Source organism: Sesamum indicum, linkage group LG13 (genome assembly GCF_026168435.1).
Source record: "Sesamum indicum cultivar Baizhima isolate 11 linkage group LG13, ASM2616843v1, whole genome shotgun sequence".
Taxonomy (NCBI): Eukaryota; Viridiplantae; Streptophyta; class Magnoliopsida; order Lamiales; family Pedaliaceae; genus Sesamum; species Sesamum indicum.
Window position 1 is genome coordinate 13,895,939 of NC_142669.1, and position 111,493 is coordinate 14,007,431.

Consider the following 111,493-nt stretch of genomic DNA (forward strand, 5'->3'; position numbering starts at 1 on the left):
ATTTGAGATGACAACTTTTATTTTTGAAACTGATATAAAAAGCACTTTTAAGCAAAAAATTAGAAGCATCTATGGAGTGCTTCTAGTTGCTTTGACTTTTCATAAATGAATTTATTTTCCTTTTGGACATTCTTATCCTCATTATAATAATTTTAATTCAAGTTTACCTTTTACTTTATTTTAAAATAATTTCATCTAAAATTGATGATAGAGTTTTCAAATAATTTGAATAATTTAATACTAACAAAATTTATAAATTTACGTATTTAATATTTCATAATTATATTTTATTTTTATATCATATGATATTATTTATCATAAATAAGTATAAATTTAATTGCTATGATTAATTAATAAAGAAACATTTTTTTTTATAATAATGCAAGTTTATTTATTGTTTATGAATGAATAATTATATTACTTAGTGGGAGCATTACTGAATTAACATTCAATTTTTTTTATAGTATTCAATATTTTAATAATATAAATGAGAGATATTTGTAAAAAAATTAATATGAATTATACTAATCAACATAAAATTTATTATTTTTTAAGAAAAAAATAATTATTACTAACAAAAGACAAGTGCAAATATTAAGCAAAAATAGTATCTAACATATGGAGACAAAATGATGTTTGATAAATTAAATTTGTTTCAGAAATGATTTTTCTTGAAGAATGACTTAATTTAGCTTTTATTTACTTTTTACTTTTTTTACCATCACTATCCATTTTTAACTCTGTTATAAATTTAACTTTTTATATAAAAATTATTTTTCTAAAAGTAGGAGTTGTTGCAAATATACTGGGTCACTAGTGTAAAATGATAACACTAAGGGGGTCAAGAAGGAATTTCTTTCATGTAATAAACCAAAATTTGCAGCATTTGTTTTGAACCACTCATTTCCTCTGCCACACAAAAACCCAAAACCGTCCCAAAGTATTGTGGTCAAGAATTAGTACTCAAATTCTCAATCCAAAATGAAAAATAAAAAATCTAAACTAACCCATCAAATCACTGTTCCAAGAGACAGACACACACACAAACCCCTGTGCATTGTTATTACAGTTGAAAACACACTCAAACACACACCAAAAGAACGCACACGCAGAGTACTCCATGATCACCACTAAGCCTTCACATTGCACTTCATCACAGAGTTTCAGCTTCACTCTGAAGAAATCCCACAAACAAAATCTTGCTACTTTCCACCAGCACAAGTATTCTTCCCCAGCCAACACATGTATAGCCTGCTTCTCTTCATTTGCCAGTGCAGAAACGCCAAAATGGGACTCCCAGATTATTCATTTCTCAAATGGGAGTAATAACAATCTTGTAAAAAGCAGAACCCAGAACAAGAAAAAGGAAGAAGAAGAATTAGTGGAAGTGGGTGAAGATGTGGTGATTACAGGAGATAGAAAGGTGAAGTGTGAAGTGGAAGTGATATCTTGGAGGGAACGTAGAATCAAAGCTGAGATATCAGTTAATTCTGATGTTGAGTCCGTGTGGAATGCTCTCACTGACTATGAAAGGCTTGCTGATTTCATCCCAAATCTTGTCAGCAGGTAACATTAATTCAGATTAAATGCATTTTACCTCTCTCAAAGCATTAATATGTACAATGTCTCTCCATACAAAAGAAGGAAAAAGAAAAGGGACAATGCCACGAACTTTTAAGAAAAAGCTTACTACATCCTTGTCAGGGATTTTTTTGAGTATTATATCTTCATGGTGTTGTTGCATTTAACCCCATTAATTCATCTCCAAGAATTAGACAAAGCTTTGTTTTTATTTGTTAATTTTATTCCCTGATGGATTGAGGTTTTGGTGCTAGAGTATTTCACCTGGACATTGGTTAGCTTTTCATTACATTTGTTGTATAAGAATTCAAATTTTAGCTTTGAACATGATATGGTAACTTAGATTTGGAACTGAGTAATTTTTGGTACTTGAGTTAGCTAAATAATGTAGACGTGCAGAGGCCCAGGAGCAAACTACAAGTTTTTGGAACCATGGTTGAGTTTATGGATGAAGTTTGCTTATAGTTTTAGATTTTCACTTGCATATTTTGGAGAATATAAGTTAGCTTTAGTGAATTGATGCTATTGTTTTTGATGCATGTTCTGTCAAATTATGTGTTAGTGGGAGGATTCCTTGTCCACATCCAGGAAGAATATGGTTGGAGCAAAGAGGGTTGCAAAGGGCACTGTATTGGCATATAGAAGCTCGTGTTGTTTTGGATCTTCAAGAATTTCCCAACTCTGTAAGTTGTTCTATTCAAATATAAACTGAACCTAATGCATGTGTTTTCTGTAACTGTTCTTGATAAGAATCTTCACATGAAAAGAAGATTTGGGAGAATCAAGATGCAATTCCTGTGGTGGATGTTGATACTGGATGACTCGCATATGATGTGTTTATATGTCAGTTTTATATGATGAATTATATAAATAATCAAGTTTACTTGATAAGAATCATCGCACAAAGTATGATATGCATGTATCTGTGGGTGGGGTTATCCATAGACTTGCATGGATGTATTTTTTTTTCTACTCTTTGTTGCTTCATATGTGATTTTAGCATTTAATCACAATTCAGGAAAATGATCGTGAACTTCACTTTTCCATGGTTGATGGAGATTTCAAGAAATTTGAAGGCAAATGGACAGTGCAGTCTCGGAAAGGGTAGGATTGATTATTCTTAATCTAAGGTTATATCTTAGTGATTGCTCTAATCGACTGTGAGGTTTAAACCCTAGTTTTCACATGATTCTAGTATTTTGATATGATTTCTAGTTTGAATGAATTGCTGCAATGTCACCTTAAGTTGTCATGTCCTGGCTGCTCTAACTAAGAAAATGGTGGGAAGAACGAAGCAACACTATGATGCGTTTCCTGATAATGTGCAATGGCCCTCATCCTTCAGATTGTTCATTCTTCATTTGCCCTCGTTTCAATGTTAACTTACCAATATTAAATTCGTTGTTCCTATTTAAATAAATTTTCCATCTTACTCTCTTATCTTGCATACTATTCACACAGTTTGACCTGAAAAATCCAATCCTCCTGGACTTGGTAAAGCTTTATGACACAATTTCAAATGACAGTTTCCACTTCCTGTGGCTTCTCAGCGGATTATTTGTGCCTGACAGCCTAATTGTACTGATACATCAGCCCAACATCCATATGGATAACCATGATTAATAAACGAGTCATTTGATGCAGCATTGGCATATATTCTAACCTTACTTAGAACGTATCATGTATGCATGTCAGTGGAAATACCTACCTCAGAATGATAGCAATTGGAAAAGAAATTTCAAGAATGTTTCAACTGAAACATCTGTTTTTCTCATTCTGTATTATACATCTTTATCTGTTTAGTGCTCTAACAAATTTCAATATGCATCCACGGACGGGTCTTTCCTTCAGCTAGGAATTAGCCATTAAATATCATAGTCAGTTTGGTCTACAGGGCTTGAGTATAGACTACCCACTGCTACTTCATCTCTTCTTTCTTGCTCCTTGAAATCTCTCAGTCTGAAATTCCCATAGAATTGATCATTGAAACAACATCATGAACTAACACATGATCCATACTGATGAAATATAACTTATTGTAGAACTAGACATAAATTAGTTTATTTTCCTTCAAGATAGCAACATAATATTTATGTTGTTTTTAATTTGTTTGCTTCAATTATTCAATTTTGTAGGTCGCGTACTACATCATTGGGTTATGAAGTGAATGTTATTCCCAGGTTCAACTTCCCTGCAATATTTCTGGAGAGGATTATCGGATCAGATCTTCCTGTAAATCTTCAAGCTTTAGCATGCAGATCTGAAAGCAATTACGAAGGAAACCAGACCATAGTCTCGGAAAGTTCCTTGAACTCATCATCTTTGCATTCTCTTTCTCTTGGAAGCACAGAAATTGAAAGTGCAACAGCATTGAAGAATAAAGTTACTAGCGGAGATATAAAGCAAAAGTTTGTTAAAGCTAATTTTGGCCCTTTGTCCCCTTCCACTGGTGAGTTAAACAGTAACTGGGGAATCTTTGGGAAATCTTGTCCACTTGACAAACCATGCATGGTGGACGAAGTTCACCTCCGTAGATTTGATGGCTTGCTGGTAACTGATGGACTCTACTCTATACTTACTCTTAACCTGCGGAAGTCATTTCTGTTATCTGATGAATTTATTTTGTGCTGAAGGAAAATGGGGGTGTTCATCGCTGTGTTGTAGCCAGCATTACTGTAAAAGCTCCCGTCCGTGAAGTATGGAATATTCTCACAGCTTATGAGGGTCTTCCTGAGTAAGTATGACTGGAAGTTCTGTAGGTTCTTGCTTATAAATTCTTAACATGTTTTCAGTTACAGTAATTATTTTCTTATAACCTTGAGTGGTATATACTCTTCAAAATAGAACCACAGAAGCATTCTGCTTTTGCAATGACTAGCATACATGTTTCAGCTATGAGTTTGGAAATTTCGTGAGTAGGAGATTTATGCATATTTTTGGTTTCTGATACGCTACTGATTGCCAGTATTATAGCTACTTGACTTACAGAAGTTCTATTATCTTGTATTTTGAAACTACTGCAGGATAGTTCCGAACTTAGCTATCAGCAAGGTGTTATCTCGAGAGAACAATAAAGTTCGCATTCTCCAGGTAAAAGTAACATCTCCAATAATTTAATTTAGTAGGAGACTTTGGTAACCTTGAACAGACGAGAACATATTTATTCAATTTTACTGGCTTGAGATGTAGTTGCACTAGTCTTGCTTCCTATATCCTGTATATGGTTGAAATAGATGAAGCAACAATGATACATTCTTGCTGCCTGAAAAAACACTACATAAGCATAATCAACTCATCTAGCATTGTGTATGTTGGAAGCTTCAGGGACTAAGCATCTATCTTGTGAAAACGCCTATGCAAGAGAATTTCAGACAAACAATTCTTGTATATTTTCCTGTCACCAGTTCCTTTTCCTTAAGGGTGAGTGAACCCTAAAGAAGGTCCCTGTTACATGGTAATAAGGAGGAAGAAATTGAGAGTGATATTAGGAATCATTATTCCAAAAGCAACATCAGAAAATGTTGTACTGAAATTATAAAATTGGAATATACTTAAGAAGTGAGCTTTGCTGTACATCAAGAACAACTTGCCCTCAATATTTATCTTGGTGCATAAAGAACCTATTAACATGGCAGTCTTCTGTAAGAACACTGAAGCATCAATTATGTCAGTTGTAAGTGAAGAGTGCAAATATTATATTTTCAACCATCAATATTCATTAAAACTACCTGTTGGCATATCAGTAAGAGAGCTCAAGAATTATATGATACAGTAGGCAGGGACTTGGGTAGGATCTCAGTTGAACACTCTAATAATTTAATCAGTTATCTAATCTTTGGCTTTGCTACCTCGTTTATCTACCAGCAACTAGACTACCTTAACCATTGAATTTTAAGGTTTTAAGAATTGAACCAGAACCACTTTTCTTGACCTAGAGATGGTGGCTCCCAGGTAGGGTATTGTTGAGAATCAAAATCAAATAAAAATGAAATGGATTTGCACCATTCTTGGGATAGCAGAACAATTGATTTTGTTTAAATTTATGATGGAGATTCCTTCCAAATTTCTACTTCTCACACGTTTATTACAGCTATATATATAGAGAGGTGATATTGTAATTGAGATGACAATAATGAAATAATATAATTTAGCATTTGCCCATTTATCTAATGGACGTAGACCGTGTGGCAGAACCATTTAATTCCTTGATTTCTATTTCTTTCTCCACATATCTAAAATTTGACCGGTGTGAAATGAAACCCTTTAAAAGCACATTTCTTGGTTCAGTCTTAGGTGATGGAGTACAAACCAGGTAAAGCTCTGTACAGACCTCATGGCAATTGTAGATAAACACTATTCCTGGGTCCTGACTAGAAGCCTAGTGCCTTGGCTGCTATTGAATAATTTCCTAAGATGCAGTCGTGTCACTTAACTTTAATTGGATTACTGGGTACTGGTGTTCAAACAACCAATGATGACATCTAACATCTGAAGATCACTGATAAAGTATAAACTGTAATGCTTCTGCAGTTCCAATAATCTGAAAGGTTAATTTCTCAATACAGCAAAATAATATATATTTTTGAATTGGCTACTGGTTATATTCAGGCTTTAATACTGCTACTTGTTTATCATCCCTTTCAAAACTCGATATTTGCTTGTTTGAAATTCTCGGGAAAAAAGCTTACACATTGATAGCACAGGAAGGCTGCAAGGGTCTACTCTACATGGTTCTCCATGCGCGTGTTGTCCTTGATTTATGCGAGCATCTTGAGAAGGAGATCAGATTTGAGCAGGTTGAAGGTGACTTTGATGCATTTCGTGGCAAATGGATTCTGGAGAAATTGGGTAGCCACCACACTCTGTTGAAGTATTCAGTGGAATCAAAAATGCATAGAAACTGCTTTCTTTCTGAAGCTATCATGGAAGAGGTTTGTGTTCCTCGCCATTGTCCAACATATAGCTTCTAGACTTCCTATAACAATTATCTTGCTAAGACTATCAACATTCTCAATTCATTCTTGAATTTCCAAATCCATGCGACAATATCTGATTTAAAGTATTTCCCCAGCAACTACACGGAGGCTTTGTTTGTTCTGAGTCTATCCGGAAAGTAGATCTTGTGTCTTTTATCTAAACCATGAAGAGTAATTGCATGGTGCAGGTTGAGGTGAAATGTGGTTAGTCTTAATCTAGGTTTGCCTTCGCGAGGCAGAAACTAACTCAATTTGGAACTTAGCATTAGCATTTCAAGAGTTTGTTTAACCAAATTTGGAACTTAGCATTAGCATTTCAGGAGTTTGTTTCTGAATAAACGTTTCCAACATTGTAGGTCATTTATGAAGATCTCCCTTCAAATCTGTGCGCTATACGTGACTATGTAGAAAAAATAGAGAGTGAGATCCATCAGGATACACACAACAATGACAGTTATGCACAGACAGCTTCATCAAGCTACGGCAGCTCCTATAATTTTAGTATGGAAGCCAACGATTCTGACTGCATCTCAAGTTCATCCAGACAAAGACCAAAGGTTCCAGGCTTGCAGAGGGACATTGAAGTTCTTAAATCCGAGCTCTTGAATTTCATTTCTGAACATGGGCAGGAGGGATTTATGCCCATGAGAAAACAACTGCGGAAGCACGGGCGGGTTGATATTGAGAAGGCAATCACACGCATGGGTGGATTCAGGAGAATTGCTTCATTAATGAATCTGTCCCTTGCCTACAAAAACCGAAAGCCAAAAGGTTACTGGGATAACCTTGAAAATTTGCAAGAAGAGGTTCGTTTCTTGTGTTCAGTTCAATCTTTTTTGTTTCTAATTTCCTCATTTATTATTGTTCTTGTTTTGGTTGTGTTTCTGGCCTTGGGGCAATATTGTCCAGAAGGGACAACATGCTTATTTTGATCTGTCATTTTTTCAGTCTCATTGTGGAAGAGAATGTGCCTCAATGAAATATGAACTACTGCAGAAAATTGTCTTACCTTCATGGATATAACTTTTCTCTCTTGCAGATAAATCGATTCCAAAGGAACTGGGGTATGGACCCGTCATTCATGCCCAGCAGAAAATCCTTTGAACGTGCAGGTACTCAGATACATCTTCTCTTCTAGTATGTTGAGTTGACTACATAGCAAAGCATCCTGCTGCCCGTTCCCATTTACCTATAAGAATCTTACACAAATATGTCAAAGATGACTAAGAATTTAAAGATTACACAGGAGATGCAACGAATTGTATGCGTAGAAAAATGCTTGAATCTTGAATTCCAGCTTTAAGCTTTGGTAAAAAGAACGATTTTGATTGTTAGAAATCACAAAATCAGGAAAATATAGTTAGTTTCATATCATTGAGTAAATTTTTGGGAGTGTGGTTATAGAGCCATCATTTACTGCAGGTCGCTATGACATAGCACGTGCACTGGAGAAATGGGGAGGGCTACATGAAGTATCCCGTCTTCTGTCACTCAAGGTGAGACACCCGAACAGGCAAGCTGCCCTTGCCAAAGAAAAGAAGGTTGATTATCCAATATCTAACAATGTAAATGGCCAGGAGAAAACACCATCCAAAACCTATGTTTCACAAGATACACAGAAGTGGCTAATGAAACTCAAGGACTTTGACATTAACTGGGTAGAGTAAGCATGTTTATCATGCTGTCTACGCGACTTAATCAATGCTTGTACATCATGATCCTATCTCGATAATATTGTTTCTCCACTGACCCTTGACCATTATTCAGATTTCAGAAAACTACCCTGGCTTACTGAATTTGCAATGTGCATTAGAAAGACCCTCAAAGATGTATCCTATTAAGCTTATTGAAATACCAGATTATCTGGCTTCCATTGAAGCTGGATCACAAAACTAAAAAGTCGATCATCATCAATTTGTACCATTCCTTCTCCATTCCATAACCAACTTGTTCTCTAACTGGCATGCTAGTGGATGGATTCCCTGGGCCGTCCATTTGCCTTAAACAAACCAGCAAGCCTGTTCTCAGAATTAATTCTTTTTAAAGTATGAGGAAGACTGAGAAAACGGAGAAACTTAAACTGAGATTCTACTAAACAGCTGATCAGACTACAAGATCCATACAGAGCAATTCAGCATAATATGAAAAGATTTACCATAAGTTGGTGTAGCTAATGGGCTCAACTTACATCTGCATGGAAAGGTATGGTATGTGTTTACTTATAAATATAGTAATCCACTTCTTATATGTACGTAACTTCTGTCATTTATGGGTTTGTGATATACCTTCACCAACCTCAGTTGAAAAGCGAAGATGGCTTTCTATAAATATATTTAGAGGAAATGTTGCTCATCTCATTTCAACTTCGGGAGCGCCTTTTTCGTCCTATCTAGTTCAAGCTTCAAATGAGTTTTATTAGGCAAGTGTGCTCCTCTGTGGTGTTGCAGCAATTGCCACCAGTGTGACTTCTTCAAAGTCTTCTTCCTCATATTATGCTGGCCTTTAGCTACAGGGCCAACAGTCTCTTTCCCCTGTTTTGACTTTTTTGAGTGTCGAACATGCCGCAGGAGGCCTTCCATAAGTCCATGAAAATTGCCTTGCTGATTTTTGTCATGGATCAAAGACCTTCTGGTCTTTTCAATTGCCCTTTCCCCATATGCCTCGTGTTGTCGTTTAAAATTAATAATTTTCCCTTTGTGCTTCTGTAAAGATGTGTTGTCACTCATCTTCATCTGATCATTGCCATGATCATCTTCATCATCATGATGGTGGTGGTGATGGTGGTGGTGGTGGTGGTGGTGGAAAATAATTGCCAGTTTATCTTTCAGCCTCTTCCACTTTCCACTTTCTTTCTTATGGTTTATGCCGTTAGCTGATATGTGGATCCTGCCCCGACCTGATTTCTTTAATGTGGAATGACCCGGTAAGTATTTCGGTCCAGCATGACGGCAGATTGGCTGACCACATGATGAGTACCCTTTGCTTTTGCTGCTACTACTGGATGTTGCGTCAGGAGCCTCATCACCACTAGTTGATGAATAAAACTCATTCTCAGTGTTGCTTGTATGACTGGTAGACTGGCTCCCAGTTCCATATGATACCGGGGAAACCCCGCTTTCAGTGTTCATACTTGAATTCACATACTGAAGCTCTCTAGTCTCATCTGGTAATGAATACTCTTCACTATCACTGTTACTTTCACTACCACTATCACGACTGCACGTCTGCTGACTTCTCCAGTCCGATGAGTACGACTCAGTACCTTCTGATTCTTGGTGATGCAAAGATTTCCTTGCTGCAGTCATTTTATGTTTGTTCTCTGGAATTCCATCCATACACTGTCCATCTGAGTGATTTTCATGGAAGCCTGGGCGCAGTAAAAGCTGACAGGGCTTCATTTCTAGTAGACTATCCCCAATAATCTTAGGTGGATGGTAAGTCGAAGTAACGTTGAGGCGAGAATCAAGAAACCCAATGTTTTCACTGTTGTTCAGATTCATATAACTGTCCGATGGCTTATATGTTTGGAATAGTTTGCGTCTACCACCTGCCTCCTCCACAGCCATGTGGATTTGATATGGCCTTTCCATTTCTGAAGCAGAAGAAAATGTGGTCGGCCACCTAGGAGCTATACATGATGTTTCATTTGGATCCAGCGCAACACTCATATTTTGAACGTTATGAACAGGGACAGGAACAAAATAATCACAGGTCGATATCCAGTTTCGTGATCCAATTCTGTCAGTAATGCCTTTGGCATTCTGATCATGTATCTCATTCATTTTCTTGGGAGGGAACTTCCCTTGTCCAATTGACTCTTCCAATTGGCCTGACCTACCCCTGGTTAAACTGCTTGTTGATTGTCTCCACATGGTTTTTGTTGGTCTAACCGGCTTGGAAGTCGGGCTTAAGGACAAATATGGAAGATTTATCTTTTCTGCTGTCAAGCTAGGCACCTGATGCAGTAGATACCGTATCGAGTCCTCAACCCTTTGAAACTGCAAATTATCCCTGGCCATAAAGCTCTTTTCACCTTGGCTTACTCCAACTGTTGGCAATGCACCACATTCGGTCTGCAAAGCAGGACCAGCCGAGTTAATTTCTTGAACACAATTTCGACTCTCTTCAGACTGATTCAAGTGATCCACTCCTAGATGCAATGCTGATATACACAATTCAATCTGCTCAATTGCTTTGGAAGCTTCTTTGGATAAGCAATCAACTTCAGCATTACGCCGTTTCGCGATACTATTAATTATCTTGTCAGATGAAAAGTCTTCATATTCAACATCACTGGCGTCACTTCCAAGTACTGTCTCCCTTCCCTTCTGGCTCTCGGACTCATCCGTCTTATTACTTAATAAGGGTTCGGTTCTCAGCTTGCTGTTCCAAAGACAAAGATCAGATTCGCGGTTCTGCTGATGCTGCATATCAGTAAATCTGTTTACATTTCTAGCCACATTGCAAAATTGCATCTCCTCTATGGTACCAAGCTGTTTTACAGTGTTCCGTTGACAAAGTCTGCAACGTTTCATTCGACATTCAGGTCCACTAGCCAGCAAACTCTGAATTGATTGTTCCATACTGCCTGCTTGATTCCATTGTGGACTAAATCTCTTTTCTTTCAACAATGTGGAGTCTATTCCATCCTCCTTTTTCTCTATGTTACAATTCAGCTGTTCTTCAGAATTATCTTTTGCAGTTATGGACGACTGTGGGAGTGGAATGGGTAGTTCCTCCGATAACTCATCTGGTTGCTGCAGCTGAGAGACTGTCCGTGGTGCTTCCACTTCACCTGCAATCATCTGTACCACACGAATACCAGAGAGTTTCAGAGAATGCTTTGGCATGGAGCACTGTAGTGGACTTTATACACCACATATCTGAACATTATTTTTTGCATAAATATTAAATAGGGTTTAATAACACTTAAAACCCTTATGAAAATGCAAAATTACACTTGCCTCCAAAGAAGTTTTGAAATTACACTAACCCCATTCCAAAAAATTCTACATTTACACTTGACACTTTTTCATTAGGGTTTAGACGAACTAACACTAACCAAAAAAAATTACATAATTTTTTAATTTTGTCCCTAATATAATATTTTCATTTATATTTTTGTACTTATAAAAGGATAAATATAATATATATATATATGTGGAGTGAGGTTAACATTATTATATTTTTTCCCTTATAAGTACAAAATTATTACATAAGAACGCTATATAAGGAGTAAGATTAAAAATTTATATAAATTTTTTGCTAACATGAGCATTTTTGTCCAAATCCTGACGTGATGTATAAACAGTAAATTTTTCAAAAGGAGTGTAAGTGTAATTTTAGAACTTAGTTGGAGAAAGTGTAATTTGGTATTTTTAGAAAGGGTCTAAGTATAATAACCCTATAAATGAAAATTGATATGGTATGTGGTCCATAGCTCGGGGCTCGGCCAATACAATTGCCGCATTGTATGATCTTCCTGGGAGAAGACTGTCGAAGCATATATTTAAACGCCAGATCCTATCAAGAGAAAATCTACATGTCCACATGACATGCATAGGACATACCTCAAGATGTGCCGTGAGGACCTTTTTGGCTGCTGCATCCAATAGATTCTTTAACAGATGCCGCGCCTGTTCATCCAGCTTGTCCAAAAACAAAAAGTCAGACCATCAACATATCAAAGGATCTCTTCATCAAAATGAAGAACATGCTTAGGCCTGTAAACAGTTTTTTTTTTTTTTAAGTAAAACATCGATTCAATTAATATATCAAAATGAGCAAAATTAGTAAACAAACAATTGATTCAACAAATAACTAAAAACATACAAATTACAATAACCTACATAAAGTGAGACAAACACCCATATATTCAGTGGGACTCCAACCAATGACCTCGAACTTATGGCCTGTTTATTGTAGTAAAATTGGGATAAACACAAGCTGACTCCATCCTCATAAACTCGGCCCGATGGTAATTATATTTGAGCTTTTCATAAATTCAAATTAAGTCGAGCTTGAGCCAATAAAACAAGACTAGCCTCAAAATCTCTCTACTTCTTTTTAAAATGAACATCGTGCTTAAGCTAGTCATATTTTTTATTATTTTATTATGACATCACTGATTCACTGATTCACTGATTCGACACAGTTCACCCAACGATTATACTAGTAACTTGCGTATGAAATAAAGGATGACTAAACTAAATGCTGGAAATGAAACGTGAGAAATAGAAAATATACACTGAATATAATATTAAGAAAGAAATTAATGAATTGAATAACCTGCATACAGTTTTAAAAAGTCATATCAATGTGCACAGCTTTGTAAGATTTTAATTAGCTTGTGTTATAGTTTCATAATATTATGTACTACAGATCACTACAAGATCATCGCAGAAATTTTTGTAAACCACGTGGTGTAAGAATTGCATTAATGTAATACGTATTCAGACTGTTGTTATCAAATATGCGACGTAGATAGTCTAGTCAGTCTTTCAGTAACTTCCTATGCCAGTGGAAAGCTGGCATACTTAGTGCCAAGCTAAAACAAGCATTCTCATACTCTTAGCTGCTAACTAATTCCTAGAGATTCAAAATACAGAATCTGTACCTTCATCATTTAGAAGCATAGGGAAACAAGATAAATGAAAGACGAATAGTTACACAGACAAAGTAACCATACCTTATATGCAAAACTTTGATCTATTATAAAAAGGTATATATTTGAATAGAAAAAATTATATGAAAGGCACAATAACTAGAATCATCTCAGTACACAGGAAAACATACCAAATCCGAAGCTGTGCTTGGCATTGTATCCCCATCTTCTGTTAGGAGCTCATATAATCTTTTCAAAGCATGAAGATTTGATTGTATATCCTTGGCATCCATGACCATCTAAAAGCAAAATCAAGCAAAAAAATCTGAAAACATTTCAGGTGCAAATTTTAAGTTGCATTCCGAGGATATAATATCTATATGTGTGATTGTTATGCTGTAAGACTACAAGATTTATCACCGTGATGAAATTTTTGAGGATATCTAACCTAAGCCATAGGTTAAACATTGTTACAAATAAATTTGTTAATGCAAATGGAATCAAAAAGAGTTGTACACCGAATGAACATAACATAAACAAGCTCACAGAAAAAGACACTTATAGGATCCATATTATAGAGTCGCATTCATTGTTTAACTAATATCTTTTCACTCAGCCGACCCTCATCCACAATATTGATGAACCTATTCTACGGAAATGATAAAAAAAACAAAGCTTCTGTATACGGGAAAAGTAATAGCAACCCTTTCCCACTAATCACTCTATCCACCATAACTCTCCTTATGTTTCATTTCCTACCAATTCACCATTCCGGAGGTTTTTACTAAAAACATGTATCAAAGAATCTTGGGACCTTTCTCATCATCATCGGCTTCTGCAATTCAATTTCCAAGAATGTGATAGTCTGAATACGATTTCTAATTAAGTCCTTTTCCCAGAGTTAATGTATGAATTCCTCAACAATTGCTTAAAAAGAAAAAGAAAAAGCAACCAAGAAAGGGGTAAATATCATAAACGAACTCTGGTTGAACTGAAACATTTAAACAAATTTCAGGTAGAAGTACATCATTGCTTTAGAAATATTTAATCGGAGATAACGCATGTTGCAGTTGTAATAAATCCCAACAACAAACTAAGTAAAGGGTCAAAGAACGCATTTCACTGAACCATCTGATGATATAAACGCAACATACCTCTACCGAAAATGACTCGAATTGTCACCTACAAATTTTCACCAAATTTGTCAACTAAAACGGCGTTCCAAACTTCTAGGCCGTCAGTGCAGCGAGACTGAATACAGGCGAGAAATGGGCTGGAGGCGGCCTGAGCGGCAAAAGCGCGCTTAGGGTGGGTTCGCCGGGGGAGGGGTCGCTTTCAGAGGGGAGAAGGTCAGGTGCTTGGCGTTATGGGGATTGTCAAGGAAGATGAGTTTGAGGGCGAGTTCACGGGGGAAGGGGCGGGAGGGGGTCGCTTTTGGTGGTGGGGAAGTTAGTGGAAGTTGTGATTGGCTTTGGAGGGAAAGGGGAATGTTTTGAAAATAAAAAACGCTGATTTAAGTGGATAATTTGTTGAGTTACTAAGTCGGGGAATTTATTAAAAAAAAAAAGATTAGTAAAGTAGGGTGATTGTGAATGTTTTAGAAAAGTAAGTGCCACATTTTTTATAAAAAAAAAATTCTCTGTGTCACCGCGGTGGCAGCAATATTTTATAAAAAAAAAAAAACAAAACAGTGCTTCACTGAATATTAAAAAAAGAAAACAGTCAAACTTGCAGCCTGCAATTTTACAGGCTGCAGGCTGAGCCACCGCGCTTACCAAGCGCGGTGGCTCAGCTTTATTTTTGGCCACACTATTACAGTGTGGCCCGTGACAATAATGTAGAATTGCAGCTCACACTATTTAAGTGTGAGCTGCAATCCTTATTCTTCACATTCACCAACATTTTCTCTGCAATCCTTGTTCTTCAACATTCAGCAAATTTTCTTGTTCTTTCTCTTCCTTCTTCTTCAACATTTCCTGGCCAATTTTATTGTTCTTGTTCTTGCACAATTTTTACACATTTCTCTTTAAAAAATTTAAAGTGAGAATGTCGAATTTTGGCCCTATTGATACCAGTGTTTTATACGGGCAATTAAATCATCGATCAGAAGATGTGTCCGAAAATTTGGATACAACTTTATCAGTACGACGTGGTGATATAGCTTTTTTTCGTGTCCTACAACTAGCACCACGTCATATTCGTGTTTTGCAAGTATTACGCCTAACGCGGTCTCAAATATTAAAGTATAGATGCCTAGTCCAGGATAGAACCAACACCAAATTCCATGCCCTAGACTAAGGTTGTGAGACTAAATGGAAGGACTGTACCTGCACGAAATTCAGGAGCCTAAACATTCACATATATATATTTACCTAGTCTCTAATGCCATGGACAATTGCTAGATGACCACTCATGGTACCGGGCCTTCTTGATTAATGCTTGATCAAGGATGATTAATTAGAGTGGATTAATCATCTGTGTTGGACACCGACCCAAGTCTAGCTAAATGTGAACCTAAAGAGTCACATACAAATTACCAAGGAAGAACTTCCCTGGTGTCAGCAACCACCTTGGACCACATCAGCCCTAACAATGAGAACTTCCCTGGCGGCTAGGACTCCTCACAAGCGATGGGTTTCCCAAGACAAAGAGTACTCTTACTAAAGCACTCCAAGCTATAAATAAGGATGATTTATCCCTTATACCAACTATCCCAACCAACTTTTGCTAGGTTCTCGGCAGTGGGATACAAGCCTTGCAAACGGGAACAATCCCCCTATAAATGCAGATCTAGTCCTCCATTAGGGTCTCTCTCACTCTCTAAACACCTCTCTTACTATCTAAACTATCTCCTAAACTCTATCTAAGCATACTGTCACGTGTTATTATACTTTTTACCAATTTTATTTTCTAAATCTCAATTTTTACTTAAAATCACTTACATTTTTGCTTTATTTCATCTCGAATCCAAAACTAATTGGACGTTAGAGTGCTAACGCATTTTTTGTAGGTCCTCCATTTAGGATTTACATTCACTTTGGCCCAAGCTTTGAGCAAGAGTATATATCCATTGGACCTGAGCATTTTTTGCATGCATCAAGTGGCGTTGTCTGTGGAAACACAGAGTTAAAAACATGAGTAACGATGAAAACACCCAGCAATGCACTGAACAAGGGGAAGGCTATGGAGATAATTGATAGTGCCTAGGTTTTGCAGGTCGTAACAGGGGCACCGCTAGCCCCCGCCAGTAGGACGATAGTCCCAAGACCTCCCAGGTCCGACAAAGATTCCACGCCTCATACCTCCTTAGATACCTCCTGGGGGGAGCTCCCCCCAAAACTAATATGGACCGTACAACAGATGAACGCCGCGTCCATACAAGAGCAAATGACGACACTAATCCTAACTCGAAAGGCAACCCCGTCTGACATGGATGTCCCAAAAGAGAAAGGTGAAAGGATACGTGTATTAGATGCTAGTCCAATTAAAAGGTAACAAAACTCGCCTCATACGGTCATTTCTCTAAAAGATAATTTGAATTATTAAAATTCTTATTTAAACAAAACTTATTAAAAGTTTGTAATTTTATAGTTTGTAATGAAATTTGTAGAAACTCCATAAGCTTACATACCTCATATATTTTACATTATCATTTGAAAACTTACATATTTTATTTTTTATATTGTTATTTATCTAAACACTTGTACCTGTATAATTTTCTATAAAATATTGTCACTGCGTTTTTTAAAAATTATATTGAGCTTATATATGTCTTGTAAAATATACAAAATTATGTATCTAATTAGTCTATAAATGTTCCAATTCTGTGAGTAAGTAAAGATACAATATCTTTTACATATTTATTCATGTAATTTATTATAAAATGTATGAATTTAATACAACATAAAATTTTATCTTTACATCACAATTCATACATATCTTATATATTCTTTTTACATAAATGATTTACTCTTTAAAATATAATTAGAAATATTGAGCTTCTAAATAATTTTATATAATATAATCTACACTAAACTGATAGATTAAATATTATTCTTTTGATAAAAATTCAGTATCACTAAAAACATTTTATGAAAAAATTTATAACAAATATATTTCAAAAAAGTAAATAAATAGAATTTAGGAGTTAAACAGGAATGACATTCTTGTCCGGTCAACGTACAAATTATTTTATCACCAAATTTATTTTTTCGCCCTTTAGGGAGTAAATACGAATTTCAATAAATTTTAGGGGTGGAAAATATATTTAATCATAATTTAAACTCATAAAAAGTATTAAAAGTCAAACAGAGTTGAGCAATGAGCATAGACATGTGATGATATTCAATCATTTTAGAACAACAATGATAAACGTATACATGAAATGAACAGACATTTGTATATTGATTAAAATAGAGAGGATGATCAAATGGAGATGGAATAGGCTGATATCAACGAATATACGGTCGAAGTACGTGGTTCCCACATCTCCACTGTTGTTGGCCTTACACAAATGAAATCCCGTTCCCATTTCCACCTCCCTCAACAGGCGCGCGAATATCGCAATCTTGGTTTGAAAAAGAAAAGCAATTGTCCCCGGAATTATTCGACCCAGTTTTTGTCTTCACTCTACACGCTCCCTCCCACCTCCACAAGAGTCAAAAACCCAATGGAAGAAGTTTTGTAAAAACCAAAGAAAATTAACCAGCTAATATAATAACTTAGACAAGAATTCAACCCAGAAAGCTATTCATTTTCTTTTTTATTTTTTGTTGTTGTTGTTGGTTTTCTGGTTCGGTTCATTATAATAAATTGAACATTCTTCTGCATCTTGTCTTGTTCTTCTTTACTGTCAGTCCGTGTCAGGATTTTTGTCAAGGTATTCTTTCCTTTTTTCTTGTTCCTACTATCTTTAGATGTATGGAGTGCATTGCGATTTTTGCGCGTTTTGTGTTTGTATAATTGTGTGTGTAAAGGAAGCAAGAAAGGCGCTTTTTGTATGGGGAAGGCCTTTTTCTGCATCATTCTGTTGTGGGTCTTCCAGTTTTCGGAAGATACAGTACATCATTTAAGTGGGTCACGCTTACTCTCCGTCTTTCTTAGGGGATATTTATAGGGGCGGTGCCCAAAATTTGTGAGCTTTATCACTATTGAGCCCCCCCACCCCCCCTCCCCCTGTCATTTTCTATCAGTGTGTGTTGATAGTGGTGGGGAATTGGAACGTGCCCATCAGAGTAGTTGTCTGAATATTTGTGCTTTAAGTTTCGCTATGAATGGTTTATTCTCCAACTGGGTTTATCTTTATTCATGTTGTGTTACTCTTTCCGGAGTCTTGAAAACGATTCAGCTTTGAGTTTGAGGTGGTTGGTTTAGGATTGGATTCTAAGCAAAGGGTGATCGTTCACCAGATTTCAATTCTACCTTTTTTTGTTTATAATCTGAGAAATGGGCAGAATCATACTCTCAAAGCTCTTGAGCTCAATTTCCAATTGATACATTGATCTGCGAGTAATTTACGGCACATCAAATGGGTTGTTGAGATTTTGTGTCTGATACGCACTTTCTGTGGGTCTTCAGGACTGTAGTTCTAGGAAAGGGACTTGGGATGATTTTTGAGGCTTTTCTATGTTCAGAGAACTGAAAGGTGTTCGATGCAAGGATGGAGGGGATTTTGATTTCTGGTGGCTAATTTAGATGCTGCAGAAGTTAGTTTCCGAGAGACATTGCCTTTAGTTTGTGTGTTAGATGGACCGAAGGAGTTGGCTGTGGCGGCGGAAGTCCTCAGAAAAAAGTCCCAGCGGTGAAACAGAGAGCTCAGGGTCAGTATCATCACATTCAGAAAGATTCTCCGATGATCAGGTTTGAGTTTTGGCTCCATATTGTAGTTATCCTGTCATAAGTTGCTTAATATTTATCAGAATTTCACCGTGTTGAGTGTATTACAAACAATCAAATCCATCATATGCTTGCCAGGTTTTGTTATATCTTTTGATAAAGTAATATTCTCTTTCTCATGCTGGTTCTGGCTGTTTTTCTTGGACTGGGTTAGTTCAATTATGCAAAAGGATAAGATAAGGTTTAGACTCAAATTTAATTGTAACATAGAGGATAACTGGGGCCAAACATAATTCTAGCAAATTCATGTTCCAATTTCTCTTCTTCTTCTTCTTCTTCTTTTATTTTACTATTGGGTGAGGTGGGTGGCAGTGTGGCCGGTTTCCTCGAGGAATATATTAGTGGGAACCTGAAAAAAGAAAAGAAGAAGTGTTTTCACCTACCAAAACACATACATGGATTTGCTGATAGATGGACCTCTATAGTACTTGATGTATTTAGAGTTTCAAAAGATCTGGAGGTTATTCTATGGTTTGAGGCTCTTAAATTGTGTTTACATCACTTTCTTGAGCTTTGAGCAAAAAGGACTTTGTAAGTCATGGAACTTGAAATTGAATCCCTAGTTTTGCTTTAGCTCGTTTTCATCAAGAGCCTTCCGGGATTCGGATTATCAACAACTGAGTAAAAACTGCTGTTGAAATGGTTCATCATAACTCAAGCATCTTAAGTCATATACATGCGAGTTTGGTAGTTCTGTTTCTGGATTTCCTTCTATGAACAAATTTGCTTAAGACTTGAAGTTTCATGACCAGACCTTTTGAATGCTGAAATGCCAGAAGTCTTGTTCACATTTGTAAGTCATGTTATCCGGGTTGTGCACAAGCATTGCACTCGCAGGTCTATCTTCAATTAACATGGACCACATTGTGTGGATATCCACTTTAGTTGGACCACAACTGACAGCCTCTTATTTTTCCTCTCTGAAAAGTATGCTTTCCAGCCTACCACTAAGTGTCTGGCTCAATTATTAAAAATTGTGCTGATTGTTTCTTTTGCTCACTAGATTTTGTTGTGCAATGACAGAAAATTATATGTTTCCGTGCATAAGCTTGATTCAGCTTTTTCTCTACATGAAGTCAAAGAAACTTTGTTTTTAGCTAGTTGTCTGCAAACAGCTTGTTAATAACATATCCTAAGCCAACAGCAATATTTCTGGTGAGTTGCAAAACTAAGTGTGGATATGTAAATACTTTACCATTGCCCTTAATCTATTGTAATTCTTGCCAGGACTTTAGCCAATAACTTCATTAGATACACGCATGAGCCTCCATGCTGAAAATGGAACTTCCTGAATTCTTCACCTACCGAGATTGGAGTATAAACCAACTTATGAAAATTAGATTTGTATGCCTGATGCTAACTTGTACTATTGCCTACTGGTGGGTGGTGGCACTTTACATGGACCGATGACTAAAGAGCGACTAAATTGAAGTAGTTTTTTCATTGGAGTTCTGCTGTACTACTGTAGCCGGCATTTAGATGTTTAGAGAAAACCAACATTAGGTGTTGGAATACTGTAACTAACACTATGGCGTATGCTGCAGTTGCTAGTGGTCGGTGCTGGAATTAATGAATAACAATTTCTCCACTTAGCCTTCGTTCTCCCTCTCTCTCAACCACATGCACACACAAATTCACAATACCTTGGACATACAGGCTTTGATGTGCCGTGCTTGGAGATAATAATATATTCATTCTCATTCTTCTTCATACTTATTTAGTTGTCTTCCCTTGCCTGTTCACCAGCCTGGACAAACCCCCACCCCAACTGTCCCTCTCTAACAAAAGAAAAAAAAAAAGAAAAAGGGGTGATGAGATAAAGAAAAAGAAAGATAGAAAAACTGCTATGACTGGAAAAAGAGTCAAGTTTGCTCACCTCTATGGCTATTGAATATTTGCTTGTTGCAAGGCTAAATGGGATGTCCTATTGTTGCACAGACTCTGTCAGCTCTTAATACTCAATCCCCTGAAGTCACATCTAAGGCTGCACCACCAGGTGATGAACTTAATGATAGTGTGAAGGCCCTCTCAGAGAAACTATCTGAAGCTCTTCTTAATATCCGCGCGAAGGAAGACTTGGTTAAGCAACATGCTAAAGTTGCAGAGGAAGCTGTCTCAGGTATCATTGCTCTCTCGCTGTCCGTGTCTTTGTGTTCGGGCATGCGTGTGCTTTTGCTCTCGTATTGCCTGCTCTCAGTCTCTCTTTATGAGTGGCTGCTAAAAAAGCCTTCTTTGATTGAGATTGTAATAATCGTAACACCATCATTTTTGTCCTCTTTCAATAAGAGGTAGAAATAATGACTTTTATTTTACATTTTATATTTTTTAATGAGGTTTTTGCCGCCCATCCTACATTGATTGCATTCTGATCAAATAATGATTGGGCTGGTTAGTATGAATCCACTGCAATTAAGTAACTGGTATGGGATGGTTAGCTTTCTGAATATGCTTGCTCCAGAATTTGGTCATGTTCCTTTCAGAATTATGGTGGATGAATATATTGAATTTTTACCTATTTCCAAGACTTGGTCAGGATCCTTGCTGAATTATGTTGTGGATGAAGGTACTAAGTTCTATTCCAATAGGTGGGGTTAAATACAATTTACCCCCTGTGTTAATGGAAAAGTGCAAAAAAGCCTTTGTGAAAATACAAAGTGCAATTTAACCCCCAATAGGTGTATCATAATTTTCTAAGGGCCGATGTCCCGGAATAACTGAGAGATTCCTTGGGTTATAGCTGTAACCGAAACTTATGGTCACACATTATTGTTGATCTTCTTTATTGTATTTCCTCTATTCTGCAAGCTGAACTTCACATTTGTTCTCCCCATATTCCAATTCGAACTCTGCCAAAATCACCGAGTCAGATACTTCTGGGTTGATGGAGACGAATGTTTCTTTCCTTCAATAGCCAGAAAACATGTTCATACATGGTTGTCAACTAGGAACAGGGGGAAAAAGAGAAGAAAAACATGGTTGTTCATACATGGTTGTCAACATGGGTTTTTCGTAACTGTTTACTGTTTACTACAGTAACAAGCTAAGACCAATTAAAATGACTATCCTTTTGGCTTCGTTAACTGGACTTTAACAATTCATTAGTTTGCTTGTACAATAGAACTCAGAGATTGACAGGCAGATAAGCAAGTCACACTTTAGCTTTTTCTACTGTTTTAACTCTTTGTTTTGCCTTTTGAAGAAAGGGGAAAATGTCACTTATTTCTTTTTTTCCCAGAGTCTTCTTTTCTATTCCAAACTTATACCTATTTCACCTCAAATTCTAGGATGGGAAAGGGCTGAGAATGAAGTATCAGTTCTGAAGAAACAAAATGATGCATTAGCTCAGAAGAACTCGATCCTGGAGGAACGCGTTGGTCATCTTGATGGAGCCCTTAAGGAGTGTTTGAGACAACTTCGACAAGCAAGAGAAGAGCAAGAAGAGAAGATTTATGACGCTGTTGCCAAAAAAGGTTGTGAATGGGAATCAAAGAAGTCTGAACTTGAGAACAAGCTTGTTGAGCTACATGCTCAACTTCAAAGTGCTACCGATGCTGATAAAACTATGCTTGCTGAAGTCCGCTCCAAACTTGATGCTGCAGAGAAAGAAAACTCAATCCTTAAGCTCAAGCTCCTTTCAAAAGCTGAAGAATTGGAACTGAGGACCAGTGAGAGAGATTTGAGCATTCAGGCTGCTGAAACTGCTAGTAAACAACATCTAGACAGCATAAAAAGGGTGGCCAAGCTTGAAGCAGAATGTCGCAGGCTAAAGGCTTTGGCCCGCAAAGGAACACTTGCTAATGATCAACGTTCAGGTACTGCATCATCATTTTATGTTGAATCTTTCACGGACAGTCAGTCAGATAGCGCGGAGAGGGCACTAGTTATTGAAAATGATGGCTGTAAATCGGTTGATAGTGAACCACGCCACCCTGACTCATGGTCATCTGCATTGGCAACAGAGATAGGACACTTTAAGCATGAAAGAACTCTTGGAAGAAGTCTAATTGTGCCTTCAGTTGAGATTGATCTGATGGATGATTTTCTTGAGATGGAAAAGATTGCTGCTCTACCTGAGACAAATAGTGGAAGCGACCCTACCGCAAGGGTTGATGATCGAGAAGCCTCTTTGCAGGATGAACTTGAAGCGATGATTCGCCGGACAACCGAACTGGAGGAGAAGTTAAAGATGATGACTGCAGAGAAAGTGAATTTGGAGTTTGCTCTCAGTGAGTGCCAAATTCAGCTCAAGGCATCGGGAGATCAACTGAAGGCAACCGAGGTAAAGTTAGTGGAGCTGAATAAGCAGCTGGCTCTGGCTAACGCAGCAAGAAGAGATGCAGAGAAAGAAGTTGAAAATACAACAGTAAAGCTTAAGAATGCAACTAACCTTTTAGATGAGGCGGAGGTGAATCTGCTGAAAATTCAAGTTCAGTTGATTGAAGCAAATGAAGCAAAGAGCATAGTGGAGGTGGCACTCGAGGAAGGCAACCTAAAGAAAGCGGAAGCAGAGTCGGAAATCAAAGTAATGAAACTTGAGTTAGAAACCCTGCATTCAAGCATCTCTACATTAGAAAAAGAAGTTGAGAAAGAAAGAAATCTTTCAAGGGAAGCTGTAGCTAAGTGTGACATATTGGAAGCTGAACTATCAAGAATGAAATCGGATTCTCAGTTTCAGAGATCAGCAATCATTGAAGAATTCAGAATCAATCAGGTTTGTCAGTAAACATTATTGCTCTTGATTACTAAACTCGTGCCCGTCTAATGTACTAATGTTACTCTTTCCCTCTATCTTTATCTGTTGCTCCACCATTTATTTCAGGACAAAGAACTAGCAGTAGCTGCTAGTAAATTTGCAGAGTGTCAAAAGACAATTGCTTCTCTCGATCGCCAGCTGAAATCCCTTGCCACATTAGAAGACTTCTTAATCGACTCAGACAGACCAGTGGCAGTTCTTTAGAAGGCATTGGTATCCTTAGCTCTGGCCAAGCTCTTGGAAATTGCCTTTTTCAGGTGTAGCCGATGCCAATAGGACAATATGGAGCCCTCCGCACCACATAATGAATCATTGGCTTCTACAGACTAGTGAGAGTACCGCCTACAGGAGAGGTCTTGGCGGTCAAAACCACTGCAATTCCCTTGGCAAATAAAGCTGAGAACGAAAGTCATCGATAACTGGGAAATGAGAGCACTCATTCGTGCTTTACACAATTTTATTGTCCCATACAATCAATTTCTTGTGTATACTTAATTTCATTTCACAAACTCAGACTAGAAAAAGATGTATCGATATCCTACGACTGTTCATTAGTGTTAATGTTGCCTTTCGGCCTTTTCTACCGCGTCGTTCTTTGTGTTTTTTGGTGCACACTATGTCTATAGGACCATCGTTTTAAAATGGACTATAACAGGCACTTCATTGGTGAGTGATGGACATTGTGATGCATTCTTCATTGGTATTCTGTACGTGTTGGGACGGAACATCGTATGAATCAAGTGGTCTAAGTTACTCTAATTCACTCTAGACGAATAGTAGAATTATAAAAAATATTACAATGATAGATGAAAAGTTTCTGTCACTAAGGCCTCGTTTACTTTGAGGGGTGGGTTAGATTAGGATATATTAATGATGCATAAAATATGGGATATGATTAAATTTTTATACTATATACCTTATTTACTTAATATTGATAAAATTTGAAATAAAATTAAATTTGGAAAACAAATTAAAGAAAGAAATCTGGTATACGAAAAATTGGGATTTTAAGTTGGACTAAATATTGGGATTTTAAGTTGGACTAAATATTCTCATATTCAGGGACAAATATGTAAAATCACATGCAATCTCCGTTAAGTGGGCTCGGTGAAATAATAAATCCCACAAAATTTAATTGGATTTAAAATATTTATTTTATCATTATCTATCATGAATATCACTCGAAAGATCTAAGTGCAAGTAAACAAAGCTTAAATGTCTATAATTAGTAATAATATTATCTCTCTACTTTTATTACCACTAATGCCTTCTTTTATTGGTATTGCACAAGGATAATACAAATGTATATTATCTATAAGAAAAAATACACCCTTTTGTGATATCGTAAATGAGCAAATTATCTCTTTATGAAAAAATAAATAATAATTTACCTCCCTATATTTCTTAAAATACAATAATTTATTCTCCCAGGGAGGTAAATTGTTTCATGTTAAAAAGTATAGGGAGGTAAATTGCTATATTTTTTTTCATAGGGAGGTAATGTGCTCATTTCATGTATCACAGAGGTAAATTGCTATTTACCCATTATCTATACTATTATTAAGAGAAAAGTTACTTAGAGTAACTGTTTTGATTGATAAAATACGCTTCGATGTATTTATTTTTTTAGGAGGGAAAAGTCAGTTCATTTGACTGATTTCAATCTATTATTTATTTTATTTTTAATTATATTTCATGAAATCAAATAAATACAACAAAGATTTTAATTATTTTTACCAATTATTTTCTTCTTTTAAGCTAATCCCTATATTTTCACTACTTATGATGTTCTATTTAGGAATAATTGATATATGGGGTGGTGGCGCAGTTGGCTAGCGCGTAGGTCTCATAGCTTTGCCTGAGTTATCCTGAGGTCGAGAGTTCGAGCCTCTCTCACCCCAAATTTTCTACTTTTCCTTTTGCCGTCCTTCCATTTGTTTTCTCTCCTCTTTATCTCCAAATTTCTTAATAGTGTCTTTCAAAATACATTTGATGTGTTCATACTCTAAATCTTTATTGTATTTATTTGATTTAATGAAATATAATAACAAATAAAATGAAAATGGAGCGAAATCGATCAAATAAATTGACTTTATACGTACATTCATAAAAAATTGTTGATAAAATCAACTAATAAGACAAATGGTTCTCTCGTGAAAAGTAAACAAGTTCAAACATATTTTTATTCATATAAATTTTGTCAATCAAGATAGTTACTCTAGTAATTTCTCTCTTAATAAATAGTATTTCTGATCCACAAATTATATTATACTGCACAAAGAAAATAGTTTGTGCTAAGATCTGAGAGGGATAGCTTTCTTTTCCCTTGTGGTTGTCCTTATCGTACTTGCACATTATCAACGAAAGAAAGTATTAGTTGTAATAAACGTATATAGACAATATTGTAATATCGTCTCTAATTATACACATTTAGTGATAGAAAATTTTCATTTATCACTGTAATAATTTTCATAATTTTAATGTTCGTTCAGAGTTAGAAAAACTTACTCCACCTGATTTATAGGACGTTTCGTCCCAATGTATACAAAATACATTATTTTAGGTAACATCAATGAAGTATGCATCAAAAAGGCCGGAAAGCATATACAACAATCGATGTTCAGTTCGAGATTTTCAACTTAGAATGTTTCAGATCCAACTTCCAGTAATTGATTTTATAGTTGTCATTCAATGTACAATCCACTACCTTGATTGTTAATTTGATCTATGGGCTTTGTTATGATATAAAATAGTAAATCAATTTACATAAGATGTTAACACAACAAACCAGTGTCATAGAATATAACTCTTATTCATAATTTAATATTATAGTTGGAACAAAATCATTCAGAACAGATTACAAAACTAACTGTCTAATTGGCTTTTGATTATCTATTTTAGCAATCTCCCACTTGACCTAAAGTCAATCACCCACTTCTATTAGGCCCATCTTCCCAAGATACTGAGTATCAGCAATCTGTCAAACCGACTTGGACAGTGGATCCACTATATTTTCTGTCAATGTCACATGATCCATCTGCAGATCACCTCTTTTTACCATCTCTCTCAACAGATGGTAGCCTCTAATAATGTGATTGGATATGTGATGAGATCGCAGCTCCTTCACATGTGCTATCACACCATTGTTATAGCAGAAGTTATAATTTTAGGTACTATATTCAACCATTAAATGTTTTAGCTCCTTCACATATATATAAAAGAAAGAATCGACATATCACTTATAAATAAAATTGTTCTTCAAATATTCAAGTCCGAATAATAAATTTTTAAGTACAAATAAAATTATTCTTAACAAAATAACCAAAATAATTCACAACAATTATACATAAGTAACAACTTCTTCATCTTCCTCATCTCAAGTGTTGTTGGATAATTTTTTCATTCATCAACTATTGAATAAGTATCTAACAACAAACAAATAAAATGATATAATATATTGTTAATGTTTAAACTTTACAACATTCTGATTTGGGGAAAAGAAGATAGACTTATAAGTGAAAAAAAGTAAAAAAATAATTATATATATATATATATATATTATACTAGAGTGGGTTTGGAGCGGGTCCTTAAAAACCCAAGACTCACCTCGGACCTCGATGGGCCCTAATTTTTAGGACACACCCCGCCTTCAATTTTTTAAATCCAAACCTGCCACACCAAGGGTGGCTTCGAGGCTGGTTCTGCCGAGTTTGGATCCAACTACCACTCCTAAGTAAGACTAATCAAGAATTTCTTTTAAAACAAAATTCTTTACCTCTAAAATTTGTCTAGCATTGTTCATATAAGCAGGGTATGCCTGTCTAAATATATAACCAATAGTGTACAAGTAACAGCTTTGACAGCTCGTTGTGGATGCTTCTAATTGATACTTTGTGCAATTAGAGAGTGTTGATGCGGCTTGCAATTCAATCGATGTCTCATTGCGAGAGGTATCGTTCGTTTTGATTTTGTATAAGCCTCATAAATTTATTCTAAAAAGATGCCTCGCTAGATAAATGAGACTTCGGAGCTTATGAGCTAATCTGGCTCCTTGTCTGCAACCAAGGTGAAACACTTGCCTACATCTTCAGTCCACCAAACAAAGGGCTTGGATAGAATGCTTTGTCTACTTCAGCTTGAGAGGGACATATGAATGTGGGATGATTTCCCTAGATCAAATACTTTTGTGAAACATTAAAAGAAACATAAATAATAAAATAATATATTTAAAAATTGGAGGAGGGAGACAGAATAAAGTTTAAAAAGGAAAAAGATGGGGTGAGAGAGGCTCGAACTCTCGACCTCAGGATAACTCAGGCAAAGCTATGAGACCTACGCGCTAGCCAACTGCGCCACCACCCCACTTGTGTTACCGGAGCTGAAGTAGATATTCATAGCTTCCCATGAAACACTTCACTTCTCTATTAACAGTGTAAAATGATTATTTGAGAGCAAAAGAAATGACTTTTTTTTTTCTTTTACATGAATTATTTTGATGTTGTGCTTTTACCTGATACAAACTAATTGATTTTCGAAAAGTTATTATAACGTTTGGATTCACAATTTTTAAAATTCATTAATACAAATGCTTCTAAAACTAATCTCACTCTTAAGTTAATGAAGAATTAAGAGATTAATTCATTTTCATAGGACAGATAAAAGAAATAAATTATAGTGTGATGAAAAACTTGGCTTTTTATTAAAACATGGTTTTAATGAAAACATTGTTTATACTAAAACTAGGTAGTTTTTCAGAGGAATTATTTGACTCTTAGATATTTTACTAAACTTTATTTATTTTTAATTTTTTCTTATCTATTATGAAAACTATTAATTAAGGATATGATGCCTTTCACAATAAAAGTGAACACAAGTGGAACTCATGTATTTATTTATTCTAATAAGATATACCTGCATTGTGCATTGTGCATCAATAATTCATATTGTCTTATTTTTTTTTTGAAAAAATTACAAGCAATTTTCTAGTGATTTTACAAATAAGTAATGAGCACTTGGACTAAAACAGGTCGCAAAGCCCAAGTCAAGCCCATCAATCCATAAGGAGGTAAATTGTTTCATGTTAAAAAATACAGGGGAGGTAAATTGCTGTTATTTCTTTTATAGAAAAATAATTTGTTCATTTAAAATATCATTATTGATATGTAAATTGAATTAGACCCTTTTATTTTTAGGTACATTAACTTTTCACATCAGCATTCATCTAGTCTCTAGTGTCATGGACCGTTGCTAGACGGCTTCCCATGGTGACGGGCTTTTTCGATTAATGGTTAATTAAAAATAATTAATTACATTAGATTTAATTAATTATTTGGATTGAATATAATGCTCAAGTTTAGTTGAGGGTGAACCTAAAGAGTAACATACAAATCACTATGGAAATGGTGGAATTAATTCGAGTAGAAACGAATTAACTTAATTGGATTACATTAATTCAAAGAAAATATATATAAATAATTGGATCATTTATTTAATAATTCATTTGATGGATGACTCAAGAATTAATTAATTGGATTAATTAATTTTAGACTTAACACCTTTAAATTAATTAGATTAATTAATTTTTGGCTTAACACCTTTAAATTAATTGGATTAATTTAATTAATTTGGCTTAATTAATTAATTGAATCAATTAATTAGAGTTTTGGATTAGATTTATTTAATTGGATTAAATAATTTTTTAGACTTAGTTAGGTTAAAATTAATTTAATTAATTATTGTTCAATGGACTTTGATTGAGCTTGATTTAATTTGATTAAATTGAGCCCGATACATATTTGAAGTCCAATCCCATTAGAGGGTGGTTGGAGCAAGTTAAGGAGGAGTTAAAACTCCTCACCTAATCACTCATGTTGTACTATGGTAAAGAGGTATGATGTTGTCTTTGATATCTTTTATTGATAGAAAACTGATGTAAAAAATGCTAAGACAGCTGTTCAAAATTTTCTAAGTATGAGTTTGCAGTTGTTTAACCATACCATGTTTTTTTCCCGCCAATCTAGTAAAGAAAATTTTGAAATACCCAATATCACTCGTGTCGAGCAAGTTTGCTTTTGCTAGGAACTTATATAAGTGGTCCTCTAGATCCTTGTGGCGTCGTACTCCTCCAAGTTCAGTATTTGCGTTTCCTGTGGCAGGGCTTCCCATAGAATCTGCATTGAGAAGGGGCTTCTTCTAGCTGGCGTGATAGCTAATGATCAGGGGTCGTGTATAGCACTCTATAGAAAGGAGGTGCTCCGGAGGCAAGAATTGCTCTCTCTTTGGCTATTGGCAATGCCTGCCCCCCAGCGCCATCTCTATTTCTTCTCTACCCTACTCCCCTTCTTCCTCGAGGGGGGTTAGCCGGTAGGAAAGCTTAACTACTTCTCTCGTCTTTTTCTGGTAAAATGTCTTGGGAATCATCCTCCCTCAACTCGTTATCCTCGGGGGTAGAGGGTGTACCTCGGCCTCAATGAGGAGAATAGAGTGGAGAAGGTTCCCTCAAACGATTTGCCATAAAGTGAAAAATTGCTATCTGAGTAGCCGTGTTGAGTTTGGTGTCAACTGGATTAGGGGAAGCTGAGATGCTAGAGCCTAGAGGTGGCAAGCTATCCTCTCCTGCCCCCACCTCCTCTTATTCTCGTCTCTACTCTTCGGGTGGATTTAGATTCACATTCTTCAAAGGTAGGAGCTCTCTTCCTTTACAGTTATATTCCTCTTGTCTTAGTTCCTCGTTCATTCCGAGATATCTAACTTTAGATCGGGCTTACATTCTCAATATTGGGATTGTAACGTTCCCACGGACGAAACAATGTTGATATTGCACAAAAATTGAATTATGTAATAATCAACTAAAGTAAATTGAAAACAACTTTATATAAAATAGAAATTTAGGGTACAATCACCCATACGTAATAAACGATCCTTGTAATATAAAGTTTCTCTATTACAAATTCAATGGATCTAGTTTCCAATTTTTCACTTAGCCTTTAGGTAAGAATGGAAGCCTCCATTTATATTAGTGATTCAAATAAGGTAAGTGATGAGTCTTTACTGTCTTGCCCCTCGTTTATTTGGGAACGGCTATCCGTGAGAGGGCAAAGAAGTCTATCTCCGGGCTCTCCTATAATACTCCAATTTCCACGGATGTAGCTTTTCATTTTTGATGGCAACTTTAATAAGGTTGACCAAAGTTGATTTTCAATATCGAAAAGCTATTTGAATTTTTAATATACAAACTAAATATAGTTAAAATATATGTAATAATCTTGACTCTGTCATTTCCGGGCTCTTCTTTAGTGCTTCAATCTCCGAGGATGTAGCTTTTCATTTCATGACTTTTTTAAATTTAAATTCAAATAAATTTTATTAGTCCCACATATTAATTCAGCTTGAATTATCATGTACATTCAAATTAATTTTATTATGATTTAATTTAAAGTTGTCACTAGAAAAGTAATGATGAAAAATTTTGGCAATTTTTGTTTTCAAAATATCAATACATGGAAAAATAATAAACTATTTAGAAAATTTAAGAACTTTTGATGACAAGTAAATCTAGTCGCCTAATTTATCAAAAAATTACAAATTCAATGATTTTAAGTTAAAGGGTATTTATGAATTTTTAGACCATTGTATTTTACCCATTCAATACACATATATGTTCAGGTATTTTAGGTCTAAATCCTACTCATACTCAAAATACTTATTTCAATGGGTATGGATTCGTCTCTGCATTTAATATAAAAATAATTGATTTTGAATCTGGGTCCTGGTATGGGTAATGCCCGCCCATTGACAAATATATTTGAAGTTATAGTTGAAATTATGAATCAACCCCCTATTCAATGGGAAACTTTACACAAACGCTCCATGGAAATATTGCACTAATACCCCTTCCGGGTGTGTATCTGTAATGTTATCAAAAGTAGGGGTACTTAGGTCTAATTTCAAATGTTGTCGATGTAGATTACTCTATTTGTTTTTAAAATTGCAATATAATTTGAATTTCAGAAAATTAAATAATTTTTGTTGCATGAGTTATAAAAAGGTAGGCCAATATGGCTATAATTTTTATTTTTTTTCTTGAAAAATTGTAACATGATTTAGATTTTGAAAAATGCCATATGAATAATATGCAATTAAAAACATTTATATTTTCTTGCCATAAATTATAAAAGTAGGCCAATATAATTATGGTAATTTTTTATTTTTCGAAAGCAATTTGTACATGATTAATGTGAAATAAACTTCGAATTTATGACCAATTAAAGCTTTTAATAAATGAGAACAAATTAAGTGGTCTATGCTAAGGAAATTGTGGACCACGATTAGTAAGAAATATTGATAAACTTAAATTCTTACTATAGACTAAAAAGACCTTTTTTAGACGATTTTAAAACTCAAAATTCTAAAAAAAATTAAAATTTGATCAAATTAAATTGATGTTGTCAACCCCCTTCCTCTGTATGATAGATATTCATATGTAAACATAATGCATATATATATATATATATATATATACATATTTTTTGTTAATTTTTTAATGACGACAACTACTTGCTTACCACGTGGTGGTTAACCTTTTTTTGTTGGAGAACTTTAATTTTTGATTTAGGATAAATCAAAGGTTTCTATTCCTGAACCCAACTAATAAGTCAATTTTCTCTCCAATAAAAAATAATTAATTAGCACGTGGCTATCGTCGTTAAAAAACTACCGAAAAAGTAGACTAGGACCAAAAGTGCTAAATTTCTTAAGTTACGGGATGAAAAATGTTAATTCTGTAACGAACAGGACCAAAAGCGAAATAAACCTAATTTATAGAACAAAAATGCCATTTTCCTTATATAGGCGCATCTACTATCATTTTTAAAAAAAAATTACATCAACACCCCTTTAGGTTATTAACTTACACAAACATTCCATATATTTTTCAAAATTACAAATACACCCATTGAGCGGGTATTGATGCAATATTTCTTAAAAGGCGTTTACGTCAGTTTTCTTTTTCCTTCTAAAGAGATATTAATGTAAATTACAATTATAATTTCTTGGGCCGTACATATAATGTATTAAAAAATAAAGGTATTTGCACGATTGGACCAAATTTCAGGAGACGTGGACGTAAACGTCCCGAAAAATAACTTCAAACACCATTGAATAGAGAAAAACTTCTATCTAAATGAAAATCTCCATTTTATTTGATTCGAATGCAGTAGAATAGGATTAATATCCACGACAAGCATAGGTGCAAACACAAGTATCGACGAACAAACAACGTCCACTGGTCAAATTTCCGTGTCTTCTCTTACACTCAGCGCTGCATCCCTCTTTGTCGCATAACTGTGTCCCAGGTGAAGGGATTTCCTCTGTGCACTTCTGAGCCTTAACCTCTACACCAACTGAAACAACAACTCAAAATTTTATCAAGAAATAGGGTCTGAAAACACGATTATTGAACATGAATGAAACTTGAGGGATTCTTACCATTGTAGAGAAGAAGTAAGAGTAGAAGAAGAGCAGTCAAACTTAAACGCTGCATTTCTCACTTCCTTTCGGAAATAACAATGATATATTATAGGGTGAAGAAGGTAAGGACAAAAATATATACACACATATATATAGAGAGAGTAGTGTCGTGTTCCAACGTAAAAAGTGTGCGTTTGGTGCATTTGTACTTACTTTCCTTATAATTCATTTGACTGATACAGATAGGGTTTTCATGACCATTACATATTATATTCTCTTACAACAACAATTGAAAAAAGAATTCCCATATATACAATTCTTGGAAAGACAAGATTTTGAGAGAGCTGATCAGTCATTTAAGACGGGGTTGAATGCAATTAGTAAATTATCAATTATATTTTGAAAAATAAAGAAAATTATCCTTTTTCAACGGGTTAAACAGAGAGGTACTTTGCTTCATTTACTGAAACGCGGGAAGTAATTTGCTTTTTTATTTTTTTATCATTCATCATATCGTACACGGTACATTTTTCCCTTTTAACAAGAAAAGTAATGAAAATTAGGAACCCTTTTTGTCAACATAATTATGTCCCTTATCTTCTATTACCTATATGTGTTGAAAAGAATGGTATAGATAAGAATTAATTTGTAATCTTGACTTGTAAGTGAAGGAGACATTGAAATTGGAGTCAACCTTTCATGCTTTGGGAAAAACTATTCAACCTAATCTTGACTTTCTATTCCTGGGTGGGTTTTAAGACTTTCTATTCAACACTGTAAACAGGTGTTGTGATTTTTGTGATCTTTTGTGATTTTTTAAGATTGGGTGGACGATCTTTTGTGATTTTTTCAATTTATCTTATAATAAAATATTTTCCATATTCATCAAGTATTCATTGCCATACCAATATTTACTTGTATTTTAATTTATTTAAATACTTCAAATTTAAAAATTCAAATTCAAAGAAAATATTTGAATAAGAAATATTAAATTTGTCGTAACACATATACAAGTTACAAATGTTCCCCCGTTACAAAAGCTATTTCAAAAAATAAAAACCTTATATCCTTTGAAAACATTCGTTCCAAATAATTATTTTTCTGTAATTGATAATTATTGTACGAATTTTTCCATAATAAATAGTATAGATTTCAAAAGCCAACCAATCGAACCCATTTAATAAACTTTATATTTGAACTTAATATAATTAATGCTGCAAAGTATATTTTATTTTAAATTAATTCATGAGCACAAATTTTTTTATGGACCTCAATATGCTCTTACTACTTCTAAATCATATTATGGACACTGGAAAAAGTAACCTATGGACTCACTGGAAAGAAAACGTTTTAGTTGGAAAGACATCGAAATGGTTTCAAAGATGCCGTCTTAGCTCAGCCGGTAGAGCGCGTGGCTTTTAACCACGTGGTCGTGGGTTCGATTCCCACAGACGGCGGTTTTGTTTTTTCAAGACACTTTTACTATTCCATTTAGTTTTGGGTAAAATATAATTTGCCCCTTGAATTATTCGTTATTAATATTTATCTCTTTAAAATAATAAATGTAAAGATTTTTTTTAATTGGATAAAAATAGTCCTCATGCCTTGAACAATTTATATTATTTTTAATAAATTTTAGTATTTTATACGTTAAATCATCACCAAATTATTTTTAATTATTTTTTTAATAAGTAAAGAATTTACATTAAAAGTAAAGTATAAATTAATATATATAGTAGATATACACAATAAATATAATATAATCGACAACTCATATATGCTTCTTAAAAGAAATTGACAAATATACATATGCTTAACCAAACATTAAATATTTTTTGAAAAAAATGAATATACTTTATCATATCTTTTAAAGAAAATATGTTAAAAAGAACCGATATTTAATTACTTGGTTTAATCCTACTTTTTTAGTGATTTTTGTTTTTGCATTTTCATCCCACTTCAAAAATAAATATTCTTTCTTAAATATATTTTTTAAAAAAATCAAATACCAAAAGAAGATATCATTTTTTAAATTATAATTAAATTGGAAAAAGTTAAAATAACAATACATAAAATAATATACTTGAAATTTATTTTTCAAATTTCATATGATTACTGTAAATAATGTATAAATTTAAACAAACATTATAAACATTTAAAATTAAATTTTTCATACTTTGTTTTAATTACTGTTAAGTTAGCGAACAATTAAAATCAATTTTTCTTTTTTAAGAAATTTAATAAACATAAAAGTTTTTTTTTTAATTTTTTTAAAATCTAGGCAACGACGCGTTGTTGACCTTTGCCTGTCGCTCAGATCTGCATTGATGTCATAAATATCGTTGTATCCCCTATTAAAATTGTACTTATCTCTTGTTCTTGTTGACATTTATTTTGAGTTTAAATTTTTTCTAAATTAGTAATTGCATTCTAGACATAAATTCATGTATCTATAAAAAAATATTTTTCTCATTTGCCTACATTTAGTGTTCAATAACAAACGGTGAAGATGATGCCATGTCGATATAATCTATTGACATGGCATCATCTTCACTATTTGTTATAAAAATATCTTATATAAGTCAGTGTAGAAATTGCTAGAGAAAATTATCTGCATTAAGTTCACGCTTTATATATTTACATACACATACACAAACATAATTACCTACTCAGTTGTTTGTTCGCGCTTGCCCTTGTCTTTAGTCTCTATTTATTCAGTCTCTCTAGTAGATACATATTCCACACGATACTTTGTGCGCACAAGAAACACTGGCGCACAACGCAAATAATGAAAGAAGTGTAGATCTTGAATATTTTGTGCGCACAAGAAACACTGGCGCACGACGCAAATAATGGAAGAAGTCTAGATCTTTGTTCTACGATCCGGCTACATTCAACCTTAAGTTGGATTTTATAGTTTTGTAAGATCTCTAACTTATGTCGATTTTCACCTTGTAGATGCAATCAATACTGGGAAAGACTACTTCTATAGATGTTGGAGGATTAATGGTATGCTCTTTCCGGAGCCACTTAATTTTAATGTGCCGGCACCACTTCCACCGCCGCCACCACCACCACCACCACCACCATCACAACAAGTCCTCTAAGAGCGCAACAGGTATGGTGGATCTTTCTTTCTTTATTTGGCTTCTCTTTTACTTTTTTTCTTAAAAGGAGAAATATATAGTGGGATCTAAAATCTTCTTCTTGTTCTTTTTTAAATCTTTGATTTTAAATATAAATTTGATAAGATGTACTAACTTAAAATTGGTAAATGCTTAATCTTATAAATGTAAACACAATCCCTTTATTTTCCACTTTCATTTTTAAAATAAATAGAAAATATCAAATTGATCTTCTTAATTTTTTTATTGATTTAATTTTGGGGAAAGATTCTTCTTTTCCATCTTAAAATTCTCTCTCTCTCACTCTTTCTCTCTCTCATATATTGGTGAACAATAACGAGTCGCGAATGAAAGTTATATGCCCATCCGAACAAAAAAATTTCAATTTTGGATTTTTTTTTAGGTTGAGTGTTTATGTAAAATTAGAATAAAAAGCTAAGCATCGAGTCAAGACTGTCAGAGAAGTTGTTAAAAATTCAAGAAATAATTAATTTGGATTTGAATTGACGATATAACAAATATATGCATTTATTGTGTGTTGATGGTAGAATATCTTTTTTGGTTTGTTGAATTCTTCACTGTAGACATATCAAGAGGTAATTCAAGACAATAAACAAAAAACCATAATATTTAATTAATTCTGTTCTTAAAATAAAAAAAACTATTGATGATTTACGACACTATTAAATTTATCAATTTGGTTGAATCTTTAACAACTTCTCTGATAGTTTTAACTTTGCCCTTAACTTTTTAACCTAATTTCACATGAAGACTCAACTTTCAACAAATTTCAAAATGAGACTTTATTGTTTGGATGGGCATGCAGCTCTCGTTCATAACTAATTACTGTTCATCAATATATTTAAAAAAGTTGGGGGGGGGGGAGAATCTTAAAATAGAAAAGAAAGATATTTCACATAGACAGAACCCTCCCCCCACCCCAAGAGAAAGTCTTACGATGGAGAAGAAATAATATTTCCTACAAATCGAACCTTGTATAAAAAGAAAATTTCAACAAATCCAATTTTGTTTTTCTTTTCAAAAAGCTTTATTTCAAAATTTGAAGGGAAATACAAAAGGGAATGTGTCACACTTTCAAGATTGGGAAGCTACCAATTTTAAGTCAGTTCTTCTAATAAAGTTTATATTTTAAATAAAAGATCTAATCAAATGAAGAAGAGTGAAGATCCTTGTATATTTTTTAAGAAAAAAAAAGCCAAAAAAAGAAAGAAAGAAAGAATGATCTATCATACATATTTCACTCTTCTAGGTACTTGTTGTGATGGTGGTTGTGATGGGGTGACGGAGGTGGTAACGGAAAGTTAATATTAAATGGCTTCGGAAAGAGCATACCATTGACCTTCCAACAGCCATAGAAGTAATCATCTCAAATATTGGTTCCATCTACAAGGTGAAAATTAACATATGCCTTATACAACTATAAAATGCAATCGAAAATTGAATGGAGTTGAACCATGGAGTAAAGATCTATATTAGTTCATTCATTTGAGTTGTGCTCCAGCTTTTCTTGTGTGCACAAAGAGTTCTTTGGAGAATGTGTGAGGGAGAGAAAGACAAAGATAACAGAGAATGAACGAGACAAGAGGGTCAACAAGCAATCAATAGGTTATAGGTAATTAATTATGTATATGAGTGTGTGTGTGTATATAAATATATTAAGAGCGAATATAATGGAGATAATTTTCACAATTTTTATTCAGCAATGTCTACACTGACTTATATATATGATGTTTTCATAGCAAACAGTAGTAATGATGCTACATCAACCTATTGTATTGATGTGGCACGATACTCACTATTTGTTATTTTTTTAATTTATAAAACCATGTGAGACTAAATGACTAGTAGAATAAGCATATCCAAGTTTGAATTGACGACATAACTGTTAGAATATAGAAGACTGTGCCGTGAAAAACCACTATATTTGAAAGTGAAATTTCGGTACTACCGTGGTGCAGATAGTATAAACCGATCACTCCCCAAGGTTAACACAGCTATTACTTTCTTAAACGCGCACTCTTGGAAGAAAGTTTGGAATAACGAACAAGAATAACACTCAAAAGTGAAAGAGATAAAGGAGCTAGAAGAGAAGAGGCTCTCAATTTTGGGGTGTCTGAAATGCATAGGGGTTGAGGCTATTTATAGATGTGTAGCTCGGTTGCTTAAGAAAGTTGGATCCTCTACCAACCACAAAAAAGTTGCCAACATATTTGTTTGTTAAAATATGCACAAAATTTGGCTAAGAGAGCTAGAGACTTATCACTAACATTAGTCATTCCCAATAATCTCCCACAAATGACTAATGTAGAAGAAGAATATGATTTCTGAGTGAAAGAAGAGATATAATTAAGCATTAATATCTTTCAATTGAATTAATGCGTAGTGAAGTAAGACAATCAATTTGGCTTACGAGAGTGATATGACTCTTGAACTTTCGATAACTCAAATTGAGACCCCCCACAATTACGTATGAATTCCTTAGTGTTCGTTTTTCCGCAATAAAGTTTCGAGCGTTATTAATAGCCATGCACTTATACCTTAGATTCTAATAAGTGCTCTAAAAAAAACTTTTATTTTTTTTTCATAGAAGGCGGCCCAACTCCACGAAAATTGAAATTTCTGGAAACACCCAACATATCAATTGTGATAATATATCTTACACATCATTTGCCAAAAGGAAACAATCTTTTGTGATTGTAATTAATATTACAATACCAAACTCTAAATAGCAATGAATTATTACATTCAAATCTGTATGTATATAGTCGTTTGAGCATACGTATCAATTGGGTTAAATGCAATTTACTCTTTTGTGTTATAAGTAATTTATCTCCTATAAAAATAAAACACCAATTTACCCTTCTTTGTTATTAGAAATAGAGCAATTTACTCCGTGACCTGTTTTGTGAATTACACAAGTCTTCTTTTATTTTTGTATTTTTTAATTTAAAATTTAAAATAATATTTATATACTTATTTAGTAATCATAGTATCTTAATCAATATACGGTCCAAATTTAACTAATAAATCAATGGTGCAGATGTTATCTGTTCAAACCAATGCTTTGAATTAAAATTAACAAAATTAAAATTATATATTTTATATAATTAAATTTGAATATATATTTATATTTTTATAGTAAAAAATATTTATGTATATTGTATATATATAGTGTGTGTATAGATCTATATAGAGAGAGAGGGAGAGACACTATCGGCGGAGGGCGGATGGGGGGGGGGGGATCTGGGTTGCAACAAGGGGGCGGAGGAAAGGGGAAGAGTAAGAGGGAGGGGGTGACGATGGCGGTGGCAGAGCATGAGGGGAGAGAGATGGTGGCGGTTGGGTGGCCACGGTGGTGGTCCAATAAAGAAGAAAGGAAAAATATATATTATTTTACATATGGAGCGCATGTAATTCACCGCTAGCCCTAGGGGATCGATATTTCACTTTATTTCTAATAACACAGGGGGAGTAAATTGTTTCTTTATTTTTCACAGAAAAATAATTGCTCATTTTTCTTAACACAGACGATAAATCCCATTTTCCCCATATGAATTTATATTATTTTCAATTATTTCACATTTATCCTTATAATCTTGTAATATGATATTGGATTCATACAACATGAGTGTAATGAAGCACTCAAAAGTGTATGCAAGTCAAACACCCTAATTCATCCATTCTCAACACAGATTTCAAGGAATTACAACCCACAAAACCAACCTTATCTGCAAACACAGCTTTCCTGTCCTATAAATTTCACTCATCATCTTCACACTTATATACAAACATCTGATCATCACCACAAGCACAGAAAAATGAAGCCTGTCGTAGTGCCCACCCTTTTCCTGCTTTTGCTTCTAATCTACGGAGGTACGTATATATATATATATATATATATGTGTGTGTGTGTGTGTGTGTGTATGGTGTATCTATATATATATATTTGTGTAGGGTGTGTGATGGGGATGCATGCATGCCGCAGGTGGTCATGTGGAAGTAAAGGCACAGAAGAGGTGTACGCAGACAATACCGCCGCCGGGAGAAGATATGTGCAATGAGGGAGTGTGCATCGCCGAGTGTAAGAAGAGATTTGGGAGAAGCGCTGAAGGACGTTGCCCCATAATTGATACTTGCTTTTGCACCTATGACTGTTCTCATCTTACATAAACTTTCAAATTAAGTTGAACTATGGTTGATTGATATTTGACATGGGTTTAACTATAGTCAAAATGTGTCGTGATTTTTAGTTATGGTTAATATTTTGTCGCACTTACAGGACAATAGGTAATAGTTGTTGCACAGACGTATATAATTAATTAATTGGTATTTATTATAATTTTTTATTTTTAACTATAAGCATTTTCTCAAAATATAGATTTAAGAATTTGATTATTGATAAATTCAAATAAATAAACCCGATAGATATAAGACTGTATTTTACTATCCTTTTTGGACATTATGAATGAAATGCAATGCCTTTTTGGCCTAAAAATGCACCTTTAGAATTTTAAAGTGTCATAAATAATATTTTTAATCAAATTCTAAATTTTTCTATTGTCTATATTGATGATTTGCTAGTTTGCTTCTCTAATAATAGTGAGAACCACTTTAAATATGCACAAACAAACTTAGATAAATCCGTCTTTAATTGTTTCAAATCCGTCGTAACATTATCTTATGGTGTTCATAAATCTACTTTCTGGTGTTCATAAATCTGACAATCATAGCACCATCTTGAGAAGCTCCAATGTGGACTTCTATTTGTTTCTCAATCTGTAGTAGCATTGAATAGACCTTACCAATAGCGGGCAAAGATTCCATTAACAAGATCTGACTTTTTATATTATCATACTTTTCTTCAAGCCCCATAAAAAATTATATCAGTTGGCTCGAGGAGTTCATCTTTGCCAGAGCTTTGCTGGATCCACAAGAACATTGAGGCAGAGGGTTCAAGTGGGCTAGTTCATCCCATAGTTTCTTGAGCTTGGTGAAGTATGTGGATATTTGCATATCACCTTGGGAAAGGGACGAAATTTGTTTTTGGATGTTATACACCATGGGACCATTGCTTTCCCCAAATCTGGTTTCTAACTGTTGCCACAAGTCCAATGCTGAAGATGTATCCAAGAAGGCTTTAGCTATTTCTTTTGTTATGTAGTTGAGCAGCCAAGACATTACCATACAGTCAACACGTTCCCATTGTTCTGTCTCTTCTTTATTACCTTGAGGTTTTGTGTCAGATCCATCGATGAACCCAAGTTTTTGTTTGGCACCCAAAGCCAATTTTATTGAACGGCTCCATGTCAAAAAGTTGTTTCCATCCAAAGGTATCGAAACCAGGTTCATTCCTCGGTGTTCTCCTCCATACAGCCTAAGGCTTTCCGTCCAGATGGATGTCTTTTGATCCTCATTGAAGCTTGCACTTCCTTGACTGTTTTATCCAGTCATTGTATGATAGAGATTTCGTAAAAAAAAATGCAGATGTATAATGCAAGTAAGGGTCTATGCAGATAAAGACATCAAGAGCAAAGCCACCAATTTATGGCTCTGATGTCATGTTCAAATCTGAGGAAGAATTCATGAGGAATAAGCGGAGCGTGATGGCGGAGGCGGGGGGTGGCCGGTGATTTGGGAACGACAACCCCTTCTTTTTTTTTTTTAATTTTTTATTTGCGATATTATTTGTTTGTAAATTTAATTAATATAATAAATTAATTCAATTATGTACTTTTTTATGTCTAAATATATTACACTGAAAAAATTGAAATGTATTTATTGTAATTTACATAATAATATAATTTCAAAAAATATCCAACAAAAAATTAAATTAATTAAAAATAATTCAAATTAAAAGTTGAAAATGCATCAAAAAGTTATCTAATTCACATATCGGGGCATATAAATAACTCTCTGATTTTTCTCACGAAGAGAGTTTTTTTTGCAGGATTTATAATTATACAAAATTTTTTATGATTATTTAATTAATACATATAAGTATTTAGCAATTTATCTATTTGATAGGGTGTAATATGCAATTTTCCCATTTTTAATATAACTTATTTCCACAATAAAAATAATAAATAAATTGTGCTAAGTTGTCCACGCTATTTGGGTTAAATACGCGCAGGACAAATCCGTACTCTGACCGTCATATACCGCCCAGGAAAGTGAAAGTTCTAACATGGTTTGAACTTCCATTACTGCTGCCACCCCCCATCGATATTCTCCGAAGGGCCCGCCGTGTTTTTTGCGTAGGAAAATCCCGCCACATACTTCTCTCTTTCTTCTCCCTCTTATATAAAGCTTTCTTTCCGCATCTCTGTCTCTCTTTATATATATTTCAAGAATTCATATTGTGACATCGCTAAGATCTCTTACCGCATAAATCTTGATTTTCGCCTTCTCCTTACTGAATTTCCTTTTCCCATTTCTGGGTTCTTCTGCCCCTTGCTTTCCTTCCTGCGTGTGAATCTTAGGCTTCCACCTGTCTTTCTGTGTTTGGATGTTATGTGGGTAGGTTTTGGAAATTTCTCTTGATGTTTGATTTAGAGAAATGCAATGTCTTTTGGTGGTTTATTATGTTCCTTCATGATTAAGATTTGATCCCTTTAGGTACGCTGAGTTTGGGAATGTGCCGCAGTGCGATTTGTGGGGTTTATATTCTGGGCGTATTGGGACAAGTTTTTTGATTCCTTTGTGTGATCATTATGAAATTAAGCATGTTTTCTTGATTTTCTGACGTTGGAAATTGTTGTGATTAGCGTATTGCGTCAATGAAATTTTATCCCCGTTTTGGTTTCGACTCTACATTTTCTACTGATGCTTATTCTTGTGCGGTTGAATTACTCTAGAACAGCATGTCCATTACCACGGCTTTATTATTGTATTTAATCATTGCCCAATTTTGTTAATTTGTGTATGGCTATATTGTAGATGCCAGTTTTCCTGTTTCAACACGCACACAAGATGTTGGCTGCTTTTGAGTTTAAAACATGCTTTACTATTTTTCCCAACTTTTAAGGTGTATGAAGTAGGTAGCATGCCCCAATGGTGCTATGTTTATAGAGCTGCTCTCTAACCTCCTGTGCTTGAGAATTGCTGCAAGTCATGGTTCTATTTGTATCTCCATATTCTTTTTCTATGAGAGATTTGATATTATGTTTCTTCTTCTGCTGTTTGGATTCTGATATCTAGATAGCATACTTTATTGTTCTTTCAAATTTGTTTCCAGGATATAATGGATATGTACAATTATCTTTTCCTGTAGTATGTTTCTTTTCAAGTTTACTATTGCTTTGTTAAATACTAGATGGCTTGTCATTCTTTCAGTGATTTCATTTACTGTATATGTGATGCTTATTTTTCCTTCTACATTATCACAGTTTCTGCTGGTTAGGTTCTGTACTCCACACGGTTTGCTTTTCCATGGAAACTAAGAACTGAAATGGATAATGAAGTTTTACATTCACAATGAATGACTTCAGCATTCCTCTTTTAAGGCTGATTGCCATTTCAAGCCTGGATTCTCGCTATATATTTGGATGGCTAATTACAGGAACTTTTGGACTTTTTGCTCTCGTTTATGCATTTCTTAAATGGCAAAGGAAGACATCTCTTAACTGGCTTAAAGCTGCTTCCAGGGCAAAGAAGCAAGCCTGGAAGAAGCTAAAAGTTCCTTTATCACATCATACATGGATGAACGATCTTGTTTCTGGAGGACAACCATTCACATGTTGTGTCTGCCTAACTTCACTAGTGCACCCTCAGACCTTAGGAACAAAGTCTACGTCACGTTCACCAATACATCGCTGTTCGCTTTGCGGTGTTGCAGCTCATTTCCGTTGTTCTAGGTTTGCAGCAAAGGATTGTAAATGTGTAGCACAAGCTGGTTATGATAAAGTCCTGCACCACTGGTCAGAAAGATGGTTTAATCTGGATGACAATCCTGAGATGTCTGCCTTTTGTTTTTACTGTGATGAACCTTGTGGTATCCCTTTTATTGATGCATCTCCAGCTTGGTATTGCCTATGGTGTCAACGAGTCATACATGTTAAGTGCCAAGTTAAAATGTCCGAAGAATATGGTGATGTGTGTGATCTAGGTGCTCATAGAAGAGTCATTCTTTCTCCCCTTTGTGTCAAAACTGCTGAAAGTGAGATGTTAAGTTCCATTACAGAAGAATTCATTGCTTCAACAGTTCGTGGGCAGATTAGAAGAAAGCGGCATCGCACCAAAAATGGAAATAACCGTTACATTAATGGTAAGGAACCAGAAAGCTCTGCTGCCAAAAGAGCGGTTCTCAATGTTCTCAAGGGTCTTCTTGGGTTATATAGTTCTAGCAACGAGAAAAGCAGTGATCAGTTTGAGAAAGATAGCAAAGTTCTTAGCAAGAAAGGCACTGAGAATCAGTTAACTTATAAGAAGAATGCGTGCGATGTTCGTGACAAATTAAAGAAGTACTCTATTCTAGACTTGCCTCCAGATGCTAGGCCTCTTCTGGTCTTTATTAATGCCAAGAGTGGAGCGCAAAATGGGCCTATCCTGCGGAGAAGATTGAACATGCTATTGAATCCTGTACAGGTAATTGTTTCAGAGTAATAGATTACTGTTTGTGGTCCATTATATCCCCGTTCGTTGATTCTTTGATATGAAGAATATTTGGTTTGGTATCCGACTCAAATAATGTCTTTCAGTTCAGCTTCTTATCCAGATCTCTAATCACATAGAATCTGGTACATTTCTTTGTGATGGTTTATTCATCTCTCTTTTGTGATTGCATTAGAAAATCTAAGACTGATGCATTGATTCCTTAATTGGACAACTTGAGTTTTCTTTTAATCAGTCAAAGTTGGAGATCCGGTATCATTGCTAACTCAAACCAGGAAGTACCTTAGAAATGTGCAGTTTTGTTGCTTGCTTCTATGGGCATAAGGGTGTCATGTTCTGCCTTCAGACTACTGCTTGTTTCCTGACTGTTGCGAATAAAGTTTCAGTGACTTATTTTTGAATTTTGCTTTATCCTTTGACTGATTCAAGTGTCTAAGCAAGTATGTAATGGCATTTAGTACACTCCATATGGGAGCATAGGAGTCTTTGCAATGAACATATTAAGTTATAGAGAGTTTGAGAGCATGTAGTAAGTACTAATGCTTGTTATCACTTATCAGAATGGGACATTAGTTGTGCCAATAATAGAAAACACGGCTCACATCATCAATTGTCCTCTTCCTTTTTAACCTCAATTTCAGGTGAGAAAAATGGGTTTGATATCAACTGTACTTAGAGAAAAGAAATGGAGCATGTCCTCTCATGATGTTTTTCAGTGGATGGGGTTTCATTATACTTGAACACACTTTCTTCACTAGAACTTACCTATAAAGTTGTGATGATTCTAATTATATGAAATGTATGAGCTCCGAGTGAAGTATAGGCCAGCCGTTACCAATTTAGGAACACACTTAGGGCATGACTGTTACATAGGAATAAGTTAGGAACAGAATGAGCATTCTAAGCTTATTCCAAAACATGTTTGGTATAAATTAAGATTAGGAATGGGAACTCCTAAAATATGGACCCATTCCTTCTCTTGCCCATGCTTTTAGCTATACCAAATAGACTGAGAATAGATTATTTCTTTATCTTACAAAAATAACCTTTAATAAAATTTAAACTTACAAGATTTCTAGTCTCAAAATTTATATATTATGATATAATATGAATAATTTAATTTTTTTTATTAAATATAATATAAAGCAGATCACGCTTCAATGTACCTTTTGAAATATTTACTATAGGTATAAAATATTATATAACAATGTATATACTATTTACATTTATTCTATATTCTCAATATGTATGATATATTTTGTAAATATAAGTATTTATTAGATATATAAAAATATCTAATCATCCAAAAAAATATATATTGTAAATTTTTAATTAATCTGAAACAATATTTCTTATTAACAAGACTTATGCGGTTTTCTCTTTTCATTTTTTCTTTTAAGGTTTCATTACTATTTACCAAACATATGAATGAGTGATTGAAAACTTTTCATTCTAAAAAGTTTTGATTCATTTATTATGCTATACCAAATATAGAAATGATATACTAAAATCATTCCTTTCCTACTTCCCATTCTTAAGTGTATTCCATTCCCATCCAAATCCGTTCATGCATGCCGATTCCCCCCATAGTGCTTAATTTCATGATCATCATGATATTCTCCTTCGCTTTATAAATTGTCAAAATCAAGAATGATAGTAATGGATCTAACATATAGTTGGAATGGCACTAATCTTGAAATACTGTGTGAATAGTGCGATATCTGATTAAAAAATAATATCTTTTTTGACCAATCTGTATCTATTTCTTCTTTCAGAGATTTTGTTCTTTCTCTGTATCTTTGCTCATTTTTACTACTCTCTTTTGCAGTTTCTGCCACATACCTTTTATAGTTAGTAAACATTTTGGGCTGCACTAAGAGCATTCATCTTTGGTTAGCTGCAATCATCCTTACATGTTATATTTTCTCTCCAAATTTCCAAATCTTTTGAGATGATGAAATGTCTCTTACTTACTTTCCACTATCATTTCTTTTTCTTTTTTCTTTCTGGATGGGGTCAGAATGGGATAGAAGGGGCTGTGAGGGAGGAAAGATAGGCTAGTATAAAATAGTAAGCTATTAATTTCTGGTGTTTGTGGGGGCTGGTTAAAGCCTCCGCTTTCACTATTTTTGGATTTTTTTTTAATCATGTTATGGAAGAAGGCATGCCATAGTCCAAAACAATTATTGTAGACAGATGTTTATTTTCACAGGAATGTGTCACAAAAGTACCTAAAGATGTGACATCTGACCTGATCATTCGCTCACGCTTATGATCTTGGATAGTGTTTACCCCATTTCATCGATGATACTCTGTCTCATCTTTGTGTTTGTTGATTTCCATTTGCCCTTTGATCTATAGTTGGCTTCTTGCCTTACGTTTGGTGGTTGTCTTTTGCAGATAATTGAACTCAGTTCCTTTCAAGGTCCAGAGGCTGGCTTAGAGTTGTTTAGCAGTGTGCAATACTTCAGGGTTTTGGTTTGTGGTGGCGATGGGACAGTGGCCTGGGTCCTTGATGCCATAGAGAGGTATAATTATGAGTCACCGCCACCTGTTGCAATTCTTCCTTTAGGAACTGGGAATGATTTGTCAAGAGTCCTCCAGTGGGGAGGGGGATTCTCTGTCATTGAAGGACAAGGTGCCTTGAGCACTTTTCTGCATGATATAGACCATGCAGCCATCACAATGCTTGATCGCTGGAAAGTCAACATAGCAGAAGAAAAACATGCTGGTGAACCTAGTAAAGTGAAATCAAAGTTCATGATGAACTACTTAGGTAATTTGCAATTGTTATTTTGCAAGGACTCCCTCCTTTGCTTTGTTGAGGGATTAAGTTCATATCACCAATGCCTTTGAATTCCAGCAGATATAAAGAATAAATATCTTTTTCTGGATACAGATATTTCAAGTTCTCAAGAAGTTTCCTAACTTTACCTGTCTCTTGATTTGAATGATTTCATGATTTGTCTGCTATAGGTATTGGATGTGATGCAAAGCTCGCATATGAATTTCACATGAACAGGGAAGAAAACCCTGAGAAATTCCACAGTCAGGTAATCATTCCTTACCTATATCTACTTGTGTTTTAGGAAATATTCGGCTGAACAGTTTTCTTGAGTTCACTTGATTTTCCTATATGACTAATTTAAGTCTTGTAAAAGTTTGTAAATAAATTAAGGTATGCAAAAGAAGGCGCTAGGGATATGATGGACAGAGCTTGTGCCGATTTGCCATGGCAAGTCTGGCTTGAAGTCGACGAGAAAGACATCGAGATACCAAAAGTAGGTTTGATCAAAATGTTATTCTTTTTCTTTCGTTTTTAAATGCAATCTCTTATTTTCTCATTTGCTTTTGAGTTCAGGATGCAGAGGGTCTAATTGTGCTCAACATTGGCAGCTATATGGCCGGAGTAGACCTTTGGCAAAACGATTATGAACATGATGACAATTTCAATCATCAGTACATGCATGACAAAATGCTAGAAGTTGTTTACGTTACTGGATCTTGGCACCTCGGCAAACTCCAGGTTAAAAGATCTACCAATATTATGTCTGTTAACTTGTAGGCTAAATTATGGAGTTGGTGCATTATCAAGTAGTCATCGGCTCTTTCTCTTATGGTTAAAGCATTTTCCAGTTTCACCATGTTGTGGCTGAATGCTTCTTTAGAAACTTAAACAGGTTTTAGAATATTTGTACTTATGTGTGTGTTTGTTTTTTTCTTGATTTTAGCAAATAATGTTGGTACATTAGCTTTGAATTAAAATTATTTGTGGGTATGGCTTCTGGCATCTTGGATGCATAATTTTGTTAATGATAGTTACAGGCATCTGAAAGGTGCTGTGCTGCTTCTTCCAATTGTTACCATTAATTAGTTCTAATTGTGAAGGTTGGACTTTCGCAAGCAACTAGGCTAGCACAAGGGAAAGTTATAAGGATACATGTGTCAAGTCCTTTCCCCGTGCAAATCGATGGGGAACCTTTTATCCAGCAACCGGGATGTCTGGAAATTATGCATCATGGACAGGTACTTAACTGGTGTTTGCTGTAGCTATTTGATGTTTGTGTGACTGTGTTTTATTTAGTGTGCAAAAAGCAGAGAATATGTGCGCCAAATTATACACCAGCTTCATATGCATGGTAAATATTTCATTCAAATATGCTTTATTAGTGTCAGAATTGGAAATGTCTATACAAAAGAGGTAATTGTTGCTCTACGTGCTGAAATTTCGTCTTGCTTAGTAATATTTCTATGCTGTGCAAAGACAAAACTGAAACGCCATTTGCTCGTTAGGTGTTTATGCTGCGGAGAGCATCAGGCCCAGAGGGACCGAAGGGCCATGCTGCTGCTATAATGACGGAGGTTTTGGTGGATGCGGAATGTAAGGGTGTTATCAATGCGACTCAGAAAAAATTACTTCTTCAGGAGATCGCCCTCCAGCTTTCTTGACTAATTTCCTCTTCTTCACTTTTCTTCCCCACAAGTTTGCTAACTACCGCATAGCTATACATTATGCAACACTCACCACGTCAATCTTTCTTTCTCGACCCTCGTTTCTAGTTTCTCTTGTTAATGAGAAAAAAGAAAAAAGAAGTTGGTCATGGAAGATGGACTCTTCTAGTCCGCTGAGTTTTGAGGCCAGTAGGTACTGTAGAGACTTGCCTTGAGGTTGAACGTTTCCCGTGATTTGCTTTGCTAGATGCTACGCAGATTCAGGATCTGTAATATGCATGGTTTTTAACTGCACGTCTTAGGTGATGCTGTTTGAGATCAAGTGCATTTAGGCTACATTTAGATTCGTGGATTTGAATTCCTTTGAAATCCCTAATAATAAATTCTTTGATTGTGTTTGCATAATTCTAAATTAACAAAATTCAAATTCTTCAACTTTAAATTCGAAGTATGTTTCGTTGGATATTGATGGATTTTCAGCTCTTCTAATATGACGTCGTTTGAAGCCATTCCTCGAGTCCTAATCTATAAATCAGATTAGCTTGTTACTTTTTGTTTTCATTTTCAATTTAATTTTGTGAAACGATAATTAAAGTGAAAACATGTTTGTTTATAGTCGGGGCGACAATATGAGTCGAAATTCATGGTTCTAGTTCAACCCACCTAGTTTTGAATTGGATTAGATTTAAAATTTTCTAATATGGGTTCAATATGATCTTATTTAAATAAATTTAAATGGATTATGGGTTCTATATGTGTTCTAATGGGTTCTAAATGTTTAATTTTGTATTAATTTTTAAAAGTAATTTTAGTAATATAATAGAATTGATGAAAGATATTAGTATAAATTATAATTATGAATTCATTATGGGTTCTACATGGGTTGTTGATGGGTTTTAAATGGGATGATGATAGGTTCTATGTGGGTTGGTGACGGGTCGTAAGTTCATTAGAATCGATTTAATTGTATTATATGTTACTAACTGATTTTACATTTCTAACTTTTCACATTTTTATGAGATGCAAAATTTTCAAAATTTATTTAGTAAATTAATAATTTTTAAATTAATGAGAAACAAATTAAAGAACAATGAAGAAGTTTATAAAATAGTCAAAACTTGTGATTCATATGTGATCATTTAATTTTTTTTAATAAACTAACAATATACAGTTATATTATAAAATTCAATAAATATATCAGATATCAATATTTAATAATAATTTAATAATGAAGTGACATGTTCTATTATTATTGCGATTGAAAATTCACAATTCAATTTTAGAAATAATCATGAAGAAATTGATGCACAACTATTTATCTCATGATGTGTTTTGAAAAATGCAGTATTTTTTAGTACTTTACAAATTTTTCTTTATATTTAACAAATGAATTTTTAACGTAATCTGATTACTTTTCATAAACAATCAATAATACAAATTAATCGTATTATATTCTATTACAAGTTGTATTAAAATATTGTCATCTTATTATTATTATTATCTAAAATTTTAAATTTTCTAAATGTTAAAAATGAAAAATAAGTAACATCGACCCAACCCGACTCATTTTCAATGCAACCCATTTTCAACTCATTAATTCGAATTCATTTTAAACTCAACCCATATTGAACCCAATCCATTTGGCCCGACCCGTATCCACCCATTTACCACCCCTAGTTTATACTTATTTTGATAGGAAATATGTTGATTTCATACTACAATACAATACAATATTATAGTGTGCTTTAGCGAGTTTGTTGATTTTTATAATATTTTATAAAATATTTGAGAATTTATAAAATAATAATTATAAAAAATATTAAAAAAGTAATGAACTCCAAATTAATTTATCATCAAGACGTTAATAAACTAGAATGTATAATGTTCGAGGCACGCAGAAATATATTATTTATAGTTAGCTAGAAAAAAAATATTAAGTTTATAGTATTATTTATGTTTTTGTCATCGAAACATTAGTATATCTCTTCTAGAAAAAATAAAAGCATATTCAATTATATTTTTAAATAAATTGATAATGATTATTTTAATTGGTAAGCAAATTATTTAATTCTATTATTTATAATTTACTTTCTAAATTTAATTGGTACTAATTATAATTAGTCAAAACTTCTTTTTTTGTATTGCTTTAACACTAAAATTTCAGTTCAATAAAATTGAATATCTTTTATTTGTAGGCTTTATTATACTTATTTTTTATTCGTTTTAATTTTATTTTATTTTTTATTGTCTCTGTCACTGTCATATGTTTTCTTTGACTGTTATATCTGAATGTCATTTATTTTTAATTTATTCACATTGGATGATTTTAAACTAATTATCTATCCACCATTGTTAATAAAAATATAATCTAATTGACTATAGTATATCTGTATTTTAATTGTATTTTAAATATCAACTATTAAATATTATTAAAGTATTGTTTACATGTTTTATTAAAATATTATTGCATAAAATTATATTTTTTGTGTTTATATTACAAATTTTAATTTAATATTTTAAGTTTGGCTTCTTGACTTATTCATATGCATCTACTTGGTATATAATTTATTTTATATTCAATAATATATTATATTACAACATAATCCATTATGTTATGTTTGTCGCTGTAATACTTTTATGCCATTAATATAAAAAATAATAGATGTAAAAGTAATAATGTGCTTCAGAATTATCTAATAATAAAGAAATCTAATAACTTGAATTTTTGTATGCAACTTTAATTTAATAAAACTTTTTCTTTTATTATTATATTTTTTATATTCTTAGTACTCACACTTTTTGATGTGGTAGTACTACACGAATTTAATGAAAAAATCATTCTCGAGAAACAATTGCTTCCCAAACTTCGTATTAGTAGAGAGTATTTTTAGAAAGAGAAAGTAATGAGTAGTTTTGTCAATGAAGAGTAAATGTGTGTAAAACACTGCATATATAGAGTATTTATAGTGGTGTTGGGAGTTTTATTGTTGGTCGGATATATATATTTATTATGTGGTTTTCATATAAAAAGTATTACTTATACCCTTATGAATAATTTAATACTATATTGAGGGTAGCAGGGATGATCAAGTGTAAAGGAGGTGGTGCACGTGGGGTGGACCTCAAGCTCGAGGTGCCGCAAGTTGAGCTTGAGGCAAGGAGGGAGTGATCGTTCTCCCGACGGTGACCTCGAGGCGATGAGAGGTGAAGTCCATGCACCTCGTGGTAAGCTTGAGGTCGCACGCCCTAAATTGAGCTCGAGGCAGGGATGGTGGGATCTTGTATCCCATAGCGAGCTAGAGGATGTGCACCCGATGGTGACCTCGAGGCAAGGAGCGTCCATGCACCTCGTCGTAAGCTCAAGGCTGCACGCCCTAAGTTGAGCTCTGAGGCAGGGATGGTACCCGGCAAAAAAATAAGACATTCGTTCCTTCCTCCATGGTCACTCGGCAAAAAAATAAGACATGCGCTCCTTCCTCCATGGTCACTTTTTGAGCTTCAACCTTCATTTCTAGCAACAACATCCCCCCTTATCCAACGTTCTTTTTGCTAAGGAAGTGAAGCCCTTTTTCCTTGCGGTTGAAGAGCAGTTTGCCTAATGGAGAAGCTTCACCAAAGAAATTTGGGATTAAAACAAAGGGGTGAATGCCTAAAATAAGACTACCAATGCCTGCTGACATATGATTTGGACATCTTTGACTTATTGGACAGAATTTGGGACTCTTCCACATTTAGTCACCCAAAATAATAAGAATACAAGGCAAACTTACAGGCAAGACAATCCAGGTTTCAAATAAGCTAATGTAAACAGGTAACCATTTATCACAATGTTAATCCAATCTTATTCACATCATGACAAGTAATGGAAGCGTTAAAAGTATTCATTAGCGTTGCGTCCAATGACGTTTACAAACCACCCATTAGGGAGTTGCTACCTCCAGCAAATAAGAGGACAAAAAGTGCAACAAGTTTATTGAGAGTATCTCCAGTTCTCCACAAACTTGGAAGAGAAACTGGTGAACAGAAAAGAGGGTTGGATGCAAGCCAAGGTGTCCCGCCTTTTGCTCTTTTCTTGTGCAAAGGAAACAAGAATGAAGTGAATAGAAGCAGAAACCACCATGATGAAGGCCAAAAAATGTCCTCCATTTACTCCAGAGCTCCAAGTACTCAAGCTATCTCCGTACGAGACGTTGTCTTTCTCGTTTCCGGAAGCGCTCCAGCATGAATTCATCAGTGGCAGCTTGCCTTCGACTTGCAGCATCTGGAAGTGAATCAGCATGTCTAGATTCCGGACCATCTCCACCCTTATCCTTGTAAAGCTGTGGATGTTCTGAAAATATATGATCGTGATAAACATTAATAAATTAATAAAGGATAAAGAATCCATAAAATGGAATCAACCATCTTCCTAATGAACTAGACATTCTTATTTCTCAGTGGAATGATCACTACCATGGTAAATTCACTAAATATTAATAAAGCTAAGACCATCCAGAGTATTGACTTCCAAGTCTACAGCTTAGACTTAAAAACTTGAGGAGATTAAGTTTTCCAAGCAGGTTACATGGAAATTGAATGAGGGATGTAAGGCGGGATATAAAATAAGCAGGAAACAAAGTCTAAAATCAGATCCCTCTTATGTCTAATAAATAGATACTTACAGTGAATGACTACAATACAAGCAATGACAGATAGAGAAGATTAACAAATGGGCAATGACAATTTCCCAACTTAGAAGCAGTCTCCACATAATAGAGCAAAGACAAGGGTAAATATTACCCACAAATATGGTTTAGGTTTGTCTCTGCATGATGAGTGACGTAAGGGAAAACAAAACCACCTTTTCTATGTTTCTCAGCATAGTCCTTGCCATGCTGGAAAAAGTCGGAACTGAAACTTGAGGGAATGCTGGACTCTGCTTTAGCACGACCCACATACCTCTTCTCTTGCAAGAGCTTTTTTGCAGCCTCTGTTTCTTCAATATTTCTTAATTTGTACCTGCATAGCGGTGACACACTCAACTTCAACAGCCAGTTGACTTACCAGTAACTTGAAGTTCGTATTTTCTTCTCCTTTAACGAACAAGGAAAAAGAAAAGAAAGTTTGGAACCAAAGATTCCAATTTCATAAATATCCATCTTTCAAGGAGCAAAAGCTGACGCACGAAAATACCACACTGGAAAGGAAAATGACGTAAAATCATCTCCAGGATTATTAATTTGCACAAAAAACCTTGCGCTTACAGGAGTATTTGCTTAAATTCTAAATTTATAGAGCTATGCCAATTTTCAAGCTGTCTCTTCCCAGAAGGTAAAGCACATCCGCCATGCTGGTTGCGCATGGCTGCTTGAGTAAGATTGAATAGGTCAACATTATCCTGGTATACAGCCATGCATAGTTCATTTTACATCAGGTTAAATATATGCTTGTTATCAGGCAATTCCTGGTTTTTCTTCTTCCTTTCGAGAAATTTAGTTTTGCAGGAAGATATAGGCCCAGCTAGAGAGGTTTCTTTCTGTTCCGAGCTAGGGGAAATAAGAACTCACATCTGTGCACACTATGCTCCGAACAGCATTACAATTGTTTGTAGAGATAAAATGCACGGAAGACAGCATTAGAAAAATGCACAATGAGGTTACTGATGCTCTTGTTTGCCCCCTTCCTATTTATTAGGGGAAAAAAGTTATTTTTTTGAGAAAAAGTTGCTCTAGTATTCCCAAAGTGACTGAAAAAAAATTTTCTGACAGAATAATCAAGCATACTCTATGGGAAGCTGAACTTCGGCAATCCCTGTTGTCCACTGAGTAGAGTTTTCTTGTGAACTTCTCCTCTTCACCTGAGAAACATAAAAATGTATTTGTCAGGGTTCTATTGCAATGCCATAAGGTAGGGCCAGCTTCCAGTGGCCAATGCATGAAAAAACAGATGCACAACTATTACTGTGTGAAATTTTGTGGTACACTTAATCTTAAAAATGGGGGACAATGGCTTATAAGTACTTCCATCATTTTCAAAATTTAATGCTAAATGGAAATGTTGACTTATTTACTTCAACAACCACCCCGCCAACAAGGGTGAAATTCAGAACCTGGCGAAACTAGATGCCTATTTAAGATTTAAGCAAAGTAACAGATATATAGATCTGAAAACTGAAAGTACCAAAAAGTTGGTCCGACAAGCAACATAAGCATTCTGGCAAATAGAACAGAAAAGAATCAACAGTGAATTATCTCTATCTGGGGGGATAGAGGTTTGGTCTGTGAAAAGGCACTTCTTTGTTATCCACTAGTAAATCTTTACCATGAGCTTCATACAGAACAACTCAAGACAGCAATGTTGCTGTCAAGTATCAACTAGGTAGTTGATCTAAAAACAGAACAATGACTAGGTAAGTTGATCTCTTGCGCCTTTTGCTTTTACCTAAGAAGTTACTGCTGCATTGTTTCCACTTCACAACCAGGCACCAGCACCAAGAACAACCAACCTCATTCTGCCGTACTTGCCCATATCTAGTGTTACGATGTCACCTCTCACCAGCTCCTTCAGCCATCAGACAATCACCCAGTACTTTCCTGTAGCTAATTTCTACAGCATTTCTCAATCTAAAAGCCTCCAAAACCACACCAAAACATGGTGCAAACATAACACAAACAAAATGCTAATTGCTGAATTATTATCGAGTCAAGAACAGAAAGCCCATAGGCAGTAAGTTAAATTTTGAAACTCAATCTCATCAGCCTCTTATATTGATTCAGGATATTTCTTTCTAGCATTTGATTTTTGTTGCATTTAATCAATTGACACATATAACTACTATCCTTTTAAAAGCATGACTAGAACTTAGAAGTCTATCAGGCTTGTGTACCAAGTAGGCTCATTGTTATATGCTACTGCGACCTGTTGCTAATCTTCATCTACTTTTACATTTCTCTTGCTCGTGTATGCCCCAAGAAAGTTAAAAACTTACCTTTCAAGAAAGCTGCAATTTCATAGAGAATTCATCAAATTCTAGCCTTAAACGTAATGTAGATAATAATCAATACTAACTCCATGGCCATAACTCTAGGTGCCATCAAACTTACCCAATTATTTCGTCCTCCTGTCGAAGCACATGATTATCAGGGAGAACCAGAAATTGACATTTAAAGATTCCTAACTTCATCAAATTATTTGCAAAGTTTAATGCATCCAAGAAAGATGAACAATCATTCAGAAGAAGGAAAACATAATGACTCTGTCATGCTCAAAAATATTGGACAGTTATTTTTACATCCAAGCTAAGTTAGGCAAGCTCTACAGTTGAGCATACAGAAATCTTCATGAAACAAGCTATAAGGAAATCCTAAGAAAATAAAACCTGCAGAAAAGCTATGAATGTAATTCCCAGAAAATAAAGAACTGGACTGTAAATGAGAATATATTAGAATCTTCTTTTGCTGCAATTGCGAGCATATGTAAAGTGGTGCATATTGGAGGAGCGAAGTCAAAGGAAAAAGAACCAGAAAATCATAAGAGTACACAAGAATGAGATCACTTGCCTTCAGATGCTCTGGAATTTTATACAACTCATCCTCAGCACGCTTAACATCACTTTCAACTTGATTTTCTACATCAATATTCTTGCCCTTTTTCTTTGCCAATTCTTGTTCCACATATCTCAACCTGCACATCAAGTTTGGGAAAAATACAAATTCAAGAACAGACATATTTACACTGGCGATACTGCTTCATGAAACTAAAAGATTAACTTCTTTATTTCTACTGAAAACTGTCTATTTCCTTGATTCTACTTCCATACCATGTCTTTATTAATTTTGTTTGCACAGACCTTTTTATGAAAGTTTAAAATCAATAAAGTTTCTGTATACAACAATTTCTATGATGAGGAGGGGCATGGAACTTGAATTCCTCTCATTTAATTGCTATATCAACATAACCTTCATATTCTTACACAAAAAGCATGACATGAAGCTACCAATGACAAGCTTTGACTAGCCCCATCATTTGCCCTCTGAAGGCTGAATGCAAGATAACATTGACCACATTTTTTCCCCTTAAAAGAGGCAAGGTAACTGGATACGAGAATACAGTACAACTACATCTAATATGAAGGAGTAACATAAAAATGATCTTAACAGTGCATATTACAGGGCATTTTTGGTGTTTCAGACTGGTAGAAAGGAGTAGTTAATTTTATCCATTGCTTCAGATAAAACGAAATACTTGAATCAACCACAATCAGAAGAATATGCCTCAGCTGTTTGACTCACGAATGAATTTACAAGAATGATACATACTGGTAACAATTTCACATTTCAGTGCATCCAAAGGTCCAATCTGGTTCTTAATTGCTCAAACCCCTATTTTCTTGTTAATCCCTTAAGTGCAATCCAACCCAAAGATTTAGCAAATATATTAATCATTTCCAGTGACTGGAAGTTGGATACAGGTCTGTTCCACCAAATACATATGCTATATTAAAATGTATTCTTGTACGAGGATGATTTAGACTTCCATACTTGAGCAAGTGACTTGATACAAGCGGAGACATAGAAATCACAAAGTAATTAACCAGTATACCCCATTCTGAGACACTGAAACCTTAAGTACAATAAATAAACACGAGCAGAGTAGAAGATAATACATACATATTGGGGTCCTCGACCATGACAGCAGTTTCTTGAGCGAAAGTGTCCTGCAAAACCAAGTCGTCCTTCTCAACATCACCTTCACTCTTATCATTAACATTGCGAGCCAAACCACCCGTGCTGCCGTGGGTGACACCGGCCCCAGCAGAAGCAGACAAAGCCGAGGTTACCAGAGCCGGTATTCCCAACTTCTTCTCTCTCTGTCTCTGAAGGAATTTTACCTCCTCTAAGGCCAAAGCCGATCTGATTGAGTTACCTTGTGTTAGAGACTGTTGGAAGGAAAATGCAGATATAGGATTGAAAGATTAAAGGATGGGGCAGGAAATAGTACCTCCTCGCGTGGTCTTCGTCCTCGTCCTCGGCCTCTACACTTCTTTTCCTGAAATTCTTCGCCTTCATTTTCAGAAATCTGCTATACCTTCAATCGGAAAGACGGAAAGGAAAGTAAATCTGTAGCTGAATCATGAAGATAGCCTCTAGAAGTAGAAGGATGACCAATAAGCAGATTCTAACCCCGGAAGTTGTTCCCATTCACCCCTCCAAATTGACTAGCAAGAGTGTCTGGGTCCGATATACAACTACAAGACAAGACACAGTGAAATGAGGATGAGATGCTCATCTTAGGCGCAAATTGTTAAAATATTATTTGCCTATTTATCTTTTAGTTATATATATTATTCATTTTCTAAATAGTTTACAAGAATAAGAATACCAAATATTTTTCTTCTTTGATAGAATTTTATTTTTATCTAACTCTTATTTATTATTGAAAAAAGTACTCAAGTAAGGGTACCGACATTTTTTCACAATCTGAAAAAACACTTAAGAGATTCTCACTTATATATATTCAATTATAATCATAAGTTGCACTTATTGATATTATTTTACCACCAGTACATTATGGTAAAAAAACAAAGTACATGAAAGTTCAATCTAAAAACAATTACGTAAAATTTGGAGGAATAAATTCTGAAAGAAATGGAGTAGTTTTAAATTAATTTTAAGAAATATAATCATAACCTAGAATACTACATTGTTGCAATGAGATCCAAATTTTGTAGTGATGTTGCAATTCACTCCACATCGATTGTAAACGAGAAATTTGATAGGCTAATCCCAAAGCCTTTCCTCTCCAACAATGTGTCTTTTTGAGAACAAAACCATGAGGCTTATAAAGTCATAATAAAAATACCTCATATTACAAAACATCAATCTCATAGCCGCATCACGTAATTATTAAATTTTCCTACAGTGAGAACTAAAAGAAAATAAAGCTATGCATCTAATGCAGTAAGGAGAAATCGAAGAGAAGAGTGGAAAAGAAACTAAATCCAAACTTTAGGTATTACATTACCAAAGCAAATAAAGAAATTGTTTTATAAAAGACGTTTTGTTACATGAAATGAAGTTATTATTAAACCAAGGAAGGACTATCACGAATTTGACCTTGGGCTCAAACACGATTTAAATGTATATTGAAGAAACAATTGATACAAATCATTTAACTTAATACTACAAGCATAAAATATTACATAATACTATATATACACTATTATTTGATCTCAATGTCCAATATACATGCTCTCATTTTTGTCTAATATAAATATATGAAAATATTCATAAAAATATATATTGTAAACCTCTATTTAATTAGTATTTCAAATAATATTTTTTATTTAATGAGATTTTGAGCATTTTTTTAATTTTTATTTTTAGTAACAGTTATTAAATATATAAATGATTAGTTTGATCCTAACACATTTTCTGGTTAGTTTTAAGAGGATGTTCGACTAAGCTTATAAGCTCCTCAAAACATCTTATAATATGTTTGAGAGCTTATAAGCTCTTGAAAATCATTTGGCAAAATTTTTTTTGAAGACTTCATAAGATCCTAAAAAAATGTTTTGAATCTTACAAGCTATATAAAAAAGTTAACTTCACCCAACTTTTTTAAAAACAATTTATAAGCTCTTCAATGTTAATTTCTAATAAACAAAAAACAGTCATAATTTTGTTGGTATTTCACTTTTTCTCTTCATAGAATCGATGTCCCCCCCCCCCCCCCACAACAAAGCAAACTTATCTATTTATGTAATTTTAAATTCTAATAGTTTGATGAAATCTTTCGTCCATATTATGTCAAACTAACATCTTATAAGCTTTAAAATCTTATTTATCCAAACACTTTAAAAACTTATTTTTAAAATAAATTAAACATCTTTAAGATCTTAAAACATAGGAGCTTATAAGATGTTTCAAATAAGCTAGCCAAGCACCCTCTAAGTCTGCGTAATCCCGCGAGAACAAGAACCAAAACAAAATCACCTCTTTGCGTCATTGTTGCCCCCCAAACAATAACCTCCCATCCTCTCTCTCCATCCATAACTAATTGCGTATATTATTCTGTTTTCCCAAAGATTTTAACCACAAGTTCAGCATCGATCTCCACCAGAACACTTCTTCAAGCAAAAAAGTAAACTGGGGATAGTACTAACCCAACAAACTTTTACCATTGTCCAACTAAACTCAAGTACAAATTCAATAATGCTAAAGTCAAATTAGAGCCTAAAACATCAACCCTTAACCCCCATATCTAGCAACATAAATTCAGACACTTTTCACTCCCTTGCCACAGCAACCACTCTCAGTAGGTCAAACTCCCACATATCTCCAAACTACAAAACGGATTCGAACAATACACACACTTGCACTATCTGTTTATGTGTATATATATTGATATATGAAAGAGAGAGAGGGAGGGAGGGAGAAAACTTACCTGAATCACAAGAACCCAGTGTGCGATTTCTACCACGAGAGGGAGGGAGGGGGACAAGAGACAGAGGAGAGGGGAGGGGAGAAACGAGCGCCAGACCGGAAAGAGAGGGAGAGAGGGGACCTGGGGTAATTTTAGGTTTTCTAAGTCCTAATTTATTTATTGGAATGTGGCTAGGTCCTAATTAATTTAGGGATAATTGCGGTCTCCTCCACTCAAATTTTGAATAATTATATATAAATTTATTATAGTTTAAAAAATTACATTTAGAATTTTAAAAAATTTGATTTTATTTAATAAATAAGTTCTTTTGTATGTCAAAAAATTCATAGAATTTGTACATATTAATATAAACACGAATACAGATCAAGTAAATATTTTTATGACCATATTATTCTTATACATCTTCACACGTTAATGCATGTGAGCAAATATATATTCAACGTTATAAGGGCAGTTTAGTCGAAAAAATTATTTGATCTGCAATAAATAATTAATAAGTCAGTTGATGATAAATATCAATTCGTATTAATTTTTTTGTAAATATCAACAAATTTACTGAATTTTGAATAAAAGAGAGACCTATAACGGAAGCAAAAATCAGGAGTATTAGAAATAACTTTTTCAAAATAATAAGGAGTTTACGTATAATTACACCAAATCTCAAAGGAGTGGAGTGTAACTATCCCTTAATTTTTTATAAATACGCAATGTCAGTTTTAGTGACGAGTAATGAAGTTAAGTTTTTTTTAGTCGCCAAATCAAATTTTCTCAATAAAAAAATTATTAAAATGTACATATTTTTCTAATACTACACTAGGGTTGTGTTTATTTTAGGGTTTGTTTGGTTGGGAGAAAAAGTAAATGTACAAGAGAAGTAGAAGTATAAATGTATGTATAAGAATAAGTTTGGTATTTGGTTGGAAAGGATAGATAGAGGAGAAGTAAAACTAGATACATATGAAATTTCTTTGGAGTTTAATTTTGTTTTCATCCAAAATTGGGTGAAAAGTGAACATATAAGGCGAAAAAGTGAACATATACATATTTTATTTTTATTTACTCTGTTACCCATATACATAATTTTTTTCCAATTCTTTCCTTATTTCTATTGATAATATCGGTACATAATCTTTAAAAAGTATAACAAAATCACCAACAAAGTGTTGATGTTTGAATTTAATTTCTTTATTCTAGGGCATTAGTAGTAATTTTTATTTTATTTAAATGGAATGATTTAGAATAATGAACTATACTCATTTTGATGAACAATTTTATTAATAAAAAGTATTCTTGTTCTTGTTTGATGAATATTTTTATTAATAAAATTTTTAAATATTTTATATACTAAAAATTATTTTAGTATATTGATAACTTATTTATTTCTAATACAAAAAATAATCTTTTCTTCTCAATCTATTTTCCTCGGACCAAACAACGAGATGTATTTAAAATTTACTCTCCTTTCAATTATATCAAACAAATTAAAGAATAACTATTATTCTTTTTTCCTCCTTTCACTTTATGTTTTTCTTTCATTTGAATCAAACGAAACCTTAGAAATTAAATTTTAAAAGATTATTTATCTAAGTTAGTGGGTTATTCAAATTTAGGATGGGACCATTCCGCAACTTTCTACTATAGAGGTTCAATTATTCAACCCACCTCTTGAGGCGACTTGAGTTAAACCCACATAATAAAATCGGATAGAAAACAAAAAAAAAAAAAAAAAAAAACCATTTTACCCAACTTCTGTTAGTTTCATACAGGTTTTGAGACGTTAAAAGCAACAGAAATTAGAGTTTAAATTACAATACAATATTGTAATTAGCGACCAAATTGCTCGTCTTGTTGTTATTATGACGTGCATCTCATACAAAAAGGAGTCAATTGATTATTTAGGATACCGATCTTTGATGCATTCCGGATGTACGTAATTGAATGTTCTCAAAAGCGAACCTCGTTCCAAACGAACGGTGGAAATGGCTACTGATTGCTCAACAATGTAGATGGTTTTCAGCTATTGCTCATGGTAGGAACACAAGCATCTTCCCTCTAAAGACAGTCCACACCACCTATAACGGGATCTTCTTTAACCTTGTGCTAGGAAGCATTAAAAGATTATGGTAGATCAACAATTGATTGACGGAGAAGACAAGAGAACTCATTTCTCTTTCGAAGAACAAGAGCTACGAGCAAAGAGAAATAGATCAAGAAAGCATGAAGTTATATCTCAACATTTGTAGCAATGACACTCTATTTATAGACCTTTAATGAAAGGCAAAATTCAAATTGTCTTCTTCTTTTTCAAAAGAGAAATTCAAGTTGGATTCTACTTCTTGAAAACAGACAAAGCTATTTCGTAATATTATAAAGAGAAGTTCAATTTTACTTCTTCTTCTAAAAAAGACAAATCCGACTTTGCTTCTCCTTCTTGAAAAAAGACAAAACTATTTTGTCATATTAAGAAGAGAAGTTTAATTTTACTTCTTCTTCTCAAGAAAACAAATCTGACTTTGCTTCTCCTTCTTGAAAAAAGACAAAACTGTTTTGTCATATCAAGAAGAGAAGTTTAATTTTACTTTTTCTTCTAAAGACGATAAATCCGACTTTGCTTCTTCTTCTTGAAAGCGGCAAAACTATTTTCTCATATTAAGGAAACAAGTTCAATTTTACTTCTTCTTTTTAGGAAGAAAAATCCAATTTTGCTTCTTCTTCTTGAAAGTAGAGAAAACTATTTTGTCATATTATGAAGATAAGTTCAATTTTACTTTTTCTTCTCAAGAAGACAAATCCAACTTTGCTTCTCCTTCTTGAAAAGAGACAAAATTGTTTTGTCATATTAAGAACACAAGTTCAATTTTACTTGTTCTTCTTAAGAAGAGACAAAACTATTTTGTCTTATTACTAATTTGTCTTATTGCTGCCCTTTTGAATCCAGTGCTATTAATTGAAGACAAGAATGTTGCAGCATTTCCCAGAGTATTTTATTTATATAATTGTATTGAGGCAATAATTTTGTGATTAATATTATCTAGTTTCAGCATCAACCTCTCTGAAAATCGTGATCAGGTGTAGCAGGTTTCTGTTGATATCATGATGTCCAAAAATATATTTTTATATGTTCTAATCATCTACTGTATTTTTATTTCAATTTTATTGACCACAAACTTGAGAAGTTTTGCTGAATGATGTCCCCTCGTTGTTTTGACTTTTCCATTTTGTTGTCTATGTATTTTTCTATGTGTGTGTGTGTGGTGTGTGAGTGTGTGTGTGGTGTGTGGGTGTGTGTGTATGTGTGCGTGTGCGTTTTGTGTGTGTATGTGTGTGCGTGGGCGGTTTGTGTGTGTGTGTGTGCATGTGCGTGTGTTATGTGAGTGTGTGTGTGCATGTGCTTGTGGTGGGTGTGTGTGTGCATGTGCGTGTGTTATGTGAGTGTGTGTATGCGTGTGTGGTGTGTGTGTGCGTGTGCATGTGTGTGTGTATGTGTGTGTGTATGCGTGTGTGGTGTGTGTGTGTGTGTGTGCGTGTGCGGTTTGTGTGTGTGTGTGTGCGTGCGTGTGCGTGTGTGGTGTGTGTGTGTGCGTGTGTGCATGTGCGGTTTGTGTGTGTGTGTGTGCGTGTGCGTGTGTTGTGTGTGTGTGTGTGTGTGCATGTGTGTGTGCGTGTGTGTGCAGTGTGTGTGTGTATGTGTGTGTGTGCGTGTGCGTGGGGTGTGTGTGTGTGTGCTTGCATGTGCGGTATGTGTGTGTGTATGCGTGTGCGCGGGGTGTGTGTGTGTGTGCTTGCATGTGCGGTATGTGTGTGTGTATGCGTGTGTGGTATGTGTGTGTGTGTCACGGTAGAACATGTTTTACTTTCATTTTGAACAGAGAAGAAGTGAGGTGTTGCTTTTATCTTCTGCGCCAACGAATGCCATCTGCATCTTGTTACATTTATCATTCTACTTCAATTTTTAAGTCTTCATTTCTATCTTCACAACCCTTCTTGTCGTGCAGGATGTCACCATAGTTTCGCAATATTTTATGCTCATTTCGGGTATTGTGTGTCTTTGTGGTCTATTTATGTCATTTTTAACATTTTTGTGTGCTTGCATAAATGTGTATTCTCATTTTTGTTTACCTGATATAAAAGAGTATATATTGAAACGAAGAGAGATAACAGAATAGAAGAGAGTGAATTGTCCCTCTTCTTTTCTCCCTTCAATATATCTTGTTTAGCAAGAGTGGTTTTGGATTGATTTACTTTACTAGAGGGGATTTAGTGAGAGAAAAAGAGTGGAGGATTGATAAAATTCGATAAATGCCTTGGGTGGTTATGATCTGCTAACCAATTCTTGAATTTGTTGCCAGCGACCACTACAAAATGTTGTAGGTTTGAACCCTGACTTCGGTATGTTTAGCCATTTTAATTTCCTTCCTGCTAATAGCAGTCTCTATAATTTTCAACCTTGAATCACATGGTAATTTCTGTAGCATCACCTTGATTTTAGGGTAATTGCGTCGAAGAGGGAGAATGGTCCTTTTTCTCAGGAACAATTAATCAGTTATATATGTTGTAGCTGATTTTTGACTCATGATTGTGCTTACATGTGGGTTATCAGGTGAAGAACTAATCTTTCACATGCCCAAGTTTCTGTTATTTTTCTACCTTCAGGTACTTATGGTCAGTTTCATACATATTTGAGTGGTAACAGTTTACTAGTAATGTGGTTTTGGTATTGGAAAATGCATTAGTTTGGTGCATTTGTTGTTTTTTTAGTTTGATGTAATATATTATTTTAATTGCTTTGTTCTTCTTGTTGTAAGAATTCAAATATTTACTGAGTATGCTGTGTGTGATTCCGGCATTTGATCTGGCTTATTAGTTGAAATATTGCAGTAATGCTTTGGAATTTTATTGAGTATAAAGTTGTTTTACTTGTTGGTTGCTATTCGAGGCTTTTGGGGAAGTCTGCTTGTGGGCATCAAGAAGAGCTTAACTATTGCTGCCCTTTTGAATTCAGTGCTATTAATTGAAGACAAGAATGTTGCAGCATTTCCCAGAGTATTTTATTTATGTAATTGTATTGAGGCAATAATTTTGGGATTAATATTATCTAGTTTCAGCATCAACCTCTCTGAAAATCGTGATCAGGTGTAGCAGGTTTCTGTTTATATCATGATATTCAAAAATATATTTTTATATGTTCTAATCATCTACTGCATTTTTATTTCAATTTTATCGACCACAAACTTGAGAAGTTTTGCTGAATGATGTCCCCTCGTTGTTTTGGCTTTTCCATTTTCTTGTCTATGTATTTTTCTATGTGTGTGTGTGTGTGTGAGTGTGTGTGTGGTGTGTGGGTGTGTGTGGTGTGTGGTGTGTGTGTGTGTGTGTGTGTGCGGTTTGTGTGTGTGTGTGTGCTTGTGCGTGTGTTGTGTGAGTGTGTGTGTGCATGTGCTTGTGGTGTGTGTGTGTGTGTGTGTGTGTGTGTGCATGTGTGTGTGTATGTGTGTGTGTGTGTGTGTGCGTGTGCGGTGTGTGTGTGTGTGTGTGCGTGTGCGTGTGTTGTGTGAGTGTGTGTGTGCATGTGCTTGTGTGTGTGTGTGTGTGTGTGTGTGTGTGTGTGTGTGTGTGTGTGCGTGTGTGTGCAGTGTGTGTGTGTATGTGTGTGTGCGTGTGCGGGGTGTGTGTGTGTGTGCTTGTATGTGCGGTATGTGTGTGTGTATGCGTGTGTGGTATGTGTGTGTGTGTCACGGTAGAACATGTTTTACTTTCATTTTGAACAGAGAATAAGTGAGGTGTTGCTTTTATATTCTGTGCCAACGAATGCCATCTGCATCTTGTTACATTTGTCATTCTACTTCAATTTTTAAGTCTTCATTTCTATCTTCACAACCCTTCTTGTCGTGCAGGATGTCACCATAGTTTCGCAATATTTTATGCTCATTTCTGGTATTGTGTGTCATTGTGGTCTATTTATGTCATTTTTTAACATTTTTGTGTGCTTGTATAAATGTGTATTCTCATTTTTGTTTACCTGATATAAAAGAGTATATATTGAAACGAAGAGAGATAACAGAATAGAAGAGAGTGAATTGTCCCTCTTCTTTTCTCCCTTCAATATATCTCGTTTAGCAAGAGTGGTTTTGGATTGATTTACTTTACTAGAAGGGATATAGTGAGAGAAAAAGAGTGGAGGATTGATAAAATCCGATAAATGCCTTGGGTGGTTATGATCTGCTAACCAATTCTTGAATTGGTTGCCAGCGACCACTACAAAATGTTGTAGGTTTGAACCCTGACTTCGGTGTGTTTAGCCATTTTGATTTCCTTCCTACTAATAGCAGTCCCTATAATTTTCAACCTTGAATCACATGGTAGTTTCTGTAGCATCACCTTGATTTTAGGGTACTTGCGTCGAAGAGGGAGAATGGTCCTTTTTCTCAGGAACAATTAATCAGTTATATATGTTGTAGCTGATTCTTGACTCATGATTGTGCTTACATGTGGGTTATTAGGTGAAGAACTAATCTTTCACATGCCCAAGTTTCTGTTATTTTTCTGCCTTCAGGTACTTATGGCCAGTTTCATACATATTTGAGTGGTAACAGTTTCCTAGTAATGTGGTTTTGGTATTGGAGAATGCATTAGTTTGGTGCATTTGTTGTTTTTTTAGTTTGATGTAATATATCATTTTAATTGCTTTGTTCTTCTCGTTGTAAGAATTCAAATATTTACTGAGTATGCTATGTGTGATTTCGGCATGTGACCGATCTTATTATTTGAAATATTGCAGTAATGCTTTGGAATTTTATTGAGTATAAAGTTGTTTTACTTGTTGGTTGCTATTCGGGGCTTTTGGGGAAGTCTGCTTGTGGGCATCAAGAAGAGCTTAACTATTGCTGCCCTTTTGAATCCAGTGCTATTAATTGAAGACAAGAATGTTACAGCATTTCCCAGAGTATTTTATTTATGTAATTGTATTGAGGCAATAATTTTGTGATTAATATTATCTAGTTTCAGCATCAACCTCTCTGAAAATCGTGATCAGGTGTAGCAGGTTTCTGTTTATATCATGATATTCAAAAATATATTTTTATATGTTCTAATCATCTACTGCATTTTTATTTCAATTTTATCGACCACAAACTTGAGAAGTTTTGCTGAATGATGTCCCCTCGTTGTTTTGGCTTTTCCATTTTCTTGTCTATGTATTTTTCTATGTGTGTGTGTGTGTGAGTGTGTGTGTGGTGTGTGGGTGTGTGTGGTGTGTGTGTGTGTGTGTATGTGTGTGTGTGCGATTTGTGTGTGTGTGTGTGCTTATGCGTGTGTTGTGTGAGTGTGTGTGTGCATGTGCTTGTGGTGTGTGTGTGTGTGTGTGTGTGCATGTGTGTGTGGTGTGTGTGTGTGTGTGTGCGTGTGCGGTGTGTGTGTGTGTGTGTGCGTGTGCGTGTGTTGTGTGAGTGTGTGTGTGCATGTGCTTGTGTGTGTGTGTGTGTGTGTGTGTGCGTGCGTGTGCAGTTTGTGTGTGTATGTGTGTGTGCGTGTGCGGGGTGTGTGTGTGTGTGCTTGTATGTGCGGTATGTGTGTGTGTATGCGTGTGTGGTATGTGTGTGTGTGTGTGTGTGTGTGTGTGCGTGGGTGTGCAGTGTGTGTGTGTATGTGTGTGTGCGTGTGCGGGGTGTGTGTGTGTGTGCTTGTATGTGCGGTATGTGTGTGTGTATGCGTGTGTGGTATGTGTGTGTGTGTCACGGTAGAACATGTTTTACTTTCATTTTGAACAGAGAATAAGTGAGGTGTTGCTTTTATATTCTGTGCCAACGAATGCCATCTGCATCTTGTTACATTTGTTATTCTACTTCAATTTTTAAGTCTTCATTTCTATCTTCACAACCCTTCTTGTCGTGCAGGATGTCACCATAGTTTCGCAATATTTTATGCTCATTTCTGGTATTGTGTGTCATTGTGGTCTATTTATGTCATTTTTTAACATTTTTGTGTGCTTGTATAAATGTGTATTCTCATTTTTGTTTACCTGATATAAAAGAGTATATATTGAAACGAAGAGAGATAACAGAATAGAAGAGAGTGAATTGTCCCTCTTCTTTTCTCCCTTCAATATATCTCGTTTAGCAAGAGTGGTTTTGGATTGATTTACTTTACTAGAAGGGATATAGTGAGAGAAAAAGAGTGGAGGATTGATAAAATCCGATAAATGTCTTGGGTGGTTATGATCTGCTAACCAATTCTTGAATTGGTTGCCAGCGACCACTACAAAATGTTGTAGGTTTGAACCCTGACTTCGGTGTGTTTAGCCATTTTGATTTCCTTCCTACTAATAGCAGTCCCTATAATTTTCAACCTTGAATCACATTGTAGTTTCTGTAGCATCACCTTGATTTTAGGGTACTTGCGTCGAAGAGGGAGAATGGTCCTTTATCTCAGGAACAATTAATCAGTTATATATGTTGTAGATGATTCTTGACTCATGATTGTGCTTACATGTGGGTTATTAGGTGAAGAACTAATCTTTCACATGCCCAAGTTTCTGTTATTTTTCTGCCTTCAGGTACTTATGGCCAGTTTCATACATATTTGAGTGGTAACAGTTTCCTAGTAATGTGGTTTTGGTATTGGAGAATGCATTAGTTTGGTGCATTTGTTGTTTTTTTAGTTTGATGTAATATATCATTTTAATTGCTTTGTTCTTCTCGTTGTAAGAATTCAAATATTTACTGAGTATGCTATGTGTGATTTCGGCATGTGACCGATCTTATTATTTGAAATATTGCAGTAATGCTTTGGAATTTTATTGAGTATAAAGTTGTTTTACTTGTTGGTTGCTATTCGAGGCTTTTGGGGAAGTCTGCTTGTGGGCATCAAGAAGAGCTTAACTATTGCTGCCCTTTTGAATCCAGTGCTATTAATTGAAGACAAGAATGTTACAGCATTTCCCAGAGTATTTTATTTATGTAATTGTATTGAGGCAATAATTTTGTGATTAATATTATCTAGTTTCAGCATCAACCTCTCTGAAAATCGTGATCAGGTGTAGCAGGTTTCTGTTTATATCATGATATTCAAAAATATATTTTTATATGTTCTAATCATCTACTGCATTTTTATTTCAATTTTATCGACCACAAACTTGAGAAGTTTTACTGAATGATGTCCCCTCGTTGTTTTGGCTTTTCCATTTTCTTGTCTATGTATTTTTCTATGTGTGTGTGTGTGTGAGTGTGTGTGTGGTGTGTGTGTGTGTGTGTATGTGTGTGTGTGCGATTTGTGTGTGTGTGTGTGCTTATGCGTGTGTTGTGTGAGTGTGTGTGTGCATGTGCTTGTGGTGTGTGTGTGTGTGTGTGTGTGTGTGTGTATGTGTGTGTGGTGTGTGTGTGTGTGTTTGTGCGTGTGCGGTGTGTGTGTGTGTGTGTGCGTGTGCGTGTGTTGTGTGAGTGTGTGTGTGCATGTGCTTGTGTGTGTGTGTGTGTGTGTGCGTGCGGGGTGTGTGTGTGTGTGCTTGTATGTGCGGTATGTGTGTGTGTATGCGTGTGTGGTATGTGTGTGTGTGTGTGTGTGTGCGTGGGTGTGCAGTGTGTGTGTGTATGTGTGTGTGCGTGTGCGGGGTGTGTGTGTGTGTGCTTGTACGTGCGGTATGTGTGTGTGTATGCGTGTGTGGTATGTGTGTGTGTGTGTCACGGTAGAACATGTTTTACTTTCATTTTGAACAGAGAATAAGTGAAGTGTTGCTTTTATATTCTGTGCCAACGAATGCCATCTGCATCTTGTTACATTTGTCATTCTACTTCAATTTTTAAGTCTTCATTTCTATCTTCACAACCCTTCTTGTCGTGCAGGATGTCACCATAGTTTCGCAATATTTTATGCTCATTTCTGGTATTGTGTGTCTTTGTGGTCTATTTATGTCATTTTTTAACATTTTTGTGTGCTTGTATAAATGTGTATTCTCATTTTTGTTTACCTGATATAAAAGAGTATATATTGAAATGAAGAGAGATAACAGAATAGAAGAGAGTGAATTGTCCCTCTTCTTTTCTCCCTTCAATATATCTCGTTTAGCAAGAGTGGTTTTGGATTGATTTACTTTACTAGAAGGGATATAGTGAGAGAAAAAGAGTGGAGGATTGATAAAATCCGATAAATGCCTTGGGTGGTTATGATCTGCTAACCAATTCTTGAATTGGTTGCCAGCGACCACTACAAAATGTTGTAGGTTTGAACCCTGACTTCGGTGTGTTTAGCCATTTTGATTTCCTTCCTACTAATAGCAGTCCCTATGATTTTCAACCTTGAATCACATGGTAGTTTCTGTAGCATCACCTTGATTTTAGGGTACTTGCGTCGAAGAGGGAGAATGGTCCTTTTTCTCAGGAACAATTAATCAGTTATATATGTTGTAGCTGATTCTTGACTCATGATTGTGCTTACATGTGGGTTATTAGGTGAAGAACTAATCTTTCACATGCCCAAGTTTCTGTTATTTTTCTGCCTTCAGGTACTTATGGCCAGTTTCATACATATTTGATTGGTAACAGTTTCCTAGTAATGTGGTTTTGGTATTGGAGAATGCATTAGTTTGGTGCATTTGTTGTTTTTTTAGTTTGATGTAATGTATCATTTTAATTGCTTTGTTCTTCTCGTTGTAAGAATTCAAATATTTACTGAGTATGCTATGTGTGATTCCGGCATGTGACCGATCTTATTAGTTGAAATATTGCAGTAATGCTTTGGAATTTTATTGAGTATAAAGTTGTTTTACTTGTTGGTTGCTATTCGAGGCTTTTGGGGAAGTCTGCTAGTGGGCATCAAGAAGAGCTTAACTATTGCTGCCCTTTTGAATCCAGTGCTATTAATTGAAGACAAGAATGTTGCAGCATTTCCCAGAGTATTTTATTTATGTAATTGTATTGAGGCAATAATTTTGTGATTAATATTATCTAGTTTCAGCATCAACCTCTCTGAAAATCGTGATCAGGTGTAGCAGGTTTCTGTTTATATCATGATATTCAAAAATATATTTTTATATGTTCTAATCATCTACTGCACTTTTATTTCAATTTTATCGACCACAAACTTGAGAAGTTTTGCTGAATGATGTCCCCTCGTTGTTTTGGCTTTTCCATTTTCTTGTCTATATATTTTTCTATGTGTGTGTGTGTGTGAGTGTGTGTGTGGTGTGTGGGTGTGTGTGGTGTGTGGGTGTGTGTGTATGTGTGTGTGTGCGGTTTGTGTGTGTGTTGTGTGAGTGTGTGTGTGTGTGTGCATGTGCTTGTGGTGTGTGTGTGTGTGTTCATGTGGGTGTGTATGTGTGTGTGTCTGTGTGTGTGTGTGTGTGTGTGTGTGTGCATGTGCGGTGTGTGTGTGTGTGTGCATGTGCGTGTGTTGTGTGCATGTGCTTGTGTGTGTGTGCATGTGCTTGTGTGTGTGTGTGTGTGTGTGTGTGTGCGTGCATGTGCAATGTGTGTGTGTATGTGTGTGTGCGTGTGCGGGGTGTGTGTGTGTGTGCTTGTATGTGCGGTATGTGTGTGTGTATGCGTGTGTGGTATGTGTGTGTGTGTGTCACGGTAGAACATGGTTTACTTTCATTTTGAACAGAGAATAAGTGAGGTGTTGCTTTTATATTCTGTGCCAACGAATGCCATCTGCATCTTGTTACATTTGTCATTCTACTTCAATTTTTAAGTCTTCATTTCTATCTTCACAACCCTTCTTGTCGTGCAGGATGTCACCATAGTTTCGCAATATTTTATGCTCATTTCTGGTATTGTGTGTCATTGTGGTCTATTTATGTCATTTTTTAACATTTTTGTGTGCTTGTATAAATGTGTATTCTCATTTTTGTTTACCGGATATAAAAGAGTATATATTGAAACGAAGAGAGATAACAGAATAGAAGAGAGTGAATTGTCCCTCTTCTTTTCTCCCTTCAATATATCTCGTTTAGCAAGAGTGGTTTTGGATTGATTTACTTTACTAGAAGGGATATAGTGAGAGAAAAAGAGTGGAGGATTGATAAAATCCGATAAATGTCTTGGGTGGTTATGATCTGCTAACCAATTCTTGAATTGGTTGCCAGCGACCACTACAAAATGTTGTAGATTTGAACCCTGACTTCGGTGTGTTTAGCCATTTTGATTTCCTTCCTACTAATAGCAGTCCCTATAATTTTCAACCTTGAATCACATTGTAGTTTCTGTAGCATCACCTTGATTTTAGGGTACTTGCGTCGAAGAGGGAGAATGGTCCTTTATCTCAGGAACAATTAATCAGTTATATATGTTGTAGATGATTCTTGACTCATGATTGTGCTTACATGTGGGTTATTAGGTGAAGAACTAATCTTTCACATGCCCAAGTTTCTGTTATTTTTCTGCCTTCAGGTACTTATGGCCAGTTTCATACATATTTGAGTGGTAACAGTTTCCTAGTAATGTGGTTTTGGTATTGGAGAATGCATTAGTTTGGTGCATTTGTTGTTTTTTTAGTTTGATGTAATATATCATTTTAATTGCTTTGTTCTTCTCGTTGTAAGAATTCAAATATTTACTGAGTATGCTATGTGTGATTCCGGCATGTGACCGATCTTATTATTTGAAATATTGCAGTAATGCTTTGGAATTTTATTGAGTATAAAGTTGTTTTACTTGTTGGTTGCTATTCGAGGCTTTTGGGGAAGTCTGCTTGTGGGCATCGAGAAGAGCTTAACTATTGCTGCCCTTTTGAATCCAGTGCTATTAATTGAAGACAAAAATGTTGCAGCATTTCCCAGAGTATTTTATTTATGTAATTGTATTGAGGCAATAATTTTGTGATTAATATTATCTAGTTTCAGCATCAACCTCTCTGAAAATCGTGATCAGGTGTAGCGGGTTTCTGTTTATATCATGATATTCAAAAATATATTTTTATATGTTCTAATCATCTACTGCATTTTTATTTCAATTTTATCGACCACAAACTTGAGAAGTTTTGCTGAATGATGTCCCCTCGTTGTTTTGGCTTTTCCATTTTCTTGTCTATGTATTTTTCTATGTGTGTGTGTGTGTGAGTGTGTGTGTGGTGTGTGGGTGTGTGTGGTGTGTGGGTGTGTGTGCGGTTTGTGTGTGTGTGTGTGCTTGTGCGTGTGTTGTGTGAGTGTGTGTGTGCATGTGCTTGTGGTGTGTGTGTGTGTGTGTGTGCATGTGTGTGTCTATGTGTGTGTGCGTGTGTGTGTGTGTGTGTGTGCATGTGCGGTGTGTGTGTGTGTGTGCGCGTGTACGTGTGTTGTGTGCATGTGCTTGTGTGTGTGTGCATGTGCTTGTGTGTGTGTGTGTGTGTGTGTGTGCGTGCGTGCGTGTGCAGTGTGTGTGTGTATGTGTGTGTGCGTGTGCGGGGTGTGTGTGTGTGCTTGTATGTGCGGTATGTGTGTGTGTATGCGTGTGTGGTATGTGTGTGTGTGTGTCACGGTAGAACATGTTTTACTTTCATTTTGAATAGAGAATAAGTGAGGTGTTGCTTTTATATTCTGTGCCAACGAATGCCATCTGCATCTTGTTACATTTGTCATTCTACTTCAATTTTTAAGTCTTCATTTCTATCTTCACAACCCTTCTTGTCGTGCAGGATGTCACCATAGTTTCGCAATATTTTATGCTCATTTCTGGTATTGTGTGTCATTGTGGTCTATTTATGTCATTTTTTAACATTTTTGTGTGCTTGTATAAATGTGTATTCTCATTTTTGTTTACCTGATATAAAAGAGTATATATTGAAACGAAGAGAGATAACAGAATAGAAGAGAGTGAATTGTCCCTCTTCTTTTCTCCCTTCAATATATCTCGTTTAGCAAGAGTGGTTTTGGATTGATTTACTTTACTAGAAGGGATATAGTGAGAGAAAAAGAGTGGAGGATTGATAAAATCCGATAAATGCCTTGGGTGGTTATGATCTGCTAACCAATTCTTGAATTGGTTGCCAGCGACCACTACAAAATGTTGTAGGTTTGAACCCTGACTTCGGTGTGTTTAGCCATTTTGATTTCCTTCCTACTAATAGCAGTCCCTATAATTTTCAACCTTGAATCACATTGTAGTTTCTGTAGCATCACCTTGATTTTAGGGTACTTGCGTCGAAGAGGGAGAATGGTCCTTTTTCTCAGGAACAATTAATCAGTTATATATGTTGTAGATGATTCTTGACTCATGATTGTGCTTACATGTGGGTTATTAGGTGAAGAACTAATCTTTCACATGCCCAAGTTTCTGTTATTTTTCTGCCTTCAGGTACTTATGGCCAGTTTCATACATATTTGAGTGGTAACAGTTTCCTAGTAATGTGGTTTTGGTATTGGAGAATGCATTAGTTTGGTGCATTTGTTGTTTTTTTAGTTTGATGTAATATATCATTTTAATTGCTTTGTTCTTCTCGTTGTAAGAATTCAAATATTTACTGAGTATGCTATGTGTGATTCCGGCATGTGACCGATCTTATTATTTGAAATATTGCAGTAATGCTTTGGAATTTTATTGAGTATAAAGTTGTTTTACTTGTTGGTTGCTATTCGAGGCTTTTGGGGAAGTCTGCTTGTGGGCATCAAGAAGAGCTTAACTATTGCTGCCCTTTTGAATCCAGTGCTATTAATTGAAGACAAGAATGTTGCAGCATTTCCCAGAGTATTTTATTTATGTAATTGTATTGAGGCAATAATTTTGTGATTAATATTATCTAGTTTCAGCATCAACCTCTCTGAAAATCGTGATCAGGTGTAGCAGGTTTCTGTTTATATCATGATATTCAAAAATATATTTTTATATGTTCTAATCATCTACTGCATTTTTATTTCAATTTTATCGACCACAAACTTGAGAAGTTTTGCTGAATGATGTCCCCTCGTTGTTTTGGCTTTTCCATTTTCTTGTCTATGTATTTTTCTATGTGTGTGTGTGTGAGTGTGTGTGTGGTGTGTGGGTGTGTGTGGTGTGTGGGTGTGTGTGTATGTGTGTGTGTGCGGTTTGTGTGTGTGTGTGTGCTTGTGCGTGTGTTGTGTGAGTGTGTGTGTGCATGTGCTTGTGGTGTGTGTGTGTGTGTGTGTGTGCATGTGCGGTGTGTGTGTGTGTGTGTGCGTGTACGTGTGTTGTGTGCATGTGCTTGTGTGTGTGTGCATGTGCTTGTGTGTGTGTGTGTGTGTGTGTGTGTGCGTGCGTGTGCAGTGTGTGTGTGTATGTGTGTGTGCGTGTGCGGGGTGTGTGTGTGTGCTTGTATGTGCGGTATGTGTGTGTGTATGCGTGTGTGGTATGTGTGTGTGTGTGTCACGGTAGAACATGTTTTACTTTCATTTTGAACAGAGAATAAGTGAGGTGTTGCTTTTATATTCTGTGCCAACGAATGCCATCTGCATCTTGTTACATTTGTCATTCTACTTCAATTTTTAAGTCTTCATTTCTATCTTCACAACCCTTCTTGTCGTGCAGGATGTCACCATAGTTTCGCAATATTTTATGCTCATTTCTGGTATTGTGTGTCATTGTGGTCTATTTATGTCATTTTTTAACATTTTTGTGTGCTTGTATAAATGTGTATTCTCATTTTTGTTTACCTGATATAAAAGAGTATATATTGAAACGAAGAGAGATAACAGAATAGAAGAGAGTGAATTGTCCCTCTTCTTTTCTCCCTTCAATATATCTCGTTTAGCAAGAGTGGTTTTGGATTGATTTACTTTACTAGAAGGGATATAGTGAGAGAAAAAGAGTGGAGGATTGATAAAATCCGATAAATGTCTTGGGTGGTTATGATCTGCTAACCAATTCTTGAATTGGTTGCCAGCGACCACTACAAAATGTTGTAGGTTTGAACCCTGACTTCGGTGTGTTTAGCCATTTTGATTTCCTTCCTACTAATAGCAGTCCCTATAATTTTCAACCTTGAATCACATTGTAGTTTCTGTAGCATCACCTTGATTTTAGGGTACTTGCGTCGAAGAGGGAGAATGGTCCTTTTTCTCAGGAACAATTAATCAGTTATATATGTTGTAGATGATTCTTGACTCATGATTGTGCTTACATGTGGGTTATTAGGTGAAGAACTAATCTTTCACATGCCCAAGTTTCTGTTATTTTTCTGCCTTCAGGTACTTATGGCCAGTTTCATACATATTTGAGTGGTAACAGTTTCCTAGTAATGTGGTTTTGGTATTGGAGAATGCATTAGTTTGGTGCATTTGTTGTTTTTTTAGTTTGATGTAATATATCATTTTAATTGCTTTGTTCTTCTCGTTGTAAGAATTCAAATATTTACTGAGTATGCTATGTGTGATTCCGGCATGTGACCGATCTTATTATTTGAAATATTGCAGTAATGCTTTGGAATTTTATTGAGTATAAAGTTGTTTTACTTGTTGGTTGCTATTCGAGGCTTTTGGGGAAGTCTGCTTGTGGGCATCAAGAAGAGCTTAACTATTGCTGCCCTTTTGAATCCAGTGCTATTAATTGAAGACAAGAATGTTGCAGCATTTCCCAGAGTATTTTATTTATGTAATTGTATTGAGGCAATAATTTTGTGATTAATATTATCTAGTTTCAGCATCAACCTCTCTGAAAATCGTGATCAGGTGTAGCAGGTTTCTGTTTATATCATGATATTCAAAAATATATTTTTATATGTTCTAATCATCTACTGCATTTTTATTTCAATTTTATCGACCACAAACTTGAGAAGCTTTGCTGAATGATGTCCCCTCGTTGTTTTGGCTTTTCCATTTTCTTGTCTATGTATTTTTCTATGTGTGTGTGTGTGTGAGTGTGTGTGTGGTGTGTGGGTGTGTGTGGTGTGTGGGTGTGTGTGTATGTGTGTGTGTGCGGTTTGTGTGTGTGTTGTGTGAGTGTGTGTGTGTGTGTGTGCATGTGCTTGTGGTGTGTGTGTGTGTGTGCATGTATGTGTGTATGTGTGTGTGTGTGTGTGTGTGTGTGTGTGCATGTGCGGTGTGTGTGTGTGTGTGCATGTGCGTGTGTTGTGTGCATGTGCTTGTGTGTGTGTGCATGTGCTTGTGTGTGTGTGTGTGTGTGTGTGTGTGTGCGCGTGCGTGTGCAGTGTGTGTGTGTATGTGTGTGTGCGTGTGCGGGGTGTGTGTGTGTGTGCTTGTATGTGCGGTATGTGTGTGTGTATGCGTGTGTGGTATGTGTGTGTGTGTGTCACGGTAGAACATGTTTTACTTTCATTTTGAATAGAGAATAAGTGAGGTGTTGCTTTTATATTCTGTGCCAACGAATGCCATCTGCATCTTGTTACATTTGTCATTCTACTTCAATTTTTAAGTCTTCATTTCTATCTTCACAACCCTTCTTGTCGTGCAGGATGTCACCATAGTTTCGCAATATTTTATGCTCATTTCGGGTATTGTGTGTCTTTGTGGTCTATTTATGTCATTTTTAACATTTTTGTGTGCTTGTATAAATGTGTATTCTCATTTTTGTTTACCTGATATAAAAGAGTATATATTGAAACGAAGAGAGATAACAGAATAGAAGAGAGTGAATTGTCCCTCTTCTTTTCTCCCTTCAATATATCTCGTTTAGCAAGAGTGGTTTTGGATTGATTTACTTTACTAGAAGGGATATAGTGAGAGAAAAAGAGTGGAGGATTGATAAAATCCGATAAATGCCTTGGGTGGTTATGATCTGCTAACCAATTCTTGAATTGGTTGACAGCGACCACTACAAAATGTTGTAGATTTGAACCCTGACTTCGGTGTGTTTAGCCATTTCGATTTCCTTCCTACTAATAGCAGTCCCTATAATTTTCAACCTTGAATCACATGGTAGTTTCTGTAGCATCACCTTGACTTTAGGGTACTTGCGTCGAAGAGGGAGAATGGTCCTTTTTCTCAGGAACAATTAATCAGTTATATATGTTGTAGCTGATTCCTGACTCATGATTGTGCTTACATGTGGGTTATTAGGTGAAGAACTAATCTTTCACATGCCCAAGTTTCTGTTATTTTTTTGCCTTCAGTTACTTATGGCCAGTTTCATACATATTTGAGTGGTAACAGTTTCCTAGTAATGTGGTTTTTGTATTGGAGAATGCATTAGTTTGGTGCATTTGTTGTTTTTTTAGTTTGATGTAATATATCATTTTAATTGCTTTGTTCTTCTCGTTGTAAGAATTCAAATATTTACTGAGTATGCTATGTGTGATTCCGGCATGTGACCGATCTTATTATTTGAAATATTGCAGTAATGCTTTGGAATTTTATTGAGTATAAAGTTGTTTTACTTGTTGGTTGCTATTCGAGGCTTTTGGGGAAGTCTGCTTGTGGGCATCAAGAAGAGCTTAACTATTGCTGCCTGAATCCAGTGCTATTAATTGAAGACAAGAATGTTGCAGCATTTCCCAGAGTATTTTATTTATGTAATTTGAGGCAATAATTTTGTGATTAATATTATCTAGTTTCAGCATCAACCTCTCTGAAAATCGTGATCAGGTGTAGCAGGTTTCTGTTTATATCATGATGTCCAAAAATATATTTTTATATGTTCTAATCATCAACTGCATTTTTATTTCAATTTTATTGACCACAAACTTGAGAAGTTTTGCTAAATGATGTCCCCTCGTTGTTTTGGCTTTTCCATTTTCTTGTCTATGTATTTTTCTATGTGTGTGTGTGTGTGGTGTGTGGTGTGTGTGTATGTGTGTGTGTGCGGTTTGTGTGTGTGTGTGTGCTTGTGCGTGTGTTGTGTGAGTGTGTGTGTGCATGTGCTTGTGGTGTGTGTGTGTGTGTGTGTGTGCATGTGTGTGTGTATGTGTGTGTGGTGTGTGTGTGTGTGTGTGTGTGTGTGTGTGCGTGTGCGGTGTGTGTGTGTGTGTGTGCGTGTGCATGTGTTGTGTGAGTGTGTGTGTGCATGTGCTTGTGTGTGTGTGTGTGTGTGTGTGTGTGCGCGTGCGTGTGCAGTGTGTGTGTGTATGTGTGTGTGCGTGTGCGGGGTGTGTGTGTGTGTGCTTGTATGTGCGGTATGTGTGTGTGTATGCGTGTGTGGTATGTGTGTGTGTGTGTCACGGTAGAACATGTTTTACTTTCATTTTGAACAGAGAATAAGTGAGGTGTTGCTTTTATATTCTGTGCCAACGAATGCCATCTGCATCTTGTTACATTTGTCATTCTACTTCAATTTTTAAGTCTTCATTTCTATCTTCACAACCCTTCTTGTCGTGCAGGATGTCACCATAGTTTCGCAATATTTTATGCTCATTTCTGGTATTGTGTGTCTTTGTGGTCTATTTATGTCATTTTTTAACATTTTTGTGTGCTTGTATAAATGTGTATTCTCATTTTTGTTTACCTGATATGAAAGAGTATATATTGAAACGAAGAGAGATAACAGAATAGAAGAGAGTGAATTGTCCCTCTTCTTTTCTCCCTTCAATATATCTCGTTTAGCAAGAGTGGTTTTGGATTGATTTACTTTACTAGAAGGGATATAGTGAGAGAAAAAGAGTGGAGGATTGATAAAATCCGATAAATGCCTTGGGTGGTTATGATCTGCTAACCAATTCTTGAATTGGTTGCCAGCGACCACTACAAAATGTTGTAGGTTTGAACCCTGACTTCGGTGTGTTTAGCCATTTTGATTTCCTTCCTACTAATAGCAGTCCCTATAATTTTCAACCTTGAATCACATGGTAGTTTCTGTAGCATCACCTTGATTTTAGGGTACTTGCGTCGAAGAGGGAGAATGGTCCTTTTTCTCAGGAACAATTAATCAGTTATATATGTTGTAGCTGATTCTTGACTCATGATTGTGCTTACATGTGGGTTATTAGGTGAAGAACTAATCTTTCACATGCCCAAGTTTCTGTTATTTTTCTGCCTTCAGGTACTTATGGCCAGTTTCATACATATTTGAGTGGTAACAGTTTCCTAGTAATGTGGTTTTGGTATTGGAGAATGCATTAGTTTGGTGCATTTGTTGTTTTTTTAGTTTGATGTAATATATCATTTTAATTGCTTTGTTCTTCTCGTTGTAAGAATTCAAATATTTACTGAGTATGCTATGTGTGATTCCGGCATTTGACCGGTCTTATTATTTGAAATATTGCAGTAATGCTTTGGAATTTTATTGAGTATAAAGTTGTTTTACTTGTTGGTTGCTATTCGAGGCTTTTGGGGAAGTCTGCTTGTGGGCATCAAGAAGAGCTTAACTATTGCTGCCCTTTTGAATCCAGTGCTATTAATTGAAGACAAGAATGTTGCAGCATTTCCCAGAGTATTTTATTTATGTAATTGTATTGAGGCAATAATTTTGTGATTAATATTATCTAGTTTCAGCATCAACCTCTCTGAAAATCGTGATCAGGTGTAGCAGGTTTCTGTTTATATCATGATGTCCAAAAATATATTTTTATATGTTCTAATCATCAACTGCATTTTTATTTCAATTTTATCGACCACAAACTTGAGAAATTTTGCTGAATGATGTCCCCTCGTTGTTTTGGCTTTTCCGTTTTCTTGTCTATGTATTTTTCTATGTGTGTGTGTGTGTGTAAGTGTGTGAGTGTGTGTGGTGTGTGGGTGTGTGTGTATGTGTGTGTGTGCGGTTTGTGTGTGTGTGTGTGCTTGTGCGTGTGTTGTGTGAGTGTGTGTGTGCATGTGCTTGTGGTGTGTGTGCATGTGCTTGTGGTGTGTGTGTGTGTGTGTGCATGTGTGTGTGTATGTGTGTGTGGTGTGAGTGTGTGTGTGTGTGCGTGTGCGGTGTGTGTGTGTGTGTGCGTGTGCTTGTGTTGTGTGAGTGTGTGTGTGCATGTGCTTGTGTGTGTGTGTGTGTGTGTGTGTGCGCGTGCGTGTGCGGTGTGTGTGTGTATGTGTGTGTGCATGTGCGGGGTGTGTGTGTGTGTGCTTGTATGTGCGGTATGTGTGTGTGTATGCGTGTGCGGTATGTGTGTGTGTGTGTGTGTCACGGTAGAACATGTTTTACTTTCATTTTGAACAGAGAAGAAGTGAGGTTTTGCTTTTATCTTCTGTGTCAACGAATGCCATCTGCATCTTGTTACATTTGTCATTCTACTTCAATTTTTAAGTCTTCATTTCTATCTTCACAACCCTTCTTGTCGTGCAGGATGTCACCAATATTTCGCAATATTTTATGCGCATTTCTGGTATTGTGTGTCTTTGTGGTCTATTTATGTCATTTTTTAACATTTTTGTGTGCTTGTATAAATGTGTATTCTCATTTTTGTTTACCTGATATGAAAGAGTATATATTGAAACGAAGAGAGATAACAGAATAGAAGAGAGTGAATTGTCCCTCTTCTTTTCTCCCTTCAATATATCTCGTTTAGCAAGAGTGGTTTTGGATTGATTTACTTTACTAGAAGGGATATAGTGAGAGAAAAAGAGTGGAGGATTGATAAATTCGATAAATGCCTTGGGTGGTTATGATCTGCTAACCAATTCTTGAATTGGTTGCCAGCGACCACTACAAAATGTTGTAGGTTTGAACCCTGACTTCGGTGTGTTTAGCCATTTTGAGTTCCTTCCTACTAATAGTAGTCCCTATAATTTTCAATCTTGAATCACATCGTAGTTTCTGTAGCATCACCTTGATTTTAGGGTACTTGCGTCGAAGAGGGAGAATGGTCCTTTTTCTCAGGAACAATTAATCAGTTATATATGTTGTAGCTGATTCTTGACTCATGATTGTGCTTACATGTGGGTTATTAGGTGAAGAACTAATCTTTCACATGCCCAAGTTTCTGTTATTTTTCTGCCTTCAGGTACTTATGGCCAGTTTCATACATATTTGAGTGGTAACAGTTTCCTAGTAATGTGGTTTTGGTATTGGAGAATGCATTAGTTTGGTGCATTTGTTGTTTTTTTAGTTTGATGTAATATATCATTTTAATTGCTTTGTTCTTCTCGTTGTAAGAATTCAAATATTTACTGAGTATGCTATGTGTGATTCCGGCATGTGACCGATCTTATTATTTGAAATATTGCAGTAATGCTTTGGAATTTTATTGAGTATAAAGTTGTTTTACTTGTTGGTTGCTATTCGAGGCTTTTGGGGAAGTCTGCTTGTGGGCATCAAGAAGAGCTTAACTATTGCTGCCCTTTTGAATCCAGTGCTATTAATTGAAGACAAGAATGTTGCAGCATTTCCCAGAGTATTTTATTTATGTAATTGTATTGAGGCAATAATTTTGTGATTAATATTATCTAGTTTCAGCATCAACCTCTCTGAAAATCGTGATCAGGTGTAGCAGGTTTCTGTTTATATCATGATATTCAAAAATATATTTTTATATGTTCTAATCATCTACTGCATTTTTATTTCAATTTTATCGACCACAAACTTGAGAAGTTTTGCTGAATGATGTCCCCTCGTTGTTTTGGCTTTTCCATTTTCTTGTCTATGTATTTTTCTATGTGTGTGTGTGTGAGTGTGTGTGTGGTGTGTGGGTGTGTGTGGTGTGTGGGTGTGTGTGTATGTGTGTGTGTGCGGTTTGTGTGTGTGTGTGTGCTTGTGCGTGTGTTGTGTGAGTGTGTGTGTGCATGTGCTTGTGGTGTGTGTGTGTGTGTGTGTGTGCATGTGCGGTGTGTGTGTGTGTGTGTGCGTGTACGTGTGTTGTGTGCATGTGCTTGTGTGTGTGTGCATGTGCTTGTGTGTGTGTGTGTGTGTGTGTGTGTGCGTGCGTGTGCAGTGTGTGTGTGTATGTGTGTGTGCGTGTGCGGGGTGTGTGTGTGTGCTTGTATGTGCGGTATGTGTGTGTGTATGCGTGTGTGGTATGTGTGTGTGTGTGTCACGGTAGAACATGTTTTACTTTCATTTTGAACAGAGAATAAGTGAGGTGTTGCTTTTATATTCTGTGCCAACGAATGCCATCTGCATCTTGTTACATTTGTCATTCTACTTCAATTTTTAAGTCTTCATTTCTATCTTCACAACCCTTCTTGTCGTGCAGGATGTCACCATAGTTTCGCAATATTTTATGCTCATTTCTGGTATTGTGTGTCATTGTGGTCTATTTATGTCATTTTTTAACATTTTTGTGTGCTTGTATAAATGTGTATTCTCATTTTTGTTAACTGATATAAAAGAGTATATATTGAAACGAAGAGAGATAACAGAATAGAAGAGAGTGAATTGTCCCTCTTCTTTTCTCCCTTCAATATATCTCGTTTAGCAAGAGTGGTTTTGGATTGATTTACTTTACTAGAAGGGATATAGTGAGAGAAAAAGAGTGGAGGATTGATAAAATCCGATAAATGTCTTGGGTGGTTGTGATCTGCTAACCAATTCTTGAATTGGTTGCCAGCGACCACTACAAAATGTTGTAGGTTTGAACCCTGACTTCGGTGTGTTTAGCCATTTTGATTTCCTTCCTACTAATAGCAGTCCCTATAATTTTCAACCTTGAATCACATTGTAGTTTCTGTAGCATCACCTTGATTTTAGGGTACTTGCGTCGAAGAGGGAGAATGGTCCTTTTTCTCAGGAACAATTAATCAGTTATATATGTTGTAGATGATTCTTGACTCATGATTGTGCTTACATGTGGGTTATTAGGTGAAGAACTAATCTTTCACATGCCCAAGTTTCTGTTATTTTTCTGCCTTCAGGTACTTATGGCCAGTTTCATACATATTTGAGTGGTAACAGTTTCCTAGTAATGTGGTTTTGGTATTGGAGAATGCATTAGTTTGGTGCATTTGTTGTTTTTTTAGTTTGATGTAATATATCATTTTAATTGCTTTGTTCTTCTCGTTGTAAGAATTCAAATATTTACTGAGTATGCTATGTGTGATTCCGGCATGTGACCGATCTTATTATTTGAAATATTGCAGTAATGCTTTGGAATTTTATTGAGTATAAAGTTGTTTTACTTGTTGGTTGCTATTCGAGGCTTTTGGGGAAGTCTGCTTGTGGGCATCAAGAAGAGCTTAACTATTGCTGCCCTTTTGAATCCAGTGCTATTAATTGAAGACAAGAATGTTGCAGCATTTCCCAGAGTATTTTATTTATGTAATTTGAGGCAATAATTTTGTGATTAATATTATCTAGTTTCAGCATCAACCTCTCTGAAAATCGTGATCAGGTGTAGCAGGTTTCTGTTTATATCATGATGTCCAAAAATATATTTTTATATGTTCTAATCATCAACTGCATTTTTATTTCAATTTTATCGACCACAAACTTGAGAAGTTTTGCTAAATGATGTCCCCTCGTTGTTTTGGCTTTTCCATTTTCTTGTCTATGTATTTTTCTATGTGTGTGTGTGTGTGGTGTGTGGGTGTGTGTGGTGTGTGGTGTGTGTGTATGTGTGTGTGTGCGGTTTGTGTGTGTGTCTGTGCTTGTGCGTGTGTTGTGTGAGTGTGTGTGTGCATGTGCTTGTGGTGTGTGTGTGTGTGTGTGTGTGTGCATGTGTGTGTGTGTGTGTGTGTGCGTGTGCGGTGTGTGTGTGTGTGTGTGCGTGTGCATGTGTTGTGTGAGTATGCGTGTGCATGTGCTTGTGTGTGTGTGTGTGTGTGTGTGTGTGCGCGTGCGTGTGCAGTGTGTGTGTGTATGTGTGTGTGCGTGTGCGGGGTGTGTGTGTGTGTGCTTGTATGTGCGGTATGTGTGTGTGTATGCGTGTGTGGTATGTGTGTGTGTGTGTCACGGTAGAACATGTTTTACTTTCATTTTGAACAGAGAATAAGTGAGGTGTTGCTTTTATATTCTGTGCCAACGAATGCCATCTGCATCTTGTTACATTTGTCATTCTACTTCAATTTTTAAGTCTTCATTTCTATCTTCACAACCCTTCTTGTCGTGCAGGATGTCACCATAGTTTCGCAATATTTTATGCTCATTTCTGGTATTGTGTGTCTTTGTGGTCTATTTATGTCATTTTTTAACATTTTTGTGTGCTTGTATAAATGTGTATTCTCATTTTTGTTTACCTGATATGAAAGAGTATATATTGAAACGAAGAGAGATAACAGAATAGAAGAGAGTGAATTGTCCCTCTTCTTTTCTCCCTTCAATATATCTCGTTTAGCAAGAGTGGTTTTGGATTGATTTACTTTACTAGAAGGGATATAGTGAGAGAAAAAGAGTGGAGGATTGATAAAATCCGATAAATGCCTTGGGTGGTTATGATCTGCTAACCAATTCTTGAATTGGTTGCCAGCGACCACTACAAAATGTTGTAGGTTTGAACCCTGACTTCGGTGTGTTTAGCCATTTTGATTTCCTTCCTACTAATAGCAGTCCCTATAATTTTCAACCTTGAATCACATGGTAGTTTCTGTAGCATCACCTTGATTTTAGGGTACTTGCGTCGAAGAGGGAGAATGGTCCTTTTTCTCAGGAACAATTAATCAGTTATATATGTTGTAGCTGATTCTTGACTCATGATTGTGCTTACATGTGGGTTATTAGGTGAAGAACTAATCTTTCACATGCCCAAGTTTCTGTTATTTTTCTGCCTTCAGGTACTTATGGCCAGTTTCATACATATTTGAGTGGTAACAGTTTCCTAGTAATGTGGTTTTGGTATTGGAGAATGCATTAGTTTGGTGCATTTGTTGTTTTTTTAGTTTGATGTAATATATCATTTTAATTGCTTTGTTCTTCTCGTTGTAAGAATTCAAATATTTACTGAGTATGCTATGTGTGATTCCGGCATTTGACCGGTCTTATTATTTGAAATATTGCAGTAATGCTTTGGAATTTTATTGAGTATAAAGTTGTTTTACTTGTTGGTTGCTATTCGAGGCTTTTGGGGAAGTCTGCTTGTGGGCATCAAGAAGAGCTTAACTATTGCTGCCCTTTTGAATCCAGTGCTATTAATTGAAGACAAGAATGTTGCAGCATTTCCCAGAGTATTTTATTTATGTAATTGTATTGAGGCAATAATTTTGTGATTAATATTATCTAGTTTCAGCATCAACCTCTCTGAAAATCGTGATCAGGTGTAGCAGGTTTCTGTTTATATCATGATGTCCAAAAATATATTTTTATATGTTCTAATCATCAACTGCATTTTTATTTCAATTTTATCGACCACAAACTTGAGAAATTTTGCTGAATGATGTCCCCTCGTTGTTTTGGCTTTTCCATTTTCTTGTCTATGTATTTTTCTATGTGTGTGTGTGTGTGTAAGTGTGTGAGTGTGTGTGGTGTGTGGGTGTGTGTGTATGTGTGTGTGTGCGGTTTGTGTGTGTGTGTGTGCTTGTGCGTGTGTTGTGTGAGTGTGTGTGTGCATGTGCTTGTGGTGTGTGTGTGTGTGTGTGTGTGTGTGCGTGTGCGTGTGTTGTGTGAGTGTGTGTGTGCATGTGCTTGTGTGTGTGTGTGTGTGTGTGTGTGTGCGCGTGCGTGTGCGGTGTGTGTGTGTATGTGTGTGTGCATGTGCGGGGTGTGTGTGTGTGTGCTTGTATGTGCGGTATGTGTGTGTGTATGCGTGTGCGGTATGTGTGTGTGTGTGTGTGTCACGGTAGAACATGTTTTACTTTCATTTTGAACAGAGAAGAAGTGAGGTTTTGCTTTTATCTTCTGTGTCAACGAATGCCATCTGCATCTTGTTACATTTGTCATTCTACTTCAATTTTTAAGTCTTCATTTCTATCTTCACAACCCTTCTTGTCGTGCAGGATGTCACCAATATTTCGCAATATTTTATGCTCATTTCTGGTATTGTGTGTCTTTGTGGTCTATTTATGTCATTTTTTAACATTTTTGTGTGCTTGTATAAATGTGTATTCTCATTTTTGTTTACCTGATATGAAAGAGTATATATTGAAACGAAGAGAGATAACAGAATAGAAGAGAGTGAATTGCCCCTCTTCTTTTCTCCCTTCAATATATCTCGTTTAGCAAGAGTGGTTTTGGATTGATTTACTTTACTAGAAGGGATATAGTGAGAGAAAAAGAGTGGAGGATTGATAAAATCCGATAAATGCCTTGGGTGGTTATGATCTGCTAACCAATTCTTGAATTGGTTGCCAGCGACCACTACAAAATGTTGTAGGTTTGAACCCTGACTTCGGTGTGTTTAGCCATTTTGATTTCCTTCCTACTAATAGCAGTCCCTATAATTTTCAACCTTGAATCACATGGTAGTTTCTGTAGCATCACCTTGATTTTAGGGTACTTGCGTCGAAGAGGGAGAATGGTCCTTTTTCTCAGGAACAATTAATCAGTTATATATGTTGTAGCTGATTCTTGACTCATGATTGTGCTTACATGTGGGTTATTAGGTGAAGAACTAATCTTTCACATGCCCAAGTTTCTGTTATTTTTCTGCCTTCAGGTACTTATGGCCAGTTTCATACATATTTGAGTGGTAACAGTTTCCTAGTAATGTGGTTTTGGTATTGGAGAATGCATTAGTTTGGTGCATTTGTTGTTTTTTTAGTTTGATGTAATATATCATTTTAATTGCTTTGTTCTTCTCGTTGTAAGAATTCAAATATTTACTGAGTATGCTATGTGTGATTCCGGCATGTGACCGATCTTATTATTTGAAATATTGCAGTAATGCTTTGGAATTTTATTGAGTATAAAGTTGTTTTACTTGTTGGTTGCTATTCGAGGCTTTTGGGGAAGTCTGCTTGTGGGCATCAAGAAGAGCTTAACTATTGCTGCCCTTTTGAATCCAGTGCTATTAATTGAAGACAAGAATGTTGCAGCATTTCCCAGAGTATTTTATTTATGTAATTTGAGGCAATAATTTTTTGATTAATATTATCTAGTTTCAGCATCAACCTCTCTGAAAATCGTGATAAGGTGTAGCAGGTTTCTGTTTATATCATGATGTCCAAAAATATATTTTTATATGTTCTAATCATCAACTGCATTTTTATTTCAATTTTATCGACCACAAACTTGAGAAGTTTTGCTAAATGATGTCCCCTCGTTGTTTTGGCTTTTCCATTTTCTTGTCTATGTATTTTTCTATGTGTGTGTGTGTGTGGTGTGTGGGTGTGTGTGGTGTGTGGTGTGTGTGTATGTGTGTGTGTGCGGTTTGTGTGTGTGTGTGTGCTTGTGCGTGTGTTGTGTGAGTGTGTGTGTGCATGTGCTTGTGGTGTGTGTGTGTGTGTGTGTGTGCATGTGTGTGTGTATGTGTGTGTGGTGTGTGTGTGTGTGTGTGTGTGTGCGTGTGCGGTGTGTGTGTGTGTGTGTGCGTGTGCATGTGTTGTGTGAGTGTGCGTGTGCATGTGCTTGTGTGTGTGTGTGTGTGTGTGTGTGCGCGTGCGTGTGCAGTGTGTGTGTGTATGTGTGTGTGCGTGTGCGGGGTGTGTGTGTGTGTGCTTGTATGTGCGGTATGTGTGTGTGTATGCGTGTGTGGTATGTGTGTGTGTGTGTCACGGTAGAACATGTTTTACTTTCATTTTGAACAGAGAATAAGTGAGGTGTTGCTTTTATATTCTGTGCCAACGAATGCCATCTGCATCTTGTTATATTTGTCATTCTACTTCAATTTTTAAGTCTTCATTTCTATCTTCACAACCCTTCTTGTCGTGCAGGATGTCACCATAGTTTCGCAATATTTTATGCTCATTTCTGGTATTGTGTGTCTTTGTGGTCTATTTATGTCATTTTTTAACATTTTTGTGTGCTTGTATAAATGTGTATTCTCATTTTTGTTTACCTGATATGAAAGAGTATATATTGAAACGAAGAGAGATAACAGAATAGAAGAGAGTGAATTGTCCCTCTTCTTTTCTCCCTTCAATATATCTCGTTTAGCAAGAGTGGTTTTGGATTGATTTACTTTACTAGAAGGGATATAGTGAGAGAAAAAGAGTGGAGGATTGATAAAATCCGATAAATGCCTTGGGTGGTTATGATCTGCTAACCAATTCTTGAATTGGTTGCCAGCGACCACTACAAAATGTTGTAGGTTTGAACCCTGACTTCGGTGTGTTTAGCCATTTTGATTTCCTTCCTACTAATAGCAGTCCCTATAATTTTCAACCTTGAATCACATGGTAGTTTCTGTAGCATCACCTTGATTTTAGGGTACTTGCGTCGAAGAGGGAGAATGGTCCTTTTTCTCAGGAACAATTAATCAGTTATATATGTTGTAGCTGATTCTTGACTCATGATTGTGCTTACATGTGGGTTATTAGGTGAAGAACTAATCTTTCACATGCCCAAGTTTCTGTTATTTTTCTGCCTTCAGGTACTTATGGCCAGTTTCATACATATTTGAGTGGTAACAGTTTCCTAGTAATGTGGTTTTGGTATTGGAGAATGCATTAGTTTGGTGCATTTGTTGTTTTTTTAGTTTGATGTAATATATCATTTTAATTGCTTTGTTCTTCTCGTTGTAAGAATTCAAATATTTACTGAGTATGCTATGTGTGATTCCGGCATTTGACCGGTCTTATTATTTGAAATATTGCAGTAATGCTTTGGAATTTTATTGAGTATAAAGTTGTTTTACTTGTTGGTTGCTATTCGAGGCTTTTGGGGAAGTCTGCTTGTGGGCATCAAGAAGAGCTTAACTATTGCTGCCCTTTTGAATCCAGTGCTATTAATTGAAGACAAGAATGTTGCAGCATTTCCCAGAGTATTTTATTTATGTAATTGTATTGAGGCAATAATTTTGTGATTAATATTATCTAGTTTCAGCATCAACCTCTCTGAAAATCGTGATCAGGTGTAGCAGGTTTCTGTTTATATCATGATGTCCAAAAATATATTTTTATATGTTCTAATCATCAACTGCATTTTTATTTCAATTTTATCGACCACAAACTTGAGAAATTTTGCTGAATGATGTCCCCTCGTTGTTTTGGCTTTTCCATTTTCTTGTCTATGTATTTTTCTATGTGTGTGTGTGTGTGTAAGTGTGTGAGTGTGTGTGGTGTGTGGGTGTGTGTGTATGTGTGTGTGTGCGGTTTGTGTGTGTGTGTGTGCTTGTGCGTGTGTTGTGTGAGTGTGTGTGTGCATGTGCTTGTGGTGTGTGTGTGTGTGTGTGTGTGCATGTGTGTGTGTATGTGTGTGTGGTGTGTGTGTGTGTGTGTGTGTGTGTGCGTGTGCGGTGTGTGTGTGTGTGTGTGCGTGTGCATGTGTTGTGTGAGTGTGCGTGTGCATGTGCTTGTGTGTGTGTGTGTGTGTGTGTGCGCGTGCGTGTGCAGTGTGTGTGTGTATGTGTGTGTGCGTGTGCGGGGTGTGTGTGTGTGTGCTTGTATGTGCGGTATGTGTGTGTGTATGCGTGTGTGGTATGTGTGTGTGTGTGTCACGGTAGAACATGTTTTACTTTCATTTTGAACAGAGAATAAGTGAGGTGTTGCTTTTATATTCTGTGCCAACGAATGCCATCTGCATCTTGTTACATTTGTCATTCTACTTCAATTTTTAAGTCTTCATTTCTATCTTCACAACCCTTCTTGTCGTGCAGGATGTCACCATAGTTTCGCAATATTTTATGCTCATTTCTGGTATTGTGTGTCTTTGTGGTCTATTTATGTCATTTTTTAACATTTTTGTGTGCTTGTATAAATGTGTATTCTCATTTTTGTTTACCTGATATGAAAGAGTATATATTGAAACGAAGAGAGATAACAGAATAGAAGAGAGTGAATTGTCCCTCTTCTTTTCTCCCTTCAATATATCTCGTTTAGCAAGAGTGGTTTTGGATTGATTTACTTTACTAGAAGGGATATAGTGAGAGAAAAAGAGTGGAGGATTGATAAAATCCGATAAATGCCTTGGGTGGTTATGATCTGCTAACCAATTCTTGAATTGGTTGCCAGCGACCACTACAAAATGTTGTAGGTTTGAACCCTGACTTCGGTGTGTTTAGCCATTTTGATTTCCTTCCTACTAATAGCAGTCCCTATAATTTTCAACCTTGAATCACATGGTAGTTTCTGTAGCATCACCTTGATTTTAGGGTACTTGCGTCGAAGAGGGAGAATGGTCCTTTTTCTCAGGAACAATTAATCAGTTATATATGTTGTAGCTGATTCTTGACTCATGATTGTGCTTACATGTGGGTTATTAGGTGAAGAACTAATCTTTCACATGCCCAAGTTTCTGTTATTTTTCTGCCTTCAGGTACTTATGGCCAGTTTCATACATATTTGAGTGGTAACAGTTTCCTAGTAATGTGGTTTTGGTATTGGAGAATGCATTAGTTTGGTGCATTTGTTGTTTTTTTAGTTTGATGTAATATATCATTTTAATTGCTTTGTTCTTCTCGTTGTAAGAATTCAAATATTTACTGAGTATGCTATGTGTGATTCCGGCATTTGACCGGTCTTATTATTTGAAATATTGCAGTAATGCTTTGGAATTTTATTGAGTATAAAGTTGTTTTACTTGTTGGTTGCTATTCGAGGCTTTTGGGGAAGTCTGCTTGTGGGCATCAAGAAGAGCTTAACTATTGCTGCCCTTTTGAATCCAGTGCTATTAATTGAAGACAAGAATGTTGCAGCATTTCCCAGAGTATTTTATTTATGTAATTGTATTGAGGCAATAATTTTGTGATTAATATTATCTAGTTTCAGCATCAACCTCTCTGAAAATCGTGATCAGGTGTAGCAGGTTTCTGTTTATATCATGATGTCCAAAAATATATTTTTATATGTTCTAATCATCAACTGCATTTTTATTTCAATTTTATCGACCACAAACTTGAGAAATTTTGCTGAATGATGTCCCCTCGTTGTTTTGGCTTTTCCATTTTCTTGTCTATGTATTTTTCTATGTGTGTGTGTGTGTGTAAGTGTGTGAGTGTGTGTGGTGTGTGGGTGTGTGTGTATGTGTGTGTGTGCGGTTTGTGTGTGTGTGTGTGCTTGTGCGTGTGTTGTGTGAGTGTGTGTGTGCATGTGCTTGTGGTGTGTGTGCATGTGCTTGTGGTGTGTGTGTGCATGTGTGTGTGTATGTGTGTGTGGTGTGAGTGTGTGTGTGTGTGCGTGTGCGGTGTGTGTGTGTGTGTGCGTGTGCGTGTGTTGTGTGAGTGTGTGTGTGCATGTGCTTGTGTGTGTGTGTGTGTGTGTGTGTGCGCGTGCGTGTGCGGTGTGTGTGTGTATGTGTGTGTGCATGTGCGGGGTGTGTGTGTGTGTGCTTGTATGTGCGGTATGTGTGTGTGTATGCGTGTGCGGTATGTGTATGTGTGTGTGTGTGTCACGGTAGAACATGTTTTACTTTCATTTTGAACAGAGAATAAGTGAGGTGTTCCTTTTATATTCTGTGCCAACGAATGCCATCTGCATCTTGTTACATTTGTCATTCTACTTCAATTTTTAAGTCTTCATTTCTATCTTCACAACCCTTCTTGTCGTGCAGGATGTCACCATAGTTTCGCAATATTTTATGCTCATTTCTGGTATTGTGTGTCTTTGTGGTCTATTTATGTCATTTTTTAACATTTTTGTGTGCTTGTATAAATGTGTATTCTCATTTTTGTTTACCTGATATGAAAGAGTATATATTGAAACGAAGAGAGATAATAGAATAGAAGAGAGTGAATTGTCCCTCTTCTTTTCTCCCTTCAATATATCTCGTTTAGCAAGAGTGGTTTTGGATTGATTTACTTTACTAGAAGGGATATAGTGAGAGAAAAAGAGTGGAGGATTGATAAAATCCGATAAATGCCTTGGGTGGTTATGATCTGCTAACCAATTCTTGAATTGGTTGCCAGCGACCACTACAAAATGTTGTAGGTTTGAACCCTGACTTCGGTGTGTTTAGCCATTTTGATTTCCTTCCTACTAATAGCAGTCCCTATAATTTTCAACCTTGAATCACATGGTAGTTTCTGTAGCATCACCTTGATTTTAGGGTACTTGCGTCGAAGAGGGAGAATGGTCCTTTTTCTCAGGAACAATTAATCAGTTATATATGTTGTAGCTGATTCTTGACTCATGATTGTGCTTACATGTGGGTTATTAGGTGAAGAACTAATCTTTCACATGCCCAAGTTTCTGTTATTTTTCTGCCTTCAGGTACTTATGGCCAGTTTCATACATATTTGAGTGGTAACAGTTTCCTAGTAATGTGGTTTTGGTATTGGAGAATGCATTAGTTTGGTGCATTTGTTGTTTTTTTAGTTTGATGTAATATATCATTTTAATTGCTTTGTTCTTCTCGTTGTAAGAATTCAAATATTTACTGAGTATGCTATGTGTGATTCCGGCATTTGACCGGTCTTATTATTTGAAATATTGCAGTAATGCTTTGGAATTTTATTGAGTATAAAGTTGTTTTACTTGTTGGTTGCTATTCGAGGCTTTTGGGGAAGTCTGCTTGTGGGCATCAAGAAGAGCTTAACTATTGCTGCCCTTTTGAATCCAGTGCTATTAATTGAAGACAAGAATGTTGCAGCATTTCCCAGAGTATTTTATTTATGTAATTGTATTGAGGCAATAATTTTGTGATTAATATTATCTAGTTTCAGCATCAACCTCTCTGAAAATCGTGATAAGGTGTAGCAGGTTTCTGTTTATATCATGATGTCCAAAAATATATTTTTATATGTTCTAATCATCAACTGCATTTTTATTTCAATTTTATCGACCACAAACTTGAGAAATTTTGCTGAATGATGTCCCCTCGTTGTTTTGGCTTTTCCATTTTCTTGTCTATGTATTTTTCTATGTGTGTGTGTGTGTGTAAGTGTGTGAGTGTGTGTGGTGTGTGGGTGTGTGTGTATGTGTGTGTGTGCGGTTTGTGTGTGTGTGTGTGCTTGTGCGTGTGTTGTGTGAGTGTGTGTGTGCATGTGCTTGTGGTGTGTGTGCATGTGCTTGTGGTGTGTGTGTGCATGTGTGTGTGTATGTGTGTGTGGTGTGAGTGTGTGTGTGTGTGCGTGTGCGGTGTGTGTGTGTGTGTGCGTGTGCGTGTGTTGTGTGAGTGTGTGTGTGCATGTGCTTGTGTGTGTGTGTGTGTGTGTGTGTGCGCGTGCGTGTGCGGTGTGTGTGTGTATGTGTGTGTGCATGTGCGGGGTGTGTGTGTGTGTGCTTGTATGTGCGGTATGTGTGTGTGTATGCGTGTGCGGTATGTGTATGTGTGTGTGTGTGTCACGGTAGAACATGTTTTACTTTCATTTTGAATAGAGAATAAGTGAGGTGTTGCTTTTATATTCTGTGCCAACGAATGCCATCTGCATCTTGTTACATTTGTCATTCTACTTCAATTTTTAAGTCTTCATTTCTATCTTCACAACCCTTCTTGTCGTGCAGGATGTCACCATAGTTTCGCAATATTTTATGCTCATTTCTGGTATTGTGTGTCATTGTGGTCTATTTATGTCATTTTTTAACATTTTTGTGTGCTTGTATAAATGTGTATTCTCATTTTTGTTTACCTGATATGAAAGAGTATATATTGAAACGAAGAGAGATAACAGAATAGAAGAGAGTGAATTGTCCCTCTTCTTTTCTCCCTTCAATATATCTCGTTTAGCAAGAGTGGTTTTGGATTGATTTACTTTACTAGAAGGGATATAGTGAGAGAAAAAGAGTGGAGGATTGATAAAATCCGATAAATGCCTTGGGTGGTTATGATCTGCTAACCAATTCTTGAATTGGTTGCCAGCGACCACTACAAAATGTTGTAGGTTTGAACCCTGACTTCGGTGTGTTTAGCCATTTTGATTTCCTTCCTACTAATAGCAGTCCCTATAATTTTCAACCTTGAATCACATGGTAGTTTCTGTAGCATCACCTTGATTTTAGGGTACTTGCGTCGAAGAGGGAGAATGGTCCTTTTTCTCAGGAACAATTAATCAGTTATATATGTTGTAGCTGATTCTTGACTCATGATTGTGCTTACATGTGGGTTATTAGGTGAAGAACTAATCTTTCACATGCCCAAGTTTCTGTTATTTTTCTGCCTTCAGGTACTTATGGCCAGTTTCATACATATTTGAGTGGTAACAGTTTCCTAGTAATGTGGTTTTGGTATTGGAGAATGCATTAGTTTGGTGCATTTGTTGTTTTTTTAGTTTGATGTAATATATCATTTTAATTGCTTTGTTCTTCTCGTTGTAAGAATTCAAATATTTACTGAGTATGCTATGTGTGATTCCGGCATTTGACCGGTCTTATTATTTGAAATATTGCAGTAATGCTTTGGAATTTTATTGAGTATAAAGTTGTTTTACTTGTTGGTTGCTATTCGAGGCTTTTGGGGAAGTCTGCTTGTGGGCATCAAGAAGAGCTTAACTATTGCTGCCCTTTTGAATCCAGTGCTATTAATTGAAGACAAGAATGTTGCAGCATTTCCCAGAGTATTTTATTTATGTAATTGTATTGAGGCAATAATTTTGTGATTAATATTATCTAGTTTCAGCATCAACCTCTCTGAAAATCGTGATAAGGTGTAGCAGGTTTCTGTTTATATCATGATGTCCAAAAATATATTTTTATATGTTCTAATCATCAACTGCATTTTTATTTCAATTTTATCGACCACAAACTTGAGAAATTTTGCTGAATGATGTCCCCTCGTTGTTTTGGCTTTTCCATTTTCTTGTCTATGTATTTTTCTATGTGTGTGTGTGTGTGTAAGTGTGTGAGTGTGTGTGGTGTGTGGGTGTGTGTGTATGTGTGTGTGTGCGGTTTGTGTGTGTGTGTGTGCTTGTGCGTGTGTTGTGTGAGTGTGTGTGTGCATGTGCTTGTGGTGTGTGTGCATGTGCTTGTGGTGTGTGTGTGCATGTGTGTGTGTATGTGTGTGTGGTGTGAGTGTGTGTGTGTGTGCGTGTGCGGTGTGTGTGTGTGTGTGCGTGTGCGTGTGTTGTGTGAGTGTGTGTGTGCATGTGCTTGTGTGTGTGTGTGTGTGTGTGTGTGCGCGTGCGTGTGCGGTGTGTGTGTGTATGTGTGTGTGCATGTGCGGGGTGTGTGTGTGTGTGCTTGTATGTGCGGTATGTGTGTGTGTATGCGTGTGCGGTATGTGTATGTGTGTGTGTGTGTCACGGTAGAACATGTTTTACTTTCATTTTGAACAGAGAATAAGTGAGGTGTTGCTTTTATCTTCTGTGTCAACGAATGCCATCTGCATCTTGTTACATTTGTCATTCTACTTCAATTTTTAAGTCTTCATTTCTATCTTCACAACCCTTCTTGTCGTGCAGGATGTCACCAATGTTTCGCAATATTTTATGCTCATTTCTGGTATTGTGTGTCTTTGTGGTCTATTTATGTCATTTTTTAACATTTTTGTGTGCTTGTATAAATGTGTATTCTCATTTTTGTTTACCTGATATGAAAGAGTATATATTGAAACGAAGAGAGATAACAGAATAGAAGAGAGTGAATTGTCCCGCTTCTTTTCTCCCTTCAATATATCTCGTTTAGCAAGAGTGGTTTTGGATTGATTTACTTTACTAGAAGGGATATAGTGAGAGAAAAAGAGTGGAGGATTGATAAATTCGATAAATGCCTTGGGTGGTTATGATCTGCTAACCAATTCTTGAATTGGTTGCCAGCGACCACTACAAAATGTTGTAGGTTTGAACCCTGACTTCGGTGTGTTTAGCCATTTTGATTTCCTTCCTACTAATAGCAGTCCCTATAATTTTCAATCTTGAATCACATCGTAGTTTCTGTAGCATCACCTTGATTTTAGGGTACTTGCGTCGAAGAGGGAGAATGGTCCTTTTTCTCAGGAACAATTAATCAGTTATATATGTTGTAGCTGATTCTTGACTCATGATTGTGCTTACATGTGGGTTATTAGGTGAAGAACTAATCTTTCACATGCCCAAGTTTCTGTTATTTTTCTGCCTTCAGGTACTTATGGCCAGTTTCATACATATTTGAGTGGTAACAGTTTCCTAGTAATGTGGTTTTGGTATTGGAGAATGCATTAGTTTGGTGCATTTGTTGTTTTTTTAGTTTGATGTAATATATCATTTTAATTGCTTTGTTCTTCTCGTTTTAAGAATTCAAATATTTACTGAGTATGCTATGTGTGATTCCGGCATGTGACCGATCTTATTAGTTGAAATATTGCAGTAATGCTTTGGAATTTTATTGAGTATAAAGTTGTTTTACTTGTTGGTTGCTATTCGAGGCTTTTGGGGAAGTCTGCTTGTGGGCATCAAGAAGAGCTTAACTATTGCGGCCCTTTTGAATCCAGTGCCATTAATTGAAGACAAGAATGTTGCAGCATTTCCCAGAGTATTTTATTTATGTAATTGTATTGAGGCAATAATTTTGTGATTAATATTATCTAGTTTCAGCATCAACCTCTCTGAAAATCGTGATCAGGTGTAGCAGGTTTCTGTTGATATCATGATATTCAAAAATATATTTTTATATGTTCTAATCATCTACTGCATTTTTATTTCAATTTTATCGACCACAAACTTGAGAAGTTTTGCTGAATGATGTCCCCTCGTTGTTTTGGCTTTTCCATTTTCTTGTCTATGTATTTTTCTATGTGTGTGTGTGTTTGAGTGTGTGTGTGGTGTGTGGGTGTGTGTGTATGTGTGTGTGTGCGGTTTGTGTGTGTGTGTGTGCTTGTGCGTGTGTTGTGTGAGTGTGTGTGTGCATGTGCTTGTGGTGTGTGTGTGTGTGTGTGTGTGCATGTGTGTGTGTATGTGTGTGTGGTGTGAGTGTGTGTGTGTGTGCGTGTGCGGTGTGTGTGTGTGTGTGTGCGTGTGCGTGTGTTGTGTGAGTGTGTGTGTGCATGTGCTTGTGTGTGTGTGTGTGTGTGTGCGTGCGTGTGCGGTGTGTGTGTGTATGTGTGTGTGCGTGTGCGGGGTGTGTGTGTGTGTGCTTGTATGTGCGGTATGTGTGTGTGTATGCGTGTGCGGTATGTGTGTGTGTGTGTCACGGTAGAACGTGTTTTACTTTCATTTTGAACAGAGAAGAAGTGAGGTGTTGCTTTTATCTTCTGTGCCAACGAATGCCATCTGCATCTTGTTACATTTGTCATTCTACTTCAATTTTTAAGTCTTCATTTCTATCTTCACAACCCTTCTTGTCGTGCAGGATGTCACCATAGTTTCGCAATATTTTATGCTCATTTCTGGTATTGTGTGTCATTGTGGTCTATTTATGTCATTTTTTAACATTTTTGTGTGCTTGTATAAATGTGTATTCTCATTTTTGTTTACCTGATATGAAAGAGTATATATTGAAACGAAGAGAGATAACAGAATAGAAGAGAGTGAATTGTCCCTCTTCTTTTCTCCCTTCAATATATCTCGTTTAGCAAGAGTGGTTTTGGATTGATTTACTTTACTAGAAGGGATATAGTGAGAGAAAAAGAGTGGAGGATTGATAAATTCGATAAATGCCTTGGGTGGTTATGATCTGCTAACCAATTCTTGAATTGGTTGCCAGCGACCACTACAAAATGTTGTAGGTTTGAACCCTGACTTCGGTGTGTTTAGCCATTTTGATTTCCTTCCTACTAATAGCAGTCCCTATAATTTTCAATCTTGAATCACATCGTAGTTTCTGTAGCATCACCTTGATTTTAGGGTACTTGCGTCGAAGAGGGAGAATGGTCCTTTTTCTCAGGAACAATTAATCAGTTATATATGTTGTAGCTGATTCTTGACTCATGATTGTGCTTACATGTGGGTTATTAGGTGAAGAACTAATCTTTCACATGCCCAAGTTTCTGTTATTTTTCTGCCTTCAGGTACTTATGGCCAGTTTCATACATATTTGAGTGGTAACAGTTTCCTAGTAATGTGGTTTTGGTATTGGAGAATGCATTAGTTTGGTGCATTTGTTGTTTTTTTAGTTTGATGTAATATATCATTTTAATTGCTTTGTTCTTCTCGTTTTAAGAATTCAAATATTTACTGAGTATGCTATGTGTGATTCCGGCATGTGACCGATCTTATTAGTTGAAATATTGCAGTAATGCTTTGGAATTTTATTGAGTATAAAGTTGTTTTACTTGTTGGTTGCTATTCGAGGCTTTTGGGGAAGTCTGCTTGTGGGCATCAAGAAGAGCTTAACTATTGCGGCCCTTTTGAATCCAGTGCCATTAATTGAAGACAAGAATGTTGCAGCATTTCCCAGAGTATTTTATTTATGTAATTGTATTGAGGCAATAATTTTGTGATTAATATTATCTAGTTTCAGCATCAACCTCTCTGAAAATCGTGATCAGGTGTAGCAGGTTTCTGTTGATATCATGATATTCAAAAATATATTTTTATATGTTCTAATCATCTACTGCATTTTTATTTCAATTTTATCGACCACAAACTTGAGAAGTTTTGCTGAATGATGTCCCCTCGTTGTTTTGGCTTTTCCATTTTCTTGTCTATGTATTTTTCTATGTGTGTGTGTGTGTGAGTGTGTGTGTGGTGTGTGGGTGTGTGTGTATGTGTGTGTGTGCGGTTTGTGTGTGTGTGTGTGCTTGTGCGTGTGTTGTGTGAGTGTGTGTGTGCATGTGCATGTGCTTGTGGTGTGTGTGTGTGTGTGTGTGTGCATGTGTGTGTGTATGTGTGTGTGGTGTGAGTGTGTGTGTGTGTGCGTGTGCGGTGTGTGTGTGTGTGTGTGCGTGTGCGTGTGTTGTGTGAGTGTGTGTGTGCATGTGCTTGTGTGTGTGTGTGTGTGTGTGCGTGCGTGTGCAGTGTGTGTGTGTATGTGTGTGTGCGTGTGCGGGGTGTGTGTGTGTGTGCTTGTATGTGCGGTATGTGTGTGTGTATGCGTGTGCGGTATGTGTGTGTGTGTGTCACGGTAGAACATGTTTTACTTTCATTTTGAACAGAGAAGAAGTGAGGTGTTGCTTTTATCTTCTGTGCCAACGAATGCCATCTGCATCTTGTTACATTTGTCATTCTACTTCAATTTTTAAGTCTTCATTTCTATCTTCACAACCCTTCTTGTCGTGCAGGATGTCACCATAGTTTCGCAATATTTTATGCTCATTTCTGGTATTGTGTGTCATTGTGGTCTATTTATGTCATTTTTTAACATTTTTGTGTGTTTGTATAAATGTGTATTCTCATTTTTGTTTACCTGATATGAAAGAGTATATATTGAAACGAAGAGAGATAACAGAATAGAAGAGAGTGAATTGTCCCTCTTCTTTTCTCCCTTCAATATATCTCGTTTAGCAAGAGTGGTTTTGGATTGATTTACTTTACTAGAAGGGATATAGTGAGAGAAAAAGAGTGGAGGATTGATAAAATCCGATAAATGCCTTGGGCGGTTATGATCTGCTAACCAATTCTTGAATTGGTTGCCAGCGACCACTACAAAATGTTGTAGGTTTGAACCCTGTCTTCGGTGTGTTTAGCCATTTTGATTTCCTTCCTACTAATAGCAGTCCCTATAATTTTCAACCTTGAATCACATGGTAGTTTCTGTAGCATCACCTTAATTTTAGGGTACTTTCGTCGAAGAGGGAGAATGGTCCTTTTTCTCAGGAACAATTAATCAGTTATATATGTTGTAGCTGATTCTTGACTCATGATTGTGCTTACATGTGGGTTATTAGGTGAAGAACTAATCTTTCACATGCCCAAGTTTCTGTTATTTTTCTGCCTTCAGGTACTTATGGCCAGTTTCATACATATTTGAGTGGTAACAGTTTCCTAGTAATGTGGTTTTGGTATTGGAGAATGCATTAGTTTGGTGCATTTGTTGTTTTTTTAGTTTGATGTAATATATCATTTTTATTGCTTTGTTCTTCTCGTTGTAAGAATTCAAATATTTACTGAGTATGCTATGTGTGATTCCGACATGTGACCGATCTTATTAGTTGAAATATTGCAGTAATGCTTTGGAATTTTATTGAGTATAAAGTTGTTTTACTTGTTGGTTGCTATTCGAGGCTTTTGGGGAAGTCTGCTTGTGGGCATCAAGAAGAGCTTAACTATTGCTGCCCTTTTGAATCCAGTGCTATTAATTGAAGACAAGAATGTTGCAGCATTTCCCAGAGTATTTTATTTATGTAATTGTATTGAGGCAATAATTTTGTGATTAATATTATCTAGTTTCAGCATCAACCTCTCTGAAAATCGTAATCAGGTGTAGCAGGTTTCTGTTGATATCATGATATTCAAAAATATATTTTTATATGTTCTAATCATCTACTGCATTTTTATTTCAATTTTATCCACCACAAACTTGAGAAGTTTTGCTGAATGATGTCCCCTCGTTGTTTTGGCTTTTCCATTTTCTTGTCTATGTATTTTTGTATGTGTGTGTGTGTGAGTGTGTGTGTGGTGTGTGGGTGTGTGTGTATGTGTGTGTGTGCAGTTTGTGTGTGTGTGTGCGTGTGCGTGTGTTGTGTGAGTGTGTGTGTGCATGTGCTTGTGGTGTGTGTGTGTGTGTGCATGTGTGTGTGTACGTGTGTGTGTATGCATGTGTGGTGTGTGTGTGTGTGTGTGTGTGTGCGTGTGCGGTTTGTGTCTGTGTGTGTGCGTGTGCGTATATTGTGTGAGTGTGTCTGTGCATATGCTTGTGTGTGTGTGTGTGTGTGTGTGCGTGCGTGTGCGGTGTGTGTGTGTATGTGTGTGTGCGTGTGCGGGGTGTGTGTGTGTGTGTTTGCTTGCATGTGCGGTATGTGTGTGTGTATGCGTGCGTGGTATGTGTGTGTGTGTGTCACGGTAGAACATGTTTTACTTTAATTTTGAACAGAGAAGAAGTGAGGTGTTGCTTTTATCTTCTGCGTCAACGAATACCATCTGCATCTTGTTACATTTGTCATTTTACTTCAATTTTTAAGTCTTCATTTCTATCTTCACAACCCTTCTTGTCATGCAGGATGTCACCATAGTTTCGCAATATTTTATGCTCATTTCGGGTATTGTGTGTCTTTGTGGTCTATTTATGTCCTTTTTAACATTTTTGTGTGCTTGCATAAATGTGTATTCTCATTTTTGTTTACCTAATATGAAAGAGTATTTATTGAAACGAAGAGAGATAACATAATAGAAGAGAGTGAACTGTCCTTCTTCTTTTCTCCCTTCAATATATCTCGTTTAGCAAGAGTGGTCTTGGATTGATTTACTTTACTAGAGGGGATATAGTGAGAGAAAAAGAGTGGAGGATTGTTAAAATCCGTTAAATGCCTTGGGTGGTTATGATCTGCTAACCAATTCTTGAATTGGTTGCCAACGACCACTACAAAATATTGTAGGTTTGAACCCTGACTTCGGTGTGTTTAGCCATTTTGATTTCCTTCCTGCTAATAGCAGTCTCTATAATTTTCACCCTTGAATCACATGGTAGTTTCTGTAGCATGACCTTGATTTTAGGGTACTTGCGTCGAAGAGGGAGAATGGTCCTTTTTCTCAGGAACAATTAATCAGTTATATATGTTGTAGCTGATTCTTGACTTATGATTATGGTTAGATGTGGGTTATCAGGTGAATAACTAATCATTCACATGCCCAAGTTTCTATTATTTTTCTGTCTTCAGGTACTTATGGCCAGTTTCATACATATTTGATTGGTAACAGTTTCCTAGTAATGTGGTTTTGGTATTGGATAATGCATTAGTTTGGTGCATTTGCTATTTTTTAGTTTGATGTAATATATCATTTTAATTGCTTTGTTCTTCTCGTTGTAAGAATTCTAATATTTAATGAGTATGCTATGTGTGATTCCGGCATGTGATCGGTTTTGTTAGTTGAAATATTGCAGTAATGCTTTGGAATTTTATTGAGTTTAAAGTTTTTTTATTTGTTGGTTGCTATTCGAGGCTTTTGGGGAAGTCTGCTTGTGGGCATCAAGAAGAGCTTAACTATTGCTGCCCTTTTGAATCCAGTGCTATTAATTGGAGACAAGAAGGTTGCAGCATTTCCCAGAGTATTTTATTTATGTAATTGTATTAAGGCAATAATTTTTTGATTAATATTATTTAGTTTCAGCATCAACCTCTCTGAAAATCGTGATCAGGTGTAGCAGGTTTCTGTTCATATTATAATGTCCAAAAATATATTTTTATATGTTCTAATCATCTACTGCATTTTTATTTCAATTTTATTGACCATAAACTTGAGAAGTTTTGCTGAATGATGTCTCCTCGTTGTTTTGGCTTTTCCGTTTTCTTGTCTATGTATTTTTTTTATGTGCGTGTGTGTGAGTGTGTGAGTGTGTGTGTGGTGTGTGGGTGTGTGTGTGTGTGCGTGTGCGGTGTGTGTATGTGTGTCTGTGTGTGCGTGTGCGTGTGCGTGTGTGGTGTGTGAGTGTGTGTGCATGTGCTTGTGGTGTGTGTGTGTGTGTGTATGTGTGTGCGCGTGTGCGGTGTGTGTGTGTGTGTGTATATGTGTGTGTGCATGTGCGGGGTGTGTGTGTGTGTGTGTTTGCATGTGCGGGGTGTGTGTGTGTATGCGTGTGTGCTGTGTGTGTGTGTGTCACGGTAGAACATGTTTTACTTTCATTTTGAACAGAGAAGAAGCGAGGTGTTGCTTTTATCTTCTGCGCCAACGAATGCCATCTGCATCTTGTTACATTTGTCATTCTCCTTCAATTTTTAAGTCTTCATTTCTATCTTCACAACCCTTCTTGTTGTGCAGGATGTCACCATAGTTTCGCAATATTTTATACTCATTTCGGGTATTGTGTGTCTTTGTGGTCTATTTATGTACTTTTTAACATTTTTGTGTGCTTGCATAGATGTTTATTCTTATTTTTGTTTACCTGATATGAAAGAGTATTTATTGAAACGAAGAGAAATAACAGAATAGAAGAGAGTGAACTGTCCTTCTTCTTTTCTCCCTTCAATATATCTCGTTTAGCAAGAGTGGTCTTGGATTGATTTACTTTACTAGAGCGGATATAGTGAGAGAAAGAGTGGAGGATTGATAAAATCCGATAAATGCCTTGGGTGGTTATGATCTGCTAACCAATTCTTGAATTGGTTGCCAGCGACCACTACAAAATGTTGTAGGTTTGAACCCTGATTTCGGTGTATTTAGCCATTTTGATTTCCTTCCTGCTAATAGCTGTCTCTATAATTTTCAGGGTACTTGCGTCGAAGAGGGAGAATGGTCCTTTTTCTCAGGAACAATTAATCAGTTATATATGTTGTAGCTGATTCTTGACTCATGATTGTGCTTACATGTGGGTTATCAAGTGAAGAACTAATCATTCACATGCCCAAGTTTCTGTTATTTTTCTGCCTTCAGGTACTTATGGCCAGTTTCATACATATTTGAGTGGTAACAGTTTCCTAGTAATGTGGTTTTGGTATTGGAGAATGCATTAGTTTGGTGCATTTGCTATTTTTTAGTTTGATGTAATATATCATTTTAATTGCTTTGTTCTTCTCGTTGTAAGAATTCAAATATTTACTGAGTATGCTATGTGTGATTCTGGCATGTGATCGGTCTTATTAGTTGAAATATTGCAGTAATGCTTTGGAATTTTACTGATTTTAAAGTTGTTTTACTTGTTGGTTGCTATTCGAGGCTTTTGGGGAAGTCTGCTTGTATTGCTGCCCTTTTGAATCCAGTAATATTAATTGGAGACAAGAGGGTTGCAACATTTCCCAGAGTATATTTATTTATGTAATTGTATTAAGGTAATAATTTTGTGATTTATATTATCTAGTTTCAGCATCAACCTCTCTGAAAATCGTGATCAGGTGTAGCAGGTTTCTGTTGATATCATGATGTCCAAGAATATATTTTTATATGTTCTAATCAGCTACTGCATTTCTATTTCAATTTTATCGACCACGAGCTTGAGAAGTTTTGCTGAATGATGTCACCTCCTTGTTTCGGCTTTTCCATTTTCTTGTCTTTGCAATTGTGTGTGTGTGTGTGTTGTGTGTGGGTGTGTTTGGAGTGTGTGTGCGCGTACGGGGTTTGTGTGTGTGCGGTGTATGTGTGTGTTGCGTGTGCGCGTGCGGGGTGTGTGTGTGTTGTGCGTGTGCTTGTGCGATGTGTGTCTGTGTTGCATGTGCATGTGCGGTGTGTGTGTGTGTGCATGTGAGCGGGTGTGTGTGTGTGCATGTGCGTGTGCGGGGTGTGTGTGTGTGTGTATGTGTATGTGCGTGTGCGATGTGTGTGTGTGTGCGCGCGTGTGCGGTCTCTGTGTGTGTGCATGTGTGTGTGTGTGTGCGTGTGCGGTGCTTGTGTGTGTCACGGTAGAACATGTTTTACTTTCATTATGAAAAATGAAGAAGTGAGGTGTTGCTTTTATCTTCTACGCCAACGAATGCCATCTGCATCTTGTTACATTTGCTATTCTTCTTCAATTTCTAAGTCCTCATTTTTATCTTCACAACCCTTTTTTTCGTGCAGGATATCACCATAGTTTTGCAATATTTTATGCTCATTATGTGTATTGTGTGTCTTTGTGGTCTATTTATGTCCTTTGTAATATTTTTGTGTGCTTGCATAGATGTCTATTCTCATTTTTGTTTACCTGATATGAAAGAGTATTCATTGAAATCAAGAGCAATAATAGGACAGGAGAGAGTGCATTGTCCCTCTTCTTTTCTCCTTTCAATATATCTCGTTAGCAAGAGTGGTCTCGGATTGATTTACTTTACTAGAGGAGATATAGTGAGAGAAAAAGACCGGAGGATTGATAAAATCTGATAAATGCCTTGGGTGGTTATGATCTGCTAACCAATTCTTCATTTGGTTGTCAGCGACCACTATAAAATATTATAGTTTTGAACCTCGACTTTGGTGTGTTTAGCCATTTTGATTTCACCCTTGAATCACATGGTAGTTTCTGTAGCATCACCTCTTTTCCTTCTTGAAAAAAGACAAAACTGTTTTGTCATATCAAGAAGAGAAGTTTAATTTTACTTTTTCTTCTAAAGACGATAAATCCGACTTTGCTTCTTCTTCTTGAAAGCGGCAAAACTATTTTCTCATATTAAGGAAACAAGTTCAATTTTACTTCTTTTTAAGAAGAAAAATCCAATTTTGCTTCTTCTTCTTGAAAGTAGAGAAAACTATTTAGTCATATTATGAAGAGAAGTTCAATTTTACTTTTTCTTCTCAAGAAGACAAATCCGACTTTGCTTCTCCTTCTTGAAAAAAGACAAAATTGTTTTGTCATATTAAGAACACAAGTTCAATTTTACTTGTTCTTCTTAAAAAGAGACAAAACTATTTTGTCTTATTACTAATTTGCTTTATTATGGAAAAAAAGTTCAATTTCACTTCTTCTTCTCAAGAAGAGACAAAACTATTTTGTCTTATTATGAAGAATCAATTATACTTCTTTTTTTTCAAAAATGACAAGTTTAACTTTGCTTCCTCTTGTCAAGAGGACAAGTTCAACTTTGTTTCTTCTTAAGAAAACAAATCCAACTTTGCTTCTCCACAAGAAGACAAATTCAACTTTGCTTCTTTTTCTTACGAAGACATGTCCAACTTTGTTTCTTCTTTCTCAAGAGGATAAGTTCAACTTTGCTTTTTCACAAGAAAACAAATTCAATGCTTCTTCTTCTCCATAGTTAATCAAATTAATTATTTCCAAGAGTTCAATCATCAATTTTCCCACAATCTAAAAATACTTGATAGCGACATGTCCTAAACCGTTATATATACACGAAAACATAGATGAGGATCAAAAGTGTTAATTTTTGTAAGCTATGGGGCTAAAAGTGCTAATCCCATAATGCATGGGACCAAAAGTAAAACTGACCTAACTTATGAGACCAAAACACTGCTATTTTTCCATAAATTTGATGGCCGTCTAACAAATACCCCCTGATGACAATCCATTATAAAGTAGTATTTGTTAGACATTAGTTGATTCTAGAGGGGTACTATAATTTTTCAAATAAGGAGGGGTACTTGTAATTATGCAAAAGAGTTCATTATAATTTACCCTAAATATTATGAGTATAATTTATTCTCAGACCGTCTTTGTCATGCTATCATTTTACATTATTATTGCACTTCACAAACGAAACCCACATACAAAATAAATCAAAGAAGTTAGGTTGCGCATTTGATGGTGACAATGGGACCAACTTCTAAAGATTGGTCTCAAACATTTCAAGTCAAGAATCCTCAAGAATGGGCATTAACTTGTTTTGTAGAGACTTACACTAAGTGATGCATTTATACGATGATATCGCGTTTGATCGGGCACAAATATAAGACATTTATGCACTTTAGTGCGTACTTGACTAGTGAGTTGTGAAGTTTATTGAATTGACTCGTATGAGTTATTACATGAAAGCCCGTGTAGCATGATCCGTATGACTAGAACTCCTTAGTTGTGATAGTACGGAAGTTAGTCCTCCGACATCAAGAGCTACAATAGCCTTATGTATGAAGCAGTTGTATCTTGGTCCTAATGAATATAACTATGTTTATTACGTTGTTGCCAAAAGCCCTACACTACTGCAGTCAGAATATGCATGGAGTTTGGTTTGTTTCATAAGGAATTCGTCATCCATCATAAGATCATAGCGATCTCTATGTCCTCTAAGCTGTGTCGATATTTGAAAGTTTGTAGCCACAACTGTCAATTAAATAGGAAAAACTTTTCTATGTTGATCAATGAGAGTGGATACATAATTATCAAAGTCAAGTATAAGAATCGATTTAGAATTTCGTGCCCTATTTTTTGAAGAAGATAGCTTGATGGGAGGACTATATATGTATGGTAATCAATTGAAGGTTCATACTACTATCACCTATTTTCTAGTGCCATTGACTATTACTAGACGGTCACCCATGGTAACAGACTAACAGGTGCTCTTGGATTGATAGGTCACTTAAAGAGGGATTAATTAAATATAATTTAATTAATCAAGAACAATTTAGTTTCCAAATTAAATTATATATGTGAAATAAAGCCAAAACTAGCTAAAGGTAGACTGATAAGGATCACATATAAAACATTAACGATATTGTGAAAATTAATTAATTTTTGGTGGAGAATTAATTTCGAAAGAGAGATATGATTAATTTAAAGGAGTTTAAATTAATCACTTCATTAATTGGATTACTCATTGCAATTCTATTTGATAGGAGACCTAAAGTGTTAATTAATTGAATTAATTAAATATTTGAATTTGGAATTAATTATCTTCGAACCAAGAATTCAATAAGAATTTGATGGACTTAAAATTAGTTGACTGGATCAATTAATTTCTAATTCAACGTCAAAGTGTATTTAATATAAATGGTGGTCAAGCCTCAAGTGACCCTCAAGGGGCCACAAGGCCCTACCATGCAATGAAGATATTTGACTAGGGCTTAGCTAAGCCTTTGACTTGTAAGCCAACCACTCCCTCAATAAATAGAGGGAGTGGAAACTAGGACTTAGCTAGGCCCTTCCTCTTGATGTTTCAAGTGTGTCTTCATTTGTTTCTCTCCCTCTATTGCTTCTCTCTTATCTCTAGATATATTTTCTCTTGCATTCAAATATAAAGAACTTGAAATAGATTCAAAATTTTCTTGAGTTTACTTAGAACACTTTCTACTTCATAGAAATGTTGTTCTAGCATTACTTTTTTGAGTTTCTAGCAAGACTTAAAGGAAGACAAGTTAGTGCTTTGTGTGGACTTACTATAAAGAGTATTCATTTGTGCTTGTGTAAACAAGTATTCGATGACCAACAGCCTTGCTTTTCGATTCAGAGGCCAAAGTCTCCCCCATTAGTACCAGCGACACAGATTTTTCAATCGTTACCTCCTACTGGACCAATATATTTAATAACTTATGAAGATTTTTTTCAAGCCAATTCATATTGTAGTTGAAAATAAATGGGTCAAATAAGGGTGAAAAAGACAGAAGGACCACGTTAATGTATATCTCTTCCTTTTTTCAAGATTAACCTGGAGATCTTTAAGCTTTTCCACAGAGATAGCATCATCACTCGATGCTCTTGTACACATGACCCTTCTGTCATTCTAGAGTTGAATAATGCATTCATCACAGCATGTCTAAAATGTCTATCTGGTATCGTATAAGTATCTTTCATACAAAGCATTATCGATCTCCTGTTAGGAAAGAAAAAGGGTGGCAACAGACGATTGTGATTATTAGCTATTAGGAAAAAGAAAGTAACAATAATGAGTAAAATAATGAAAGTTATAATAATAGAACTATTTTTTTTTTAAATTTGTCATGTATATTTTGATATTTTTATATATTATTGATAATACGAATAAACCTTGACTACTAGATTAGAATAAGCAAGGGCATTGCAAATATTTCATATTAAAACTCTTGAGAAGTCCATGAATGGTGTTAAAGCTTATAGACTTACAGTTGTGTCCAATCTATTTGTGTATGTAGAGGTAGAAATGGTGATGTTTATTAAGGAGGAATAGAAAACCAATGATATCTTAGCCTAATGGTTAAGATTGAGGTAGCACAAATAAATTTGAGATGATGGGTTCGAATGTTGGAATAAGTGACCAGAAAGCTAATCAGATTGGCTGTTTTCAAAAGTATTCAACAACCTTTCTAAAGTTATATTATTTTGATGAATATGATAAGTATTCATCCTTAGTACATGTGTTTGTTGTGTTTACCATTTACATTAAACATTGCTATAACATCACAATAGATGCCCATAGACCAATTAGATAACCTGTATAGTTAAGTTGAACATTGGATTACGGCTATGAGACCAACTTCTAAAGGTTGGTTTGAAATGTTTTAAGTTGACGACCTCGAAACTGGGCATTGATAGTCCTATAGAGATTTGCATTGAATATTGCACTTAGTAAATGAATGTCATGTTTCATCTGCAATAGATGTTGGACGTATATGCATATTTAATGAGTTAGTTGACAAAGTAGTTAGCTGAGTGAACTGACATGTGGGAATCATCATACGAATTTCTTTGATGTTTGATCGGTATGACTGGAATACCCAATTACAATAGTACGAGAGTAGTACTCAAACTTGAGGAACAATGAAAATCACGTACACATGATGGCTGCATTTTGGATCTAGCAAAAGAGGTAATTGTATCACGAACATGATCATTATAAACCTTGTCCATTGCAAACAGAATGTAAAGTGATAACAATGGATTTCAAGAAGAGGATCCATCCCATGTCAGTATGTGATAGCAGTATCTCCTATCCACCTGAAGCCGCATTCACACCTTCTGAATCGATGGCCATAGTGGTTGGTCGACTAGAAACTAATTTTTTATGTCGAACAATAGAGCAAAACGGGGTCTCAAGTATTAAAGCATTGTTGTCTAGTCCAGGACGAGAACCGATACCCAATTACATAACCTAGACAAAGACAAAGAGATGGTGGATGAAAGGACCTTATTCGTATAGAATTTGAGAGCCTAAATATTCACATAGATATTCACCAAATCTCTAGTGTCATGGACCGTTGTTAGACGGCCACCCATGTAGCTGGCGCTCTTCATTAAATGATTGATTAAGAATGATTAATTAAATTGAATTTGATTAATCAATTGTGTTGGGCACAAGCCTAAGTTTGGCTTAAAGTGAACCTAAAGAGTCACCCACAAATTACCAAGGAGAAAATTGAATTAATTTAGAATTAATTTCGAAAGATGTAAATAATTGAATTATTTGTATATGTGATGATCCATTGGATGGATGACCCAAGATTAAATTATTGAATTAAATTTATTGGGCTACTCTTCATTAATATATTAGATTTGTTAATTAGACATATTTGAACTTATGTCTTTAAATGGATTAAATGATAATATGCCTAATTTAGTTTGCATTTTATTAAATTGGATTTAACTAAATTTATTGAAACCTTTGTA

At 35.7% G+C, this 111,493-nt stretch overlaps 5 protein-coding genes, 2 long non-coding RNA genes and 3 other non-coding genes across 13 annotated transcripts; 6 read left to right on the forward strand and 4 right to left on the reverse strand.

Moving 5' to 3' along the window:
• The first annotated feature begins 1,021 nt into the window (after window positions 1-1,021).
• Window positions 1,022-8,338, forward strand: LOC105176065 (polyketide cyclase/dehydrase/lipid transporter). The gene is made up of 10 exons (XM_011098746.3): window positions 1,022-1,566; window positions 2,144-2,264; window positions 2,600-2,685; window positions 3,717-4,131; window positions 4,215-4,315; window positions 4,605-4,671; window positions 6,285-6,512; window positions 6,914-7,363; window positions 7,597-7,669; window positions 7,980-8,338. The coding sequence occupies exons 1-10, from the start codon at window positions 1,121-1,123 to the stop codon at window positions 8,222-8,224; spliced, it is 2,232 nt and encodes a 743-aa protein (XP_011097048.2). The 5' UTR covers window positions 1,022-1,120; the 3' UTR covers window positions 8,225-8,338.
• On the reverse strand, window positions 7,589-14,630 carry KPL (kokopelli). The gene is made up of 5 exons (XM_088877327.1): window positions 14,316-14,630; window positions 13,353-13,460; window positions 12,128-12,205; window positions 8,843-11,362; window positions 7,589-7,746 (listed from the first exon to the last, which is right to left on the reverse strand). Exons 2-4 carry the CDS (start codon window positions 13,458-13,460, stop codon window positions 8,912-8,914), a joined length of 2,637 nt encoding a protein of 878 aa, XP_088733453.1. The 5' UTR covers window positions 14,316-14,630; the 3' UTR covers window positions 7,589-7,746; window positions 8,843-8,911.
• A 3,025-nt stretch (window positions 14,631-17,655) lies between these two features.
• LOC105176064 (filament-like protein (DUF869)) lies at window positions 17,656-24,392 on the forward strand. Of its 2 annotated transcripts, XM_011098745.3 has the most exons (5): window positions 17,656-18,040; window positions 18,739-19,020; window positions 20,995-21,175; window positions 22,341-23,767; window positions 23,876-24,392. In XM_011098745.3, the coding sequence occupies exons 2-5, from the start codon at window positions 18,907-18,909 to the stop codon at window positions 24,011-24,013; spliced, it is 1,860 nt and encodes a 619-aa protein (XP_011097047.2). In that variant the 5' UTR covers window positions 17,656-18,040; window positions 18,739-18,906; the 3' UTR covers window positions 24,014-24,392. The 2 variants fall into 2 exon arrangements, with proteins under 2 accessions (XP_011097047.2, XP_088733341.1); XM_088877215.1 differs by lacking the exon at window positions 17,656-18,040 and having other exon boundaries at window positions 18,066-19,020.
• A 1,230-nt stretch (window positions 24,393-25,622) lies between these two features.
• On the forward strand, window positions 25,623-25,710 carry TRNAM-CAU (transfer RNA methionine (anticodon CAU)). The gene is given in 2 exon segments: window positions 25,623-25,660; window positions 25,675-25,710. It is a non-coding gene; the product is annotated as a tRNA-Met (tRNA).
• Window positions 25,711-28,083: 2,373 nt separating this feature from the next.
• On the reverse strand, window positions 28,084-28,171 carry TRNAM-CAU (transfer RNA methionine (anticodon CAU)). Its single transcript is given in 2 exon segments — window positions 28,084-28,119; window positions 28,134-28,171. It is a non-coding gene; the product is annotated as a tRNA-Met (tRNA).
• A 4,798-nt stretch (window positions 28,172-32,969) lies between these two features.
• Window positions 32,970-33,420, reverse strand: LOC110013072 (uncharacterized). Its single transcript, XR_002288238.2, has 2 exons — window positions 33,296-33,420; window positions 32,970-33,210 (listed from the first exon to the last, which is right to left on the reverse strand). It is a non-coding gene; the product is annotated as an uncharacterized LOC110013072 (long non-coding RNA).
• A 1,241-nt stretch (window positions 33,421-34,661) lies between these two features.
• TRNAK-UUU (transfer RNA lysine (anticodon UUU)) lies at window positions 34,662-34,734 on the forward strand. Its single transcript has one exon. It is a non-coding gene; the product is annotated as a tRNA-Lys (tRNA).
• A 5,365-nt stretch (window positions 34,735-40,099) lies between these two features.
• On the forward strand, window positions 40,100-40,628 carry LOC105176063 (uncharacterized). The gene is made up of 2 exons (XR_848945.2): window positions 40,100-40,296; window positions 40,409-40,628. It is a non-coding gene; the product is annotated as an uncharacterized LOC105176063 (long non-coding RNA).
• Window positions 40,629-42,542: 1,914 nt separating this feature from the next.
• Window positions 42,543-49,890, forward strand: DGK2 (diacylglycerol kinase 2). 2 transcript variants are annotated; one of them, XM_088877154.1, is made up of 8 exons: window positions 42,543-42,677; window positions 43,809-45,006; window positions 47,434-47,809; window positions 48,010-48,086; window positions 48,195-48,314; window positions 48,395-48,559; window positions 48,922-49,059; window positions 49,327-49,890. In XM_088877154.1, the coding sequence occupies exons 2-8, from the start codon at window positions 43,897-43,899 to the stop codon at window positions 49,480-49,482; spliced, it is 2,142 nt and encodes a 713-aa protein (XP_088733280.1). In that variant the 5' UTR covers window positions 42,543-42,677; window positions 43,809-43,896; the 3' UTR covers window positions 49,483-49,890. The 2 variants fall into 2 exon arrangements, with proteins under 2 accessions (XP_088733280.1, XP_088733279.1); XM_088877153.1 differs by having other exon boundaries at window positions 42,568-42,939.
• A 3,382-nt stretch (window positions 49,891-53,272) lies between these two features.
• LOC105176061 (integrator complex subunit-like protein) lies at window positions 53,273-61,066 on the reverse strand. 2 transcript variants are annotated; one of them, XM_011098740.3, is made up of 8 exons: window positions 60,910-61,066; window positions 58,647-58,711; window positions 58,465-58,551; window positions 58,134-58,376; window positions 57,024-57,147; window positions 55,248-55,321; window positions 54,326-54,483; window positions 53,273-53,815 (listed from the first exon to the last, which is right to left on the reverse strand). In XM_011098740.3, the coding sequence occupies exons 3-8, from the start codon at window positions 58,530-58,532 to the stop codon at window positions 53,658-53,660; spliced, it is 825 nt and encodes a 274-aa protein (XP_011097042.2). In that variant the 5' UTR covers window positions 58,533-58,551; window positions 58,647-58,711; window positions 60,910-61,066; the 3' UTR covers window positions 53,273-53,657. The 2 variants fall into 2 exon arrangements, with proteins under 2 accessions (XP_011097042.2, XP_088733297.1); XM_088877171.1 differs by having other exon boundaries at window positions 58,465-58,711.
• Between the last annotated feature and the right edge of the window lie 50,427 nt (window positions 61,067-111,493).

Coding starts and splice junctions, on each gene's coding strand:
- LOC105176065 (XM_011098746.3), top strand. CDS start 1,121: ATGATCACCACTAAGCCTTCACATTGCACTTCATCACAGAGTTTCAGC. Junction 1,567..2,143: donor ATCCCAAATCTTGTCAGCAG/GTAACATTAATT, acceptor ATTATGTGTTAG/TGGGAGGATTCCTTGTCCAC. Junction 2,265..2,599: donor TTCAAGAATTTCCCAACTCT/GTAAGTTGTTCT, acceptor ATCACAATTCAG/GAAAATGATCGTGAACTTCA.
- KPL (XM_088877327.1), bottom strand. CDS start 13,460: ATGGTCATGGATGCCAAGGATATACAATCAAATCTTCATGCTTTGAAA. Junction 12,206..13,352: donor CAAGCACAGCTTCGGATTTG/GTATGTTTTCCT, acceptor TTTTTGGACAAG/CTGGATGAACAGGCGCGGCA. Junction 11,363..12,127: donor TCCTCACGGCACATCTTGAG/GTATGTCCTATG, acceptor CGTGTGGTACAG/ATGATTGCAGGTGAAGTGGA.
- LOC105176064 (XM_011098745.3), top strand. CDS start 18,907: ATGGACCGAAGGAGTTGGCTGTGGCGGCGGAAGTCCTCAGAAAAAAGT. Junction 19,021..20,994: donor AAAGATTCTCCGATGATCAG/GTTTGAGTTTTG, acceptor ATTGTTGCACAG/ACTCTGTCAGCTCTTAATAC. Junction 23,768..23,875: donor AAGAATTCAGAATCAATCAG/GTTTGTCAGTAA, acceptor CATTTATTTCAG/GACAAAGAACTAGCAGTAGC.
- DGK2 (XM_088877154.1), top strand. CDS start 43,897: ATGAATGACTTCAGCATTCCTCTTTTAAGGCTGATTGCCATTTCAAGC. Junction 48,315..48,394: donor AAGACATCGAGATACCAAAA/GTAGGTTTGATC, acceptor TTTTGAGTTCAG/GATGCAGAGGGTCTAATTGT. Junction 48,560..48,921: donor GGCACCTCGGCAAACTCCAG/GTTAAAAGATCT, acceptor CTAATTGTGAAG/GTTGGACTTTCGCAAGCAAC.
- LOC105176061 (XM_011098740.3), bottom strand. CDS start 58,532: ATGAAGGCGAAGAATTTCAGGAAAAGAAGTGTAGAGGCCGAGGACGAG. Junction 57,148..58,133: donor ATGGTCGAGGACCCCAATAT/GTATGTATTATC, acceptor CTTGATGTGCAG/GTTGAGATATGTGGAACAAG. Junction 53,816..54,325: donor TGCTGAGAAACATAGAAAAG/GTGGTTTTGTTT, acceptor ATATATTTTCAG/AACATCCACAGCTTTACAAG.